Source organism: Ostrea edulis, chromosome 7, assembly GCF_947568905.1.
Source record: "Ostrea edulis chromosome 7, xbOstEdul1.1, whole genome shotgun sequence".
NCBI lineage: Eukaryota > Metazoa > Mollusca > Bivalvia > Ostreida > Ostreidae > Ostrea > Ostrea edulis.
The window spans coordinates 6717555-6861733 of record NC_079170.1 but is presented as its reverse complement, the minus strand read 5'-3'; the positions used below and the strand labels follow the sequence as shown (position 1 = coordinate 6861733).

The window sequence follows — 144179 nt, the reverse complement described above, 5'->3', positions numbered from 1 at the left end:
ACGTTCAAACACATGACCAAGTGACAGTAAACAGTGTAGCATGTCGTCCAGAGAGAGAAAGCGTAAATGGTAAACAAGATTTACGTGTGGATCAGTATGACCATTTGATAAACCAAGAGCTAGGAGAAACACGTGCAGGTCTTTAAAAGTAAGCACTATTTTTATCTGAACTCGTCACACGCTTGTTTAAAAACATTGTTCGGTCAATAGGGATATGGAAAGGGTTTCGTTAGAGGAATGCTTTATAATTTCTTAACTTTAGAAAGCAGAAAATAATCCCATACTTGAAAAGTAAGTGTGGATCCCCTAAGGGGTATTTATGTCTCCCCTCTTCCCGGGGAGAAGTATAATGTTTTTGTATAAAGTATAGTGGATCTTAAGGTGGCGTGTGTAAAATAGTTTGTGTACATATCTCCTCCTATATGGCTTATCGGAGTTCATTATGTCTTTGTTCCTGCCCACGCTTTCTCCTCCATACCATGCAGTACATTAAAAGGTTTCATTTGATGCATCTCCAATTTGGGGAGCTGGGGAATTATTTGTTTTTCATAAAAACAACTTCTATTAAACAGGCTTCTACACAACAAATTTGCTGTCATTCTAAGTCAACATGAAGAAACCTATAAATTCCGGATGATTTGTTTTTGTACAAAGTCATATTCCCACTTAAACTTTGATTCTGTTATGACCCCATCTCCCCCCCCCCCCCCCCCCCCCCCCCCCCCCCCCCCCATGACCATGATTTGAAAATACTTCAATTTGAATACTTTGGGATGCTTTGATATTAGCATGAGTATCCATGACCCTGCTGTAAGAGTTTAGAGATATTTCCTATGCTGTCTGACATGTTTCATACCGGTTGTTAGGCCGTTCTTGGCACACTGATTTTGACTACAGATAACTCCGTTTACAAGATCAGGATATAAGGCTCATGGCGGGTGTGACCAGTCCGACAGGGAATGCTTAGTCCTCCTAGGCACCTGATCCCACCCCCCTGGTGTGTCCAAGGGTCCGTGTTTGCCCAACTATCTATTTTGTATTGCTTATAGGAGTGATGAGATTGATCACTGTTCGTTATCTACGCCTTTCCTATAATCCCTATATAACACTTTGATTCCCTATTTTGATCTCACCCTATCCCCAGGGGCAAAAATTTGAACAAATTTGAATTTGCACTACCTGGAAATGCTTGCACATTAACATAGAGTAATCATGACCCTGTTTTTCTTAAGAAATTTTTTAAATATGTATCTTTTGTATCTCCCTTTAAAACTTAGATCCCTTATCGTAGCCCCATCCTACCTCCGGGAGCCAATATTGGGAGAAACTTTAAGTTGCATTACCTGGGGATGATTGTATATCAAAGTATTCATGGCCCTGCTGTAAGATTATTAAAGATATTTCCTATACATTCCTATGTAAAACTCTGATTCCCAATAGTGGCTTCACCTTACCCCTAGGAACCTTAATTTGAAGAAACCTGAATCTGCACTACTTGGGAATGAATGCTTGCATATCAATATGATTACTATTATGACCCTGTTGTTACTGAGAATTTTTAATGCTTTATCCCATGCATCACCATGTAAAACTTCGATCCCCCATTGTGATCCCATCTTACCCATTGGTACCATGACTAGAACAAACTTGAATCTACACTATGTCAGGAAGCATTCATATAAATTTCAACTTTTCTGACCTAGCGGTTCTTAAGATTTTTAAATGACTCCACCGTATTTTTTTTATTATCTCCCCTCTGGAGAGAGCATGACCCTCCATTTTGCACAAACTTGAATTCTCTTTACCCAAGCGTGCTTTGAGGCAAGTTTGGTTGATATTAGTCCTGCGGTACATGCTTGAGAAGAAGTCGAAAATGTTAAAAGTTTAGGAACAGACGAATAGACTGATGCTGGACAATAATTGATCAGAATAGCTCACTTTAGCTTTCAGCAAATGTGAGCTAAAAAGGGTTAACACTACATGCCCCAGTCATTGCATGAATGAGGCATAAAAACAGAACATTTTGAATAACTTCATAAACAAACCTGACATTTTCTACAGTGATAGAGCTATCCAAGTCCTACAGAATGTCAGAGTCGCAGGACAATTATCCTCGTCAATCAGCCAGACATCTCAAGTAACTGCTACCCTGTAAAATTTATTTCAACATTAAGGAATAGGTAACCAAAATGACTTCTTCACACCATTATATTATGCTATTAGAACATGAATGTCTACAAAAAATCCATGAATTCATTCTGAATGTACCAAACTGAGAACAAACCTCAATTTGAAAACATTCATAACACAATATCTAACCTCTGTATACATCAAGTCCTATGCGACATCAATAAAAAGTTTCTCACACCCTCACCCCCCAACGTAAAGTTCAGAAAATAGTTCTCCATTCCGTCACGTCTCAATATAATGTTCATAGAATAGTTCTCATCCCTGTCACCTCACTACATAAAGTTCAGAAAGCAGTTTTCCAACCCCTCACGTCTCAACGTTCAATCCAGAAAATAGTTCACCACCCCCTCACCTCCCAACGTAAAGTTCAGAAAATAGTTCACCATCCCTCGACTCCCAATGTATTACTCAGTATTTGTAAATATGTTTAATACCTAAAGCATGTACATATATGAATAAAGAGTCTTAAAAGTTTCTTGTAATGATATCAATCTTACTTATTCCTATTTTTCTCCATAAATGTTTTGGCATCATATAACAATTCTTACTTAAGGGCAGATTCAACTCAGAATTTAAAGTAGGGGTCTAGTAGCGTGACGTCATGTCCGGATCGAACTCTGGTATTGGTTCACGTACAATTATTATCAAACGTATTTTTACATTTACCTGTATGTTTTTTAATTTAGTAAAATGAATACAATAACACTCAATCACTTATATTTGAGTAGACTATGGCTCCAATCTTCTTTCCATTTTTTGTCATCTAATTCACACATAAAACCAGAGGTACATATTTGTTTAATTGATATACAGGGGTATTGCATGTTAAAATTATCTGTAAATTAAAAAAAATTCATGATATGCGATAATGCACTTGTGGAATTAAATAAAACAATTCTGCACTTGTTATATATTTGTTATCTTGTTATATATTTGTTATCTTCTATTATGTGAAAATCATCTTCAAAATGGCTATTTTGGCCAAAAAATGTAAATATAAAATGAGATGCTGTGAAAATATTATGCTGAGAAAGGGCAGATTTTTTAAATGTATTTTAACAAGCATTCATATATGAACATAATATGTGAGTTTGAATGAAAAATCACAAGTCAAATTTTTAAAATATTCATATTAGTGGTGTTGCAGTGCCGTATTTTTGACTGCCGAGGGCCTGTATTGAGTTCAATTTTGTACCACCATTATTAAAAAACATGAAATTGTGTTAAAATTTCACTTTTAATTATTTAGTTAAACATTTATTTCATATTTGAGGAAAAAAATTGCAGCATCATACCTCAAACAAAATTTTATGGACATATTCTAGGACTTCTTCAATGAATTCTGATATTGCCGTTTGACAAATGGGGGTACACGTAATAAAAATACCATAATTTACTCATTATACTGACAACCCCCCATTTTTTTGTTTTTATCATACCCTCAAATGAACAATCTAAGTATTTAAACTCAAATTTTTGAGAAATCACAAGTAGGTCCAGGACTAGGGACCTACCTTAAGAATAAAGGATTGATGAAAAATCAATAGAAAACATTACGTGTTGTTGAATTAGTGTACCTGGTGTCAACAACAAAACGTTTACAACAGGTCAATGGGCCACACCGCTCACCCGAGTCACCTTGGCCCATATTTAAAGATTTTTCCTATATAATAACATGTAACACTTTGATCCCTATTGTGCCCCCATCCTATCCCCAGGGTCGATGAATTTTACAAAATTGAATCTGCACTATATCAGGAAGCTTTCTTCGTGTAAATGTAAGGGCCAATGGTTCTTTAGAAGATTTTCAAAGATTTTCCTTATATATTTGTATATAAAACTTTGATCCATTATTGTGTCCCCATCCTTCCTACGGAGGGGGTGGGGGTGGGGCATAATTTTAACAAACTTGAATTTGCACTATGTCGGGGGGGGGGGGGGGGGGGGGGGGGGGGGGGGGGGGGGGTGTATTATTTTAACAAACTAGAATTTGCACTATGTCAGGAAGCTTTCAGGTAAATGTAAACCTTTTTGGTCCAGTGAGTTTTCAAAAGACGATTTTTAAAGATTTTCCCCATACCTAGCTACCTCGGTATATCGCCACTCATTATATCGCCATCCCCACATACCGCCATCGAAATGTGTACAACGGATTTCCATCAACGCTAAAAATCCTATATAACGCCAACCTCGCCTATCGCCACCTGTTTTCAGGTACAAAAGATGAAACTGCCTTTCTAAATCTCCGATAACAATGCAAATGACCAAGGATCAGAAGCCCTAATTATACATGTAGTCTGCTCCGCTGAATCAGAGTGAAACTAAATTTAGTATGTGTCATGAAAACAGGTAAGCATAGGTAACTGCAATAATAACTTGAACATACTCAATTAAAATTGTCCAGTAGTTTTGCCTATGCATGAGCAACTGAGAAATGAAACTACTATCGGCTGCAAACTTCCACCAATCTTCATGTGCACACTAACTAAATCTCTATTTGATGAGACTTGCTATCAACTGCTGTAAAGTTCGTGTATCATGTCACTTTTGTGTGTATTTATTTGTGTGACATCACATTTCTGTGTCGCAGAAAAAAGTTGCAGCCATTAAATGTGTGTTTGTCGACCGCTCAACCCATTCAGTCAGCGTAGAACTTACCATGCCACAAATGAAACTGTTGTAGATATACTTGCGTGTTTTACAAATGCACAAGGGCAGAATATACATTTTTTAACAAAGTTTAAAGAAGTAAAGCAAAACAATTATTTTTACACATCGTGTCATATGTGGACGGCAATAGCTGGCGATATAACGTGGTAACACTAAATTTGTATGTAAAACTTTGATCTCCTATTATGGTCCTATCCTACCCTCGGGCGCGATAATTTTAACAAACTTGAATCTGCACTATGTCATGAAACTTTCATGTAAATTTGTACTTTCCTGGTGCAGTGGTTCTTGAGAAGAGGATTTTCAACAAAAAAAAGATTTTACCTATATATTCGCATCCAAAAGTTTGATCCCCTAATGTGGCCTCAACGGGGATCATGGTTTTAACAAACTTAATAATGTACTATGTCAGGAAGATTTCATGTAAATTTCGGCTCATTTGGCCCAGTGGTTCCTAAAAAAAAGATTTTTAAATGACCCCCACCCTATTTTTTGTGATTTTCTCTCCTTTGAAGGGCACAGGATCCTTCATTTGAAACAAACCTGAATTCCTTTTACCCCAGTCTTCACAAAAAACTTTGTGAAGCACAGGCCCTTCGGGCCTCCCAGTACAATAATTGTGCAAGCCCGAACAATATTTTACAGGCCCAAAATGTTTTTTTCTAATTTGACCACTTGTCATTTGCAAGGTGCTGCATGTTTACTCTACTCTACAGATACATGCACAGTTCTCCTGTAGGAAAATACAGGTCAAGATGATCATAGTTAGAGAACAACTGGCATTAAAAGGATTATCTTATTTTATTTTTCAACATATTAATCTCGCAGATGACATCAGCAGCTCATGTTCTACTTTGTTTTGTATGTACCACGTACAAAACATTTTGTTTTCTCCAGAATCAAATCTGAGCCAAGGCCTACCCTCTGTCCAATGGGGCATAAATTTTCGTGCTTTTCTCCTCGTATGATCTGATGGTTGTTATTGTGAAATATGTTTGGGTGGTTTTGAATTTCCCGGACGAGCCCCCTCCCTATACTTCAGAAAAGGCAGCATGGTTGATCATTTTTCTATGCGAAATTTGACTACTGGAATGAGAGTACCAAACCCCCGTATGTGTAACCCGGACGTGTTTAAGATTGAGCGGAGGTATAAATGTCTAGCTGTTGCGTGATTGGCTAATATCAAGAGTGAAATTATGTGGAATTGAAAGAAATATTATACAGGTTCAAATCAATTGTCAGGATGAAAAATTATCGTACAAAATCGAGAAATGACTGAGGAAATTACCATGGTAGGGGTGTGCTTAAAATGAAGTGTGTAATTTACTGCAGATTGCTATGTGTTTTAAAAAAGTACAAATATGGCCTCTATATATTTTTTGTCATTTTTTATCAACACTTGGAATGAACATTGAAATGTTTGCGGTCATTTATTTAAAATCGATATAGTTAATTAGTGAGAGGGCCAAAGGTTAACATTGAGGTCTATAGGAAATGAATTGGTACTCTTTTCTCTACTAAGTCATGACAAAGCCTGAGTCAATCTCACGCTTTATTTGTAATATATACAGAACATATAAGAAAACATTTATAGGCCCGCCGGACTCCTGGGTTCAATATTTTAAGAAGCCCGATCCCGATTTTACTGGCCTCGGCCATCGGGCCACTGGTTAACGTCGAAGACTGTTACCCAAGGATGCTTTATGCCATGATCGGCTGAAATTGGTCGAGTGGTTCAGGAGAAGGAAGATTTTTATAAATCGTCAATGTATTTTCACTATTTCTCTATTAACTCCCCTTGGAAAGCGGCATGGTCTTTCAATTGTACAAAGTTGAATCCCTTCACCCAAGAATGCTTTGTGCCAAGTTTTTTTGAAATTGGCCCACTGGTGCTGGAGATGAAAATGTGAAAAGTTTATGATGACTACATTATTTATGCCATTATTTAAGCATTTTTACTCAAATAAGTGATATATAGATATGATGTATATGTTTATTCACCCCCCCCCCCCCCCCCCCCCCCCCAGTGATATCGTGTGTATATTTTATGTATATATTTTATATTATGTTATCTATTTTTCTATTTTCTCATTTATCTGTCTGTGAATATGTTTTATACAGGACCACAATGTAAACTAGTCATTTGTACTAATTGTGCTATCCTGTCTGAATAAAAGAATTTATTATTATTATTATGATCCCGACAACAGCGGACAATGTGCAAATTTCAGTCAGAAAAGTTCACTTAAGGTAGCTCCATCCTCATGTGACTTATCAATATTAATGGTTAAAAGTGGAAAAACTTTATTAATTTCCACTCAATATAGTTTAATTTAATCAATAACCAAAGAAAATGTATATGTTGCCACCTTTTTAAAGATGTCAAACATACAAAAACAGAAATATACATCAACATCAGAAAATCACACATTTTCGTTAAACAGAATAATAAAAATAGATCAGAACTTGTTGAAATGACAAAATTTAGTTATTAACAGTTTTTAAAAAAACTGCTAATTCATAAATATGTATAGATTAACTGTGGATATTATGGAAACCAATGTATAAAAGACATCCAGTAGAGGAAATTCCAGCTTAGGAGTTATTGCCCTTGACAAATATTTTTTAGTCATAAATAATTGATTATCTATGGAAAATATAAACTTTTTCAGAATTAATAGTTTACCAGATTTTTTATTATATCCAGTGATTGAAATTCCTTAAAAAGATATATTTCTATCATGCGCAAAATTTGAATTATTAAGATGTTTGCAAAAACCTATGACATCACATGAGGATCGATCAACCTTAAGCCTTCGGCTCTGGTGAGCTAAAACTGGACCTAATGTACATTATTTCAGCCTAATAAATTTCAGAATGTCCTCACCGTTATACCATAATTGGGGTCATTGGCCTGTTGTGTTTGCCCTTCCCAGGCACTGATGACATTATCCTATCCCCTGGAGCCAGATTTAAAAAGTTAATAATATATTTAAGGAGGATTTCACAAGCCTTAAAGAGGTTTCGTCATTTCTACCTCTGTAGTTCTGGAGACGATACTTAAATGACCTCATCCTATCTTTTTTCATTTGTTGATTATCTAACCTTTGAAGGTGAGAGGCCCTTCATTTAAACAATTTTTAATCCTTTAACAGTACTAAGTTTGGTTGAAATTGGGCTCTGTGAAAGTTAAAAATAAGTTTACAGACAGATGGACAGACAGATGTACAACACACAAGTGGTGATCAGAAAAGCCCACTAGAGCTTATAGCTCAGGTGAGTTCAAAGATTTTACCAGCTCTACTCAAAAGTTTGTCTCCAGAAATGGATCAGATGCTAAGAAATTCTCCGTCTTCTTTTAAGAGATACCTGTAAGAACTGCTCCTACTACAGGGTGTCACCATCTCATGAGGACCAGGGAGCTGAAAAACCAAAGTGACAATGAGTGCTGGAATGCCCAGAAATCAGAAGGAAACCAGCTTGTTCTCTTTTAAACAGAAGACTCACTGGCCTTATTGGTCACATGGACATTGGTTATATGTAACACTAAGACTAGAAAGTCAATAACAATTTTCCTATATTGACCCTGCCTTCGAGCGTGACCCCGACAGAGGGCCCATGGATTTTACAATTTTAATTCAGGTTTTTTAAGGTCTTCATTTCGAGGGTCTGGACCTTTCCAATTGGGAAAAATAATGGAATATTTGGCATTGGGAATGGGAACTTATCTCAGCCCCCTACAGACCCTAAAATTTCCAGAAATTAGAGGGCTTTTCAAACATCATAAAAAGCATTCAGATGTTGGACCCTCCTATACACATTATCAAAACAGACAGACATACAGACATTGCTGTGTCACAATACGTCCCATCTACAGACAGACACACAGACATTGCTGTACCATAATACGTCCCATCTACAGATGGACATACAGACATTGCTGTACCATAATACGTCCCATCTACAGATGGACATACAGACATTGCTGTACCATAATACGTCCCATCTACAGACGGACATACAGACATTGCTGTACCATAATACGTCCCATCTACAGATGGACATACAGACATTGCTGTACCATAATACGTCCCATCTACAGATGGACATACAGATAATACGTCCCATCCACAGACGGACATACAGACATTGCTGTACCATGATACGTCCCATCTACAGAAAGACATACAGACATTGCTGTACCATAATACGTCCTATCTATAGACGGACATACAGATATTGCAGTACCATAATACATCCCATCTACAGACAGACATTGCTCTACCATAATACGTCCCATCTACAGACAGACATACAGACATTGCTGTACCATAATACGTCCCATCTACAGACAGACATACAGACATTGCTGTACCATAATACATCTCATCTACAGATGGACATACAGACATTCCTGTACTATAATATGGTACAATGCATGTAGCTATAACTCATGTTTTTGACTATGAACCAAATTTACAACATTCAAACAACATTTAATATGCAAAATAACGCCATTAAGAAGTGCTGTATTATACTTTACATAGTCTAAGGGAGATAACTGTAAAATCTGCCTGCATGCTCTTTGCACGATCTAAACTTTTTACATTAAATATGAATACTTCTCTTAGTCTTCTCAGGGCAAATGATGACACCCATTGATTGCTACATCCTGGATCCCAGCAATTTTCAATAAAGTGTTCAATCTCCAACACCAGACAATGATGGAGTGGTGAGTTAAGAAATTATCTTCTGCCCATTCATACAAGTTCCTGAAAAATTTCAATGATAAGTTATCGCCAAAATTGAGAATGTAAATGAGGCTGAAATGATTTGGCACACTGATTTGACTGCGGATAACTCCGTTTACCTGATCAGGATATGGGGCTCACGGCGGGTGTGACCGGTCAACAGGGGATGCTTACTCCTCCTAGGCACCTGATTCCACCTCTGGTGTGTCCAGGGGTCCGTGTTTGCCCAACTATCTATTTTGTATTGCTTGTAGGTTACGAGATTGATCACTGTTCGTTATCTTCACCTTGCATGATTGAGTCACAGATGTTGCCATCTGGTAAATTTCACGTCCCTCAGGAGCCAAGTCCCTACATGTAATCCCTGTTTAGAGTGATGCAATGTACAATAACCCCCTGTACACATTATGTACTTGGGGTGGGCGAGTCGTTCTTGCAGCCAGCAACACAAACTGTGTACTCCTTCCATGGAAGTGTCAACTCAAAGCATGAAAATAATTAAAATGTTGACAATAAATGAACTTTGCTGAATACATGGTCACTTACATGAAGAAAATGACAAAACAAAGATGATGTTGACTATAGTGTTAGTTTTTAAACATTTAAAGTGTGTAACAAGAAGATTTGATTTATTTCTTCAAAATATTAGAAATATTTGTTTTTTTTTTTTTTAATTATTGCTAGTAGTTAACATGGTTATGAAGGATAATATATATAATATATGTTAGTAAGTTTCAACAATGAATGTTTGAAATCTAAGAACTTTTTTTGATGAAAGTGTTTTATTTTATTCAGTCATGAAATTTGAGCTAACCGTTTTCATATCCATTGGGCCAAAGGGGCAGTAAAAGTTCTCAGATGATTCTAAAAAAATAAGTTGATAGTTGGCCAAGTGACAGGAAGTAAACATCATGTAAAATAATGTAGCGCTGTACCTCGTAATACTTCTCGAGAAACTTCTCTGATCGGACGCACAATGCTGTCCACTCTTCTGATAATGGACCAGACAGCTCCATCCAATGTCTGTGTGCAGGGTAGCTGCATATGATCCCCACCATTAGCTTAGTGGACAACATCCTAGATAAAATATCGACAACACAATTCGAATAAAACACATCAACATCTCAGTTCAAAAACAAAAACAAGCAAGTCATAATGTAGACTGAGGATCAGGAGCCCAAGACAAAAAAGTAGACATCCCGAGCATCATTCTAATTGTTCATCCAAAAAAGTGGACATCTCGAGCATCATTCTAATTGCTCAGACAAAACGTAGACATCCCGAACATCATTCTAATTGTTCAGATACAAATCATTAGTTTTTCAATTATTTTTTTAATAGTAATCTATTTTTAATTTTTACACAAAATGATGCATTTTTAATGGACTGGCACAGCGAAATCCCACGCAGGTATAAATAGCACATCCCCCTACCCTGGGGTTATGATGTATTGTAAACAAACTTCATTGTGAATCTACAAGACTAGTACACATGATAAACTTTTGAAGCTGTGCTCCACAACAAAATTCTACAGGTGGAAATAGTGCATCCTCCCTACCCTGGGCTCAAGGGTGGTGATGTAAACAAACTATGACTCTACAAGGGTGGTGATGTAAACAAACTATGACTCTACAAGGGTGGTGATGTAAACAAACTACGACTCTACAAGGGTGGTGATGTAAACAAACTATGACTCTACAAGGGTGGTGATGTAAACAAACTATGACTCTACAAGGGTGGTGATGTAAACAAACTATGACTCTACAAACCATAAAGATGCTAGAACACATAAATTTGAAGAATTGCATTCATTTGGTCCTTGAAATGATTTTCATTAAAAATGTCAAGATTAATCATACGTAATAATTAGAACTCTTTTTTACCCCATCCTAACCCCAGGGGTCATCTCAACATGAAATAACTGTAATCTACATGATCATCTGAGTTACAGTGTTATGACCCCATCTTGAACCCAAGAGTCGTGTTGTGCACAAATTTAATGTACAAGATAATGCTTGCATATATCTATTTATAAAATTATAAATTTGTGGTTTCTAAATAGAAAATTTATCTTTAGAGGAAAACAGTTTCCTCTGTGACCTCACCCTGACCTCTATGGAGCGCCAAATTAACAAAAATCAAATAATTGAAGATACCTTAAATTATTTGAAGATATCAATAATTCAATTATTACTCTCTTTAATTGAATTAATGCGTGCATTAAATCAATTATTGCTCTCATCAAATGAATTAATGCATGCTTCAATTCAATTATTGCTCTCGTCAAATAAATTAATGTGCGCATCAATTCAATTATTGCTCTCATCAATTGAATTAATGCGCGCATCAATTAAATTAATGAGAGCAATAATTGATTTAATGTGCGCATTAATTCAATTATAGCTCTCTTCAATTCAATTGATGCGCATATTAATTCAATTAATGAAAGCAATAATAGATTTGATGCGTGCATTAATTCAATTATTGCTCTCTTCAATTCATTTGATGAGAGCATCAATTTAGTAGAAATATTGCTCACAATAATTAATTTAGAGCTCGGTATAAATAATTTAATGATCTCTTTAATTCAATTGAAGATATCTTTAAATCATTTACAATGCTTTTGTATAAGGAATTAATGCGCGCATCAATTCTTTTAAAGAGAGCAACAATTCAATTAAAGATATCATTTATTCAATTGTGGACATGTTGAATTGAAGATATCTTTAATTATATAGTTGCTCTCTCTAATAGAATTATTGCTCTCTTCAAATGAATTAAATATATCATCAATTCAATTGAAGAGAGCAATAATTGAATTAATGCATGCATTAAATTAATTATTGCTCTCATCATATGAATATTGATGTGCGCATCAATTCAATTATTGCTCTCATCAATTGATTTAATGCACGCATTATATCAATTATTGCTCTCTTCAAATGAATTGTAGCGCGCATCAATTCAGTTGTTGATATCATTAATTCAAATAAAGCGTGCATCAATTCAGCTGAAGAATTAATGCTATCATCAATTCAATTAATGCGCGCAATAATTCCGAATTGAAGATATCATTTGTTGTGCGCATCAAATGAATTGATGATATCTTCAAATAATTGAAGATATCTTCAATTATTTGAGTTGATGTTAATTTGGCGCTCAATAGACCTCAGGAGTTATGGTATGAACAAACTGGAATCTACACTAGTCTACATGAGGATATGGCATTACAACTTATATATGTCATGTGTGGATTTTGAATGTATTTTGAAAGAATTCTTTTGAAATACATTCCTACATAAACCTTTAGACTTCTATACTCCCCCACACTAATGGGTGATGGTCACATTGGTGTACGTAAATTTAAATTTCCTATACTCCTTTAATAGTCCTTACTCCTACAACACACAGGCCAAAATACCAAACAACATCTTGAACCTTTACATCAAATGACATACCATACCCCAGTGGTTCTTGAGAAAAAGATTTTCCAATATTATGAATTATATTTAAAACTTCGAACCCCTTTTAACATTCCATCATTCTCCCTAACACTGCTAGTAACAGACAGCCATCAGTGGCGAATTTAGAGGGGGGCGCAGTTGGCGCCCCCCCCCCCTAAAATTTTCAAATTTAAGGTAAATCGCGGTATCTTGTTTCGGAAAATGTACTAAACGATAAAAGAAGCAATAATTTCTTCCACTCCCAGAGAAATAAATGACAAAATCCTTTGATTTCTTGAATTACTTTATTGGGAGAACTTAATTTTTTCCAAAAAAACCTTAAAATTTGGTAATCTGCAAAATCCAGGAGCTTCCTGGACCCACTGCCTCATAAAGTGGCGCCCCCCGTAACCACAATTCCTGGATCCGCCCCTGGCCTAAACATGCAGTGGGTTACATGTAAACCCCCTCCCTCCCCCCCCCCCCCCCCCCCCCCCCCCATACACACAGACTGAGTTGGTTGAGTGGTTTTTTTAAGAAAGTAATTTTTCTCCTTTCGTGGTCTTTAACCCCTTTTTGGGTGGAAAAAAGTACACACATAGGTCCCACCCCTCCCTTTCAATATTGCTTGGATCACAGGCACCTGAATTTCTGTCAATAAGTCGCTAAATAAAGCCAAAGATCGAAAAATCCTACTCCCTCTATATATAAATACAGGGGGTAGGATTTTTCGATCTTTGGCTTTATCTAGCGACTTATTGACAGAAATTCAGGTGCCTGTGCTTGGATCCGCCACTGGTGTAAACGCACTCAAAGTTACGTCAGGCGAAGTAAAGGTTGACAATCCTATACATTTGTTTTATGCAACTCACATATATAGATAATTAACAAGACGATATATTCAGTAATACCTAATAGCACTGTACCCGACATTCATTTTTACTAAGTACTTGCAAACATCCCCAAAATGAACTGTTCTTCACGGCATCCATTTTCGTTTTCACAGCAAGTGTCTTCTGCTTCATAAAGAAAGACAACTCTGGTAGATTTTTCGTAGCATGAAACGAGTTGTATTTCTTGAAAACAAAATCATTGGTGGATCCAGAAAATTCTCTCAAAAGGGGAGGTGAATCAAAGACCGCAAAATAGCAATTGCTGAAAATTTTTGGTTATATACTTGTATTTACATAAAATATGTAAATGAACTGTTATTGTCATTAAGTTGCAATCCCCCCCTTCGGATTCGCAAAGAGAGAGAGAGAGAGAGAGAGAGAGAGAGAGAGAGAGAGAGAGAGAGAGAGAATGACTATAGAGTTATTAAAAACCTAGGCGATGGAAATTGTTTATACAATTGTGCGTCATTTCTATCAGTTGATGATTATTCATATTATCTTTTATAATAGTTTGTATCTGTAATATTACATTTTTATTTTTAAAAAAATGAATTACTGGGAGTAAATCGGAATGCATTTTAAAACAGGATTCGTTTTAAATTCAAGAGTGACAGATCTACGTCTGATAATTACACAATAACATTAATCCAAATTTCAATTTAGAAATACAAATTGATAGCATTCCTGTTAAGTTGTTATAACAACTCTCATTTCAGTGGTGGATTTAAGGGGGGGGGGGGCGCAGTCGGCTCTCCCCCTAAAATTTTCAAATTTAAGGTAATTCGTGGTATCTTGTTTATACAAATGTACTAAACGATAAAAGAAGCAATAATTTCTTGCACTCCCGGAGAAATGAATGACACAATCTTTTTGATTTCTTGAATTACTTCATTGGAAGAACTTAAATTTTTTTCCCAAAACCCTTAAAATTTGTGTCATTTTACAAATTTCACCTTATTAAGAATGATAGAATATAGTAAAAATGACTTAAATAGGAGATATAGTTTAAGCCCTATGATATCTGTAATATCCAGGAGCTTCTGGGGGGCTTCGCTCCCTGGGCCCTCACCAGGGCTTCGCCCTGGACCCACTGGGAGCCTCAAGGCGGCTTCCAAACCCCCTGCCTCGTAAAGTGGCGCTCCCCCCCCCCGTAACCGCAATTCCTGGACCCGCCCCTGCATTTCCTCTTCAACCCCCCCCCCCCCTTTGAAAAATTTCTAGATTCGCGCCTGCATTGTAGAGCGTTCGCCCCGCATGCGGAAGGTCGGGGTTCGAATCCCGGCCGCGACAGATCTAAGGCTTTATTTCAAACAGTTAGAGACAGTTTCATCTCCAATCGCTCGGTATCAGGTGTGAATGTCACGGGTCCTCAGGGATGACCTTAAAAATGCATGTCCCGTGTCACAGTAGGTGTGGCACGCTAAAGACCCCTCACTGCTCAATGACCATAAGAGCCGATCATAGGCCTAAATTTGAAGCCCTTCTCCGATCTTCGTGACGTCACCATAAAGTTGCCCCCCCCCCCCCTCACCGCAGTTCCTGTATGTAGGCCTATATGTATGTATGTATATGTATTTTATATATATATATATATATATATATATATATGTGTGTGTGTGTGTGTGTGTGTGTGTGTGTGTGTGTGTGTGTGTGTGTGTGTGGAAAGAGGGGGAGAGAGATTGTAGAATGTCTTAATTTTCATGCAACCCCCTCTAAGCAACAATCTTTTCCTATCATTTTGTAATATACATGTATTTGTTTCATTTGAAATAAGCTCTTTATATTAATGTGGGTTTTTTTTTTAGCTTTGAATATAGGATTACAATTGTATAGTTTGGAGATTTTTTTCTGGGACATGCGTTATTGCAAATAAAACGAAGATTTGACACCAGTAGATAAACCAATGATAATAAAAATCCAGATAAAAAATCCATATTTCAGGGTATCTAAACGATGTAAATCAATTATGAAGAAACCGAAAACTGTGCACGTGTATATCATTAAAATGCAGGAATAGGTATGCATGCAGTGGGGATATTTCACCCCAGACATTCACTTCAGCAACAATAGAAACTCTTCAAACTAATTCATTAATTATAACAGCATATTCTTCTGAGTATCCAATGTCCTTAATTATCGATCGACATTCACATTTCGAAATTATCCGAACAAGTCTGGGCACCGACTTTTTTCTTTCTACATGGATATGACCGTTATATAAAATTTAAAATTCTTTCAATATCTAGGTCAGTGGTGGTGTGACGTAGCGTAAATTTGTTTATTAGTAACTGGTATAGTCTCATCTGTACGTCACGCAGAAGTCCGGACGGGGGATTTAATGCGAACAAAGAGAGTTTCGCAATAGGTCGACCATAGCAATGCTCGTATCAACACTGGCGTCACGACCGTAGCTGTACCGGGTCCGTTTTGAGTCCCTCTCCGTCCGTCTACACCTAACCCCCGGGGAATTATGGGGAATCTGGAAAAAGGCGTGGTCAGCATAACAGTATTGATAATATCAGTGATATTATCCTTAGTATTGTTTTCAGGTGAGAGTGGTTTTTTTTTTACCTGTGTTTTTTTAATCAATCGAGTATGCAGTATTATGTACGCGGATTAATTCGGTAGCTGGTTTGTGTGCAAGTTAGACATATTGAATAAGATTGAGTTCTCTCTGTGGAGTAAGATGTCAGTATATACAGAACGTAAACTCTTCTGTAACATTCAGTTAGCTAGGTATTAATGAAAATAGTGCATTTAAATATAAAAATCTATTCCTCGCCATTCGTATAGCAACATACGCTATGAAGCCCACGATACATATATATTAAAATATTCAATGTAGTTTATTGGCGTATTTTGAAATAGCAGGGATTAAATTTATTTACAAAAACAAAGCTAGAATCTATAGATATTTCTATAGAGGAAGATATAAAGATGCATTTACTACATGGGTGAATGTTTTAACAAACGGGTGGGTGGGGGTAGGGAAGAGGATGTGTATGTATATAATCCAGGTATAAATTTACACAAGTAGTAGTATAATAAAAATATAAAAATCTACACAAGTAGTAGTATAATAAAAATCTGCACAGGTAGTAGTATAATAAAAATATAAAGATCTACACAAGAAGTAGTATAATAAAAATATAAAGATCTACACAGGTAGTAGTATAATAAAAATATAATAATCTACACTAATAGTGGTATAATAAAAATATAAAAATCTACACTAATAGTGGTATAATAAAAATATAAAAATCTACACAAGTAGTAGTATAATAAAAATATAATAATCTACACAGGTACTATAATAAAAACATAAAGATCTACACAGGTAATATAATAAAGATATAAAGATCTACACAGGTAGTATAATAAAGATCTACACAGGTAGTAGTATAATAAAGATATAAAGATCTACACAGGTAGTATAATAAAGATATACACAGGTAGTAGTATAATAAAGATATAAAGATCTACACAGGTAGTATAATAATAAAAATATCACAACTGATTGAGTATACTCGTCTTTACTTCTTCAGGTGTACATGTATAATAATAGGGAGTATATCTTTTGTAATATAAATCAGAGAAATAAATTATGGATCCTATATTCAGAAACCATGGAGTCCAGGATAAAGGCTATACAGTCCACACCATATTTAGTTCGCACTAAACAAGAGGTTCATAACAACAATAACCCGAATCGTCCTGATCACACGGCTATTTGGTTAAAAAATATTTGAACATAGTGATTGGTTGTATATTATTTAACGTCCCGCTTGAGAATCTTTCACTGATATGGAGACGTCACCATTGCCGATTTTAGGCCTATGCTCGGCGCGTACGACCTTTGAGCAGGAAGGGATCTGATCTCTGCTGTGACAAGGGACCTCTAAGACTTTGAACCACCCTTGTGACCTTATCGATATCCTGTCCTCAATGACCTAGATTTAAACCGGCGTTGTGACCTAATCATGAACCTCAGTGACCTTTTGAAAACAAAATGATCTCAGTGGCTGATTCAGAAAAAAATCAAGGGGGAATGCGACCCGTTTGTACCACGAAAATGGGTTGGTGGGTTGAAGACCCCTAAATTTCAAGTACATGTGTAATGACAATTTTTGTTTACAATATTCAACCAAACCGTGTTCCAACCCACAACCCCTAGACCCCCCCCCCCCCCGCTAATTAATTTATATAGTGAATTGACTCGAGATCAATTAACTACCAGTATATCCTTGTGGGGAGCACAAAAGTATCCAACAACCAACAATAGCGAGGGAAGCCTGGGGGTGGGGGTAGTGATCCATCACTGCATATCCAATGTCCGTGACAGGGCTGTATGGAGCGCCAAATTAACATAAACTCAAATAATTGAAGATATCTTCAATTATTTGAAGATATCATCAATTCAATTATTGCTCTCTTTAATTGAATTAATGCGCGCATTAAATCAATTATTGCTCTCATCAAATGAATTAATGCGCGCATCAATTCAATTAATGCTCTCATCAATTGAATTGTAGTGCGCATCAATTTCATTGTTGATATCATTAATTCATTTGAAGAGATCATTAATTCAATTAAAGCGCGCATCAATTCAGCTGAAGAATTAATGCTATCATCAATTCAATTAATGCGTGCAATAATTCAGAATTGAAGATATCATTAATTATTTGAAGAGATCTTTAATTGAATTGTTGCGCGCATCAAATGAATTGATGATATCTTCAAATAATCTTCAATATCTTCAATTATTTGAGTTTATGTTAATTTGGTGCTCCAAAGGGCTCCCATTGGTTTACACGACTTTGTATTAACGTACCTTATTTTAAACTGGGTTTTTGTGTGCATCTGAAAAATAATTCTGTTGAATAACGTATCACTCTGTTTTCAATGTTTTATAGCTGACAATGTAGACGCATATCGGAGGGGCGGATCTAGATACTACCGATCCTACAGATATTATTACTATTCCCGCTATTACTACTACAGTTACTATGGATACAGCACCACCGGAAGTTCATCGTATGTATCAAACTAGTTCTTAGCAAAGTATAAGGGTTGTATAATAATGATGGTGGACTCACTGAATTTTAAATATACACTATCAATAGATAACCGATGAAAGATTATAATATTGAAATTTTAGGCAGTTCGTTATATGATACCAGTTTAAGTATAATACCATTATCTTATATACTGTATGTATGATAGTGGAAATGGTTTACGCAACAGCACATAGTTCCGAAGTTTTCATTTTATCATTTTTATATTCATTCGTTATGATAATCGTTCATATTAATGGGAAAATTACCAAACTTGTGATAGGGTATTTACGATGCACCAAATACACGTAATTTTGTCACTTAGCGCTAAATTGATAAAAAAAAAGAAGAATGAAATACATGTATGACAACATGTATATATAATTATATATATGATAATTCATATGTTACGGAGAGAACTTATATATAGGCAGTGTCTGCTGTCCAATCCTATTATGAATTATCGTAATAAAATACTGTTTAAATTAAATAAATTACAGGAGCGCCGGAATAATCGCGGGAGCAGTGATTGGTGGGATCTGTGCCATAGTGTTCATTACAATTGTCGTGTGTTTGATAAGGTATAAATACTTCAGAAACACGGGAACAAAGAGCGCACCATCCGTGCAAGTCAAACTGAACACACCTAGTTCCGGTAAATAATCTCTCTTTCTCTCTCTCTCTCTCTCTCTCTCTCTCTCTCTCTCTCTCTCTCTCTCTCATGTTGAAAATATTAATAATTACCATACATGTATCAATACATTTTGAATTTTTTTGCAACTTTTCTTGATTTTTATGAATTTCAGTCATTCAAAAAAGACAGGAATTTCATGAACGAAAAGGTCCGGCCTATTTTGAACCACCGCCTGGATATAATAACCTGTACGGACAACAGCCGCCCCCGGGTGCTTTCCAATACCAACCCACCTATCCCCCTCCGTCTGACCCCGCGTATCCGCCCGGGTATGTGCCGCGGTAATACTATACTCTGCATACACACCTAAGTACGAGTGACGAAAACTCGGGACTCCGCATGCTCGCCCGGATGTATGCCGCTGTAATTCTGCACTTATCGTGACTTTTCAACTCTCAACATGGACCGGAAACGGAAATTCTCTCTGCACTTATTCAAACGACGACACCAAGACATATATAACAAGGAGGACAAGTTGGCTGCACACGCACCGGTTCTTTTATATTTGATTTATTTTAAAATCAGCTTCTGATGTTTATGAGGACTGCTTTCGTGTTTGTGGTGAATTGCTAACTTTTACTATTTATTGCCTCCGTCCGAATCCTGAATCTCTGCAATCTTTCTAGATTGGAATCTCTGTGATATATATGATCGTATGTTACTGTCTACAGTGAGTTACTGCAATACCTTTATGGTACTCAATCGTTTTCTTTGAATACTCACCCGCAGTATTAAAAGTGAATACTTTTCATTCATGCACATTGATACGAGTGACTTGTTCGAGTGTAACCCACTGATCAGTGGAGTGTGACGAGTAACTGTTTGTTACATGTTCATGAAATTGTTAACGTTTTGCATTTATATACTGTTTTTATGTTTCTTCTACATATAAACAACAAACCTTACACATTAGCAATTCTAAGTGCTTTGTCTTCTACATATAAACAACAAACCTTACACATTAGCACTTCTAAGTGCTTTGCCTCAGTCAATAACACGTGTCATGGATTGTTAGTATATTAGTACTTCCGTCAGTCTCAACAAAAAAGTCAGTGGTTGTATATTTTTAAGCACGACACAAAGTAACAAAACTGCAAGATTTCGCGATATGAAAATTAAATAATTCCCATTGATTATGACGGGAAAAACTTCAAACAGTCTTTGTATTTTCTAGCAATTTTAAAAAGGTTATAATTATTTTCGAATGTTATTACACCCTGCAGTATTTACACATGATATATTATTATCTCTAAAATTATTTTACGCGCTTTAAACGTGTTTTTTTTTCTTTTCATTTTTCATTTTTTAACAAAGTTTGTTGACCTATAGGCATGTTATGGAAGCCGTCTTAGAGCTAAGACAAATCTAAAGATATCTTAGTCCTAACTGAGGCCATTGCATCTGTCCTAACTTGCATACATATATATCCTACAGTTAGGACATACCAGACTTGTCCTAATATAAACTAAGGAGGTATCTTGACCTGATTATGAATAGGATTCATATCTAAGATCATGTTTTTGTAATCGTCCTTATCTAATGACAGTGAACGAGTGAATGAGAGTTAGAGATTTTTTGCGGTATAATCTCTTGGTGAACAAGTGAAGGTGAGGAACAGTTATCAATATCGTATTTCCTATAAAGAAAACAAAATTAAGAAAAGGGCAAACGCGAACCCCTTGATATACCAAGGGTGGGATCAAGAGCTAGTGAGCATCCCCTGTTGACCGATCACACCCTCCGTGAGTCCTAATCTTAAATCATGTAAACGGAGTAGTCCGTAGTCAAAATCATTAGGCAAAGGGCGGCCTGACAATTTTTATTAGACACGTAATACAAAATTCGACTCAGTGATAGCTTGTATTTGCAAACTATATTACTATAATGACCATAGAATTGCGAAATACTAATTTTAAGGTGGGTCCTTAGTCCTGGATTTTTGGGGTTTAGGTAGCCTTTTTTTGTTTGGAATCAATAGATTAACATTCAGAGTAATGAGAAAATGCAAATTAGTTAAGGATTTCCATATTAATTTTCATTACAGACACTACTGAAGTAATGTACCCCTATGTAGATTTTTATGAAATTCATTGGAAACAGTTATCTGTTGTTATTTTAAAATAAAAACAAAACAAAAAATTTAAATTGCATTTATTTATCAGGAATCATGTCAATAACTAAAACACATGTCATTTTCAATATGTTCATCAAGTTTTAGTATAATAAGTGCAAAATTATTGAATTAGCCTTATTCTCCAAAATGTTAAAAAACAAACAAATATGGACACAATTTCCCTATAGCATGGTTTACATATCATTTTTTCTGTTTATATTAGTAGATGTACATCTGGTATAGTTATTTATGAAAAAAAAATCCATACCTTTCCTTAATAATTTCAAATCTATAGCTTCCAGAGTATGTATACCCCCATAAAAAAACCTAAGTCTGGCACCATACAACTGAGCTATTCAAAACCACTCATGGATTAAAATTTTATGTAATTTCATGAAAAGACATAGATAATAATTCCTTATCACCTTGGTAAAATGTTTGTGAAAAATATAGGAAATCTATTGCATAATGGACTTGATAAATAATTTAATGAAAACAGAGTTATTGTCCTTGGATTCAATATTTTGAAACACATCATTGACTATTCAAATATAACCAGGACTTTAGAAATATTTTATGGCTAACAAGATTTTTTTACAATAACTATTGAAAAAGACTCCAACAAAATTTATGTTCCAGTCATTAAATTATTGACTTTACAAAATCTTATGACGTCACAGGAGTGTGGAACAACGTTAAACGAGACTAATAAACAGTGGCGGATTGAGAGGGGGCACAACCACCCCCCACCCTAAATTTTCAAATTTAAGGTAAATCACGGTATCTTGCTTCGGAAAATGTACTAAACGATAAAAGAAGCAATAATTTCTTCAACTCCCGGAGAAATAAATTACAAAATCTTGTGATTTCTTGAATTACTTTATTAGGAGAACTAAAATTTGGGTCATTTTATTAATTTCACCTTTAAAAAATGATAGAAAATAGTACAAATGACTAAATAGGAGAAATATTTCAAGCCCCATAAAATCTTAAAAATCCAGGCGATTCCGGGGGCTTCGCCCCCCTGGAGCCCCACGAGGGCTTCGCCCTGGACCCACTGCCTCATAAAGTGCATGGCGCCCCCCGTAACCGCAAATTCCTGGATCCGCCCCTGATGAAACCCCTGTAACATCAACTTATTTGTTAGGTGCTTGTCGCGTATTTAAGGATGTATAGAATTGGACAGAACAAAAGCAGGCCTTTGTAATTTTCACAAACAATGTGATACAACGTCCCCTGTCGACCTATACTATGTTATGACGCCCAGCAGAGGGGGTCATAGTCTCTGTTCTTGACCATTACACACTCTTACGCTATGGATGTGGAAAAGGTATGAAGCAGATATGGAAAATTCCGTGGTGTCTTTTATTCGAGTTTACTGGGACATACCGAATCGACATGCAAGTGAAAATGAGTGTTGTTGATAAAACTCGACTTGAAGGCAACATCAAGATATTTTTTTTCTCATATGTAGAAGATAAATTCTGCTTTAAAAGAATACAAAAATCCAGGTCAGCTAATAATTGAGCAACATTTGTGTCCATGGAAATTCAAACATATATAATATCCCGACCAGGTATATCCAGGGGTCATGTTTGCCCGACTCTTAATTTTGTATTCTATAGGTTATGAGATTGACCACTGTACATTATATTTCATTTTTTTTTTCATTATGGACATAAGTCAACATTTTATATAATTTCAAAAATCTATGTACATAAATATGATAACAAAATACACAGTTCCTTGGCATAATAAAGTAAAAAATGTTCTTGTGTAAACGCAAAGCATTATTTACAATTAAAAATGAAAAAAAAAAGGTATCAAATGTTTGCATTCGGATTTGATCTTGCCGATTGGTCAACGTATATATGTCTCCGTCAATTACTCGACGTCTATTATCTAAGAAGCTTTACGTAATGAAACAGAAAACAGCTGGGTGATTGAAGCTCCTGATCATATTCATAGAATGTCTCGTGGAGCTATTATCAAAGAGTTTGTTTTCAAATATATGTCAACTATTGCTTTCTAACCACTTTTGCGGTTTTCTTTTCTTTTCCTCCAAAACCGCACGCCATACAATTCTTCGGTCGGTGTTCTCTCGACCCGCATTTATCTTTGCTAAGAATTTTACCATTCGTGTTCTTCTTCAAAATAAGATGTCTTAAAATAATCGACTGTTTGAATTTCCCTATGAACTTTGCCTATGAATAGAAGAATTAAACCCTTTTCCATTAGTGAATTATATTACACTGAAACACGAGTAGCTGAAAGAGAACAAGTATACAAAAGCCTGCATGAACAGGCCAGTTGAGGACAATGTTGATTTTAAAGATTAAATGCCAACAAATCTTCATTAAACTGAACTGAATTTATTTCTCATCACAATTACACAATTGTATAAATACAGAGATTTAGTACATATATTTTTTATAAAAGTGATGGCAATATATCACTAAATGTTTAAAGATCTGGACAGAGAGTTTGGTTTGGCACACACCTAATTACGTAATCTCCGTTTAGTGTGTACCAATTCGATCCCCATTCACTTTCCGTGGTTTGTTTTTTCAAAGACAGAATTATTCATCAATTTGTAAAAAAAAAAAAAAAAAAAAAAAATCCATGGGGTTCCGGGTTAGAATAGGTCCTTAGTACCCCTTGTCTGTCGTAAGAGGCGACTGAATGGGCGGTCCTTTGGATGAGACTGCAAAACCGAGGTCCCGTGTCACAGCAGGTGTGGCACGATGAAGATCCCTCCCTGCTCAACGGCTGAAAGCGCCGATGATAGGCCTAAAGAGGTATAGCGCTCTTGCTGACGAAACGGCCGACTCTGAAATCTAAAGGAAAAGCACCGGTTTCCAATAATAGACTGGCGTGTTATTTTTAAATATAGGCCAACGTTTTTAATGTTCCGTTAACCAAGATAGATAACAGCTGCAGTTTAGCATTACTGACATTTATATGAGTCGTTCTTTAATCAATAAACCATGTTCCTATGTGGAATGATGAACAGTACAATATAATATTTTCATAGGTGCGTTCATATCACACATCAACCCTTTACACATGGCATTACTTAGCTCACTGTCTTTTTCTGACATGGCAGCAGCATCTTCGATAGATTTCATCAGTTCATTTGCCTTTGGTTGATATTTCGAGTGTTTAGCTTTGCCTAAACATTATATGACAGTTGCTACAGGCGTTTTTATATTTACTTTTGAGAAGTCAATCTGTATTATAACAGTTATTTTCCTCCCTTGACCTACATGTGTATGTTTACTTGTTACATGTTGTACATGTGTGCCCCCTTTCTTGTTGTATTTGTTTAGCTTTTCGTCATCCACATTACGGTTTGAAAATCCGGTGCACACAGGAACAGGCTAGTGTAAACAAACGGAACTACAGTGATATTGGAATAAATTCCTTTACTTTGAGTCGTAACTTGCGAAGTTATGATGAAAATGACTAATATTTGTTAAAATACATGTATCACATTTACACACACGCACGCACGCACCCCCCCCCCGAAAACAATCCAAAAAAAAGCACCACCACCCCACCCCCCCAAAAAAAACAAGATGTGTTTGTGAAACAATAAATGTCCCCGATAGTAGTCAATTCCAAAGATGGCCAATGTCACAACGACACATATCTTATTACCAGTAGAAAGATCTTGTCACAAGAATATGAAAGTTCTAATATTTGCCATTTAGAAGTTATGACCAATGTACACAAAAAAATTAAAAGTAAGTCATATATCAAGGTCAAAAGATTTAGTACCCATGGAAAGGTCACTAGGAATACTCACTGGAAATACCAAAGCTAAAGCACTTACTGTTCAAAAGTTATTAGCAAGGTTAAAATTTTCAAAAAGCAGGTCAAACCCCAAGGTCAAGGTCACAGGGTAGAAAATGTTGGTACCCACGAAAAGGTCTTGTCACAAGGAATACTCAGGTGAAATATCAAAGCTCTAGCACTTGCTGTTCAAAAGTTATTAGCAAGCTTTAAGGTTAAAGTTTCAGACAGGAGGTTGAAAAATGTATTGCGTATCAGAATTTAGAAATACAAAAATTTGAAAATACCTGGCATGTATGGAAAACACTTTTTGACAACTTAAAAAAATCATAATTTTGCTATTTCAAGCAATGTTCCCCCCCCTACTTTTGAAGCCACATGTACTTTTATCTATTTACTCAAGCTCTGTATTGTTATCATTTTTCTCTTACAATTATAATAAAAATGCAAGCACTTACCAACAAATGTATGAGTGTGAGTATGAAAGTGTGTGAAAGTGGTTAGAAAAAATGGCAAATGTTCTTCTGTCTTATGTCAATGTTTGTGAAATAAAAAAATAATAAATAAAAAAAAAAGTTTCAGACAGGATGATAGAATTACAGACAGGACAAAAACAATATGACCCCTGATCTTCGATCTCGGGGGCATAAAAATAGAGTGGGAAAATATCGGACTTGAACTCGGAATGTATACTTTCAGTGTAAGATTACCGAGCACCTAAACCACTAGGACACCCAGGCATGTAAGTTTCAAGGTTTCACGTTTTATAGGCTGCTAAATCTCAAGGTAAATTTTGAGAAATGATTTTTATAAATATTTTAGCCATTTTCAACAAGAAGGTCACCTTAAACCAAATTTCCTCAAATGGACTTATGTACAGCCATACTCAAGTAAAACAATTTCAGTGTTTTATTTCTGGCTTAGACATGTTAAAGTGGCCTTTTGCAACAGTTTGTAATTTTTTAGGCCCATTACGTTACATCTACTATATACTCTATATAATCACGGTGATGTTTATGCTTATCAAATAAAGATACTATCAACATATAGATATCTTTATTGAGTAATTTGGGTAAACACAAGTATAAACTGACATTGTATGGCAGAATATTTGTAAAAAATTATATTCAGGAAAAAAGTATTTATGTAGGCGAAATTGCATACCAATTGTGCTATACTTCTTTTATAGCCCTTCACCAGTAATGGTGACTTCGCCATATAAGTGAAACAAATCTCGAGTGGGACGTTAAACAAGGATACAACAACCAGCAATGCTTCAAAATCTTTTTCGCAATAGTACTTTGCTTGTGATCTTTTTGTGTGTTAAAATCTATGGAAGATTTTAACCAAAGAAATTGGATAAATTTTAGAACCCTGTCAGTTTGAGCTCTACTGACAAAATAATATTTCAAATTTAGGCAATGCAAGACATACTTTTTCTTTCCAGATCTGAAACAAAATTAGAGAAATTTCTACGTCTTTCAATGTAAATTCCTTTCTTTTAAAATAACGGAGTGTGAGGCGATAACATTTTGTCCGTAATGATCTTGTTTTCGGGGGCAAAGTAATAATCACTGATTATCATGAAAATTATTTGGATATTCCAAGTCAACAACCAGAAAAAAATCCAGATTCAGCCCCCCCCCCCAAATATTTCAGATTCAGAATCATTTTAGACGTACACTAGATGAAACCGAGCGGGGAATCACAATTAGATAATATAATATAGAGGAAGGACTTTTTAAATGCGTGATTGAATTTTTGTGCACATGAATTGAATGAACGATTGTATCTAAAACTGATACGGTACCAATTTTGATGCACCAGATGCGCATTTCGACAAATAATGTCTCTTCAGTGATGCTCAACCGAAATGTTTGAAATCCGAAATAACTATGAAGTTTTAGAGCTAAATATAGCCAAAAACAGCGTGCCAAAATAGTGGAGCCAAATTCGTCCAAGGATAAGAGCTATGTATCCTGCTTTTAAAACGTCTTGCTCGAGAATTTTACACTCACATGGAGACGTCACCAAGACCGGTGAAGGGCTCCATTTAGGCCTATGCTCGGCGCTTACGGCCATTGAATGAACGATATATCTTTAATTCAAAAGAATTTAAGAATTGTGTGCTTTAGATATGTTATATCTATTGATGTCGTATACAGGCACAGTAAATAAAACTTGAAGGAAGTCACATGCAGCTCCAAAGTAGATGTTCCTTATGTAAATTGTAATCCGTCCCGCCGAATAGTTGACCAAAGACAAAATGAACAGTCGTTCATAATTTCACAATTTGAAACTCAGTAATATTGCGAATGTGTTTATAATGGTAGCTTTTGTCCAGTGCGACAATTTAAGGGCAAAATTATGAATACACGTCGTTTCTTCTCGTCAAACGCAATAATCGAAAACACAATGTATTTTGATTGGTTATTGTGTCCGTTTTTCGAAATCGGCACGGATGATCGAATGTTTTGTTTTTCATCCAAAAAAATTATGGGAGCTCCTCGATTAGTTGATATTTCAACATAGATATTGTTGTGCCCCTTGTTGTATTGCAGCGCTCAACAGTTGCTCCTACAAAAAAAAAAATGTAATTTTTGTGCTAAACGGTGGATTTGGGGTGAAATGTCTGATTACATTGGTGAGCCCAAACTTTGAGAAGCATTATGGGCATTTTACAAGAGTTTGAATTGTGATATTGAAGGTTTTTGGAAGTTTTCTTTATTTTAGATTGAGGTATGTGAGCTTTATATGAACACTATTCATCATCGAAGCTGAACATTATCCCCACGTCTGTGTCCTGTAGTATGTGTGATTAGAACAAACGTAACTTAAGTGATCTTTCGCTTACATACTCGGATATTGTAAGTAAAAAACTTTGAGGGATCTCTGAACAATTCTGGTATGGAGGGTACGTCCAACCAACTTGGAGCTTCGGTTTGTAAGTCTACTCCTTAATTATTCCAAAACCTCGCCAATGATGCAACACCCACCCCCACAGTTTGGTTACCCAACACCATATATAGTCAATCCTCAGCATCTTACAGTATCTGTCTGATGCAGTTAGCGCATATGTCAGACTTTCCATCAGAGAGGAGATTCAGGGAATAATTCAGGAGATGGTGGAACCTATACGGACAGAGATGACCCAACTACGTAAGTAAAACGAAGATCTACGTCTCCAGGTTGATGAATTAGAGCAGTACGGCCGTCGACCTCTCATCCGAGTTTCCGGAATACCTGAATCACACGATGAATCAACTACTGGAAAACCTCTTAAAGTTACATCATCCGCGGGAGTTCCACTTGCACCCACCGATATCGTGACGTCCCACCGCGCTGGCGATCCTCGGAAACAAAGGAATTCACCGAGACAAATTATTGTCAGACTTCGCACTACTAATGTGAAGTTTTCATTGATGAAGGACGCAAAGAAACTGCGTAAGCAAACTGAAACTAGGCATATCGCAATTAATGAAGATCTTACCAAATATCGTGATCGTCTTCTCTACCTGTGTAGGCAGCTCTGTCGAGAACACAAGTTAAAGCAGGCATGGTCATCAAATGGTAAGATCAGCGTCCGTGACAATGGGGATAGGACTTACACGATCCGGAAGGAGTCGGACCTGGTCCCCTTTGGTCACGTGATGAAAGAGAGTGGCTCTACATAGACCACTGTGGTTATTCATACATCGTGCACTACCTAGTATGTATAATACTCTATTCATACCAGCTGATAATGTCTGACAGCTCATGTTCTTTGTTAATTTATCTATACAAACATTTATAATAACTATATTATATTGTCATTGCATCTAGCGATGAATACCTATATCCCATTAGTTAGTGTTAATTAGCGTAAACACCTTACCAGTATTAAGCTTCAGTAATCTTTCACCCTTTCCACAATAACACCCATAGCATTAGGAATGATCCCAATTTCCGTTTTCCAATGTACATATTTGTTGTTTATTTGTATTTTCTCTTATTTTTTTGACAGAGATGTTCATAGCATGTTTTTACCATACGCAGATCAAATGTCCCTATTAACAGTCACTAGCATTTCCTTTATTCCCTTACCCCACCTGACCCCAAGGTATACATCTGAAATATATCATAATCCAGGTATAACCTGATCAATGGGTGTTGACACCTCTACGTATCGGGCCAGCGTGGGTGTATTTTATCGTATTGCTATGCTTCCAAAATCTTTATTAAACTTGTTTGATTTTGTTAGTATCATTTTAGTCTTACAATACGGGATAAACTGCCTAACAGTTGTCATATTCATTCTTATAAACAGTGAACTTGGCACATCTAACGTCCATTACGATGAAAATTCACTTAATTGTTCCCTTTTTAACAAAACAATTACATCAGATAATGCATGTTTTTGTATTTCTACAAGACTTCTTTTCTGGTAACTAAATCTTATCGAGTTTCGTTTCTATTTGTAAAGTGGTGGAATTTCTTGTTTGGAAGTTATTGTATATTCTTTTTTTCTGACCGTTATAAACATGTATGTTATGCATCTGTATATTTGTATTGTGAATATGTTGATGAACTTATGTTATTACATATATTCAAATGTTTATTTATTTACTTGTTAAAGTTTTTTCTTTCATTTTTCTTTACTTCTTTGTCATGCAACAAGGGCAAATGTACATTTACCATTCAAAGTTAATTCAAGGAAATGGATTAATATAAGTTGCTACAACTTGTTTCCGAATCCTGTGTGCATATTATTTATTGTGTATATATATGCTGACATATTCAAATGAAATAAAGTTTAAACTAACATAGATATTCATAAAGTCGAGGGCTTTCTTCAACATATAGCCATGGCTATGACGGAGGCGTGGTTTGTGATAGCCATGGCTATGACGGAGGCGTGGTTTGTGATAGCCGTGGCTATGACGGAGACAATAAGGCGTGGTTTGTGATAGCCGTGGCTATGACGGAGACAACAAGGCGTGGTTTGTGATAGCCGTGGCTATGGCGGAGACAATAAGGCATGGTTTGTGATATCCCTGGCTATGACGGAGACAATAAGGCGTGGTTTGTGATAGCCATGGCTATGACGGAGACAATAAGGCGTGGTTTGTGATAGCCATGGCTATGACGGAGACAATAAGGCGTGGTTTGTGACGATGACGGAGATAATAAGGCGTGGTTTGTGACGATGACGGAGACAATAAGGCGTGGTTTGTGATAGCCATGGCTATGACGGAGACAATAAGGCGTGGTTTGTAACGATGATGGAGATAATAAGGCGTGGTTTGTGACGATGACGGAGACAATAAGGCGTGGTTTGTGATGATGATGATTATCTCCCGTTATCTCTTCATTAGGTACTATCAAAAGGAATGAGAGTGGAAGGAAGCAATCGATCAGAGGATGCCAAGCCCCCACTAGAATAACCTCAAATGAAATAAAAACTTTTAGCTGTAACAAAGAAATGAAGATAGTGAAGACAAATTATTTTATATTCTTCAGGAATTCTCGTAGACTACCTCTTGCATTCACTACAAATGTCATTGGCTAATTCTCACTACATGTGCATACAAAATAGGACAAAGGTTTGGAGAACATGATCATTTTACGGACTCAGCACCACATTTAACTGTTATTTGATTACCCACTCCCCACCCATCAACGACTTCTCAGAGAAAAGAGAAAAGAAGAGAGAGAGAGAGAGAGAGAGAGAGAGAGAGAGAGAGAGAGAGAGAGAGAGAAATTTTTTTTATGCTAAACAGATCTCTAGAGACTAAGCGCCATTCTCTGAATCCCTACCTTCCGAAATTCAATTAGGTGAATGCTGGACACGAATGTCAAACAAGTAACAGTTTTGCCTATTGGTATTATAATACATAATATATAATTTTACATTTTGTTTATGTCTGTGATCCTGTACAGTAAAACATGTTCAAACAAATGATCTGCTTCTAAAAGTGAAAATATTGAATAGATCTAAAGAATACGTTCATGGACAACAAGTGGTAAATGAATAGATCCGCGCCACTGTTTAAACATGTGATCAATGGAAAGATCCGCGCCACTGTTTAAACATGTGATCAATGGAAAGATCCGCGCCACTGTTTAAACATGTGATCAATGGAAAGATCCGCGCCACTGTTTAAACATGTGATCAATGGAAAGATCCGCGCCACTGTTTAAACATGTGGACTTAGGAAGGCCTGGGAACGGCGACAAGAATATGCACTTTGTGTAGAAGTTTGTTGTGTACCACGTTTCCATCAGAGATATAGACGTCTTTGCTTTTCTCTGCCTTAAACAGAAGCTTTTAGGTGGAATTTGATTATGCTCTTTCAATATGCTACCTTCTTCATTCGTGGTGCACTTTCAGTTCGGAGTACTCGTCTACTTCCGCCTGGTGTTGTGAACATGTCGTCTTTACTGTGCAGCGCTGTTCGTGGTGACGCTTTACTGTTTTCTGACTGTGCCTGAATTCTTGCTTTTTGGATATGGTCGCCATTTAATTCTGATGCCACTCGGTGAATTCGCTGGCGTTTTTGAAGAAATTGCGATTGTTTTTCCTTTTCAGTCTCCTTCGGATCGATGTATTCATACGCGGGAGGTGGCTCCATGAAGGCACGATAGTGCATTGGATTGGACTCATACAGAGACATTTTCTTTTCTAATGTCTTGGAGTCTCTTTTCTCCAGCACTAAAAGAAAAAAAGATTGTATATGTACACATGTACGTTATAGAAGGAAAAACAAACTATTCATGTTTTTCTCTACATTTTTTATATTTTACTTTTGTTTTCGGAAGGTGCAATTTCTCAGAATGGAATGCTTATGAATAAATAAATCAGAAGGTATATCAATGAGTGACAGAAAATAAAAATAAAATAGTAGTAATCAATAGTAGTAAATATATCTGTGAAAGGTGAAGATAACGAACAGTGATCAATCTCATAACTCCTATAAGGAATACAAAACAGAGAGTTGGGCAAACACGGACCCCTGGATATACCAGAGGTGGGATCAGGTGTCTTGGGGGAGTACGTTTCTGTGTCTGTGTCCTTACTTTGTTTTATCAGTGTTTCTGTCCTTACCTTGTTTGGGGGTTTGTATCTCGAGCCTCAGTTCAGACACGTGTCTCTTCACAGGGGGTCTCGTGATCTTTGGTTTCTCCTTCAGTTTTACATTTGTTGCGAATATCACGTGGTCCACTCTCTTTTCACGACATTTACAGTTGTCTATACAGCCACTCACACTTTCCCTGAGGGAGCAGTCTGGACAACATCGAGCCCTCAGGATAGTGACCACAACGACCAATAGTATAAAACCCAAGAAGACGCTGACTGAAATAATGGCCTCCGTCTGGTCCCTAGTACAAATATACAAAATACCTTAGATGAAGTAGAAGTACAATCATGCAGATTCTTCGATTCAATTACTGATTTTAAAATCCTTCTGCTACAAAATGAAGTCTTCTCCAAACACTTTCTAAATTTGAATCCGGATAAAAATTCCACAGAATAGGATTAGGTAACAAATACATGATATATCCACGAGTCTTGATATCTACCGGTATACGTATTGGGTCTTGATAGCTACATGGATTATGTCTTGATAGCTTCATGTATTGTGTCCTGATATCTACATGTATTGTGTTGATATCTACATTATTGGGTACTGATATCTATATGTATTGTGGCTTAACATCTACATATATTGCGTCTTGATATCTATATGTAATGGGTCTTGATATCTACATGTATTGGGTCTTGATATCTACATGTAATGGGTCTTGATATCTACATGTATTGGGTCTTGATATCTACATGTAATGGGTCTTGATATCTACATGTAATGGGTCTTGATATCTACATGTAATGGGTCTTGATATCTACATGTATTGGGTCTTGATATCTACATGTATTGGGTTGTGATATCAACATGTAGAATTGGGGCTTGATATCTACTCGTAATATTGGGTCTTCATATGTACATGTTTTGGGTCTTGATATCAACATGTGTTCAGTTTTAATATTTAAATATATTATTACTAGGTTCATTGCTGACTGTTTACAAAAATCTATAGGGTTGTTAAAGTTCTATATTTACTTTAACAACTCGGCAAATTTTTGTAAACAGTGACAAGCCGAATTAGTGTTCAGTTTTTACAAGGGCATTGTATATGTAAATATATACACAATTCAAAAGACGCCCCGGACGCCAATTTGCTACTTGCCGTCTGAAGAAATGTTGCCGGAAATCACGTGATGCGTTTTATCCAATGACGGAGGTTGTTCTAGTGTGAGGATATCTACAAGCCAAACTTTGATGGCATCAGAATATACTCACCAACCAGCGCTCTGATAGCTACCGCCGCGATATCTGGACCTAAAGCTTCGTCTGGCCTCTAATTCATCAACTGTGAAATATACAATGTCATGTTGATAATTCATAATTGATGAAAATAATCCTTTTTGTGATGTTGATAAGCTTCTTTAAGCTACTGCATGATATGAAATTAGGTATACCTGAAGATCTTTTAAGTAATTCAAAAACATATCGCGATGAAAAGTAAATAAAATGTAGCGATTAATTCAATCTTTAAACAGTTCAGTGGTTTAAGATTTAAAAAAAAATGATTATGATGACAGTGACAACAATCATAATAAAAAATGTATAGATCTATTGTCGTATTTATCTAAATGCAGAGGCAACTCACATGTACTTATTGCAACCAGAAGCATCAACAACACTTGAAGACTGCCCGGCATAGCAAATGACGCCATACTTCTGACTGAAATTTGTAAGCAAAGAAATTCACAGCATGTCAATTCACACATCAGATTTATACTTCATAACTGTCTAATATAAAATTGAATGAACATGTTTTTATGCCCCCGAGATCGAAGATCGGAGGGTATATTGTTGTTTTCCTTTCTGTCACTCTGTAATTCTGTCTGAAACTTTAACCTTGTTAATAACTTTTGAACTGTAATTGCTAGAGCTCTGATATTTCACATGGGTATTCCTTGCGACAAGACCTTTCCGTGGGTACCAACATTTTTTACCCTGTGACCTTGACTTTGGAGTTTGACCCACCTCTTGCAAACTTTAACCTTTCCGTGAGTGCCAACATTTTTTACCCTGTGACCTTGACCTACTTTTTGAAAACTTTAACCTTGCTAATAACTTTTGAACAATAAGTATTAGAGCTTTGGTATTTTACATAAGTATTACTTGTGACAAGACCTTTCCGTGGGTACATTTTTGACCCTGACTTTGGAGTTTGACCTACCTCTTGAAAACTTTAACCTTGCTAATAACTTTTGAACAGCAAGTGCTAGAGCTTTCATATTGTACATGAGCATTTCTTGTTACAAGATCTTACTACTGGTATTTGTCCTTGTGACATTGGCCATCTTTAAAATTGGCCATTATCGGGGGCATTTGTGTTTCACAAACATACTTGTATCTTGTTGATAATGATTTACACTATAGGAAGGTTAGCAATGTAAATATATAGGCAGATTATTTACGTTCACTAACGTCGTCAATATGAGTTATTTCCTAGTTCAATATCTATATATGGATTTTATGCTTACGTCAGAGAAGCTCTAGAAAGTTATTTGGAGCATAAAATCTACATAAATCTGTTCTTTTCACACAATATAAATGTAAGGAAAAGATGATATCCAAACAGTGGCAAATCCAGAAATTACTGAAGGGGGTTGGTTGGTTGTATATTGTTTAACGTACCTCTCTCTAGTAAGGGGACGCCACCACTGCCAGTGAAGGGCTGCAAAATTTAGACCTATGCCCAGCGCTTACGGTCTTTGAGCAGGGAGGGATCTTTATCGTGCCGAACCTGCTGTGACACAGGACCTCACCTTTTGCGGTCTCATCCGAAGGGCCGCCCCATTTAGTCGCCTCTTACGACAAGCAAGGGTACTGAGGACCTACTCTGAATCCGATCCCTACGAAGTGAGGGGAAGGGGGAGGGGGTAAAGGTAGAGAGTCGGGGCTGTCTAAAAACCCCAAATGGGCCCAGGACGAGGCCATGGGTGCGACACAGGGGGCAAAACCCCTGGAGCTTCTGACAAAATAAGTCCTGTATCATTTTTATAACAATATGGATAATATTTTATGAGGAAGGAGACACACGCCTGGTGCTGGATCCGCCACTGGTAAACAACGGAAGAATGAAGGGATGGAGGGATGTTAATTTCTGTCTACGTGCAATCGGCTTCACCCTACACTGCCCTAATTATATGCCCATAATACGAACAACTTAGTAAAAGATATAGATGATAAAGCCAACACAAAACTGGTTTTATTTTGGTTAATACTTATAAATACGGAATTGACCATCACAAAACACGATAGTGACCTCTGTGACTAGTTATATAATAAAATCTTAAGAATGATCTAATCCTTACATTTATTTCTTACGTAGTACGGTGATTTCATAGATTATCCATTTCATAGACTTAAGTATATTTCAATCACAATTACTGTAACATGCACGTGGTTTTTACAAGTCCCTGTATAGTGCATTAGTAACTTGTTCTGTATTTACAAGTCCCTGTATAGTACATTAGTAACTTGTTCTGTATTTACAAGTCCCTGTATAGTACATTAGTAACTTGTTCTGTATTTACAAGTCCCTGTATAGTACATTAGTAACTTGTTCTGTATTTACAAGTCCCTGTATAGTACATTAGTAACTTGTTCTGTATTTACAAGTCCCTGTATAGTACATTAGTAACTTGTTCTGTGTTTACAAGTCCCTGTATAGTACATTAGTAACTTGTTCTGTGTTTACAAGTCCCTGTATAGTACATTAGTAACTTGTTCTGTGTTTACAAGTCCCTGTATAGTACATTAGTAACTTGTTCTGTATTTACAAGTCCCTGTATAGTACATTAGTAACTTGTTCTGTGTTTACAAGTCCCTGTATAGTACATTAGTAACTTGTTCTGTGTTTACAAGTCCCTGTATAGTACATTAGTAACTTGTTCTGTGTTTACAAGTCCCTGTATAGTACATTAGTAACTTGTTCTGTATTTACAAGTCCCTGTATAGTACATTAGTAACTTGTTCTGTGTTTACAAGTCCCTGTATAGTACATTAGTAACTTGTTCTGTGTTTAGTAATGTACACATGTAAATCACTTATTCGTAGTAAAATAAGATATCGTAGAAAACCTTACCTGTATGAGCTCAGAAAATTACAGAAATCATCTAGTGACAACAGGCAATGTACTCTAATGGTCTCTAAGTTTGTTCTTTTTTTGTTTATCCTTATAGCCCTTAGTCAAACTAAAATATTGACAGACATTTAAATGTGGTGGGATTATGCTTGTAAATTTGTATTTAAATATCAGAATGACTTTTGATCAATTTAAAATCCACCTCTTTTGAAGAATCAACCGATTCGTCATAAGCAGTGGCGGATCCAGGATTCTACAAACAGGAAACACAGCACGGCGATCAATCGTATCACATACAACACACCCATCCGAAAAACATGCTACGGTATACCTACAGTTCTCCTGTCAGAGAACGAGAGAGGATGTGCAATATACCATGGTAACCGAAAATGACATGTATTAGTAAAGGCCTTTTAATTTGGTTTATGATATCTTATATGATTTACAGGAAAGATCAACACGGGTACATTTGTCAGAATATAAACTCTGTCGCACAGTAAACACATGCAGTTCAGACTGAACTGGTGGGCGTGGTGTAGGAGTGTGGAATACCGCAAGCAATATGTTCTAAAAGCAGGGTCTAAATCACGTGGTTTTGTCTCGGACTAGAATGACATTCTGTCGTTGTATAAAACGCGTCATGTAAATGAAAATGTGACGGTAACGAACGGTCATCAATCTCCTAAATCTTTTATGGAATATAAAATTAAGAGCTGGGTAATTTGGGTAAACACGGAGCCCTGGATATACCAGAGGTGGGATCAGATGCTTACGAGTGAGCACCCCTTGTTGAAAGGTCACACCCGCCATCTTGATCAGGTAAACGGAGTAATCCGTAGTCAAAATCAGTGTGTAAAGAACGACCTAACAATTGGTATAAATCTAAATTATACGAGAAATAGCACAATATAGACGTCAACATGACGTCCAGAACATCTTTTTTATACATATCTGTTGAACAAATTCGTCCTCGACAAAATAAACCACTTATTAGGTTTGTTACTGACTGTCTACTGAAATTTGTGGGGTTGTTAAAGTCTATAGAAGACAAGGCTTCATCTCGCCTTCTAGCAGAGACCCCACAAATTTTCTGCAGATAGTCAATAACGAATCTAATATAAGTTTATATTGAATAAAGAATGATATGACAACATGAGCTTAACATGTGTACTCTCATTTTTATTTTGAAATATCAATAAAAGTACAAAAGAGAGACATGTACAGTAATGAGTATATCTAGGCAGTAATTTGTTAATATTTATAATTGCACTTCATTAAAGTTCTTCTTTTATTATGTTCTCTTCTTTTAATAAAATTTCTTCCGTGACGTCTTCTAAATATGGCGGCAGCTTATCACTGGCACAGCGGAAGCCCAGATTTACTGCGGAGCTGTCGGGGGTGTTCTGACTCCGAGCATCACATCTATAGCGGTAGCAGTAATTCTACAGAGAGAATAGTAAACGTGCTAAAATATCTAAAAACCAATTCTACAGAGAGAAGAGTAAACGTGCTAAAATATCTAAAAACCAATTCTACAGAGAGAAGAGTAAACGTGCTAAAATATCTAAAAACCAATTCTACAGAGAGAAGAGTAAATGTGCTAAAATATCTAAAAACCAATTCTCTTGTCTATTCCCCTTTTATGATAGTATTTCAACGTATACATTTATTATATCTTCAAAGCAATGTGCATGCATCAGGGTAATGGTAGAGACTTAATAATGTAACCTTCCTGTGTGCATGCCTCAGGGTAATGGTATAGACTTAATAATGTAACCTTCCTCTACACTGTACAAACGAATACTACGTGTCAATTATGACGCTATGAAACGTTGTCTGCCTACCTTAAGCAGAGACATACATGAATAATTATAATGTTATATACATGTAATTTATCTCTGCTCACCTTAAGCAGAGACATATATGTATAATTATAATGTTATATAATTTATCTCGCTCACCTTAAGCGCGATGCACATAATTTGCCTCAAATCCAAATCTGTTCATATTGACCATGAACAGTTCAAAAGTCTGTTCATTTCTTAAATGTGATGTTTTGATAGCGCACTATGTATTTGTAACTTCACAACTAAACAATGATCTGTCGTTTGAATAGTGATTGGTTTATTTCGATGTTTGTAATGTCACAAGACTTTCCTAATCGTATCATTGCATCTAGATTTTAGAATATTTTCTGAGAGAAATCATGATGAAATAAAAAATAAACGTCAACAATCGCTTGGGAGAACTGTGAACCCCTTTCATTGGTATCTTGCAGTCTTAGAAATAAAAACTTACTTTATGGCACATAAAGGATCCCCCTTTTTTAACTCTATCTGTTCCAAACCTTGGACCTTTCTGAAAGAACAAACAGAAAACAAGTTATTTAATGACACACTTACTACAAACAAACTTTTTTCAAAAATGATGAAAATAAAAACCAAATTTATGTTTTTATTAATTAGTAGAATTAATACAATTTACCATATGGAATATAATTTATTCCCATGATTTTTCAATGAAGTCAAAAACAGAGGGGAAAATTTGTATAGAGTTACATGTATATGGTATGGGGTAATATATTTCAACTTTAAACATCATGGAAAATTTCGAAGTCAATTAAGGAATTTCATATTAGTACTACATGTAATTACAACCAATTAAACTACGCCAAACATACATATACATCAAATCATGCATCCATTTTTTTGTTTTTATCAAGTGTCCTTAAGTCATAATTTTCATTTTGCTCAACAGAAATGAAAAAAAAAGATGATTTGAAAAATTGTGTAACGTGATGACTAACAGAGTTTTATGGGTAACTGATACGGCATCTTTTGAAAAAACACAACAACTCAAAGCCTAACTCAAACTGAATTCTAGAAAATACAACAACTCAAAGCCTCGCTCAAACTGAATTCTAGAAAATACACAACTCAAAGCCTCACTCAAACTGAATTTTAGACAAGAGGTACTGTGAGCAATGCTCACTAAGAATACCCCCCGCTTACCCCAATCTCCCAAAGGATGTTGGTAATAGGTATAAACTACATATACCTTTTTTCTGAGTGTAAAAAACAAATGGCATGACAAACCAAACCATATTGCTACTTCAATGTCCAGTGCGCGTGACCTTTGACCTTTTGACCCCAAAATCGATAGGGAACATCTTCATCTCATGGGTAGTCCATATGTATGATATGGTGACTGTAGGTGGAAAGGATAACGCTTTAGAGCCCGGAAACCATATTGCTATTTCGATGTCCAGTGTGCTTGACCTTTGACCTTTTGACCCCAAAATTGATAGGGAACATCTTCATCCCATGGGTAGTCCATATGTATGATATGGTGACTGTAGGTGGAAAGGATAACGCTTTAGAGCCCGGAAACCATATTGCTACTTCGATGTCCAGTGCGCGTGACCTTTGACCTTTTGACCCCAAAATCAATAGGGAACATCTTCATCCCATGGGTAGTCCATATGTATGATATGGTGACTGTAGTTGGAAAGGATAACGCTTTAGAGCCCGGAAACCATATTGCTACTTCGATGTCCAGTGTGCTTGACCTTTGACCTTTTGACCCCAAAATCGATAGGGAACATCTTCATCCCATGGGTAGTCCATATATATGATATGGTGATGGTAGGTGGAAAGGATAATGCTTTAGAGCCCGGAAACCATTGCGTCTTCAGACGGACGGACGGACAACCCGATTCCAGTATACCCTCCCCCCACAACTTGTTGCGGGGGGTATAAAAATACACACAACAACTCAAAGCCTCACTCAAACTGAATTCTAGAAAATACACACAACTCAAAGCCTCACTCAAACTGAATTCTAGAAAATACACAACGACTCAAAGCCTCACTCAAATTGAATTCTAGAAAAATACACAACAACTCAAAGCCTCACTCAAACTGAATTCTAGAAAAATACACAACAACTCAAAGCCTCACTCAAATTGAATTCTAGAAAAATACACAACAACTCAAAGCCTCACTCAAACTGAATTCTAGAAAAATACACAACAACTCAAAGCCTCACTCAAACTGAATTCTAGAAAATACAACAACAACTCAAAGCCTCACTCAAACTGAATTCTAGAAAATACAACAACAACTCAAAGCCTCACTCAAACTGAATTCTAGAAAATACAACAACACCTCAAAGCCTCACTCAAACTGAATTCTAGAAAATACACACAACAACTCAAAGCCTCACTCAAACTGAATTCTAGAAAATACACAACTCAAAGCCTCACTCAAACTGAATTCTAAAAAAAATACACAACAACTCAAAGCCTCACTCAAACTGAATTCTAGAAAATAAACAACAACTCAAAGCCTCACTCAAACTGAATTCTAGAAAATACTAGCTCTTCTGGCCTGGATTTCTCAAACAAAACTTAAATCAAAACTTGGACTTAGTTCGAGATTTTACTCAAATTTGGACTGTTCAACTACTGAATAAGAAAACCCAAATTCAAGTTTGAGATTTTTTCATGAAATCCAAACCTGGCCAGCATAAATATCATACAAACATTTTGTGCTAAGAAAAAATAATCTCCACTCACTGGGTTTTTCTTGGGTGTTGGGGTAAACTTGGTCTCCCACCAATCTTGTGTCCACTCCCAAACATTACCTATGATATTTTTCACACCCAATATGTTTTGTTCTGGAAATTCTGTTACCTGAAAGGAAAGTTTTTATTAGTTAGACAACCTCTTACGAGTACAAGAGTAAGGCTTCCTCTGTAGTTGATTAGATGTAGATAAATTCTATTACACGATGGTTAACTAAGAAAAACGATTTCTGTGCAGGATAACTTTAGAAATTACTTCCACAAAGGCAGACATGGAATAAGTACTGTGTAACAGTATGTCATTATACATGGCTACATATCACAATTACTTTAGTTAATTTAGTAATCACACTGAGCACAGTATATTCTTTATTATATGATTGATTGATCCCTTTTTGATATTGACATTGATTTGCCAGTATCAGCAGCCTTTCTCACCAATTCAAAAGTCTTACTTTTATCTATAAATCACTAATCACCAACTGAAAATTGATATCACTAGATCTGTGCACTTGCCTATTGATGTGGACAGCTGATTTATCCATATCAGGTATTTACATATACATGTATTATAAGAAATTCTTACTATAGTGTAATATAAGTAATATAGAGTGAACATCTTACTGTAGTGTAATATAAGTAATCTATAGTGAACATCTTACTGTAGTGTAATATAAGTAATGTATAGTGAACATCTTACTGTAATGTAATATAAGTAATCTACAGTGAACATCTTACTGTAATGTAATATAAGTAATCTATAATGAAGATCTTACTGTAATGTAATATAAGTAATCTACAGTGAACATCTTACTGTAGTGTAATATAAGTAATCTATAGTGAACATCTTACTGTAGTGTAATATAAGTAATGTATAGTGAACATCTTACTGTAATGTAATATAAGTAATCTATAGTGAAGATCTTACTGTAGTGTAATATAAGTAATGTATAGTGAACATCTTACTGTAATGTAATATAAATAATCTACAGTGAACATCTTACTGTAATGTAATATAAGTAATCTATAATGAAGATCTTACTGTAATGTAATATAAGTAATCTACAGTGAACATCTTACTGTAGTGTAATATAAGTAATCTATAGTGAACATCTTACTGTAGTGTAATATAAGTAATCTAGAGTGAACATCTTACTGTAGTGTAATATAAGTAATCTACAGTGAACATCTTACTGTAATGTAATATAAGTAATCTACAGTGAACATCTTACTGTAGTGTAATGTAAGTAATCTACAGTGAACATCTTACTGTAATGTAATATAAGTAATATACAGTGAACATCTTACTGTAGTGTAATGTAAGTAATCTATAGTGAACATCTTACTGTAATGTAATATAAGTAATCTATAGTGAACATCTTACTGTAGTGTAATATAAGTAATATACAGTGAACATCTTACTGTAGAGTAATATAAGTAATCTATAGTGAACATCTTACTGTAGTGTAATGTAAGTAATATATAGTGAACATTTTACTGTAATGTAATATAAGTAATCTATAGTGAACATCTTACTGTAATGTAATATAAGTAATCTATAGTGAACATCTTACTGTAATGTAATATAAGTAATCTATAGTGAACATCTTACTGTAGTGTAATATAAGTAATCTATAGTGAACATTTTACTGTAGAGTAATATAAGTAATATACAGTGAACATCTTACTGTAGTGTAATATAAGTAATGTATAGGGAACATCTTACTGTAATGTAATATAAGTAATCTACAGTGAACATCTTACTGTAGTGTAATATAAGTAATCTATAGTGAACATCTTACTGTAGTGTAATATAAGTAATCTATAGTGAACATCTTACTGTAGTGTAATATAAGTAATCTATAGTGAACATCTTACTGTAGTGTAATGTAAGTAATCTATAGTGAACATCTTACTGTAATGTAATATAAGTAATCTATAGTGAACATCTTACTGTAATGTAATATAAGTAATCTACAGTGAACATCTTACTGTAGTGTAATGTAAGTAATCTATAGTGAACATCTTACTGTAATGTAATATAAGTAATCTACAGTGAACATCTTACTGTAGTGTAATGTAAGTAATCTACAGTGAACATCTTACTGTAGTGTAATATAAGTAATCTACAGTGAACATCTTACTGTAGTGTAATATAAGTAATCTACAGTGAACATCTTACTGTAGTGTAATATAAGTAATCTACAGTGAACATCTTACTGTAGTGTAATATAAGTAATCTACAGTGAACATCTTACTGTAGTGTAATATAAGTAATCTACAGTGAACATCTTACTGTAGTGTAATATAAGTAATCTACAGTGAACATCTTACTGTAGTGTAATATAAGTAATCTACAGTGAACATCTTACTGTAGTGTAATATAAGTAATCTACAGTGAACATCTTACTGTAGTGTAATATAAGTAATCTATAGTGAACATCTTATTGTAATATAAGTAATCTATAATGAACACCTTACTGTAGAGTAATATAAGTAATCTACAGTGAACATTTTACTGTAGAGTAATATAAGTAATCTATAGTGAACATCTTACTGTAGTGTAATATAAGTAATCTATAGTGAACATCTTACTGTAGTGTAATATAAGTAATCTACAGTGAACATCTTACTGTAGTGTAATATAAGTAATCTATTGTGAACATCTTACTGTAGTGTAATATAAGTAATATACAGTGAACATCTTACTGTAGTGTAATATAAGCAATCTATAGTGAACATCTTACTGTAATGTAATATAAGTAATCTACAGTGAACATCTTACTGTAATGTAATATAAGTAATCTACAGTGAACATCTTACTGTAGTGTAATATAAGTAATCTATAGTGAACATCTTACTGTAATGTAATATAAGTAATCTACAGTGAACATTTTACTGTAGAGTAATATAAGCAATCTATAGTGAACATCTTACTGTAGTGTAATATAAGTAATCTACAGTGAACATCTTACTGTAATGTAATATAAGTAATCTATAGTGAACATCTTACTGTAGTGTAATGTAAGTAATCTATAGTGAACATATTACTGTAGAGTAATATAAGTAATCTATAGTGAACATCTTATTGTAATATAAGTAATCTATAATGAACACCTTACTGTAGAGTAATATAAGTAATCTACAGTGAACATTTTACTGTAGAGTAATATAAGCAATCTATAGTGAACATCTTACTGTAGTGTAATATAAGTAATCTATAGTGAACATCTTACTGTAGTGTAATATAAGTAATCTATAGTGAACATCTTACTGTAGTGTAATATAAGTAATCTACAGTGAACATCTTACTGTAGTGTAATATAAGTAATCTATAGTGAACATATTACTGTAGAGTAATATAAGTAATCTATAGTGAACATCTTATTGTAATATAAGTAATCTATAATGAACACCTTACTGTAGAGTAATATAAGTAATCTACAGTGAACATTTTACTGTAGAGTAATATAAGTAATCTATAATGAACATCTTACTGTAGTGTAATATAAGTAATCTACAGTGAACATCTTACTGTATTGTAATATAAGTAATCTACAGTGAACATCTTACTGTAGTGTAATATAAGTAATCTACAGTGAACATCTTACTGTAATGTAATATAAGTAATCTACAGTGAACATCTTACTGTAATGTAATATAAGTAATCTACAGTGAACATCTTACTGTAGTGTAATATAAGTAATCTATAGTGAACATCTTACTGTAGTGTAATATAAGTAATATACAGTGAACATCTTACTGTAATGTAATATAAGTAATCTATAGTGAACATCTTACTGTAGTGTAATATAAGTAATCTATAGTGAACATCTTACTGTAATGTAATATAAGTAATATACAGTGAACATCTTACTGTAGTGTAATATAAGTAATCTACAGTGAACATCTTACTGTAGTGTAATATAAGTAATCTATAGTGAACATCTTACTGTAATGTAATATAAGTAATCTACAGTGAACATCTTACTGTAATGTAATATAAGTAATCTATAGTGAACATCTTACTGTAATGTAATATAAGTAATCTACAGTGAACATCTTACTGTAATGTAATATAAGTAATCTATAGTGAACATCTTACTGTAATGTAATATAAGTAATCTACAGTGAACATCTTACTGTAGTGTAATATAAGTAATCTACAGTGAACATCTTACTGTAGTGTAATATAAGTAATCTATAATGAACATCTTACTGTAGTGTAATATAAGCAATCTATAGTGAACATCTTACTGTAGTGTAATATAAGTAATCTATAGTGAACATCTTACTGTAGTGTAATATAAGTAATCTACAGTGAACATCTTACTGTAATGTAATATAAGTAATATACAGTGAACATCTTACTGTAGTGTAATATAAGTAATGTATAGTGAACATCTTACTGTAGAGTAATATAAGTAATCTATAGTGAACACCTTACTGTAATGTAATATAAGTAATCTATAATGAAGATCTTACTGTAATGTAATATAAGTAATCTACAGTGAACATCTTACTGTAGTGTAATATAAGTAATCTATAGTGAACATCTTACTGTAGTGTAATATAAGTAATCTATAGTGAACATCTTACTGTAGTATAATATAAGTAATCTACAGTGAACATCTTACTGTAATGTAATATAAGTAATATAGAATGAACATCTTACTGTAGTGTAAAATAAGTAATCTACAGTGAACATCTTACTGTAATGTAATATAAGTAATCTACAGTGAACACCTTACTGTAATGTAATATAAGTAATCTATAATGAAGATCTTACTGTAGTGTAATATAAGTAATCTACAGTGAACATCTTACTGTAATGTAATATAAGCAATCTATAGTGAACATCTTACTGTAGTGTAATATAAGTAATCTATAGTGAACATCTTACTGTAGTGTAATATAAGCAATCTATAGTGAACATCTTACTGTAGTGTAATATAAGTAATCTATAGTGAACATCTTACTGTAGTGTAATATAAGTAATCTACAGTGAACATCTTACTGTAGTGTAATATAAGTAATTTACAGTGAACATCTTACTGGGGCTGTAGTGTAATATCCATCACTAGCTGTGTTTTCTGAGGGAAATTTTCCATGCCATATATTCATCCAATGTTTCCCTTTAGGTTCCTCCTTGTTCCCCCAGGGAAAGAGCCTGTAACACATTATGATTTGACAGATTAGATATCAAGTTCGTACATTGTTCCCCTAGGGAAAGATCCTGTAATTTATTATGATTAATGGATGATTTTTTTTTTTTTTTTACATCCTATCAAGAAATTTTTCACTCATATTGAAATGTCACCAGCTGCTGATGAAGTACTACAAATTTAGACATATGCTTAGCGCTCAGGGTCGTAGCAGTGAGGGTTCTTTATTGTGCCAAAGCCTGCCGTACCTAGGGACCTTTGTTTTTAAGGTGATATCTGAAAGACCCATGATTCTCACTTCCACATTATGATTTTACGTTTTACATGAGTTTATAACTAAGCATGACTACATTAATCCCAGACAGAGAGAATACTGGGACAAAGATGACATCATCTAAATAGAAATTTTAAGACACATTCTTCTGAATGAGTTATCCAATTGTATTTACTGCACACACAGAAATAGAAGATGTTCTTGCCTTGATTTGAGATTGCCTTTACATGTCCGCTCAAACTCCGCCTCTGTGGGCAGTCTTTTGCCTGCCCACTCACAATACTTGACAGCATCATTCCAAGATACATGGACAACAGGGTGATCCATTCTACACAAAGGACAAACAAATCACATTATTTTCAAGAAAGATGTCTCGATTTTTTTTACACATAGGAAAACTTGATCAATGCAAAAGACAGCACTGTTTTGCTTTCTGAAAAATAGGAATGCTTGTAATAAATAGATGTGTTTACATAATTCTACAGTTTGCCCTGAAAATGTCTCTATTTTGACAAGTGACCTTGACCTGTATCAGTCACATAGTTTTGACCTTTACCTTTCAATTCATCACTATGAAAGACTATATATTACATAGATATTGTATAGTCCAAAAATTATGAATAATGTCAAAGTTGATGACAAACCAAAAAAAATATGTCCTCCGATATTCGATCCAATATCTCTAGATATCCAGGGGATTACAAAGGACTATAATTATAACATCTCTAGATATCCAGATGATACAGACGACTATAATTATAATATCTCTAGATATCCAGATAATACAGATGACTATAATTATAATATCTCTAGATATCCAGATAATACAGACGACTATAATTATAATATCTCTAGATATCCTGATAATACAGACGACTATAATTATAATATCTCTAGATATCCTGATGATACAGACGACTATAATTATAATATCTCTAAATATCCAGATAATACAGACGACTATAATTATAATATCTCTAGATATCCAGATAATACAGACGACTATAATTATAATATCTCTAGATATCCAGATGACACAGAGTAGATAATTATAGTATCTCTAGATATCCAGATACAGAGGACTATAATTATAATATCTCTAGATATCCAGATACAGAGGACTATAATTATAATATCTCTAGATATCCAGATACAGAGGACTATAATTATAATATCTCTAGATATCCTGATAACACAGAGGACTGTAATTATAATATCTCTAGATATCCAGATGACACAGAGGACTATAATTATAATATCTCTAGATATCCAGATAATACAGATGACTATAATTATAATATCTCTAGATATCCAGATGATACAGACGACTATAATTATAATATCTCTAGATATCCAGATAATACAGACGACTATAATTATAATATCTCTAGATATCCAGATAATACAGATGACTATAATTATAATATCTCTAGATATCCTGATGACACAGAGGACTATAATTATAATATCTCTAGATATCCAGATAATACAGATGACTATAATTATAATATCTCTAGATATCCAGATAATACAGATGACTATAATTATAATATCTCTAGATATCCAGATAATACAGATGACTATAATTATAATATCTCTAGATATCCAGATAATACAGATGACTATAATTATAATATCTCTAGATATCCAGATACAGAGGACTATAATTATAATATCTCTAGATATCCAGATGATTTCTAAGGAGTATAATTATAACATCTCTAGATATCCACATACAGAGGACTATAATTATAATATCTCTAGATATTGATCGCAGACTTACATATCTTTAATGGAGGTATCTGGTCCATTGGGATGTCGCCAATCCGCTCCATTAACCGGGATCCACCAGGGGGCAGCAGCAACCTAGACAAATCCAAGGACATCTTGTGTTATCTAGTGTTTAAATTGAGATTCAATACAATTATTGATAGTGTGAGGTCAGTGTGATGTTTTTCCTACCTGTGAAGTACAACATGCACCTGAGGCCTGGAGTGTGAGATTAATAGTGCACTTTAAGATTAACTATGTACTAAGAAAATGCCACTAATGGTTTTATCGTATGACTGAATAAACAAGATAATTAAAACTGACTACTGTAGTACTAGAGCCTTAGAAATGATAGCAGGTCAGCCATTTTTATAGACATTCTAGTGCACTGCAAGACCTAGACAAAAGTCATTATAGATACGCCAGTTTCTGTTTATCATACACTGTATCACTAATTAAATGATTTAAAACATTGAAACCTGTGCTGCTAGAACTCACCCAATGATACCTGTTTGGGGATCTTTGATGTTACGATAATTCCACAGTTGTTTTTCCGGTTTGTGATAGAAGCTACTCTTTCTTTACAATGAATTTGTTTGTGATAGAAGCTACTCTTTCTTTACAATGAATTTGTTTGTGATAGAAGCTACTCTTTCTTTACAATGAATTTGTTTGTGATAGAAGCTACTCTTTCTTTACAATGAATTTGTTTGTGATAGAAGCTACTCTTTCTTTACAATGAATTTGTTTGTGATAGAAGTTACTCTTTCTTTACAATGAATTTATTTTTCCGGTTTGTGATAGAAGTTACTCTTTCTTTACAATGAATTTGTTTTTCCGGTTTGTGATAGAAGTTACTCTTTCTTTACAATGAATTTGTTTTTCCGGTTTGTGATAGAAGTTACTCTTTCTTTACAATGAATTTGTTTTTCCGGTTTGTGATAGAAGTTACTCTTTCTTTACAATGAATTTGTTGTTTTTCCGGTTTGTGATAGAAGTTACTCTTTCTTTACAATGAATTTATTTTTCCGGTTTGTGATAGAAGTTACTCTTTCTTTACAATGAATTTGTTTTTCCGGTTTGTGATAGAAGTTACTCTTTCTTTACAATGAATTTGTTTTTCCGGTTTGTGATAGAAGTTACTCTTTCTTTACAATGAATTTGTTTTTCCGGTTTGTGATAGAAGTTACTCTTTCTTTACAATGAATTTGTTGTTTTTCCGGTTTGTGATAGAAGTTACTCTTTCTTTACAATGAATTTGTTTGTGATAGAAGCTACTCTTTCTTTACAATGAATTGGTTTGTGATAGAAGTTACTCTTTCTTTACAATGAATTGGTTTGTGATAGAAGTTACTCTTTCTTTACAATGAATTGGTTTGTGATAGAAGTTACTCTTTCTTTACAATGAATTTGTTTGTGATAGAAGTTACTCTTTCTTTACAATGAATTGGTTTGTGATAGAAGTTACTCTTTCTTTACAATGAATTTGTTTGTGATAGAAGTTACTCTTTCTTTACAATGAATTTGTTTGTGATAGAAGCTACTCTTTCTTTACAATGAATTTGTTTGTGATAGAAGTTACTCTTTCTTTACAATGAATTGGTTTGTGATAGAAGTTACTCTTTCTTTACAATGAATTTGTTTGTGATAGAAGTTACTCTTTCTTTACAATGAATTGGTTTGTGATAGAAGTTACTCTTTCTTTACAATGAATTGGTTTGTGATAGAAGTTACTCTTTCTTTACAATGAATTGGTTTGTGATAGAAGTTACTCTTTCTTTACAATGAATTTGTTTGTGATAGAAGTTACTCTTTCTTTACAATGAATTTGTACTAGATAGTCAAGAGAGACAGAATTTTATTGCGTGACCAAAAAAATTAAAATCAATATCGTATAGATTTTGAAATTCCAAATTCCTTTTGGCCCAATGTTGGATTAATCAGAGTGTTATATTCACTTTGAAGGTTATAGAGCTGCAATAATGTAGCTCTATCCGATTGTTTTTATTCTGACATTCAAAAAAAAAAAAAAAATCGGAGAGGGTTACATTATTGCAGCTATTTGAAGGTACAGATGAACATAAGGTTCTATTTTGTTGGATCTGAGCCAATAAAAAAGAATTACTCAATCATACAATAAAAAACAATATTATGTGTCACACAGTACTAAAAAAGGATTCATTGTTTATATTCTATGGAGCTTGGTCTCCCTGTAGAAATGATATTCTATTCATATCATGATGAAAACAGCCTAATAAATTTATGTATGGGGTTAAAGTTTACCATAGCTTTGTGTCACCTGCAGGTGCTTTATAGTAAGAGTAGGACTTGTCACACACACACAGACAGACAGACAAGATGCCAGAGAGATGGACAGAGAGACAGACACATGACAAATCGACCTCTATGCGTCTTTCTGGCTTTGCGGGTCACACAGTAAAATCTCCACTCAAAATGGAATTAGCCCAGTGCAGTGGAAATTTATTCTTCTTTATTGTGCCAAATCGAAACTATTGTAACAATTAAATCAGATAATTAAAAAACCTGGAAATATTTCATTGTCAGAGATCCTTTCCATGATAGTAATCTAATGTAGGGACACTGTAGAATAATTTAAATTCATTGGGGCCAATTTCCATTGATTGCCTGATGCCAAGATTCCGTAAACAGATTCACAATTGTAATGGTTGAATTCTGTACGTGTACCACATAAATTTTGTACATTGTGTTTTCTCCATTTGTGGGATAGGGGTTCCCACAAAATCTACAAAAATTGAGCTCCCACAAATATGATGACTACACAGCAGGCTTGAAAGTCGTATTGAAAAAGTTCAGTTTGCATTCAGTTGTTTCTATAGAAACCAAGGAAAATTAAGACACAAATGCCTGAAAATTTTAGGGAAAAATTAATATAAGGAAATGTCAAAAAGTGTGGATAAAACCTTCGAGATGGAGATATTCATTTCAATTTGTCATGCTAGGGCAAACAAAATGTTTCTATGATTTTTATAGGATATAAATCTATGATTTGTTAGTGCTTTCAATTACTTACCGACTGGGTTACATTTTTGAGAATTTCTTCACTCACATAATTCTCAAGGCAGAATGAATTTCCAAAACTTTCTGCCTGTAGAAAAAAAAGTTCAACTGATTATTCATCTTTCATACACTTAAAACATGCTTTAATATTTTCCCCAATAGATTATATAGAGGATACCTGGGCCATACTGTTGAGCCATAAAAGTTGCTCTGTAGATACCCCGGGACTACTTTAACTAAATCATGACATCACAATTTACTTACATTTTTAAAAATAACCAGGTGATTGTGACATCTGTTTACGTTGTTAGACACCTTTATACGACCAAAAATGTCAACATTTAATGTCACAATATATATAAGCACTCCTATACTTAGATCTCATTGGTCCTCCGAAGCTCTGACACTTATATTTCAAATGCCTTCAATCATTGCACAGAAGCAGAGTGCACCTTGCCAGCTTGGTCGGCTTTACCTCGTACTGACCTTGGACAGGCGTATTTACGATTTTCAGTCAATAACCTTTTAAGTAAAACATACTGTAGATTCCTAAATGTACACGAGGAATTTATCATTGTGTAAATTCGTGAGACGCATCACTTACGAAATAAAATTACTCGTTTTTAATTTTCTGTTGCTAAAATACATGCAAAATCTCTTGATTGACAGACGACACGCGAATTCATGTTCACACGATTTGATGTATACAAGGTATTTCACCATATTTAAGTACTGGCGTAAAATTACTAAGGGATCTACAGTACTTTGATATTATATAGTAATGACCACACATTATGTTAATTTCAGTATACAAAATAAAAGCTAATGGCAGTTATCGTGGTTATAATGAAACTGTTTCTGGAGATGCGTTATAAATGTTACAAACGTCTGTAGTTCTTTAGGGGTGATTTCAAATGATATTTTTATTTATGAACATAAAACAATTTGATACCTCTGTCACATAATTTGTGTCCTCCACAAATCTCTGAAACTCCGCGTTACTGACTTCGTGTTTGTCGAGGTAAAACGAATCCACGGTGACTTTTCTGGCAGGCCCCTCCCCGTCCACGGGGAACACTGGCTCGTTCGTACCCATGGTGAATGTAGCGCGTTCTATGAACAACATCTCGTTGGTCCTTGAAAGATCAGATATGTCAAAAATGTCTTTGACAGACTTGTCACCTGGTTGTTCGTCATTGGAGTGTTCTGAGGAATCTCGACTTGCTGAGCATCCGCATCCTGATTTTTTGGAATCCCCCTCGCACTGACTAGAATCTTCGTCACATGTTTGACAAGAAGTATGCAGGAAAAGTGAAAGTAGAAGTATACAAGCAATGTATTTTTCCATCTTGTGTCTTTAAGTTGCGATACACGAAATTGAAATGATTAAATACGCCGAAAGCTATTTAGTAAATTGAATTAATATATATTTACTCAATTCACTGGACCGTTACTGAAGTGAAGTTCCATAATCTAACCATCAACGTCTAAAATAGGTCACGCATCAATGATGTATCCTTTCCATATTAATAAAATTACCGGCAAACTAATTTCAGTTTAAAGTACAACTATGAAACCTTTTTTGGAAGACGTCATCAGCACAGTTTGTGAACTTAACTGTTTTACATGTCGTGTACACGTTCGGGTTCTATTTTCACTTTCAGTTTGAGGTTTTTAACTTGGTACTGAATAACTCGTTCATAAGTCCCTTTAAAAATTGCAAACGGTGGCGATTTTCTCTCTCGTTTTCATAATAATGATATCACCTTATTGATAGAATGAAGAAATACTTTTCCAAAATTGTGATTTTCCGGTAATCAAGTTATTAAGACGACAAACCCACGTGGACGTACTTTTACTTTCACTTTTGATATGCGATGTCTGACGAGGATTCAGGGACTTCACGCTTTTTACAGAGCAACGAGGAATCCAATTTCTTGCTATTCCAGCAGTGCGTATCCCAGTGATGCAATCAAAGTGTGCTCAAATTTGATCAGAAAATTTCAAAATGTTGGAATAGAGGACACAGAATCTCGTTTCTCTGCCGAATACATCATTGCCCATGTTTTGGGTAAAAAGATGGTAAATGTATACAGTTTTGCTTATATGTTACCCGTCTGACCCTTCAAACAATAGCTGCAGATCTGTAACTTTCTGGGGAAAATATTGGGTCAGACAAGGTCTGACCACACCAGGAACGGGTCATTTTGTCTGCAATAATAATAATAGTATAGATCTATACCATACCACCCTTAATCAGGTTGGGAACACTTCCCCTATAGCGAGATATTCCCGCTAAAACGCGATTATCCCTCTCTGGCGAGAGTAAATATATCCCGTACAACCGAGAAAAACACCCGTGGAGTACATATCTCTTCGTGTTTCACGTGAAAAGAAGAAAAAAGTGCTAAAATGTCTGATACTTCTGCAAATATATTAATCAAAACAAAAACACTCACAATGTGGATTTCAGACTGCTTCCCTCTTACACAGCAACGTTGATATGCAATTTCTTGACTATGTTGTGAATTTCACAGAGACAATTCGCATCATGTTGAAAGTGTGTCACAGTTGTCTTATTCAGCGTTACACGGGATTTGCCATTATTTTCAATAAAGTCGCTAAAACACCTATTTATGGTAATGTTTACACTCTCGCTAAAGAGGGATAATCGCGTTTTAAATTCTCGCCATAGGGGAAGTGTTCCCAACCTGTTAATAAAAACAAAACACCTAGTCTGACCCAATATTTTCCCAGAGAGCTACAGATCTGCAGCTGTACAAACAGGTGAAGGAAGAGAATTCTACACAAAATATGATAAATGCTGCTAAAGAATTGAAATGCATTAAAAGAGTAGTACGTAGTAAACAGTAACATCTGTAACTGGAGAAAATGCAACAGCTAGACCAGACCCCGATTTGAACCTGGGCCCCCTGAATTCTCTAGTCAGGTGCTCTACCAACTGAGCTATCTGGCCACCAGCGATCGAACCCGGCTGATCGCTACACTTCTATGCAATAAAAGATGATTGATTGCTGGAGGCTTCTGCTGTGTTGAAATTGGAAGTTTTTACTCTATTCAAGTTGGACCCATATAGGGGTTTCAGTTCTATAATACTACAGGACCCACAGAGGTTTAGGCCTCATTCAGCTTGGGGCCCACAATAATTTCGACTTTATTCAAGTTGAACATGTTGAAAGGTTTTGAACCTATAATATTGGACCCACAGGCAATTGCATCGCTTGGGGTCGAATTTACTCTTTATATAGTAAATTCGACCCCAAGCGATGCAATTGCCTGTGATTGGACCCACTAATGATTTCACTTACCTGGAATATTAGTAATTAAAAGGGTCAGTTTGTTAGGTTAGTTGTGACTATTGTTACTAATTATATAACCATGAAATTACATCCCAACTAAAATACAAAAATTACATAGGCAGCAGGGAATATAATTTTACAATTTCACAACTCGCCATCATCACTATTGTAGTTTCATCAAGTTCCCGGAGGACAGATTATCAATGAAGCACAGCTAACACGAATTAATGAATTGGCAATGAAGCGTATGGAAAGGTAATATGCTATTATTTATTATTTTAAATTAATAATAATTTTCTAATCCTCATTACAGTTAGATAACTATTTTGTCTAAGAAGCTATAACCCAACCCACCCCCCCCCCCCCCTTCCTATTTTTAGAATGCCACTTCAATATGTCATCCAGGAATGGGATTTCCATGAATTTACAGTTAAATTATCTCCACCAGTCCTCATCCCCAGACCGGAAACTGAGGTAGGTACAGTTACTGTTAAATTATCTCCACCAGTCCTCATCCCCAGACCAGAAACTGAGGTAGGTACAGTTACTGTTAAATTATCTCCACCAGTCATCATCCCCAGACCGGAAACTGAGGTAGGTACAGTTACTGTTAAATTATCTCATCCAGTCCTCATTCTGAGACCAGAAACTGAGGTAGGTACAGTTACTGTTAAATTATCTTCACCAGTCCTCATTCCGAGACCGGAAACTGAGGTAGGTACAGTTACTGTTAAATTATCTTCACCAGTCCTCATTCCGAGACCGGAAACTGAGGTAGGTACAGTTACTGTTAAATTATCTTCACCAGTCCTCATTCCGAGACCGGAAACTGAGGTAGGTACAGTTACTGTTAAATTATCTCCACCAGTCCACATTCCCAGACCGGAAACTGAGGTAGGTACAGTTATTGTTAAATTATCTCCACCAGTCCTCATCCCCAGACCAGAAACTGAGGTAGGTACAGTTACTGTTAAATTATCTCCACCAGTCCACATTCCCAGACCGGAAATTGAGGTAGGTACAGTTACTGTTAAATTATCTCCACCAGTCCTCATTCCCAGACCGGAAACTGAGGTAAGTACAGTAATATTATATACTGTACATTGATTAATATTATATAATGTACATTGATTAATATCATATAGGATAATATTAGATAGGTAAATTATGTCATACCAGCCTGAGTGGCCTTGAATCAGATGGAGGGCTATGATTTAGATTGTATCATGTAGTATTCTATTTATTCCACCTTCATTTTATGAATTTTGATGCATGAACGACGTTGTCACTTGACTTATATATAATTGCAAGCTATTAAAGAAACCATTTTATTACAATACATGTCAAGGCCTAGATAACAAACTTTAATGTTTAAACAAAACACATCATGACACAGTTATTTAGTTAAAAGATAATCATGAAGAATTACACAGAAATGTATGGGCTCTAGATTCAAGTAATGAAAAGAAGGAAAAAATAACTGAAGTTTATCACTAAGCATGTGATAACATAAATTTGATAAATAATCTATAAGTTCCCTGATATTCAGTTTCACACAGATTGTTCACATGCTTCCTATGAACTTCTACAGGAACTGGTTCAGTATATGATACAACATGTGGGACAGAATAAGTCTTGTCGGACATTCCTGGAGGTGGGCTGTGGATCAGGGGCAGTAACTCTGTGCTTACTGTCCAAACTGCCTTGGGTAATTTCCTTTTCCTTTTTTGACTTATTTATTGCAAAAGATGTACACGGAAGACATACAAGCAGCACATTAAACATGAAACACATACATACTGAGCAGGGAAGACATACAGACAACACACTTAAGAGGAAGGACATACAGTATGGACAACTCATCAAACCGTATACAGCACACACAGACATACACACACAGACATACATAACTCGTCAAGCTGTATATAGCACACACAGACATACACACACACACAGACATACACACACAGACATACATATCAACTCATCAAGCTGTATAGAGCACACACAGACATACATATCAACTCATCAAGCTGTATATAGCACACACAGACATACATATCAACTCATCAAGCTGTATACAGCACACACAGACATACATATCAACTCATCAAGCTGTATACAGCACACACAGACATACACACACAGACATACATATCAACTCATCAAGCTGTATACAGCACACACAGACATACATATCAACTCATCAAGCTGTATACAGCACACCCAGACACACATATCAACTCATCAAGCTGTATATAGCACACACAGACACACATATCAACTCATCAAGCTGTATATAGCACACACAGACACATATATCAACTCATCAAGCTGTATACAACACACACAGACACATATCAACTCATCAACCTGTATATAGCAAACACAGACATACACACACAGACATACACACACAGACATACATATCAACTCATCAAGCTGTATATAGCACACACAGACATACATATCAACTCATCAAGCTGTATATAGCACACACAGACATACATATCAACTCATCAAGCTGTATACAGCACACACAGACATACATATCAACTCATCAAGCTGTATACAGCACACACAGACACACATATCAACTCATCAAGCTGTATATATCACACACAGACACACATATCAACTCATCAAGCTGTATATAGCACACACAGACATACATATCAACTCATCAAGCTGTATATAGCACACATAGACATACATATCAACTCATCAAGCTGTATACAGCACACACAGACACACATATCAACTCATCAAGCTGTATACAGCACACACATACACACATATCAACTCATCAAGCTGTATATAGCACACACAGACATACACACACAGACACACACACACAGACACACATATCAACTCATCAAGCTGTATAGAACACACACAGACATACACACACAGACATACATATCAACTCATCAATCTGTATACAGCACACACAGACACACATATCAACTCATCAAGCTGTATATAGCACACACAGACATACACACACAGACGCACACACACAGACACACATCAACTCATCAAGCTGTATACAGCACACACAGACACACATATCAACTCATCAAGCTGTATACAACACACACAGACACACATATCAACTCATCAAGCTGTATATAGCACACACAGACATACATATCAACTGATCAAGCTGTATACAGCACACACAGACATACACACACAGACATACATATCAACTCGTCAAGCTGTATACAGCACACACGGACATACATATCAACTCATCAAGCTGTATACAGCACACCCAGACATACATATCAACTCATCAAGCTGTATATAGCACACACAGACATATATATCAACTCGTCAAGCTGTATACAGCACACACGGACATACATATCAACTCATTAAGCTGTATACAGCACACCCTGACATACATATCAACTCATCAAGCTGTATATAGCACACACAGACATACATATCAACTGATCAAGCTGTATACAGCACACACAGACATACACACACAGACATACATATCAACTCGTCAAGCTGTATATAGCTCACACAGACATACACACACAGACACACATATCAATTCATCAAGCTGTATACAGCACACACAGACACACATATCAACTCATCAAGCTGTATATAGCACACACAGACATACATATCAACTCATCAAGCTGTATACAGCACACACAGACATACACACAGACATACATATCAACTCGTCAAGCTGTATACAGCACACACAGACACATATCAACTCATCAAGCTGTATACAGCACACACAGACATACACACACAGACACACACACACAGACATACACACACAGACATACACACACAGACATACACACAGACATACACACACAGACATACACACACAGACACACATATCAACTCATCAAGCTGTATATAGCACACACAGACATACATATCAACTCGTCAAGCTGTATACAGCACACACAGACATACATATCAACTCATCAAGCTGTATATAGCACACACAGACATACATATCAACTCGTCAAGCTGTATACAGCACACACAGACACACATATCAACTCATCAAGCTGTATACAGCACACACAGACATACACACAGACATACATATCAACTCGTCAAGCTGTATACAGCACACACAGACACACATATCAACTCATCAAGCTGTATACAGCACACACGGACATACATATCAACTCATCAAGCTGTATATAGCACACACAGACACACATATCAACTCATCAAGCTGTATACAGCACACACGGACATACATATCAACTCATCAAGCTGTATATAGCACACACAGACATACATATCAACTCATCAAGCTGTATATAGCACACACAGACACACATATCAACTCATCAAGCTGTATATAGCACACACAGACATACATATCAACTCATCAAGCTGTATATAGCACACACAGACACACATATCAACTCATGAAGCTGTATATAGCACACACAGACACACATATCAACTCATACAAACTGTATATAGCACACACAGACACACATATCAACTCATCAAGCTGTATATAGCACACACAGACATACACACACAGACACACACACACAGACACACATATCAACTCATCAAGCTGTATAGAACACACACAGACATACACACACAGACATACACACACAGACATACATATCAACTCATCAATCTGTATACAGCACACACAGACACACATATCAACTCATCAAGCTGTATATAGCACACACAGACATACACACACAGACGCACACACACAGATACACATATCAACTCATCAAGCTGTATACAGCACACACAGACACACATATCAACTCATCAAGCTGTATACAACACACACAGACACACATATCAACTCATCAAGCTGTATATAGCACACACAGACATACATATCAACTCATCAAGCTGTATACAGCACACACAGACATACACACACAGACATACATATCAACTCATCAAGCTGTATACAGCACACACAGACACACATATCAACTCATCAAGCTGTATACAGCACACACAGACACACATATCAACCCATCAAGCTGTATATAGCACACACAGACATACACACACAGACACACACACACAGACATACACACACAAACATACATATCAACTCGTCAAGCTGTATATAGCACACACAAACATACACACACAGACATACATATCAACTCATCAAGCTGTATACAGCACACACAGACACACATATCAACTCATCAAGCTGTATATAGCACACACAGACATACACACACAGACATACACACACAGACACACATATCAACTCGTGAAGCTGTATACAGCACACACAGACACACATATCAACTCATCAAGCTGTATATAGCACACACAGACATACACACACAGACATACACACACAGACACACATATCAACTCGTGAAGCTGTATACAGCACACACAGACACACATATCAACTCATCAAGCTGTATATAGCACACACAGACACACACACACACACAGACATACACACACAGACACACATATCAACTCATCAAGCTGTATACAGCACACACAGACACACATATCAACTCATCAAGCTGTATATAGCACACACAGACACACACACACAGACATACACACACAGACACACATATCAACTCATCAAGCTGTATACAGCACACACAGACACACATATCAACTCATCAAGCTGTATACAGCACACACAGACACACATATCAACTCATCAAGCTGTATATAGCACACACAGACATACACACACAGACACACATATCAACTCATCAAGCTGTATATAGCACACACAGACATACATATCAACTCATCAAGCTGTATACAGCACACACAGACATACACACACAGACATACATATCAACTCATCAAGCTGTATACAGCACACACAGACACACATATCAACTCATCAAGCTGTATACAGCACACACAGACACACATATCAATTCATCAAGCTGTATATAGCACACACAGACATACATATCAACCCATCAAGCTGTATACAGCACACACAGACATACACACAGACATACATATGAACTCGTCAAGCTGTATACAGCACACACAGACACACATATCAACTCATCAAGCTGTATATAGCACACACAGACACACATATCAACTCATCAAGCTGTATATAGCACACACAGACATACATATCAACTCATCAAGCTGTATATAGCACACACAGACATACATATCAACTCATCAAGCTGTATACTGCACACACAGACACACATATCAACTCATCAAGCTGTATATAGCACACACAGACATACATATTAACTCATCAAGCTGTATATAGCACACACAGACACACACACACAGACATACACACACAGACATACATATGAACTCATCAAGCTGTATACAGCACACACAGACACACATATCAACTCATCAAGCTGTATACAGCACACACAGACACAGATATCAACTCATCAAGCTGTATATAGCACACACAGACATACACACACAGACATACACACACAGACATACACACACAGACATACATATCAACTCATCAAGCTGTATATAGCACACACAGACATACATATCAACTCATCAAGCTGTATATAGCACACACAGACACACACACACAGACATACACACACAGACATACACACACAGACATACATATCAACTCATCAAGCTGTATACAACACACACAGACACATATCAACTCATCAAGCTGTATATAGCACACACAGACATACATATCAACTCATCAAGCTGTATATAGCACACACAGACACACATATCAACTCATCAAGCTGTATACAGCACACACAGACACACATATCAACTCATACAAGCTGTATATAGCACGCACAGACACACATATCAACTCATCAAGCTGTATACAGCACACACAGACACACATATCAACTCATACAAACTGTATACAGCACACACAGACACACATATCACAATGTCATATACTTACATTAGTCTCCTTGCATATTGACACAAGTGTGGATCATTTGTCATCTCTCTATCATTCACTTTCTCTCTTTCTCTCCATTTCAAATCCAGTATTACAATTATACATGAAATTATTCAAATGAACTCAGTGTGTTTTTTCTACAAAACCATAAACTGAAGATCACAATAAACATCATAATAATATAATTATCCTATTTACATGCATGTTGCTGAAGAATTTGTAGTTATTGTCATACCTTAAGTACAATAATGATATTCTTCGCTTCATGGCAAGTTTGTAAACAAAGGATATCTATAACTTGATGCAGTCTGTATTTATAACTTGATGCAGTCTGTATTTATAACTTGATGCAGTCTGTATTTATGTAGGATATCTATAACTTGATGCAGTCTGTATTTATGTAGGATATCTATAACTTGATACAGTCTGTATTTATGACTTGATGCAGTCTGTATTTATGTAGGATATCTATAACTTGATGCAGTCTGTATTTATGACTTGATGCAGTCTGTATTTATGTATCATAACCTATGGGGACCTATGTTCTAACTTTTGGTTGCTATTCCTGCAGATGACAGCCGTGGCATGTGATATCAGCTGTGTTGCCTGTGACCTTACGCTGGAGAACCTGACCAAGCATCAAGTGCAGGGGAGAGCTGTTGTCCTTAACATGGATTTCAAAAGTGCAGGTTTGTTAGTGGCGCTCGTGATCAATCATTATCATTGTGTGATTTGAGGCGAAAAATGGAGAAACTACTGGTGAGAAAACCGTGATATACTTACGAGTCCTAAAATTTAAAAAATATAATGAAATAGATTAATATAATTCCTCCATTTTGATTGATAAGGAATTTATCCTACCTTGATGAAGACATCGTATTAGCTCACCTGAGCTAAAAGCCCGCCCATGTGAGCTTTTTCTGATGACCTTTAACTCCTTTGTCTGTCGTCTGTCTGTTCATGGTCTGTCTGTTAACTTTTCACATTTTCCTCTTCTCCAGAACCACGTCACTGAGCCAATTTCAATCAAAATTGGTACAAATCCTTCTTTGGTAAAGGAGATTTTAGTTTCTTCAAATGAAGGTCCATGCCTCCTTAAAAGGGGAGATAATTAAGAAAAGGCAAAATTGGTTTGGGATCATTTAAAAATCTTCTTCTTAAGAACCACTGGGCTACACTACCATAAATCAGATCCAAGTGCAAATGTTTCCAAAATGTGTGGATTCTTATTATCACAATTTATTATTACAATTCATAAAGTGCACAATTTTATAATAAAAGATATCAAAGGCACTGTACAGAAGTAAAACATTACACAAGTAAAAAAGTTAATATCGTAATATTATTAATAGTGAAATTGACATGTGTGTAACAGTTAGTAAAAGGCAGTAGTGAAATAAAATGTTTTCAGATGGCGTTTAAAATAGGTATATTCAGTTATTGTCCTAATATTTTGTGACAGCTCGTTCCACACGGTTGGTCCTGCTAGTGAGAATGGTCTTGATGCAAACGTTTTTCGTTTAACGGCCGGAATAATGAGTGTTTTGGTTCCAACGTCAACAGATTGGGTGTCATAGGCTGACCTTCTCATGCTCAACATATTGTTAAGATATAAAGGAGTGTCACTCTCATTGAGACATTTAAAAACGATACAAGCAATCTTAAATATGATTCTAAAATATACTGGACAGGTAACCAATGCAGACTCTTTAGGGCTTCTCTTGAACTGTCAGTAGATTTCCATTTTAAAACAACTTTTACAGCATGATTTTGAAGGAGTTGCAGTCGTTTGAATAAGTACAATTTGGTAGGCAGTATAGCACACTGTTAGTATAATCAAGATGACTAATCAATAAAGGTTGTATTAACTGTCTGCACGAATCCTGCGTTAGTTATTTATGAATTTGTCTAATTTGGAATATATTCAATGAGATGGTCCTGCATTTTTTGCTTACAAGTTTTTTGAAATTTAATTGTTCATTCAAATAGCATCCACGGTATTTCATGCAAGTTGATCTTCGAACATTTGTTCCAACAACATGTGCTAGAAGAGAGATAACATTCCAGTTTTTCTAATGCCCTTGCAACTTTCTGCGACTCTTTTTGTCCTGTCTGTCTGTCTGTCTGTCTTGTCTGAAGCTCTAACCTTGCTCATAACTTTTGAATGGCGAGTGATAGGGCTTTCATATTTCATAAGGCTAAGCATGTTCCTTGTGACATGGTACCGAAGATTTTAACCTTGTGACACTGATCTTGGAGTTTGACCTCTTTTAAGGAAAACTAACCTATTCAATATCTCCTGAACTCTTTAAGGTAGAGCTAGTGATGGGCAATCGGGGGTAAAAAAATATTGGATACACATTTTCGATTGATTAATAAAAAAATAATTAAATTTCATTCATTTAGAATTTATGGCATAAATATATTAAATTTACTTTATTTCTTACCCTCAATATTATCTTAATTAGAATAAAATCATTAGAAATTAGAAGTTAATTATCCCATACTTTCAATTTTTGTTTATGTCGTGACCTTATGGTGCTAAGTTGGGGTTATAATATGGTAATAAAGATTGAAATAAAAGTCTGTTTTAGAAATCACAACAGCAGAGCCAAGGTGACTCAGGTGAGTGATATGGTCTGTGGGCCTCTTGTGAATGTGAAATTTCTTCATCATCTGTTGAAGGTATAGCATTCTTCATTTAATTCCCTCATGTAATCACATGTAACACTGCAAGGTCAGAAATGACAGGCTTTACACCGTTCTTCTACATAGGATACAAAGTTAGGCTGTAGTGGAATGATAAAGTGGAAGATGTTTGAATTTTTTGAAATCAGGATTGAAATACTATGTGTGTATCAGCATTTAAAAACACAAGAAAGTTTGTTCTGTTTTTCTCATAACTTTTAAATACATCATCATGATTCTCAACATGGTTGTGAGATGATAAAAAAAGTGCAGTTGATTTAAACAGTCATAGTAATTCATTCATTGATGGTTTTACAGAGACTATGCAATACTTATCTCGACTTGGTCCATTTGATATCATCGTTAGCAACCCTCCGTATATACCCACAGCAGATATTGATGACCTTGACCCAGAGGTCAGAAGGTAAAACACACTGGACACAGTTCAGTGCCATTCTGAATCTGTACAATGGATATGAAATTGAATGACATGTATTATATGATGTGATTGTTTTGTCTGACGGTTTTTACTTTGCGCATATTTTAGATATGAAGACAGGGGGGCGTTGGACGGTGGGACTGATGGACTGGATTTCATAAGACATTTGCTAGCCGTTTCCCCCATGTTATTGAAGAAGAATGGGTATGGATTCAGTAAACGTGTTTCAATCACTGGTTTATAAAGTTATGCATCTTTGAAATGATTTGAGCTGAAAATTTTCAAATTGTATTTTCCCGTTTTTAATGTTTACAATGTTTGATTAAGGTATTTCTAATGGTCAGCAAACAATTGAATGTCAGTTGAGTTACAAATGAGATACAGTTCTCACATAAGAGCCATGTTTTTGTTTACAATTGGATTCTTTGACAGAAAATATCATGTTTGAAACAAAAGGAAATGTGACAAAACTAGAAACTGTGTAATTGTGTTCAAAATTAACTTGTAATTTGAAAAATTTGCTTTAAATGAAACATTAACTAGTATATTTAACCAATATAAACAAAATAAATGGATTTATGTTTTTTGATATATGCTGACATACATGTATTTGTGTCAAACTGTAGATTGTTACAAAAGATACTTATATTGCAAAGATTGTAGCACATGTATATGTACTTCATATATTGACAGCAGACACTGGTATTAGCTTTGACAAACCTCCCCAAACAGCAGAATTATCAGTAAAATTGTTGTTGAACTTTCTCTCTGTTTTTGTAGGAGACTGTGGCTTGAGACTGGTCTGGAGCAGCACAAGACGATACAGAGTATCATCAACAGCGATTCAAACTGTGCACTGGAATTTGTCAAGTCTATTGAGGATTTCACCAGAAGGTAGGCAAAATTGTTACAATGTCACTATAGGAATTTGTCAAGTCTGTTGAGGATTTCACCAGAAGGTAGGCAAAATTGCTACAATGTCACTATAGGAATTTGTCAAGTCTATTGAGGATTTCACTAGAGAGTGTGGGACATTGATTGACACCAAACTGTCTCATTTTGTTTCAAAATACTTGTCTTCGTTACTGTCGTGTTTTATTATTACATTATAAGTTAAAATGAATCGTTAGAGGTACACGTGTATTAATAATTACATTGGTTTTTGTTTCTCACACTGACATGGTTAGTGTATCTATAACGGCAGTATAAATGACTCGTGCAGCGTAAATTGTTTGATTTCATCTCAAATGAAAGGAATAGGTCAAAATATTGTGTTCATCTGTGACTAATTTAACTCTCACACTGTGACTAATTTAACTCTCACACTGTGACTAATTGTGACTAATTTAACTCTCACACATCTTCGGTTAGCCTTATTTGTATAATATGTACATAGCGCATGCCTTCTTCACATGTAATTGGAAAGAAAATTGGCCTTGGTAAGTTTAGACATCGAGTTCATAGATTGTAGATGTAGTAGTAAGGATAAAACAGTCAGTGATCAGCACTCCATTTGTTTCAGATCGAAAGTATATAAAAAGACAGGTTGTGTTTTGAAACTATTTTACATATATATCTGATTGAGATTATTTCTTCATTTTATTCATAGAATACCGCAGTATTGGTATCTTTATGCAAAAAAATCTAACATAAAATTGAAGCATTTGTACCTTTAATGCCTACAGCAAAACAAATTAACACACACACAAAAAAAATAAAAAATAAGCTGATAATCACGTGATGAATTCTTTGTACTTACATGTAACTGCTAAAATATTAGACGAAATTAAATGAATGTGCATTACTTATTACATCTATTCACAAGTAAAGATGAGAGATTGATTAGAATGCATTTAAGCTTATTATATTTGCAAATTTCAACTTACGAACATTTAGAATTTAAATAATTTTTAATGTTATGTAAATAGTGAAATGTCTTCATTTTATTTTACTTACAGAGAGCGGTTTTGTCTGATAGAGAGATATTGACTCGTACAGAGGAATATACATCTGTATTGTATAGAGTGTCAATCTGATAGAGAGATATTGACTTGTCTGTCTGATAGAGAGATATTGACTTGTCTGTCTTATAGAGAGATATTGACTTGTCTGTCTGATAGAGAAATATTGACTTGTCTGTCTTATAGAGAGATATTGACTTGTCTGTCTGATAGAGAAATATTGACTTGTCTGTCTGATAGAGAGATATTGACTTGTCTGTCTTATAGAGAGATATTGACTTGTCTGTCTGATAGAGAAATATTGACTTGTCTGTCTGATAGGGAGATATTGACTTGTCTGTCTCATAGAGAGATATTGTCTTGTCTGTCTGATAGAGAGATATTAACTTGTCTGTCTGATAGAGAGATATTGAGTTGTCTGTCTTATAGAGAGATATTAACTTGTCTGTCTTATAGAGAGATATTGACTTGTCTGTCTGATAGAGAGATATTGACTTGTCTGTCTTATAGAGAGATATTGACTTGTCTGTCTGATAGAGAGATATTGACTTGTCTGTCTGATAGAGAGATATTGACTTGTCTGTCTTATAGAGAGATATTGACTTGTCTGTCTGATAGAAAGATATTGACTTGTCTGTCTGATAGAGAGATATTGACTTGTCTGTCTTATAGAGAGATATTGACTTGTACAGAGGAATATATTGTATAGAGTGTCTGTCTGATAGAGAGATATTGACTTGTCTGTCTGATAGAGAGATATTGACTTGTACAGTGGAGTATATTGTATAGAGTGTATGGATTGTTTGTACATGATGATGTTAATAATGTCAGTTGTATGAAGGTGTTGTAATTTTAGTGCACTAAAAATGTTCTTCAAAGATATGACAATCTGAATAAAATTCTAATATATTTACTCTCTAATGTAATGTTCTAATCATTCATCCCTAGCATTAGGTTCAGTTACATGTATTTAGCTTTTGAATGTGAAGATCTTTTGAAACATATCAAATATTATTTCTGCCAAAATTCCATGAAAATCCAATTTTCTTGTTCCCTCATATCTAGGCATAATACTGAAACACACGATCAATATATAATTATATATTTGTATAATGTAGCTATGTGGTTCTGAAATTATTAAATAATCTAATTTTTTTTTGGTTATTCCCAATCTTATCACAAGTCTAAATTGTAAGATCATAATTATTTGAATTTATGTGACTTACAGTTACCAGTGCATGTCTCTCTCTCTCTCTCTCTCTCTCTCTCTCTCATTTGAATTTGCATGTACATATATACAATACATTTTTTGTGGAGTTTGTATGTTTTCAACATTGAATTGTGTTGTCAATAGCTATGTTTATACAGAAAGCTAGCTATGTATGTTTTAAATTTCACATTTAATTTTGATGTACATATAAATATAGCTATTGACGTCACAATTAAAAAAAAAGAAAAGAATCTATTGTAATGTACATGCAATTTAAATGTGCCTTAGTGCCTCGTGTACAAAATTAAATGTGAATTTTTGAAATATACATAGCTAGCTAACTAGCGGTCAGCAGGGTTCGGTTGCCGTCGGCCAGATAACTCAATTGGTAGAGCACCTGACTAGAGGTTCAGGGGAGGGGGGGGGGGTTCGAATCCTGGTCTGGTCCGTTACATTTTCTCCCTTCTTCTTACTGTTGGTGCTATAGACCAGCGCCTGAAAGTGACAGGTGAAAATGCCTTTCAGGGGATAAAGATTCTGGGTTGATGTTTTCAAATGTGAAGACATTTAAGGAGGGGGGGGGGGATGTAGCAATCAGCCAGGTTTGATTGCTGGTGGCCAGATAGCTCAGTTGGTAGAGCACCTGACTAGAGATTCAAGTGGCCCGGGTTCGAATCCCGGTCTGCTCCATTGCATTCTCTCCCTTCCTGTACATTTGTAAAAGGAATCCAGTATTTGATACAGTAAATATATCCAATAATGAAAGTCAAGAAACACAAAACTCAAATAACATTTAAATTTTTTGTGTATGGTCATTAGAAGGCCACCTTCTATGACTAGAATTTCACATAAAATGTTGTTAAGATGATTTACATGATTATTAGGTCACCTGTATAGAGGAGGAATAACACATGAGAGGAATTTAATTGGATAAAAAGTGGAGGGTGTATACCGATATTTTGAAATTGAAACCTTTCCAATTTACTTTATTTAGTCAAAAAATGCAGAGTTAGTAGAAAGTAATCTGAAAATATTAAAATCTTTGCTGAATTCAAACCTGCGATCTACAGGTACAGATCAGCAGTCAACAGTGAACTGACTGAGATACCCAGCTACACAATCAAATTTAAAAGTGGATATACAAATATTGCTGATACTCATATTTACATTATGATTTTAAAGGATCAGGTAGTATACATGTATCTACTTGTAAGAGACAGAATTATCATCCTGATTGTCGTGGCCTCTTTCACAGTTATTCTCCTTGGCAAACACCTTCACAAAAACTTTTACAAAGATACATTGCTGAATCCAGTAAATGTTCTACCAAGCCCCCCCCCCTCCCCCTCATCTTAGCTCCCCACGAAAATATTAACAGCTGTGAAGGGGAAATTTCAAACGTACTGTGCTACTACATATGGCATTTGGATTCTTAAAAAATTCTTCCTGATCTGCTTCATACTTTTTTATTGAAAAATAAATATTAACGTTAAACTAAAAACTCAACTATATGGCAAATGGGATGTTTTCAGCATCTCCATCGTCAACTTCCCAAAATTATGTAGCAATGTTCCATTATCATTTACTTATGGTGTTTATATATCTCAACTGATTCTAAACACAAAAGCTTGTTCTGCATATGATCATTTTTAAAATCAGGACAGGCCACTGACAAACACATTGATGTTACAGGGGTTTCAACGGTCTTGTTTTAAGCCAGCATGGTCGTTATAACGATCTAGTTTGCCAATTCAACATATCATTGGGTCAAACACTGTGACGTGTTTCATACCGATTTTCAGACCGTTATTGGCACACTGATTTTGACTACGGATTACTCCGTTTACCTTATCAAAATATAGGGCTCACGGCGGGTGTGACCGGTCGACAGGGGATGCTGACTCCTCCTAGGCACCTGATCCCACCTCTGGTATATCCAGGGGTCCGTGTTTGCCAAACTCTCTATTTTGTATTCCTTATAGGAGTTATGAGATTGATCACTGTTGGCTATTTTCACCTTTCATCATAACATTCGATATCTTTTGAAATTATTTCATTGTTCACCAATACGCTTTGCAAAAGAGCATTCAGGTGACCGCCTTTTATGTGTGAAGCAATGGCGTATGTGTCAACAGGGTACCAAACACTCAGTCTGACAGGTGAAAATAAATTCCTGTCCTCATTTCTCCCCGTCTTGCCTTTTTATGACCTTATACTTGATAATGCATTCTTGTGATTAGAATTAAAAATTTAGAAATCAACTATATTACTGCGTCTACATTTCCTACATTGAATATTTTAATTCTCAATATGAAATGTGATACATGTACATGTCACTGTACACCGAACGTGAAAAAGGCGGTAATTATGCAGTATGTTTTAATAAATTGAATTGCAATACAAATCTGTGCACAATAGGAGGTAGAGAATGTTATCACATCAAATTTAATTGTTTTACAACATGTATACATTATTGACATTTTTATGCCTACCAGATGGTATTATACTTGAATATGAGCAATATGAAATATATAATGCATACAATGATAAATACTATATAAATGATATGATTGCATTACAATGCTTGTACTTAAAGTGATGTTTAACGTGATAATTCTACTGATGACTAATTACCATTTTTGAAAATAATTCGACCAAAGGGATTGGTGGCAACTCCCATAACCCCGTCTCTAGATCCGCCTCTGATGTACAACCCCCATAACCCCGCTTCTAGATCCGCCACTGATGTACAACCCCCGTAACACCACCTCAGGTACGATCGCCGTAACCCCGCCTCTAGATCCGCGCCTGATATACAACCCCCATAACCCCCTCCTCTAGACCCACCTCTGTAACTCATCTTTTAAAATACAATGGTCTACCACACTATCAGAATCAAAATGGCGGAACTTTTTCGATTTAGCCACAGATTTCTTCATTAGTAATCCTTTGATTTTTCCCCTTTGAACAATATTATTGTAAAATTAGTGCTGTTAACCCTAATTGTAGGGGGGATAACATATATTTGAAGAGGTTTGACATTAAATACAAATCATATCTTGTCGGTTTACTGAACAACAACAACAATCTAATTCTGAATAAAAAGATAGTAAGTTTACCTAAGCATATGCTACACTGATTTACAAATTAAATCATTCTTTTTGACTGAAATATATTATATAATGTAAAAGAAATTAAAACACAACGATAGGAAAATAAACATATTCAGTTAAAATTTTATAAGGTTATTCTTTTAATTTGTCCTTGGTTGAAGGTCAGAGAATGGTCACTGTTTCCCCACCCTTGTGCTTTCTATTGTTTTCTCGCCCCTTGTGCTTTCTGTTGTTTTTTGACAAGAAGCGTGATACTGCAGAAGGATACGAGGTTCGTCGCTGAAAATCGTAGCATTGAATTATAAGTTAAAAACATGAGAAAAAGGTGAATATATTAATGTTCATTATCATAATAAGCATTACTCAATCTAAAACAATCCTATAGAGAATACAGGGATATGTTCCTAAATACTTTGAATAACACCCAGGCTTAGGCTTTTCTAAGTTCCAGAGTTCATCGTAAACTTTTAGAATTTCGTAACTTTACGATAGTCCTTGGGCTAGCCATAATCAGATTTTGTTTTTCGTTGTTTTCTTTCATCTATGTAAAAATGACCACCCTCGTGCTGTTTCACGACAAAGACAAGTCTCCCTGTCATTATTGAATTTTAGCTACTCAAACACACGTCAGTAAATCTTTTAAATAGAACTTTCAAATTTCTTTATGTAGGACACTTGCTACATAAAATATATGCAAGGGTTTAAAATATATATGCTTTATTTGTTGAGTTATTCTGGTTGCAATCATTAAACTCGATCTTAAAATATTTGGAACTTGTATATTATTTATGATGTTCAAAATTGTAAAATATCATCCCTAACTATGTAAATCTATACAAGATTATCCCACTGTTTATTGAGAAAACGTGATAAAAATCAAGTTAACTTCCCTGCAGTGAAATCTATTCATTTCACTTACATAAACATATATCTACATGTAGTATCCATTTTCATCATCATTTGTGAAGAAATTTTGTAGCAAGTGACCTTCTAAAGCTTTATCAATTTTTAACGCAACTTTAAAATTTATGTTGATACAAAGATAAAAAGCTTAGACATGACATTCATATTAATGTACAGAATTTAATTTGTCTTATCTTATTCAAGTATACAAAAATCATCCTGAGGGGCCTCCGTGGCCGAGTGATTAGAGCATCGCGCTCAAAATCACACGGCCTCTCACCTCTGTCGGCGCGGGTTCGAATCCTGCTCGCGCCGGTAAGTGAGAAAGTTTCCCAGTTTACTTTCGGAAGGTCGGTGGTCTCTTCCCAGGTGCATTGTATCTAGGTTCTCTCTTCCACCAACAAAAAAATGGGCGCCACCTTATAACTGAAAAATTGTTGAGTGTGGCGGAAAACATAAAGAATCAATCAATCAATCAAAAATCATCCTTACCTTGAACGAACTTCCAGTTTTCTGGGAAGAAAGACAGCATTTTCCGGGGATGAACAGAGTTCCTTTGTAAGTGTCGCATGGAAATTGTCAACTACTCTCGAAAGATCATATGGGAACCTAACTCTATGAAGTTTTGCAGTATTTATAATTCCTAAAACAGAAAAATTACGTACTTCACTAAACAACTAAGCTGAAACATCTGTACATTGATTATCTAAATGCTTTATGGTGTCAAGACATGCTAGAACAGAATCCTTTAACTTGAGCAGTAATTACTTCATCGCCAAGTGTTCGCCAGAAAGAAGAGAAGGTCATGGGTCCTTCGGATGAGACCTTAAAACAGAGGTTTTCGTGACAGTTGACAATGAGGAACCGTATGAAGAATTTGATACTAGTCATGGTTGTTAAATAAGTATAACGATTGCTTTGAGACCAGGCCCCGCCGTCATAAAACATACTTAAGTCTGAGAATATTCTCAAGTCTGAGAATGTTCTCAACTTCCCCATTCTCAGACTCAGCGGCCGTCATAAAAAGGTTGAGCACAAAAAAAATTCTCAAAATCAGTTTTATTCTCAAATATTTGAGTCTACAAAAATGCAGACTTAAGAACGTTCTCAAACATTAAAAATGGCTGCTATGATCAGACGCAGACGTCAGCGGAGACAAAATCGGCGCATTTTAAGACGACCTCGGGTATTTCGGGACCTTAGTAATCCTCTTGAGAGTCTGGAGGAGGATGAAATCTTCCAAAGATACCGCTTTTCACCAGAAAGTATTGTTTTCATTTTGAATGGAGTTGGTAATCGCCTGGAGACAGACACTGTCAGGAACCGCCCTATTCCTCCTCTGATTCAAGTTCTACTATTTTTGCGTTTCGTTGCCACGGGGGCCCACCTGAGACTCATTGGAGATAGTCTGAACGTGTCCGAATCCTCAGCTGGAAGAGCGGTCAAATCTGTAGCAAGGGCCGTTGTTGATGTTTTCTCCGATTACATAAAGTTTCCGGTCGGAGAGATGGCTACTAAAGTAAAGGAGGGTTTCAGGAGAGTTGCAGGCAAGTTCTATATATAATCTGAAAATGGAAGTAGCGTTAGATGCGCTGCCATGATATTCATAACTTTAGTGAATTATATGCATCAATCCTAAGAGCCAAATACAATGCATACGATTAAACAAATATCCAAAACAACACTACATCCATAAAAACATCCCAAAGAATGCTTACCCGCTGTAAATTCACAAAATTCTTCTCAGAGTGAGTCTTCCAGTGTTGATATCGCATTGATAAGAAGAGCTCCACCGTAAGGGCGATAACTGCACAATGTTATTTTGAAAGGTGGCGGATCCAACTAAACAAATAGTCTTTTGAATTGGTTTAAATGAATAAATTGCCATAACTGACTATGAAATATTTTTTGAAACCCTTAGGACATGACACATACTAATACATTCGTATCATACATATATATGAAATATATACACTGTAATCTATGATTTATTTATTACACATGAATTTGACATGGGCACCTTAGCCTGAAAGTACATTTATTGAAAAGTTATAGTTTTCATTGTTTAATCTAACAACATAGCCAGACAAGACACCCCCCACCCCCCCTCAAAGAGGTTATTGAATTTTCAAATTGTGTCTGTCATTATAATTGTCATTTGATAAAAATTCATTTCAAACAATTGCAGCATCGTTTTTCAAAGTTATATGAATTAACTGGCAGCCACCATATGAATAAAGTGCCGGCCGCCAGTTAATTATAGGATTAAACATTCTTTTTGAAGAATTTATCGATGTGTAAACTCCGGACATTTTACTCACAAACTGAATAAAAGTGCGAATGTTTGATTCTTATAATTCCAATTCATTCACTTTATTTACAATTGCAAAAAATTTGAATAGTTTCCCCGCACTATGTTATTTGTTTTCAGGCGTGTATGAATACATCGCGTTTTCGGATTTATTGATGTATAAACTCTTGTTCAGTTTTATTTTTGTCCAATCAAAACAATTGTAATAAATAACATTGGAATTATATGAATATTAATTCTATACCCTGGCACCTATCGCTTCCGTACATTTTAACTAATTTATTTGCATAAATCAATTCATATATATTAAGTTTTTTTCCCTCAAATGTCTTTTGTAAAGAATAAATAGCCATTGTCATTTATGAAAATAATTCAAATTACAAGATATCAATAACTGTTTCATATAAGAAATGAACTTATATTCATAAATTTATAATATACACATTTTCTAGGATTCCCTAAAGTTCTGGGTTGTGTTGATGGGACACAAATTAAAATCTGTACACCAACTGAGAATGAGGCTGACTATGTCAACAGGAAAGGGTTCCACAGCCTTAATGTTCAGGTATAATGCATATGAATTGTTCGAATGAGTACATTTTATTAATTACTATGTAATGATATAGGCCTAAAAGTGTTGCACTTTTTATTACCAACATCCATGTAGTTCACATGTATACCACACTTGTAGAATTTATATGCATGAAATAATTTGTACAAACTAAAGGAATCATTCCTAGTGTGGTTTTTTAAAAGTTTTTAATTCAAATACCCCCCCCCCCACCCCAACAAACATTTGGATGCCATATAATGTAGTGAAACCAACTCATTCAATATAACTAGTGGTTTGACAGTATATAATTATTCATAGATCTATTATATATGTACAGTTGTAAATTTCAGATGGTGTGTGATCCCAATTTCAGGGTAACTTCACTTTGTGCCAGATGGCCAGGTTCTTGCCACGATTCCAGAATATGGAGAACATCATCCCTCTGTCAGCAGTTTGAAAATGGTAAAACCTACATATTACTACATGTAACATATACACATCAACTAAAGAATAATTATATTTAATTTAAAAGAAATATTATGGCATTAAATAATTTATGTAATTAATATTTACCCATGTGTGATAATTCAACACAATCCACTTATAACTCTGTTACAGTTAAGTGACATGTACAACATATGCTGTGGTGACCTACAGGCATGGTTAATTTAAGTTACTTCAAGTTATTTAATTATGCAAAATTTTAATGTATGTACATGTGAATGTGTTAAAATTCATAGGTATTCATGATGGCCTGTTACTGGGTGACTCTGGCTATCCCCTCACCAGATACCTCATGACCCCTTACTTGACACCACGTACACCTGCTGAGGAGAGGTTTAATGCGAGTTTATGCCGTACACGGGTTCTAATAGAACAGACATTTGGAATCATGAAGAGGAAGTTCCAAGCCCTTCATTTTGGTCTAAGGACATCACCAGAGCAGGCAATAGTGTACATCACAGCATCTTGTATTCTACACAACATAGCCATAGACAGACAGGACACTAGGATCAGTGACGACTGCATAACTATCAATATTAGAGACTGCCAAGCACAGGTAGTACAGGGCCCAGCTGCACCCACCAGGAATGATGGTATTCTGAAGCGAGCTACCATCACCAATGGATTTTTTTAATTACAGATGTATTTCAGTAGATTAAGTATCATAAAGGACTATTCAAACTGTTTGAAATTTAGAAATATAACTTTATTCTCCTTCATAACACATCATCTGTTTTTCTCACTCAAAAACAACAACTCTCTCTGTCTCCCACTGTTTTTTCTCATTCTGTCTCTCTCCCTCTCATTAGCTTCCTCTCTCTCTCTCTCTCTCTCTCTCTCTCTCTCTCTCAGTTAATCTTTCAATTTGAATTTACTTCTCACATCTCCATCTCCAGAAAACTGGGATAGTTTGCTTGGATTTCAAAAACTAATTTCTGTTTTTTCATCTGAAGGACTTCCTTCTGCAAGGTTAAAACTTCTCGTTTCTCCTTCACTTTTAATATCTCCTCTTCCAACCTTTTGTTATCCAGACTTAAGTTCCTTTCCTCTAATTCCTCCAGTATTTTTCTCTTGGAATCAGTTACTACAATGTTTGAATATCAATTATTATCATAGATACTAATATCAACTGGACATACATGTATCATGTGATTAAATGAGTACTTTGTTAATATCCACTAGGAATAACTTGATGAAAATTAATCGTGGTGGTTGAAATAAACATGTGAATAAAACAAACCTTTTTTTCCTTTCCTCCTATCAGTTGTGCTTGTGGAAATAACACATTGGTGTCCAGATGTCTCATTCTGATTATGAATATTAAAAGGATTTAGAACAAAATTGCATGGAAATAAAAAAAACCAAAAAACAGCACAATGAAGCTCATTAACATTTACAATTAATTAAGATAAGACAATATGATCATGTACGGATGACTTATACAAATATATAATAGAGCATATTATTTACATTTTCTTAAAATTATAAGCGAACAAACACATGGAAAATTGGAAATATTTAACCACCCCTTAAAAAAGCATTTTTTACTTTATAACAGTATGCATGTAATTACCATAGTCAATGATGCCATGTTTTCCTGTGGCTGCTGATGGGACACACTATCTGAGGTACATGGTGCTTGAAATTTAATAAATATACAATATAATTTTGTATGTATATTTCAAACATTTTCAATAGAGATGGTTTTGATTACCTTTAGTTTCAAATGATGACTTGGCAAAGTTATAATCAACAAAATGCTCTGGCCAGCATGAATATATATGTTGTTAGGAAAAATCATATCTCTTTTGTAGAATAATTACATTATCCCCATGAATTTTAAATGATATTGATTGATACCTTGCTCTTGTGACTTTGGTGTTGATTGAAGAATCTGCTGCTCTATAATCAACAATTTCACAATATCAGTACATACAACAAATTATATATATTCAAATCACTAGCACTTTCTGGATTTTAACATCCATCCTCAGGTGAATACAAATATACCTTTCAAATTTGGATAAATTCAAGCTTAAAAGTCTGAGATTGAATCGTGATTCTACATGTATATGTACCGTCAGTATCAACACCTCCATTTAAACCATGGACATTTGGTTGGCCTACTGACAAGTTCAGAAAAGTCTCTTCCCCAGGTGTTAGTGGTGGGAGGGGTGGACCTCCTCCTGTCTTGGGCTTTTTGACTGAATCAAGTTTTTCTTTGCCTAATTGAAAATAGATGCAAGAGATTTACACAATATATGATTGAATTATTCAAATAAGGTTTTTAATTTAAAAAAAAAATTATAATCTCATCAAAATACCATACAATAAAATAAATGAACAATAATGATAATGATAAAAAAAGATAATATTGGTTAAAAATATTAATATATTAATATACTTCCAAAACTTCAGATTGATTTGATACATGTATATTCAGCAAAAATACATGCATGACAATAAGTATAGTATGCTCACAAAATTAATTAACATCATTAATATGTACTGCACTGTTTCTATTGCTAAATTTAATACAAATTGATAAATTCTTTTTCATACTTCTCTGTTTAATGTTGTAATATTTTTTCTTCACTTCCTCTAGACCTCTCATCTTGTTGTCGAATTGTCTACAAAGCATTACATTACTGTAAGAGAGGAAATTTAATTTCAAGTTTAAAAAAAATAATATGATGAAAATGGGGATTGTACCGGGGACCTTTCTATGTAGTATTCTATTTATTCCACCTTCATTTTATGAATTTTGATGCATGAACGACGTTGTCACTTGACTTATATATAATTGCAAGCTATTAAAAAAACCATTTTATTACAATACATGTCAAGGCCTAAATAACAAACTTTAATGTTTAAACAAAACACATCATGACACAGTTATTTAGTTAAAAGATAATCATGAAGAATTACACAGAAATGTATGGGCTCTAGATTCAAGTAATGAAAAGAAGGAAAAAATAACTGAAGTTTATCACTAAGCATGTGATAACATAAATTTGATAAATAATCTATAAGTTCCCTGATATTCAGTTTCACACAGATTGTTCACATGCTTCCTATGAACTTCTACAGGAACTGGTTCAGTATATGATACAACATGTGGGACAGAATAAGTCTTGTCGGACATTCCTGGAGGTGGGCTGTGGATCAGGGGCAGTAACTCTGTGCTTACTGTCCAAACTGCCTTGGGTAATTTCCTTTTCCTTTTTTGACTTATTTATTGCAAAAGATGTACACGGAAGACATACAAGCAACACATTAAACATGAAACACATACATACTGAGCAGGGAAGACATACAGACAACACACTTAAGAGGAAGGACATACAGTATGGACAACTCATCAAACCGTATACAGCACACACAGACATACACACACAGACATACATATCAACTCGTCAAGCTGTATATAGCACACACAGACATACACACACAGACATACATATCAACTCATCAAGCTGTATATAGCACACACAGACATACATATCAACTCATCAAGCTGTATACAGCACACACAGACATACATATCAACTCATCAAGCTGTATATAGCACACACAGACATACATATCAACTCATCAAGCTATATACAGCACACACAGACATACATATCAACTCATCAAGCTGTATACAGCACACACAGACATACACACACAGACATACATATCAACTCATCAAGCTGTATACAGCACACACAGACATACATATCAACTCATCAAGCTGTATACAGCACACCCAGACACACATCAACTCATCAAGCTGTATATAGCACACACAGACACACATATCAACTCATCAAGCTGTATATAGCACACACAGACACATATATCAACTCATCAAGCTGTATACAACACACACAGACACATATCAACTCATCAACCTGTATATAGCACACACAGACATACACACACAGACATACATATCAACTCATCAAGCTGTATATAGCACACACAGACATACATATCAACTCATCAAGCTGTATATAGCACACACAGACATACATATCAACTCATCAAGCTGTATACAGCACACACAGACATACATATCAACTCATCAAGCTGTATACAGCACACACAGACACACATATCAACTCATCAAGCTGTATATATCACACACAGACACACATATCAACTCATCAAGCTATATACAGCACACACAGACACACATATCAACTCATCAAGCTGTATATAGCACACACAGACATATATATCAACTCGTCAAGCTGTATACAGCACACACGGACATACATATCAACTCATTAAGCTGTATACAGCACACCCTGACATACATATCAACTCATCAAGCTGTATATAGCACACACAGACATACATATCAACTCATCAAGCTGTATACAGCACACACAGACAAACATATCAACTCATCAATCTGTATACAGCACACACAGACATACACACACAGACACACATATCAACTCATCAAGCTGTATACAGCACACACAGACACACATATCAACTCATCAAGCTGTATACAGCACACACAAACACACATATCAACTCATCAAGCTGTATATAGCACACACAGACATGCATATCAACTCATCAAGCTGTATATAGCACACACAGACATACACACACAGACACACATATCAACTCATCAAGCTGTATACAGCACACACAGACATACATATCAACTCATCAAGCTGTATATAGCACAAACAGACATACATATCAACTCATCAAGCTGTATACAGCACACACAGACATACACACACAGACATACATATCAACTCATCAAGCTGTATACAGCACACACAGACATACACACACAGACATACATATCAACTCGTCAAGCTGTATATAGCACACACAGACATACACACACAGACACACATATCAACTCATCAAGCTGTATATAGCACACACAGACATACACACACAGACACACACACACAGACACACATATCAACTCATCAAGCTGTATATAGCACACACAGACATACATATCAACTCATCAAGCTGTATATAGCACACACAGACACACACACACAGACACACATATCAACTCATCAAGCTGTATATAGCACACACAGACATACATATCAACTCATCAAGCTGTATATAGCACACACAGACATACACACACAGACACACATATCAACTCATCAAGCTATATATATAGCACACACAGACATACATATCAACTCATCAAGCTGTATATAGCACACACAGACATACATATCAACTCATCAAGCTGTATACAGCACACCCAGACATACATATCAACTCATCAAGCTGTATATAGCACACACAGACATACATATCAACTCATCAAGCTGTATATAGCACACACAGACATACATATCAACTCATCAAGCTGTATACAGCACACACAGACACACATATCAACTCATCAAGCTGTATACAGCACACACAGACACACATATCAACTCATCAAGCTATATACAGCACACACAGACACACATATCAACTCATCAAGCTGTATATAGCACACACAGACATACATATCAACTCATCAAGCTGTATACAGCACACACAGACACACATATCAACTCATCAAGCTGTATATAGCACACACAGACACACATATCAACTCATCAAGCTGTATACAGCACACACAGACACACATATCAACTCATACAAGCTGTATATAGCACACACAGACACACATATCAACTCATCAAGCTGTATACAGCACACACAGACACACATATCAACTCATACAAACTGTATACAGCACACACAGACACACATATCACAATGTCATATACTTACGTTAGTCTCCTTGCATATTGACACAAGTGTGGATCATTTGTCATCTCTCTATCATTCACTTTCTCTCTTTCTCTCCATTTCAAATCCAGTATTACAATTATACATGAAATTATTCAAATGAACTCAGTGTGTTTTTTCTAGAAAACCATAAACTGAAGATCACAATAAACATCATAATAATATAATTATCCTATTTACATGCATGTTGCTGAAGAATTTGTAGTTATTGTCATACCTTAAGTACAATAATGATATTCTTCGCTTCATGGCAAGTTTGTAAACAAAGGATATCTATAACTTGATGCAGTCTGTATTTATAACTTGATGCAGTCTGTATTTATAACTTGATGCAGTCTGTATTTATGTAGGATATCTATAACTTGATGCAGTCTGTATTTATGTAGGATATCTATAACTTGATGCAGTCTGTATTTATGTAGGATATCTATAACTTGATGCAGTCTGTATTTATGTAGGATATCTATAACTTGATGCAGTCTGTATTTATGTAGGATATCTATAACTTGATGCAGTCTGTATTTATGACTTGATGCAGTCTGTATTTATGACTTGATGCAGTCTGTATTTATGTAGGATATCTATAACTTGATGCAGTCTGTATTTATGTAGGATATCTATAACTTGATACAGTCTGTATTTATGACTTGATGCAGTCTGTATTTATGACTTGATGCAGTCTGTATTTATGTAGGATATCTATAACTTGATGCAGTCTGTATTTATGGCTTGATGCAGTCTGTATTTATGTATCATAACCTATGGGGACCTATGTTCTAACTTTTGGTTGCTATTCCTGCAGATGACAGCCGTGGCATGTGATATCAGCCGTGTTGCCTGTGACCTTACGCTGGAGAACCTGACCAAGCATCAAGTGCAGGGGAGAGCTGTTGTCCTTAACATGGATTTCAAAAGTGCAGGTTTGTTAGTGGCGCTCGTGATCAATCATTATCATTGTGTGATTTGAGGCGAAAAATGGAGAAACTACTGGTGAGAAAACCGTGATATACTTACGAGTCCTAAAATTTAAAAAATATAATGAAATAGATTAATATAATTCCTCCATTTTGATTGATAAGGAATTTATCCTACCTTGATGAAGACATCGTATTAACTCACCTGAGCTAAAAGCCCGCCCATGTGAGCTTTTTCTGATGACCTTTAACTCCTTTGTCTGTCGTCTGTCTGTTCATGGTCTGTCTGTTAACTTTTCACATTTTCCTCTTCTCCAGAACCACGTCACTGAGCCAATTTCAATCAAAATTGGTACAAATCCTTCTTTGGTAAAGGAGATTTTAGTTTCTTCAAATGAAGGTCCATGCCTCCTTAAAAGGGGAGATAATTAAGAAAAGGCAAAATTGGTTTGGGATCATTTAAAAATCTTCTTCTTAAGAACCACTGGGCTACACTACCATAAATCAGATCCAAGTGCAAATGTTTCCAAAATGTGTGGATTCTTATTATCACAATTTATTATTACAATTCATAAAGTGCACAATTTTATAATAAAAGATATCAAAGGCACTGTACAGAAGTAAAACATTACACAAGTAAAAAAGTTAATATCGTAATATAGTGAAATTGACATGTGTGTAACAGTTAGTAAAAGGCAGTAGTGAAATAAAATGTTTTCAGATGGCGTTTAAAATAGGTATATTTAGTTATTGTCCTAATATTTTGTGACAGCTCGTTCCACACGGTTGGTCCTGCTAGTGAGAATGGTCTTGATGCAAACGTTTTTCGTTTAACGGCCGGAATAATGAGTGTTTTGGTTCCAACGTCAACAGATTGGGTGTCATAGGCTGACCTTCTCATGCTCAACATATTGTTAAGATATAAAGGAGTGTCACTCTCATTGAGACATTTAAAAACGATACAAGCAATCTTAAATTTGATTCTAAAATATACTGGACAGGTAACCAATGCAGACTCTTTAGGGCTTCTCTTGAACTGTCAGTAGATTTCCATTTTAAAACAACTTTTGCAGCATGATTTTGAAGGAGTTGCAGTCGTTTGAATAAGTACAATTTGGTAGGCAGTATAGCACACTGTTAGTATAATCAAGATGACTAATCAATAAAGGTTGTATTAACTGTCTGCACGAATCCTGCGTTAGTTATTTATGAATTTGTCTAATTTGGAATATATTCAATGAGATGGTCCTGCATTTTTTGCTTACAAGTTTTTTGAAATTTAATTGTTCATTCAAATAGCATCCACGGTATTTCATGCAAGTTGATCTTCGAACATTTGTTCCAACAACATGTGCTAGAAGAGAGATAACATTCCAGTTTTTCTAATGCCCTTGCAACTTTCTGCGACTCTTTTTGTCCTGTCTGTCTGTCTGTCTGTCTTGTCTGAAGCTCTAACCTTGCTCATAACTTTTGAATGGCGAGTGATAGGGCTTTCATATTTCATAAGGCTAAGCATGTTCCTTGTGACATGGTACCGAAGATTTTAACCTTGTGACACTGATCTTGGAGTTTGACCTCTTTTAAGGAAAACTAACCTATTCAATATCTCCTGAACTCTTTAAGGTAGAGCTAGTGATGGGCAATCGGGGGTAAAAAAATATTGGATACACATTTTCGATTGATTAATAAAAAAATAATTAAATTTCATTCATTTAGAATTTATGGCATAAATATATTAAATTTACTTTATTTCTTACCCTCAATATTATCTTAATTAGAATAAAATCATTAGAAATTAGAAGTTAATTATCCCATACTTTCAATTTTTGTTTATGTCGTGACCTTATGGTGCTAAGTTGGGGTTATAATATGGTAATAAAGATTGAAATAAAAGTCTGTTTTAGAAATCACAACAGCAGAGCCAAGGTGACTCAGGTGAGTGATATGGTCTGTGGGCCTCTTGTGAATGTGAAATTTCTTCATCATCTGTTGAAGGTATAGCATTCTTCATTTAATTCCCTCATGTAATCACATGTAACACTGCAAGGTCAGAAATGACAGGCTTTACACCGTTCTTCTACATAGGATACAAAGTTAGGCTGTAGTGGAATGATAAAGTGGAAGATGTTTGAATTTTTTGAAATCAGGATTGAAATACTATGTGTGTATCAGCATTTAAAAACACAAGAAAGTTTGTTCTGTTTTTCTCATAACTTTTAAATACATCATCATGATTCTCAACATGGTTGTGAGATGATAAAAAAAGTGCAGTTGATTTAAACAGTCATAGTAATTCATTCATTGATGGTTTTACAGAGACTATGCAATACTTATCTCGACTTGGTCCATTTGATATCATCGTTAGCAACCCTCCGTATATACCCACAGCAGATATTGATGACCTTGACCCAGAGGTCAGAAGGTAAAACACACTGGACGCAGTTCAGTGCCATTCTGAATCTGTACAATGGATATGAAATTGAATGACATGTATTATATGATGTGATTGTTTTGTCTGACGGTTTTTACTTTGCGCATATTTTAGATATGAAGACAGGGGGGCGTTGGACGGTGGGACTGATGGACTGGATTTCATAAGACATTTGCTAGCCGTTTCCCCCATGTTATTGAAGAAGAATGGGTATGGATTCAGTAAACGTGTTTCAATCACTGGTTTATAAAGTTATGCATCTTTGAAATGATTTGAGCTGAAAATTTTCAAATTGTATTTTCCCGTTTTTAATGTTTACAATGTTTGATTAAGGTATTTCTAATGGTCAGCAAACAATTGAATGTCAGTTGAGTTACAAATGAGATACAGTTCTCACATAAGAGCCATGTTTTTGTTTACAATTAGATTCTTTGACAGAAAATATCATGTTTGAAACAAAAGGAAATGTGACAAAACTAGAAACTGTGTAATTGTGTTCAAAATTAACTTGTAATTTGAAAAATTTGCTTTAAATGAAACATTAACTAGTATATTTAACCAATATAAACAAAATAAATGGATTTATGTTTTTTGATATATGCTGACATACATGTATTTGTGTCAAACTGTAGATTGTTACAAAAGATACTTATATTGCAAAGATTGTAGCACATGTATATGTACTTCATATATTGACAGCAGACACTGGTATTAGCTTTGACAAACCTCCCCAAACAGCAGAATTATCAGTAAAATTGTTGTTGAACTTTCTCTCTGTTTTTGTAGGAGACTGTGGCTTGAGACTGGTCTGGAGCAGCACAAGACGATACAGAGTATCATCAACAGCGATTCAAACTGTGCACTGGAATTTGTCAAGTCTATTGAGGATTTCACCAGAAGGTAGGCAAAATTGTTACAATGTCACTATAGGAATTTGTCAAGTCTGTTGAGGATTTCACCAGAAGGTAGGCAAAATTGCTACAATGTCACTATAGGAATTTGTCAAGTCTATTGAGGATTTCACTAGAGAGTGTGGGACATTGATTGACACCAAACTGTCTCATTTTGTTTCAAAATACTTGTCTTCGTTACTGTCGTGTTTTATTATTACATTATAAGTTAAAATGAATCGTTAGAGGTACACGTGTATTAATAATTACATTGGTTTTTGTTTCTCACACTGACATGGTTAGTGTATCTATAACGGCAGTATAAATGACTCGTGCAGCGTAAATTGTTTGATTTCATCTCAAATGAAAGGAATAGGTCAAAATATTGTGTTCATCTGTGACTAATTTAACTCTCACACTGTGACTAATTTAACTCTCACACTGTGACTAATTGTGACTAATTTAACTCTCACACATCTTCGGTTAGCCTTATTTGTATAATATGTACATAGCGCATGCCTTCTTCACATGTAATTGGAAAGAAAATTGGCCTTGGTAAGTTTAGACATCGAGTTCATAGATTGTAGATGTAGTAGTAAGGATAAAACAGTCAGTGATCAGCACTCCATTTGTTTCAGATCGAAAGTATATAAAAAGACAGGTTGTGTTTTGAAACTATTTTACATATATATCTGATTGAGATTATTTCTTCATTTTATTCATAGAATACCGCAGTATTGGTATCTTTATGCAAAAAAATCTAACATAAAATTGAAGCATTTGTACCTTTAATGCCTACAGCAAAACAAATTAACACACACACAAAAAAAATAAAAAATAAGCTGATAATCACGTGATGAATTCTTTGTACTTACATGTAACTGCTAAAATATTAGACGAAATTAAATGAATGTGCATTACTTATTACATCTATTCACAAGTAAAGATGAGAGATTGATTAGAATGCATTTAAGCTTATTATATTTGCAAATTTCAACTTACGAACATTTAGAATTTAAATAATTTTTAATGTTATGTAAATAGTGAAATGTCTTCATTTTATTTTACTTACAGAGAGCGGTTTTGTCTGATAGAGAGATATTGACTCGTACAGAGGAATATACATCTGTATTGTATAGAGTGTCAATCTGATAGAGAGATATTGACTTGTCTGTCTGATAGAGAGATATTGACTTGTCTGTCTTATAGAGAGATATTGACTTGTCTGTCTGATAGAGAAATATTGACTTGTCTGTCTTATAGAGAGATATTGACTTGTCTGTCTGATAGAGAAATATTGACTTGTCTGTCTGATAGAGAGATATTGACTTGTCTGTCTTATAGAGAGATATTGACTTGTCTGTCTGATAGAGAAATATTGACTTGTCTGTCTGATAGGGAGATATTGACTTGTCTGTCTCATAGAGAGATATTGTCTTGTCTGTCTGATAGAGAGATATTGACTTGTCTGTCTGATAGAGAGATATTGAGTTGTCTGTCTTATAGAGAGATATTAACTTGTCTGTCTTATAGAGAGATATTGACTTGTCTGTCTGATAGAGAGATATTGACTTGTCTGTCTTATAGAGAGATATTGACTTGTCTGTCTGATAGAGAGATATTGACTTGTCTGTCTGATAGAGAGATATTGACTTGTCTGTCTTATAGAGAGATATTGACTTGTCTGTCTGATAGAGAGATATTGACTTGTCTGTCTTATAGAGAGATATTGACTTGTCTGTCTGATAGAAAGATATTGACTTGTCTGTCTGATAGAGAGATATTGACTTGTCTGTCTGATAGAGAGATATTGACTTGTACAGAGGAATATATTGTATAGAGTGTCTGTCTGATAGAGAGATATTGACTTGTCTGTCTGATAGAGAGATATTGACTTGTACAGTGGAGTATATTGTATAGAGTGTATGGATTGTTTGTACATGATGATGTTAATAATGTCAGTTGTATGAAGGTGTTGTAATTTTAGTGCACTAAAAATGTTCTTCAAAGATATGACAATCTGAATAAAATTCTAATATATTTACTCTCTAATGTAATGTTCTAATCATTCATCCCTAGCATTAGGTTCAGTTACATGTATTTAGCTTTTGAATGTGAAGATCTTTTGAAACGTATCAAATATTATTTCTGCCAAAATTCCATGAAAATCCAATTTTCTTGTTCCCTCATATCTAGGCATAATACTGAAACACACGATCAATATATAATTATATATTTGTATAATGTAGCTATGTGGTTCTGAAATTATTAAATAATCTATTTTTTTTTTGGTTATTCCCAATCTTATCACAAGTCTAAATTGTAAGATCATAATTATTTGAATTTATGTGACTTACAGTTACCAGTGCATGTCTCTCTCTCTCTCTCTCTCTCTCTCTCTCTCTCTCTCTCTCTCTCTCTCATTTGAATTTGCATGTACATATATACAATACATTTTTTGTGGAGTTTGTATGTTTTCAACATTGAATTGTGTTGTCAATAGCTATGTTTATACAGAAAGCTAGCTATGTATGTTTTAAATTTCACATTTAATTTTGATGTACATATAAATATAGCTATTGACGTCACAATTAAAAAAAAAGAAAAGAATCTATTGTAATGTACATGCAATTTAAATGTGCCTTAGTGCCTCGTGTACAAAATTAAATGTGAATTTTTGAAATATACATAGCTAGCTAACTAGCGGTCAGCAGGGTTCGGTTGCCGTCGGCCAGATAACTCAATTGGTAGAGCACCTGACTAGAGGTTCAGGGGAGGGGGGGGGGTTCGAATCCTGGTCTGGTCCGTTACATTTTCTCCCTTCTTCTTACTGTTGGTGCTATAGACCAGCGCCTGAAAGTGACAGGTGAAAATGCCTTTCAGGGGATAAAGATTCTGGGTTGATGTTTTCAAATGTGAAGACATTTAAGGAGGGGGGGATGTAGCAATCAGCCAGGTTTGATTGCTGGTGGCCAGATAGCTCAGTTGGTAGAGCACCTGACTAGAGATTCAAGTGGCCCGGGTTCGAATCCCGGTCTGCTCCATTGCATTCTCTCCCTTCCTGTACATTTGTAAAAGGAATCCAGTATTTGATACAGTAAATATATCCAATAATGAAAGTCAAGAAACACAAAACTCAAATAACATTTAAATTTTTTGTGTATGGTCATTAGAAGGCCACCTTCTATGACTAGAATTTCACATAAAATGTTGTTAAGATGATTTACATGATTATTAGGTCACCTGTATAGAGGAGGAATAACACATGAGAGGAATTTAATTGGATAAAAAGTGGAGGGTGTATACCGATATTTTGAAATTGAAACCTTTCCAATTTACTTTATTTAGTCAAAAAATGCAGAGTTAGTAGAAAGTAATCTGAAAATATTAAAATCTTTGCTGAATTCAAACCTGCGATCTACAGGTACAGATCAGCAGTCAACAGTGAACTGACTGAGATACCCAGCTACACAATCAAATTTAAAAGTGGATATACAAATATTGCTGATACTCATATTTACATTATGATTTTAAAGGATCAGGTAGTATACATGTATCTACTTGTAAGAGACAGAATTATCATCCTGATTGTCGTGGCCTCTTTCACAGTTATTCTCCTTGGCAAACACCTTCACAAAAACTTTTACAAAGATACATTGCTGAATCCAGTAAATGTTCTACCAAGCCCCCCCCCCTCCCCCTCATCTTAGCTCCCCACGAAAATATTAACAGCTGTGAAGGGGAAATTTCAAACGTACTGTGCTACTACATATGGCATTTGGATTCTTAAAAAATTCTTCCTGATCTGCTTCATACTTTTTTATTGAAAAATAAATATTAACGTTAAACTAAAAACTCAACTATATGGCAAATGGGATGTTTTCAGCATCTCCATCGTCAACTTCCCAAAATTATGTAGCAATGTTCCATTATCATTTACTTATGGTGTTTATATATCTCAACTGATTCTAAACACAAAAGCTTGTTCTGCGTATGATCATTTTTAAAATCAGGACAGGCCACTGACAAACACATTGATGTTACAGGGGTTTCAACGGTCTTGTTTTAAGCCAGCATGGTCGTTATAACGATCTAGTTTGCCAATTCAACATATCATTGGGTCAAACACTGTGACGTGTTTCATACCGATTTTCAGACCGTTATTGGCACACTGATTTTGACTACGGATTACTCCGTTTACCTTATCAAAATATAGGGCTCACGGCGGGTGTGACCGGTCGACAGGGGATGCTGACTCCTCCTAGGCACCTGATCCCACCTCTGGTATATCCAGGGGTCCGTGTTTGCCAAACTCTCTATTTTGTATTCCTTATAGGAGTTATGAGATTGATCACTGTTGGCTATTTTCACCTTTCATCATAACATTCGATATCTTTTGAAATTATTTCATTGTTCACCAATACGCTTTGCAAAAGAGCATTCAGGTGACCGCCTTTTATGTGTGAAGCAATGGCGTATGTGTCAACAGGGTACCAAACACTCAGTCTGACAGGTGAAAATAAATTCCTGTCCTCATTTCTCCCCGTCTTGCCTTTTTATGACCTTATACTTGATAATGCATTCTTGTGATTAGAATTAAAAATTTAGAAATCAACTATATTACTGCGTCTACATTTCCTACATTGAATATTTTAATTCTCAATATGAAATGTGATACATGTACATGTCACTGTACACCGAACGTGAAAAAGGCGGTAATTATGCAGTATGTTTTAATAAATTGAATTGCAATACAAATCTGTGCACAATAGGAGGTAGAGAATGTTATCACATCAAATTTAATTGTTTTACAACATGTATACATTATTGACATTTTTATGCCTACCAGATGGTATTATACTTGAATATGAGCAATATGAAATATATAATGCATACAATGATAAATACTATATAAATGATATGATTGCATTACAATGCTTGTACTTAAAGTGATGTTTAACGTGATAATTCTACTGATGACTAATTACCATTTTTGAAAATAATTCGACCAAAGGGATTGGTGGCAACTCCCATAACCCCGTCTCTAGATCCGCCTCTGATGTACAACCCCCATAACCCCGCTTCTAGATCCGCCACTGATGTACAACCCCCGTAACACCACCTCAGGTACGATCGCCGTAACCCCGTCTCTAGATCCGCGCCTGATATACAACCCCCATAACCCCCTCCTCTAGACCCACCTCTGTAACTCATCTTTTAAAATACAATGGTCTACCACACTATCAGAATCAAAATGGCGGAACTTTTTCGATTTAGCCACAGATTTCTTCATTAGTAATCCTTTGATTTTTCCCCTTTGAACAATATTATTGTAAAATTAGTGCTGTTAACCCTAATTGTAGGGGGGATAACATATATTTGAAGAGGTTTGACATTAAATACAAATCATATCTTGTCGGTTTACTGAACAACAACAACAATCTAATTCTGAATAAAAAGATAGTAAGTTTGCCTAAGCATATGCTACACTGATTTACAAATTAAATCATTCTTTTTGACTGAAATATATTATATAATGTAAAAGAAATTAAAACACAACGATAGGAAAATAAACATATTCAGTTAAAATTTTATAAGGTTATTCTTTTAATTTGTCCTTGGTTGAAGGTCAGAGAATGGTCACTGTTTCCCCACCCTTGTGCTTTCTATTGTTTTCTCGCCCCTTGTGCTTTCTGTTGTTTTTTGACAAGAAGCGTGATACTGCAGAAGGATACGAGGTTCGTCGCTGAAAATCGTAGCATTGAATTATAAGTTAAAAACATGAGAAAAAGGTGAATATATTAATGTTCATTATCATAATAAGCATTACTCAATCTAAAACAATCCTATAGAGAATACAGGGATATGTTCCTAAATACTTTGAATAACACCCAGGCTTAGGCTTTTCTAAGTTCCAGAGTTCATCGTAAACTTTTAGAATTTCGTAACTTTACGATAGTCCTTGGGCTAGCCATAATCAGATTTTGTTTTTCGTTGTTTTCTTTCATCTATGTAAAAATGACCACCCTCGTGCTGTTTCACGACAAAGACAAGTCTCCCTGTCATTATTGAATTTTAGCTACTCAAACACACGTCAGTAAATCTTTTAAATAGAACTTTCAAATTTCTTTATGTAGGACACTTGCTACATAAAATATATGCAAGGGTTTAAAATATATATGCTTTATTTGTTGAGTTATTCTGGTTGCAATCATTAAACTCGATCTTAAAATATTTGGAACTTGTATATTTTTTATGATGTTCAAAATTGTAAAATATCATCCCTAACTATGTAAATCTATACAAGATTATCCCACTGTTTATTGAGAAAACGTGATAAAAATCAAGTTAACTTTCCTGCAGTGAAATCTATTCATTTCACTTACATAAACATATATCTACATGTAGTATCCATTTTCATCATCATTTGTGAAGAAATTTTGTAGCAAGTGACCTTCTAAAGCTTTATCAATTTTTAACGCAACTTTAAAATTTATGTTGATACAAAGATAAAAAGCTTAGACATGACATTCATATTAATGTACAGAATTTAATTTGTCTTATCTTATTCAAGTATACAAAAATCATCCTGAGGGGCCTCCGTGGCCGAGTGATTAGAGCGTTCGAATCCTGCTCGCGCCGGTAAGTGAGAAAGTTTCCCAGTTTACTTTCGGAAGGTCGGTGGTCTCTTCCCAGGTGCATTGTATCTAGGTTCTCTCTTCCACCAACAAAAAAATGGGCGCCACCTTATAACTGAAAAATTGTTGAGTGTGGCGGAAAACATAAAAAATCAATCAATCAATCAAAAATCATCCTTACCTTGAACGAACTTCCAGTTTTCTGGGAAGAAAGACAGCATTTTCCGGGGATGAACAGAGTTCCTTTGTAAGTGTCGCATGGAAATTGTCAACTACTCTCGAAAGATCAAATGGGAACCTAACTCTATGAAGTTTTGCAGTATTTATAATTCCTAAAACAGAAAAATTACGTACTTCACTAAACAACTAAGCTGAAACATCTGTACATTGATTATCTAAATGCTTTATGGTGTCAAGACATGCTAGAACAGAATCCTTTAACTTGAGCAGTAATTACTTCATCGCCAAGTGTTCGCCAGAAAGAAGAGAAGGTCATGGGTCCTTCGGATGAGACCTTAAAACAGAGGTTTTCGTGACAGTTGACAATAAGGAACCGTATGAAGAATTTGATACTAGTCATGGTTGTTAAATAAGTATAACGATTGCTTTGAGACCAGAAGATTGTTGCCGGGTTCGGATCCCAGCCGCGCTAAGAGTTAGGAGTAGCGACACGGTTCCAAGCGCTCGGATTAATAAGTGATGTCACTTGCAAGAGTAGAATTTAGCCCTATAGAGAAATTGCCTATATAATCACTTAACAAGTGCCAACATATTTTTAAGAGTGAAAAAATGTCGAAGTGACGTGAAAATTATTAAAAGTCAATTAGATAAATATGTGGCACGCCATCTGAAAGTGTACTCGATTATGTCTCGACAAAAGTGAAATATTCTCGCTGGGGCGTTAAACAACAGTCAAACAGAATTCTTCTTTGATTCAAGTACATGTAGTTGCATCTCAACTAAATTAATTTCAAAGCTTATTTCTTACCCATTTGAATTCCCCTTCTACGTCTAGTATTCCAAATACATTCATATCCACCGTCTTTATTGTAGCAGGTTGATTTGGCAGGACAAAGGTCAAAAGTGCATTCGTCCATATCGCGCTCACATCGGTTTCCAACGTAACCTCCATGACAGTGACAGCGATAACCATATGGTTCCAAACTACAGGTTCCGTTATTGAGGCAAGGGTTCACGTGGCAATGATCAATAAAGTCACAGTGTTGGCCGATGTACCCGGGGTCACATATGCAGGAATATGTATCATTCTGGTTGATACACTTTGCGTTGTCCCCACACGGATGCTGAAGACAGTAGTTATAGTATTGACAGTTTCTTCCGACCCACACCGAAGAACAGGTGCAAGTGTAAGTGTCATTCAGGTTGACGCAAATACCGTTGTTTACGCATGGAACTGAAAGACAGAAATCTTTATTTTCACACTTTTTACCGACCCAGCCGTTCTTACATTCGCACGAAAAGTCACCACTTCCGTAGTCATTATGGCATATTCCACTATTAACGCACGGAGACGAAAAGCAGAAATCGAAATAGCTACATCTTTCTCCATACCAGTTTTTCGAACAAGAACAGAGAAAAGTCCCATTTGCATTAGAACACGTTCCATTATTCATGCAGGTAACCGAGGCGCAATAATCTTTATCCGAACAGGTGCTACCTATCCATCCATTGGGACACTGACACTGGAAACCAATTCCTGTTTCAACACAAGTGCCATTATTCCTACACGGCGAACTCAAACAAGGATGATATTCACAGGCGTAAGTTGTTTTCGTATTTATGCATTTTTCGTATGGAGCACAAGGATTGTTGGTACAGAAGTTCCGCTGCTGACAGCGTGTTCCAGTCCAATTCGTCGTACATGAGCATTCAGGTCCGTTTAGCCTGTCAATACAATGACCACCATTCAAACAGGCAAAGGTTGAACAATCGGCACAACGATAACCACTGAGTTCGTTAATACATGTCGTGTTCTGCGGACACGGCGAAGTCCTGCATTCATCTATATCATTATCACAAAGGTCTCCTGTCCAGCCCGAAATACAATTGCAGCGATAGGATCCATACGTGTTAACACACGTTCCTGAATGCTTGCATGGCGAGATCATTTTGCACTCGTCTACATCACTTTCACACATACGGCCCGCGAAACCTGTTGCACATTCACAGAAAAATGTATCATCGACATCTATACAAGTTGCATTGTTTTGGCATGGTTGAAGAGAGCAAGACTTCGTATGAATTTCGCAGTGTCTCCCAGACCATGACGACGTGCAGCTACAAGAGTAATTCCCTTCATGGTTTATGCACGTACCGTGGACTCCACATGGAAAGTAATTACATTCATTCACGTCTCTCTGGCACGTGTCACCTTCCCAATACTGAGAACACGAACAGGTAAAACTATTTAGATCATCTTGACACGTTCCGTTGTTGAGGCAAGGAAATGAAATACAGTCATCGGTGTTAATTTCGCATTGTAACCCTTCCCATCCGACTTCACAGTCACAGACAAAGCTGCCTATAGTGTTCTTGCACTTCCCATGTCCGGAACAAACACCAGCGATTGAGCATTCATTCATATCCTCTCCACATCGACTTCCATTCCACCCTGGCAGACAATGACATTTTGCAGTCGCTACTTCATCAAGAACTGTCAATGTTGATAAGGAAAAGGGATCCGATCCTGTATGTTCAAGCATCTTTTGTTCAATTTCTATGGAACAATTTCCTCCATTTCTACAAACGTGGTCCTGACAAGGATCACGAATGCTACAATCACCACCTACCCATCCAGGTTCGCACAAGCAAGTGAAATTAGTCGGTGTATTTGAACAGTTTCCGTTACCTTTACATGGGTTAGAGCTACAAAAATCCGCATCTGAGCAATTGATTCCTGTCCATCCCTTGTCACACACACATCGCAACGTGTTATTTTCAGATAGACAATTTCCGTGTACACCACACGGATTGCTAAAACAATGATCAATGTACTGACACAAACTTCCAGATAACCCAGATGGACAATCACACGTGTAACCGTTCCCGTGTTCTGTACATACGTGGGGACTAGTACAAGAATCCGGTTTGCAGTTTTGAATCAAATTACACGTTTTGCCTGTGAAACCGTCATCACACAAACAAAGAAAATCATTATGCCCAGTGAAACACTGCCCATGATGTGAGCAGGATATATTATGACAGAAGTTGTATGTCTCACAGTCAACACCCAACCAATCAGGAAAACAGTCACAGACATAACCTCTGTGATTGATCTCCGGGAAGCAGGTTCCATGATAGTTACAGGCAGACGAAGTGCACATCTGAACTGAGGTATGTTCTGGTGTAGTAACCGCTTCCGTACTGATTTCTGTGACTAACGGAATATCGCAATGGCGCCCAGTATATCCATCACTGCAAAAACATTGGTAAGTTGTATTGAGATCGTAACATACTCCATGAAGGCATGGGTTGATGTAACAGTCAAATGGGCGTTCACAGTGAACACCATAGAATTCTTCGTTGCAAGAGCAGACAAATCCATGTTCCTCATTGTAACATATTCCATGTCCACTACAGTTTTGCCTGTAACAATAGTCGCGTACTTGACAGTGTGAACCAGTGTAGCCAGTAACGCATTTACACGTATAACCAGAATTTCCATCGACACAAGTGGCACCGTTAATGCACTGATGACGAGAACAGTAAGTTTGTTCGCAGTCTTTCCCAGTGTATCCAGCGTCACATCGACACGTGTACGAGGTTCTCCCATTCACACATCTACCGTGGTTATAACAGTGCTGGTTGTTACAATAATCTATTTTTTCACAGTTTGTACCGGTGTATCCAGGGTTACAATTACATGTATATTTGGTATTTCCGTTACGACAAGTACCATGGTTAGAACAATGTTGGTTGTAACAATGATCTGTTCTATCACAGTTTGTTCCAGTATATCCCGCAGTACAGGAACACTTATATCCACTGTTAGTATTTGTACACGTTCCTTGTTTACATGGGTTACTATGACAATAGTTGTTTAATTCACAGTTATTTCCGAGATACTGTGGCGGACAATGACACGTGTACCCACTGCGGCCATTTTGACATGTTCCTCTCCTGCTACATGTCTGACCGTGACAATAATTCCGAGTTTCACAAAGTGATCCCATGTATTCCGGCGTACAAGAACACGTATAGTTTGACGCTCCACTATGACAAGTAGCTCTATTTTTACACGTGTTATTGAAGCAATAATCATGTTCACAGTCATTACCTAGGAAACCAGAATTACACTTACAGGAGTAACCAAGGTGACCATTCTGACACGTTCCATGCCCACTACAGTTCTTGTTGTAACAGAAATCACGCACTTCACAGTGGATACCTTTATGACCATGGACGCATTTACAGGTATACTTAGAATTCCCATTCACACATGTGCCGCCATTCTGACATTGATGATTATTGTAACAATAATTCCGTGTCTGACAGTTTTTACCCGAGTAGCCTGCGCTACAACTACATGTGTATGAACTTTGTCCATTCACACATCTACCGTGGTTAGAACACTGCTGATTGTTACAAAAATCTGTTTTTTGACAGGTTTTACCTATGTATCCAACGTTACATGTACAAGTATATGCGCTATTTCCGTTGTGACAAGTACCGTGGTGAGAACAATGTTGATTGTAACAATGATCTGTTCTATCACAGTTTGTCCCGGTATATCCCGCAGTACAGGAACACTTATATCCATTGTTAGTATTTGTACACGTTCCTTGTTTACATGGGTTACTATGACAATAGTTGTTTAATTCACAGTTATTTCCGAGATACTGTGGCGGACAATGACACGTGTACCCACTGCGGCCATTTTGACATGTTCCTCTCCTGCTACATGTCTGACCGTGACAATAATTCCGAGTTTCACAAAGTGACCCCACGTATCCCCGCGTACAAGAACACGTATAGTTTGACGCTCCACTATGACAGGTAGCTCCGTTTTTACACGTGTTATTGAAGCAATAATCATGTTCACAATCATTACCTAGGAAACCAGAATTACAGTTACAGGAGTAACCATGGTGACCATTCTGACACGTTCCACGCCCACTACAGTTTTTGTTGTAACAGAAATCACGCACTTCACAGTGGATACCTTTATAACCATGGACGCATTTACAGGTATAATTAGAATTCCCATTCACACATGTGGCGCCATTGTGACATTGACGATTATTGTAACAATAATTCCGAGTCTGGCAGTTCCTACCCGAGTATCCTGTGCTACAACTACATGTGTATGACGTGTGTCCATTCACACATTTACCGTGGTTAGAACAGTGATGGTTCATACAAAAATCTATTTTTTCACAGTTTGTACCGGTGTATCCAGGGTTACAATTACATGTATATTTGGTATTTCCGTTACGACAAGTACCGTGGTTAGAACAGCGCTGGTTGTTACAAAAATCTATTTTTTCACAGTTTGTACCGATGAATCCAGGGTTACAATTACATGTATATTTGGTATTTCCGTTACGACAGGTACCGTGGTTAGAACAGCGCTGGTTGTTACAATAATCTACTTTTTCACAGTTTGTACCGATGAATCCAGGGTTACAATTACATGTATATTTGGTATTTCCGTTACGACAGGTACCGTGGTTAGAACAACGCTGGTTGTTACAATAATCTATTTTCTCACAGTTTGTACCGGTGTATCCAGGGTTACAATTACATGTATATTTGGTATTTCCGTTACGACAAGTACCGTGGTTAGAACAGCGCTGGTTGTTACAATAATCTACTTTTTCACAGTTTGTACCGATGAATCCAGGGTTACAATTACATGTATATTTGGTATTTCCGTTACGACAGGTACCGTGGTTAGAACAACGCTGGTTGTTACAATAATCTATTTTCTCACAGTTTGTACCGGTGTATCCAGGGTTACAATTACATGTATATTTGGTATTTCCGTTACGACAAGTACCGTGGTTAGAACAGTGCTGGTTGTTACAATAATCTACTTTTTCACAGTTTGTACCGGTGTATCCAGGGTTACAATTACATGTATATTTGGTATTTCCGTTACGACAAGTACCGTGGTTAGAACAGTGCTGATTGTTACAATAATCTATTTTTTCACAGTTTGTACCCGTGAATCCAGCGGTACAGTTACATGTATATGTGTTTTGACCATTTACACATTTACCATGGTTTGAGCATATTTTGTTGTAACAGTAAGTGTGCTCACAGTTTGTGCCCGTGTATCCTGAATGACAAGTACATGTGTACGTGGTTCGTCCGTTATGACAGGTGCCATGACTAGAGCATTTCTGATTGTAACAATAATCTCGTGTCTGGCAATCTTTACCGATGTACTCAGAGGTACAGTTACATCTGTATGAGGTATGTTCGTTATGACACGTACCGTGGTTAGAACAGTGCTTATTATTACAATAATTCCGTGTTTCGCAGTCTTTATCGGTGTATCCGCCACTACAGGTACACGTGAACTCATTGTTTCCGTTGTTACAATTTCCGTGGTTTGAGCAGTTCTTGTTATAGCAGTAGTCATGGATTTCACAGTCGGTGCCTTTATACCCTGGGTTACAAGAACAATGACGACCCTTTCCAACCACGTGACAAATACCGTTACCACTGCAATTAATTCCCCCACAATAGTTATACTCACTGCATGTTCTCCCAGTAAAATAATCAACACATTTACACTGGTATCGTGTCGGGGTGTTCGTACAGATTCCCGAGTTAAGACAAGGCTGACTGGCGCAGTAATCCCGAATTTCACAATATTGACCCATATAACCTTTTTGGCAGTGACAGGTATAGTTTGTTTCACCAATAACACACGTAGAATGATGTTGACATTTATTGTTTCCACAGAAGTCTCTGACGGAACAGTCAGTCCCAGAGTAGCCTGAATCACACGTACACACTGTCTTATGATCTCGGACACTACACGTTCCATGGTTATTACACGTGATGCCGGAACACGTGTGTGCCGTTAAAGCTTCACAGTTTTTACCAGTGGTTCCGTTCTTACACTGACACTGGTAACTCCCTATTTTGTTGATACATTCTCCGCCATTACAAGGCTTCAGTAAACATTCATCCTCATCCAGCTGACACTTCAGACCGTACACGGAGGGAGGACAGGTACAATGAAAACTACCAACAGTGTTTGTACATTGACCATGACTGCAGAAATTATGTGTAGAACATTCGTTAACGTCTTGGTCACAGTTGGTGCCACCCCAACCTACAATGTATGCGAAATCTTTAAAGTGTTAACGTACCCACCCACCCATTCATTAAATTTCTCAAGTTGGTCTGATGTCTGAATACCTAGATCAGATTGGAATTCTAACTCACCCATTTTACAGTAGGTATGCCCGTTGACTACACACTTCCTTGGATTACCAGGACAGTGAGCGGTACATTCTGATCCATAGTAGCCCTCAGAACAGTACACTTTGTAAGTTAACTGTAATCTAAATGTAACAATCTTATCAATCATTTGTTAAGAGATTTAAAGAAACTAATATGGAAAAATTTATATCAACATTGGATACGTTTAAACTGAAAAGTTGATATTATATTATGTGAGTATGAAAACTCATTACGAGAAAGCATTGTGATCCGATAAATAACTGGCTACTAATTTTTTCTGTCCCCAGTTTTGTGACAGAATGTTGTTCCCAATTTTAAGACTGTAATCAGAAAACTCGTTCTGGTAGATGAGTCGTGTAGAGGGTCCCATATCATACACGTTCACTGATATCTTGTCAAGGTATTTTTTCTAAATGAAAATAATATGAATGTAATTTTAAGTTAAGAAATGCATTTTGTACGCATGAAGCACATTTATAGTTTTGCTTTAATCATCTTATCGCATGACAAAGAGGATGAACCTATTATGCCATTACATATTGTACCACTTACCTTTGCTCATACGGGAAATATGAAAATGTACAAGATTTTTAATGACAGTGGTGAAACATCAAGAGGTCAAAAGAACGAAAAAATTTCAAGTACAGACCAAGAATGGTAAAAAAAATCTACTTTAATGTTTTTGAATTTACAAACGATAACAATATCACTGGTATTAAACTGTTCGTTACTATCATCCCAAGATGGCGGAAGGAAATTCCGGAAAGACCACGTTTACTTATTATATCTATTTGTACTGTTTATTTGCGAATGATATGTAGGCAAGAAATATACACTAGCAACAATTACGATCAGGTGTTATTTTATCTTTTATACGGCTCATATGAACAGAAAATTCGTCGTTGAAAAAACAGCGAGGATGATAGTAACGGAAATGAACGATGATAGTAACGTAAAACTTTCGTTACTATCATCCTTGATATTTTTTTTGATAAGATAATAAGAAAAGATTTGTATAAGATAAGGAATATATATTTGTACTGGTTTTGTGACCACAAGACTTTCAAATTGTGCACAGGGTAAACAAAACAACATGACCTATACTGGCATTTTCCCTCCTATTTTTTACGTTTTTATTTAGCAGCCAGAGTAGTTTTCCCTGTATCTTCTTTCGCTTTACTTCTATCTTGTAAATGAGAGTTTATCATAAGTGTAAAAGTGAATGTGTTTGTAAACAGTATTGGGTCCCCATTCCGCTGGTCAGGTCGGGATGTAGAGGCACATGTAAAAATGCTGATCTAAAGAACTGGATAAATGTGTTTAATCGTAAAAAGAAGGAACAGAAGCCCATAGGTCACATCGCGCACGTGAGTCACATTGGCCCATATCTTAAAAGTTTCCATGTATAACGTTGGTCCCTATTGTGGCCCCAACGTACCCCCCGGGTGCCATGCTTTTTACAAACTTGAATCTGCACTATGTCAGTAAGCTTTCATGTAAATGTAAACTCTTTGGCCCAATGGTTCTTGTGAAGAAGATTTTAAAAGATTTTCTCTATATGTAATTATGTATTTTTTTTAATCCCCTATTGTGGCCCCATCCTACCCCTGGTGGCACTATGTGGAAGCTTTCATGTAAATATATACTTTACTGGCCCAGTGATTCTTCAGATTTTTAATGATTTTCCCTATATATTTGTATGTCAACTTTGATCCCGTATTCAGAAGATTTTAAAAGATTGTCCCTATTCATTCCCATGTAAAAAAAAAATCTCTTATTGTGGCCCCATCCCACTCCATGGGGTCATACTTTTAGCAGCCTTGAATCTGCACTATGCTAGGAAACTGTCATGTAAATCTCAGCACTTTTGGTCTAGTGGTTCTTGAAAAGATTTTAAAAGATTTTCCTTATCTATTCCCATGTAAAACTTTGATCCCCCTATTGTGGTTTCAACCCACTCCCCGGGGCCATGATTTGGACAAACCTAAATATGTACTATGCCAGGAAGCTTACATGTAAATTTGAGCTCCCATGGCCCAGTTGTTCTTGCGAAGAAGATTTTTAAGTGGATCACATATTTTTGCGATTATCTCCCCATTAAAGAAGACGTGGCACTTAATCTGAACTAACTTGAAATCCGAAGTTTGGTTGAGGTTGACCCAGTGGTTCTGGAGGGAAAGATGAAAATGTGAAAAGTTTACAACGACGACGACGAGGACAGGCAACGGACAAATTGTGATAAGAAAAGCTCACTTGAGCCTTCAGCTGCTCAGGCGAGCTAAACCAGAAACAAAACAAATCTTATCACATGACAATTATATTTAACATGAAAGGTTTCACCCAGTTGTCCACTTCCAAAAACTGCGGGTTTGTGGAATTGCCAACTTTGGAGCCGTATGTGACAGACTGTTGACGCATGTCCAAGGTTGTGGTAAAACTAGAGATACAGGTCTGAGTGTTGTCCCTGTAACAAAAGTTGAATAAGGATATGTTGGTAAAGTTTTCTTGATTCCCAAGAGATTTGCTGACGAGCAAAGCAAGGGACCAAGTCGAGTGACAAGAGAAAGTTAACAACATACTTAGTACATGTTTCGCATGTTAGTACACGTTTCGCATGTTAGTACACGTTTCGCATGTTAGTACACGTTTCACATGTTAGTACACGTTTCACATGTTAGTACACGTTTCACATGTTAGTACACGTTTCGCATGTTAGTACACGTTTCCCATGTTAGTACACGTTTCACATGTTAGTACACGTTTCACATGTTAGTACACGTTTCACATATTAGTACACGTTTCACATGTTAGTACACGTTTCACATGTTAGTACACGTTTCACATGTTAGTACACGTTTCACATGTTAGTACACGTTTCACATGTTAGTACACGTTTCGCATGTTAGTACACGTTTCACATATTAGTACACGTTTCACATGTTAGTACACGTTTCACATGTTAGTACACGTTTCGCATGTTAGTACACATTTCACATATTAGTACACGTTTCACATGTTAGTACACGTTTCACATGTTAGTACACGTTTCACATGTTAGTACATGTTTCACATGTTAGTACACGTTTCACATGTTAGTACACGTTTCACATGTTTCACACGAGTACTTAAACTATTTCTGGATTCTGTTTAACTTAACCCTTCTGCATGTTTATCCTTTAATCATAATCACCTTGATTTATCTTGATTGGTTGATTTTTGTACTAGCTGGTTTTGATGATTAGTACCTTAAGGGAAGTTTACCTGTATTCAACAACCAGGTGACTGTCTATAGTATTTTCCAAGCATAATTGTGTTTTCCTACCCTTTCAAAATATATTCATTCATGTTTTAAGATCATATATCGTGTCTGGATTTAAGTCAAAACTTCCTAATACATGTAGTAACATTTGGGCATTATGATAGAAAAAATAGTGACCGAGCGATATAAAAACTGCCTTTGGGGTGTCTGCCTTATTTCAACTTATTTCAAATGACAAGTTAGATTTCTGAGTGGGTTGCTTTGTGAACGAATCTCGAAAAGAAGATGTTGAGTACTCATTTTATTCATTTTAATGTTGTATTAGCGATGGAGCATAACAGAGGCTTCGATCGATCGATCGATCGAGAGAGAAATCGAGAGAGAGAGAGATCCTAATTCCACATAATTATCCGAACTCCTGTTTCTGTAGGTTGCCCAGGCCAAACATTTACTAATGATTGTATGTGTGAGTTTTAATTCAAGATGTGTTTATACAAGAAATTAATAGTGTTTTTGAGACGTCACCAAAATGTAACTTATATAAATATGTCAATGAAGGTTTTAAATTACAATTGTGTCTTACAAAATCTATTCCAAGTATATATGTTCAAAATATTAATAAATACCGATTATCCTCATATAGATTAGAAATTGAACAAGATAGATTTAGCAATATTCCAAGAAACGAAAGAAAATGCAAATTATATTCAGAGAGTATTGAAGATGAATATCATTTTATATTAGTATGTCCTTTTTATAATGATTGTAGAGAACAGTAATTAGATAAAGAAATATTATTATAAACACCCCTCCACTTTCAAGCTTGTCCAATTATTATCAACTGGAAATATTACGGAATTATGTAAACTTGGTAAATACCTATATAAATGTTCGTCTATTAGATCTCAGTTATTTATAAGACTATCCTCAGTATCTATCCTGTCCATGTACATCTGTATGATATATTATGTTCTGTTACTATTTCATGTATACTTTGTTGTTGTATATACTTTATACCTATGAACTGTATGGTTCTTGGTCAATAAACAATGCAATTCAATACCATACTACATAAGTGGAAACACTGTTTCTAGAGAGCATGTCACTCTGTCCTTAATACGGGATATCGGAACTAGAAAATTTTGGAACTCTTCAGAAAAAGAAGTTGTGAAAATTATGCATAACTTGGGCAACTTTTGTACATACAAATTGGTGATGGCTAAAGATAACTCTGATACAAAAATATCTGCCAGGTGTGAAGATTATTTTTCAGAATGTTGCAAATGAATACCCTGGTACCAAAACATGAGATATTTGATTAAATTACTGAAGTTTGGCAGCGGAGACAAAACGAAAGATCTCCAGACCCCCCCCCCCCCCCCCGCCCTTTCTGACATCGCATTAAAATATCACATACATTTGTTATTAGTACATGCAAAGATCGATTTATTAGCTGGTCACTTGATATAGTTAATAGTAGCGGTGACCGGTAGTGTAAATGCAAGGTTATATTGATGGAACTCGTACATGTATTAAAGGATACCCCTTACGATTTAGGAGTATGAGCAGAACAGCTTTTCTTGCGAAGATTTTTCATATTAAGCATAGGCGTAGTTTGGGTTCAAATATTACCGAGGCAGGAGGTCAGAAGCTTTCGACATTTTAACAACGTAAAAGGTGGGTTTTTTTTTTTTTACCGAGGCAGCTGCCTCGGTTGCCTCAATGGAAGCTACGCCACTGTTAAGGGGATATGTTGCTGAAATGAAAGTAATTAGATTTTAGATTAGGTCTCTCCTGTTTGAAAAATGACAATTTTTATATATTTAAATGAGTTCGTTTCCATGGAAACAACCCCTGAACCTAACAATATTGAAAAAACACAAAAGGCCAAAATTTAGCAGTAAGTTGTGGATCCAAAAATATGTACAACAAACAAACAGGTTGTAATATGGCTATATTTAAGGATCTTCATACAAACAGTCTATGTGCAGACACTATGATGTGAAAATATTTTCCACGTAACGCAAAAACAAATTGCCCAAAATTCAGTCCGAATTTCCTCAGCGCCTCTAAAAAATATCTTTTTGAGGATAGAGTTTTCTAGGAAAATGGTCAAAAACATTTACTGAATCTAATTAGATTTTAATTATTTTACTATGATTTAAAGATGACATCCATAGCTACAGGACTAACCAAAAATATTGGCATGCCAATGAATTGGATAAAAAGATATGATGAACTGAAGGTCATCTGAGGTCATTGAAAATTGCTACAAATAAATCGGACTGATTTCTTTTTCTTTCTCTAAAACACATTTTTTTAAACATCAAACACAACGTTTAAATCTTATTGAAGCGGAAAGCTGTATTTCTTATGTTATCTTTATTGCGAGAGTTATCGCCCTTGTCATTTTAATTGCTTATTAGACATACTCAAATAAATATTTCATGATGGTTAGTTTTGAATTAAAGTACATACAATTATAATCATTGTGTGTTTCTATAGTAGATTCTATAAAGATTAGCCAGTTTGGGTATGATTAGTATTTTGTTTTAATTGATAAGTAATTATACACTACGGATCATTATGGTACTGCGGATATATAGGATTCTTCTATACGATGGGTGCGGGGGAGAACGGTCCTAGAGGTTAAACTCGACAAACCTTGTACGATACGTATAAGTGTGCGGACTTCCCTACTTATATTGTACATCTTGGTAATAAGTGTGCGGTCATCCCTGCTTATTACTGCTAGAGTGTGTGGTCAATCACTGCTCTGGAGTTGGCATCTCATAGCTACAAGTGTGTGGACATCCCTGCTTGTTGCTGCGCAAGATCAGGTGTGAGGACATCCCTGCCTGTCTTGTGGTAGAGCTCTGGTGTGCGGACATCCCTGCCAGTGTGTCTGATTAGAACCGGTATTTATATAGTGGTAGGTGTGCGGTCAACCCTGCCTATCACTGCGCAAGGGCAGGTGTGCGGACATCCCTGCTTGTCCTTGTGGAAGTGCGCTGGTGTGTGGAATTCCCTGCCAGTGCACTTGTTCGCTACCAGTCAATAGATCCTATATAGGCGCAGTACAACTGATTAAGTCTGCGCATTGTACATATTGCAGCATCTCAGGGCTCTCCGTTTCTATCACGGGTACGAGCCCGCGGGGGTTCACAGGCAGTGACCTCCCTTGCACGTTACATTATGTTCTTAAAAGTGGTTAATTTGTGAAAATATCTTAGTTGGTATGAAAACGAATTCAACAATTTGGAAAGAAAACAGTCTGAATTTCCTCTGTCTTTTTTTTTTTCATTTTGAGCGTAAATTGTTCAGATAAACGCAAAAAAAAAATCATATCCTGTATGAATGTATATTGAATTTTTGAAAATTCATATAAAGAATGCATAAAGGTACCAAACCAAAAAAAAAAACAAAAAAAACCCCACTTAAAATCATATCACTGACCAACCTAAATGTTCTGATCTCATTAAAACTTTAATACTTTAGTGAATCTTTAACCACAATAATCAGTGCATGTAATTCATTATAGTAAAAGTGTGAACTGTGAAAAATACAATAGAATTGACATGAATCAACGGATGATGGACACGTATCGCAGATCTACATTATGTACCCCTCTAAACTGCAAATATTGTTTTAGATGTATGTGTAAATTATTTAATTGCTATTGATTCTAACTATTCTAAAGTTTCAACTGATATTCTGGTGAAACCTATTAATGTTCCGAAAAGGGAGGGGGTGTAACAAGTTGGGCGCACTAACCATTTTCATAAAACTATTAATGAAAGTTGAAGAAAATGAACAGTGATCAATCTCATAACTCCTATAAGGAATACAAAATAAAGAGTTGGACAAACACGGATCCCTGAACATACCAGAAGTGAGATCAGATGCCTGGAGGGGTGGGGGGTGGGGTGGTGTTAGTACTTCATCTACTTTATTATTTTAAAAATTTATACAAGAATTATAATCAAATGTTTGGTTTTCTTTCTACGCAATCTGGGGAGGGGTGGGATTGGGTCTATTTGAATATGGAATTTGATTAACAAATATGCCCGTTTGGGCGTTTCAAAGTAGAGGAGAGGCAGTCTAGAACACTCGTTTAGGTCAAGCCCCCCCTACCCCTGATCTGAAAATGAAATATAGATGGGTAAAATACATGTACTATGCTAGATTTAAAGCATACAATCATTACTTGATGAGAGCAGCTACAGGATGATAAAGTAAGTTTTGATTTTGCCTATTCCGCATTTCCTCCGTTTTATGGCATCTAGGTGTTTCAAATCCAAACATCTAGCAATATATAATTTTGATTCAAATAAGCAATTAAACTTTCGTACATTTCAATTATGTTTGCAAAAAATGTATGCATGTACACCTCATTTGGACTTCATTTTCCCTGATGAGTAAATCCATCAGTCATTAAATTCCGCCATGCATATGCAGAAATCAGTGCTAAATAATTCGTAGTCTGCTTTGTATATCTCTACTCATTATGGTACATGAGGTTACATGTATCATAGATGAACCAATGAATTGCATTAAATAGTTCACAAGACGCAGACACAGTATATACATGTACCGGTAGAGGTATACCACATGTACCTATGTGCTGACAAAATGTTTAGTCCTTGGGTAAATATATTTTTCAATTATTTTTATTATTTACGAAATCTCGGAATATAATACAAAATATTTATTATTACTCTAGCATGATAAAAATTTTGCAGAATTTTTTAGCCCTAAGTTTATTGTCGTTCAATTTGACTATATGTACTTTTAAAATTGTGCAGAGATTCTGTTCGACGTGTTGCGACTCCGTCTTTCATTTCTATTTTGAGTCTATTTTGAAAAGAATACACAGGTATAGAAATATATAATAACATGCGATACTACGACATCTGTCAAACTCTGTCTTCTGTCAACGTAAACAACGTATACATGGCGTCAAAAATCACGAGCTTATGTCGTTACCTCATATTTCCTAAAAACACGTCATAACGGCATTCATACAAAATTATTTAATCAAAATAAGGCCCTAACTGTTGTACTGATACCCCCAGTTCAAAGTCAACTCCATTGTAAATGCACACACTTTATTTAATTCTAGTAAGCATGATCCAATTATACAACATCCATGTGTATGTGTGGTGGTCGTGTGGTGTGGTCTTGGTAGCTGATTCGAACGCTCCTCGTAATTCATGGCCCATGGCTATGGTTCTCGAGACTATTCCTGATCGTTTCGGTTTAGTACGTCAAGAAAAAGTGAAAACGGCAACAAACATTTTGACGCGCCCAATGGACAAACTTTGTGTAGTTCTTGAGACAGATGAACCTGATTTGTGAGTAATTCGATGACTGAAATTGTTGTAATTGATTTCGAATCTATTATTTATTTGGAACAATTATTTATCATCTGGTGAAGTTACTTATATTTCATGTACTTTTTTAAAGGGACTGACTCACGATTTTTCCCAAAATTTTGTTTTTCACTTTTAATGACCAGAGTCTACTGCCTAATGTGTTCAAATGATTTCGCATAAAAATTAAGGTTATACATTATCACAGAAGCTCATTTTAGAGAGTTCATTATTTGTTTTGTAAACAAAAATTGCGGTATGTTATTGTTTACGAAATTTTCAGAAGAAATGGATATCGATCCAAGTTTATTATATCTTTCACATTTCAAGCATTCTTCGGGAAAAATGTGTCATCTAAAAGTGAAAATTTGTGATTATGCAAAATTAAGATGCTTTATATTACAAGATTGATATTTCACTGGTTTGTTTGTTTACATAAAAAGACTCGAGTCTTTGTTTACATAACACCGATTTAAGGCTAAAATATTGCTTTTATTCTTGCATTCAGTAGGTCAAAATGTTGGTTGACAACATTAAATGAATTATATTTTTAATGTTTCACATCAAAAATAAAAAAAATATTGTGTTAAAAAATCGTGAACCAGTCCCTTTAAAGTGGATTTTGTAATTGTGTCACATAGTGTTCCACAATTAGGGGGCTGGATTGTTATGGCCAATTTAACATTGTACCAAACATTTTTCCGGATTTTTCAGTTCCATATTTTTCCGGATTTATTTGAATGTTTCAATATCCGGTTTAGTTTGGATTTTACATTTTTCGCGGGTGCACGAGCTTTAGTACAATTTACCAGCCATTTTCTAGATTACTAGTCACCTGTGCTGAAGACCCTATATTTTTTCTATGAGAGAAACTTCTAAGATGGTAAGTTAAACCTAACATTTTATAAGCAAATTATTCTACAAGAGAATTTATGTACATAATGTTGTTAACTGAATGTTTACAGCGTGTTTACTTGCGAAAGAGCATTTTTGGTAACATGTTTAGAGTGCACATTTGTTAGAAAATTCATAGCTTTATCGTAACGTTTGCAAAGTATATGATAATATGGTTCATATTAATTTCATAGTATTGAAGGACATAGAATTATGCTGTGAAACTTTGGTGTGAATTTTTTGTGCACTCTGCAATTTTCATGTATTGATAGGAATGTTTTCCTCTAGCTATTTATGTGTAATATAATGTAGTTTCTAGGAACATAAATTTTTCACTTTCTAGTCTGATGAAATTTTCTAGAGTACAAGTGTAGAGTATTTACTGTAAACAATGTTACTGAGGTTGATGAATATTTGTGTACTAGGATAACATTTATCAAATGTTAGGTAATTTGTCTTTGCTATGAAATACTTTACTTATTTTTGTTTTTATATATTTGCAGTAAATCACACCACACGACCACCACACATACACATGGATGTTGTATAATTGGATCATGCTTACTAGAATTAAATAAAGTGTGTGCATTTACAATGGAGTTGACTTTGAACTGGGGGTATCAGTACAACTGTTAGCAGGGGATGCTTACTCCTCCTAGGCACCTGATCCCACCTCTGGTGTGTCCAGGGGTCCGTGTTTGCCCAACTATCTATTTTGTATTGCTTGTAGGAGTTATGAGATTGATCACTGTTCGTTATCTTCACCTTGCATTTATGCTTTTGTATTTCGAAAATATGACTTTAGTCAAAGTCATAATCAATATCTGTCACGACAATCATGACCTACGTACGTTAGTTCGAGTTGCGCAGTGACTTCAAAAACGTCACAATCATATCCCCTTGATATAACGGGTGCTGTTTTTTTTCTTTTGTTTCCCACCCCTCAACTTTCAAATACGACGCTAAACTGTCCCTAAACTCACTATATCTGATAGTAAGTAAGTTACATGTGCTTGTTTACTAAAAACGTTGCCCAAGTTCACGTAGAAAACGCGATCTCGTTGGACAAACTAAATATTAAAACCGGGACGGAATCGGAGACGAAATCATGTTTCCTATATTCCACATTACTACCAATCATACAATGAAGCTTGGACGTGGGGTGTTACCAAGTGATTTGGCAGAGACAAAACTTTTATTCGGGGTGTGAAACATGTACCCAGAACAGCTTATGTACTTCAAAGTTATTATGACTAAGGTAGACTCGGCCAATATTTCACAACAAACACTTACTTGAGACACACAGTGAGGACAGGCTTACATAACTTGGTACAGTGATTACCGGTTACACCCTGACAACATCCACCGCCATGGAGTTGATTTCCTGGACTTTTCACGTTGTCTATGTGTATGAAGAAAGTGATCTTCCCAAGTGCAACCTTTCAATAACCATAAAAATAAGATAAAAACTTCTAATAAAAATTCTTTCTTAATACGGAATATTTGTACCTTTATTTTCACTTCCATTCCGTTGCGGTTTTAATAATAAATATATTCAACGAAATCTCGTTTACTGCTTTAAGGACATACATGACGTTTCTGAAATTTTCTCTGAAATTCTTTTTTTTTCATTCCTTGATATAAAGAGGTCTTGCATAATTTCCAAAAATAGATTTGAATTTTGTATTGCAGTGATATTATCATATACAAAATATTGGACTTGGTAGCTGATTAGTTAGATCACATGACTACACTGTGAAGTAATGCTAAAATCCCGAATTTGATCCCCAATTGTTCTAAAAACTGTTTTCCCTTCTTTGCTACAATGTACAATAACTTTGTAATGTCCATATAAACAAACTTCCGTAATACATATAAAAGGCTTACATTACATTTTTACTTGCAACATCCAGGAGCAATCAAAATATACTAACTCGAAAACAGACATAGTAATATACCCCAATATTGTTTTGTACGGTTGGAATCCAATACAAGTGAATCGTAAGTGAAATGTCGCAAAAATTATATATAATTAAGAAACATTGTGTATGTCCTGAACGTGAGCAACTTCTCAGTAAAAATAGCACACATAACTATAATAGTGAGTTCAGATACTTACATGTATATTGTATCATCGTGTTTGAAAGTGGAAAGGGGCGGGACAAACGGAGAAAAAAGTTGCCTTCATATTTGTATGAAAATGTTTGATTAGGAGAAAAGCAGTTCCGTCCTAACACCTAAATTGAATACGCGTGTGTGTTGGGTATCCTGCAGTACACTCGTGACTGAGTACAGTGTAATCCCATTTATCAGTACTATAAAACGTGACCAGGTAAGAAGTCTTTGCATGTAAAAATAACTACCTTTTTATATGATTAATAACTGGGTACGTATGTCACATATCACGACAATGCAGCCCCCTCCCTTGCTACGTGTCTGGAGATTGATGTATATGATATTATACATTTATTGCATGATAGTGAGGGAGATATGAAGATTTATTCACCCAAGAAAAATCATATTCCCCGAGGGCAACGCCCGAGGGGAATATGGTTTTTCTTGGGTGAATAAATCTTCATATCTCCCGAACATTCATGCAATAAATTGTTTATTAAACCGAAACAAAGCAAGACTACAAAAATGTATTTGAAATTGGAGTCCGCTCATCTATATGGCTGAGATCGCCCTAACGGTAAAACCGCGCCGTCAACGTATTACGGTAGAAGATACAAACAACGAAATACAGTGAAATGATAACCAGTTGTTGTATTTCCATTTTCCTTGAATGTAGATTAACTTCCTTGGGTTTTCTGTATCCACTAAAACCATGCATTCAACTGTGTATCAGAGACCCGCATATTTTGTGCCTACAAACTATGAAAGTAGAATGACTCGGACTTATTGTGACGTCACAATACACTTCGTCTACCTTGACGTTAAATTTATGGAAAATGCACGAGGCTGCCCAAGGGGTAAATATGATAGGGAAATATGCAAACTTCCACCAGAGTTCGTTTGCTCACAAACCAAACTCTTCCACTTAGGCATTATGGGATAGCGATTTCTTAGGCCACGTATACTGTGACGTCACTGTAGAATGACGAAAAAACATAACGTCAAACGTAACCAACTTTCAAAACAAGAACGTAAACAACAAATTCATTACTTTACACAATAATTTGAACAGAGTCTCCCTACTTTTTAATGATCTTTTGATCATTTTATGTTTAAAATAAAATCCATACTTTTATATTAATGCTTTTAATATTAATATCTTCAGACTTTTAACTGCGAACTACTTCTTTAGTGTAATTTGTCTGCGTGATAATCGCGGACTCACAATAACAAATTTGTATATTGTGGTGCGTCACATAGGAGAGGTCTATTCGTAGGCACTGTGACGTAATGAGGCCTCGACGGGGAGTTTGGGGAAATATGATGTTTGAGAGGGAGATATGAAGTTTTGTTATCCCTGGCATGTGACCGTCTAGACCAATCAGATTACGCGTTGCATAGAATTCTCATACTGAGGTATAATAAGATTATTTATTACATAATTGCATAGTGGTCAGTTGTCATAATGGCTCAAGAAAATCTAAAAACAAAATGAACTAGGTCAATATCCACATACAGTAGACGAAATACACGGTATATTCTAATGTGTGTGTGGTAAATACTATGATTATTTATGACATAACTGCATAGTGGTTGAAAATGCTCAATGCTCAAGAAAATCTAGAAAAGAAACAAGAACATATATACCCTCGTGTTGCAAAATTGAAAGGGGTTATACACATACATCATTTAATTGATATCAGTGCCAAAACAGTTACCGATATTGAGAAGACATGTACAATATCTTCCTTATGTCCAGAGCTAATTGACTTTTGACCTGAGAATCAATAAGAGTCATCTACTCCTCACAATGTACCAGTGTACCAAATTTAGTGTCAATGAACTAAATCAAGAAAATGATTCTTAAAATATAGGAGACAATATATTACTATGTCCAATTTGACCCTTGACCTTTGACCACATGAACCCAAATTTTCTAGGGGTCATCTACTCTTTATGATGTACAAGCTTATCAAGTTTGATGTCTGTCAAGTAATGGGTTCTCAAGATATTGAAAGGAAAGTATATTTCTATGTCCAGTTTAAGCCCTGATCTTTGCCCATGTGACCTCAACATCAATAGGGGTCATCTACTCCTTAAGATGTACCAGTGTACCAAGATTGATGTAAACCTGTCTAGAAAAGGGTTCTCAAACGATGTTGAGCAGACAGTATCTTCCTATGTCCAAATTTCCACTTGACCTTTGTCCATGTCACCTCAACATCAATAGAGGCTATATACTCCTTACAATGAACCAGTGTATCAACTATGATGCCTGATAAGCAAAGGATTCTCAAGATATTGAGCGACCAGTATTTTCAAATGTTCATTATTACCCTTGACCTTTGTCCATGTGATCTCAAAATCAACTGGAGTAATCTACTCTTCACATTGTACCAGTGTACCGAGTTTGATGGCTGTCAAGCAAAGGATTCTTAAAATATTGAGTGAATAATATCTTCCTATGTGCAGTATGATCCTTGACCATGAGACTACAAAATCAATAGTGGGCATCTACTCCTTAAGATGTACCAATGTACCAAGTTTGTCTGTCAAGGAAAGGGTTCTCAAGATATTGAGCAGTCAGTATATTCATAAGTCCAGAATGGATTTACCCTTGAAATTTGACCTTTTGACCTGAAAATCAATAGGGGTCCTCTTCTACTCTTAACCAACCCACATATGAAATATCATAACGTGAATGGTTCTCATTATATTGAGCGGATAACATGTGGTCTAACGACCGACATACCGACCGACAGGTGCACAGTAATATGTCCCTCTTCTGTGAAGGGGGGAGGGGGCATGAAAAAGAAAATTAAGTAAATATCCACATACAGCAGACTAAATACTCGGTCTTCTCTAACCAAATATCGGAAGTTTAATCTGATAAATCATATTTTTCGTACTAGGATATTCGTTTGCAACATTCTGAAAAATAATTTTGAAATCGGGTAGCTATTTTTGCAATATAAATGAATCGTCTTTAGCCATCACTTTGTATACAAGAGTTGCCCGAGTGACGCATAATTCTTGTAACTTCTTTTTCTGAAGAGTTCCCAAATTTTATAGTTCCGATATCTCGTATTTCTAAAATCGTTTATCCTCATCATACCCGGTAACTGTTACGGTATAACGTAGGTTAACCTGCAATCCGACATATCGAGTCATAATAAATATCATATTTTGAATAATGTAATGAAGTTTTAATCGATATGAAAATATGCCTACCTTAACCACAAACGTCCACAACAATAAGAAAAGTACAAACTTATATTTGGCCATTATTTCGCTGAATACTTTTCTCAGTTTCTAATGGTAATGATATACATGTTATCATCAATGATAAATCAGACGTTTATCTTGTAAAGCAAACAGAACCTTTTCTACATAATCAGCTGTAATGTATTAGGTACACAATCTTTGTCGTATAACTGTGAGTTTTGGTTTTTGATAGATTTAGAATATCCATTTACACTGTAAAAAATAAATATTTAGAATATCCTGTTATCCATGTAAGTAATGTTTACGTTACTCAGCAGAAACCCATCATCATCAATACATAGAGACTATGGTACACGAAGATTCTGTTTTACATTTTTTTTTATCATTTTATTCAGGTATAAAATATCTCAGAATGTCAGGATCATAAATTTAGAATAACATATTTGAAACCTGACATAATCTATAGCACTATGCAATAATAACAATTATAGAGTTGATAACATGACATGTACATATAATGATGTGACTGTTAAGCCGTTCTTTACATACTGAGTTTGACTCCGTTTACCTGATCAGTTCACAGGGACATATTGAATCGGTATATGAATGCACCATGTAGTGAATATTCATTAAATGTGTTGAAGAGACCAGGGGCTGTAATGTTCACATGAATACCACGTAGTGAACTTGCACGTAGATTACCCAAGTCTTTTAACGATCTATTACGAAATGATGGTCTGGTCAAATAAATTCAACTCTTTGCCGAGGGGGTTGGGGAGGGGTGTGTGTGTTGTTACATCCGATCCAAATGAACATGGTTCCCGATTATGACGCTGCATTTGGCCATAAAGCAAAATGTGTGGCAAATGTAGGTTTAGAATATATTTTAAATTACGATATTATGATTTGCAAGGAAAACTTATCTCTGCTTTCGAAGGTATTGTATTTTTGAAAATTACAATGCCCAAGTAACCTTGCGATGCGTTTCCTTTAATAAAAGTATAGCCCAGGCATAAACAAAAGTAAATCAAAGTACTTAAAGTACTCGTGGGAGTTGAACATTGTGGAAATTCAGTTAGAACAGACAGCACTGGAAGGGGAGGGGAATAAATGACTGAATATTATCATGATTTTAGATACAAATCAACTGTTGTTGTTTTTCAAAGCGTTACAACAGCAAACATGGATAATGGAAGGCCCATGGACCACAACGATCCTCGAGTAACTGAAGTCGTGTTGTTGTTTTCTAGAATTTCACCCCTTTATATTCTCATGAAAAATGTGACCACATATTATGGCCCAAACATTCAAATCAATATGGTTATGAATGCCTTGCAGTTATGAAGAAGTTTTCCCCCTGTATATATACATTCAAGTTTAATCCTAGTTATAGCTAATTCTAAGGAGATTCATTACTTGAAAAGGTAGTCCAATATGCTAAACTGTCACCTGAGTATACTACAGTCCTGTAGAGGATCAATGGAATGGAAAATAATTGTATAATAACTCAAAATAAATGAAATGCAAAAAAATTAAAAATTGTCGGGCATCGGAAATGCACAAGCTGAGTTGCGCAAGGAATGGGCATAGAGGGAACCGGCAGAAAAGTTTTCAAGAATTATCAAGCAGGGAGCAAAATTTTGCGTACATAAGTTTCAGCCGACTTAAATCCTTTGTGACCTTGACCTTTAACCCTTGACCAAAGTCAATAGGCTTCTTTGTCTCATCAAGGGCGATAATCCATCTAAGTTTAATTGAGATCCTGTAATTTGTTAAAACATTATAGTGCCGAAAACAAAATTTTCTCCAAATTTCAGTCTATTTATAGCCAGTGACCTTGACCTTTGACTTAGTGACCCCAGAATCGATAGGCTTTCTCATCTTACTGAGGGTGACAATCCATCTAAGTTTGAATGAGATCATATAATTTGCTCAAGAGCTATGGTGCGGAAATGAAATGTGGATGCGTGCCCGCCTGCCCGCCCAAAGGCACTTCATCAGATCATAGGCCGAGTTCGACTTCATCGCAACTCCGCTAAAAATGAAACACTAGTCAAATAATGTTATTTATTGCCAAGGTATTTGGGATATTATACTGTGGCTCAAACAGGGGGTGAATGAACCTGACAGTATGGAAAGCATATAGTGGAATCAGACTTGTGATGCTGGAAATCTATAGTGATTAATAAACTATACATGTACAAGATCCATAACTATTTTTTTTTTCAGTTTGTGAGGGAGAATCCTCATGTCTCTTTCATCAGTAGACAAATAAACAATGTGTTTTGACCAGAGCAATTTCCAATCCTTTTTGCAGCATAAATTCAACATTGTGGCAACTGGGTTAAACTTTGATAGTGAAGTAATACATGGCAGCGCCTTATCCCATGCTCTTAAAATTTCTGTTTGACACACACTCATGACATCCACTCAAACATTAGAGAGTGCAGCAAAATCCCATTGTAATAGGGGATTCAAAATGGATAACTGGTACAAAATATGGTACATACTATTAAAAAAGGATAATGAATTTGACATATTGATGTCTTGGAAAAGGAAATTCTGACATCGGGGCTCTAAGCGTTTTCAAACATTGTCATTTGATAAAAGTGTTCTACATTTTTAAAAATAGAGATTAATATGTCTTTACATACATAGGTGAGAAAGTTTCCATTATTCCTAGTCGAGACATACCATGTATGCGCAAAAAATTCATTAACAAATATCACACTACTCACGTAGAAAATGTGGACCTTACCGTCATCAAGCGCAGCGAAACACGCCATTTCGAGATTATAGTCGACGAAAGCTCGGTAACAGTAATGAATAAGGTACACTCATTTTGTATCTATTTTGTGACTTTCTTTATTAAAAGGAACAGTTCTCTAATGTGTAACGTGCAATTACTACGTAATTCAATAACTTGAAGCATGAAGCAGTTTCACTTTGCCACCGGATATAAGAAATTTTATTTCGTATTCCGATCCCAATCGAAAGTTGTTGACTGGGAATGACGTGTTTTAATTCAATCTACATGTAACATCAAGCATCTTTTATATCACATTAAAAAAAATCCCAAATATATACACATACACAATGTTGTAGAGTTATTTCTTGTAAATTTTCTGAGGTTTCGCACCATATTCGATATTTCGCGCCACGGTGTCAATAGGGCTTGTGTGCAGTTGTCGTTCGTTTCCCTATCAATGTTTATAGGTGACGCTGCGCTACAAACGACAATTTTCAACCTTATCTTTTATTTTTCTATGTCTATCAGTATCAATTTGATCGAAATCTTGTATTCAAATTGATTTGAATACAATATCATTGCATTTATTTACATGTCAATTATCAAAATTAGATTAATTCAGAAAAGTTACATGGATTATTTAATGGCGGATGTTTATAAAAGTTTATGTTGATTTACCTAGGAGTAAATCAGCTGACACAGAACCCCCACTGACGACCACTATACAAATCAATACAAATTACTGCGCAGAAAAGTGCGTGATGACCCAGGGAGATTGAACATAGTTCAACTCCCAAAAAGAAAAAAAAAACCAAGATGCATGCGGACAAATATGGAAAATTCTGTATAATGCCGTCCAATCTTTGCTTGCATTTGCAATAGCTGTACATCAAGTAGTACGCAAGATGTTTATTTGTAAAGAAAACTTTTAAAGCTGTTCAGCATTTTTCAGGTTATGAGTCATACTATATCACCTTGAAGCTAGACTCCTGGTACAGGGATCACAAGTTTGGTGCATACCTGTAAGGGTATTATAGCTATATGAAGGGTGATACAGGGATCACAAGTTTCGGTGCATACCTGTAAGGGTATTATAACTATATGAAGGGTGATACAGGGATCACAAGTTTCGGTGCATACCTGTAAGGGTATTATAGCTATATGAAGGGTGATACAGGGGTCACACGTTTCAGTACATGCCTGTAAGGATATTATAGCTATATGAAGGGTGAAGATAACGAACTGTCTCATAATTCCCACAATATATCTATTGTATATTGTAAATATTCAGGATTAAGGAAACAATAAGATGTTTCAAATTGGATGTTGAATACTTAATGTGATATATACACTCTGATCACGAGGCTTTAAATCGAGATCCGGGGGGTATGATTGTCACGATTGTTGATGAAGCCAGTCTAGAATAGTGTTCAAGAGTAAGCGTTTTATTTATTAACGTTTGTAATTTTACTTCTTGTTTTAATCCCGCCTTTTAGACTGAAATTTCCGATATCCCAAATATTCGATACAGCAATATTGTGGTTAGAATTGGCCTTGTAAAGTGAATATGCATGTCGGACTTGTCCGAACAGACACAGGTCACATGACTTTTGTCTATTCTACTGCCACCAGATAACTGAAAAATTGTTGAGTATGGCGGAAAACATCTAAACAAACAAACTACGGCTAAGAAATATACAACCGATCTTTACCCAAACAGCTTCGAATTAGGTCACCGTGATGTCATTGCACTTCCAAAACGGATTACGCCAACATGTTTTTGCTGACGAAAAAGTAAGATGTTTTGGTATGTAAAACTTATACGGCACCAATTTTGATGCACCAGATAGGCATCTCGACAAATAATGTCTCTTCTGTAATGCTCAAACGAAATGTTTGAAATCCGAAATAACAGAAAACTTGTAGGCCCCAAGAGCTATTTTAAGGAAAAACAGAGTGCCAAAAAAGTGGAGTCAAATTCGTCTAAGGATAAGAGCTATGCATGAGGGAGATAATCCTTTATTTTGAAATGAATTTCTAAATTTATCACAGCAAATAAATATACATCCGTATTTTCAAGCTAGTAACGAAGTACTTAGCTACTGGACTGTAGGGACCCTCGGGGACTAACAGTCCACCAGCAAAGGCCTCGACCCAGAGGTCATAATGTAAAACTTATACGGTACCAAGTTTGATGAACCAGATTCGCATTTCGACAAATAATGTCTCTTCAGTGATGCTCAACCGAAATTTTTGAAATCCGAAATAATAGAAAACTTGTAGGCCCCAAGAGCTATTTTAGGGAAAACTGGGCTGTAGAGATTGCCTAACTCCAGGGTTAACGTTTTAGGTACAATGATATGACTACATAAATTTTAAAGTAATGATGAATTAAATCGTTACTTTTGCTCTCCTAAACATCTATATAACGAATTTAGAAAACATACACAGATCAGAATATTACCCGCCAAATTTAGGACCTAGGATCCCAATATAAATTTAAATCTTAATTCCATAAATGTCATAGCTGTAGCTCTCTGGGAAAATATTGGGACAGATCAGAGAGCTACCGATCCACATCTCTTAAAAAGCTTTGATTTACGAAGCGGAAAAAAGTGCGCACGTTTGAGGCTTTATATCGCTGTATTCTTGCATCGTCATCTCAAAAAATTAATACAAAAAGTCTTGGCATATTTTGTCGAAATATAGATTCAATAACGCCCCATTCAACCGGAAAACTAGAAGCTTGAAATTATTTTCTTTGTTGACTTAGCTCTATCGCCATTTCAACTTGCAGGAAAATATCTTATATCATACTGTCTAAGCCCTATAGAAAATAGAGTGACCATAAGAAGTTTGTGACGAATCATCATCACAAACCAAATACAGTTGAAAACAACGCACGGTCCATACTGTTCTCCCGAGGTTAATGGAATGTTCATTTCCTTTCTTATCTTAATTATATTTACATGTAACGATTTTTCATTTGAAATAGAAAATGTCATCAGCTGTGACTGAATAGTAACTTTAGACCTCCGCATGATGCTGCCCACTGACTTGTTTTTGCAGACATAGGTTTCTCGCCGTTTTAAGTTAATTCTTTTTTCGAAAAACCCGTCATTCTCGCTTCTGATGCCGATCATTTGACAAATTAACGATCACGTTTTAAATGAAATCGCTAAGAATCAAACCCGAGACCTTCCGAACGGAATATATTTTATAATAATAGTTTAAAACGATAGTGGCATGCTTTCATAAACACGATACCAAAACTTCTTGTCCATGGCACCTATCATATTATACATGTAGAAGAACACCCCCCCCCCCAAAGAAAACAACAAAAAACAAACCCAAACAAATAAACATAAAAGTTAATAAAAAAAAGAAGATAAAAATTATAAAGTAAATGACCATGACCTTCCAAAAGGACTGTCTTTTATGATAATAAGTTTAAACGATAATAGTAGAGATAGACTAAAAGAAGTTTGAATGTCTGGAACCCCATCGTAGAAAATGAAAAAAAAAAGAAGAAGGAAAAAGCAACTCCTGTACTTAAGAGAAGATATCAATATGATGTATAATATAATTCACTGAGGGTTTTTCTGACAAGTTTAAACTTAGAAAATGTACTGTACATTTTCCTATCTTCTATACGACACATAGATAAGATAGTCATGCTTGTTTAACCCTTTATATTCTTGAGAAGATAATTAAATCCAGAAGTTATGATAGCTAAAATAAACAAAATCATTTTAAAGTGATATTATCTGCCACGCTCAAGTTACCGATTGTTACCAAGATGAACAATGCAGCTTTACAGTACATAAAAATAACCACTGACAAATTAAACTTTATTCATCTTACAATATTTTGTTTCTTACATCAGCTTTTCTGGGTTTTTTTTATATAGAGACAATGACAGAAACATTTGTGTAAGGTGAAGATAACGAACAGTGATCAATCTCATAACTCCTACAAGCAATACAAAATAGATAGTTGGGCAAACACGGACCCCTGGACACACCAGAGGTGGGATCAGGTGCCCAGGAGGAGTAAGCATCCCCTGGAGGAAAATAATTCATTGCGGAGCAATTTTAATACTTTTCATAAAATTTGATTGTATATCGCTTTTCTCACTCTCAGAATTTATTTTTCTTCAATTCCAAACACATCTAAGCAGTTAATCATATTTCAAAATGGACAAAAATTTGATGCCTAAGTTGACAGTCTATGCCCTTTAAAACATAGCAGCTGGGCTTTGTAGTATGCAAAACCTGACGAAAGGGTATATGAATGCCTAAATTCCGATGATGTATTTGCGTTTAGACAGCCCTGTGTTTAATATTTTGGAAAATAATCAATAAGCGGGACAGTAGAAGTTAAGAATTTTTACTTGAAAACAAAACCCATGATTGACTGTATTCATGATTGTCCAATAAAATATCTAAGATACGAAGCAGGTGTGGAAGACTCTGTGGTGTCTTTTATTTCGAGTTAAATGTGATATATCGAATCAACATATGGATGAAAATGATTATTGTTGAAAGCTAAAATGTTGTCGATATATCTCAATGTGGAGTTGTAAGCTACAGGGAGATTTTTCTTCTCATGTAGAAGGTTATGAATAAATTCTACCTCAATAGAATATAAAAATAGGTCAGCTAACAAAGGAGAACAATACGTGCCCATGGATATTCCAAAAACAAACTTATGGAAGACCTGAAAACCAAAGACTGAAACAATAGATGTATTCAGTATTCAGTATACGAGGTACCATGCATTGCTTTTGTATGAAAATGTTAATCATACAACATCAGATACATGTAACCTCACAATCAATTTTTCTTCATGGAAAAAACACATACTAAAACAAGTAAAGTAATTACAAACTAAATATTTGCCTAACCGATTAATCTTTATTCAATGCAAAAGAAAAGACACAATTTTAATCCACAATACATGCATGTAGAGACTAGGGCCCATATTTACTAAAGTTCGTAGACGTAAACGTAGCGTAAATCTAGACGTAGCGTACGTTTACGTGTGGGACGGTATTCACTAACAGTTGTAGACGTAGATTTACGTCAGAAATAAGCGTAACTCTACGTGTGCTATACTAGTACACGTAAGCTGATCGTAACTTTAAGAATAAACAAAGCAAATGGCGACTTGTCATTTTTATCGATAATTTCTTGCGTAAAGACCTTACAAACCCTCTAGATGCATATAAGCGGGTTAGTAATACACAAATTAATTGTATTTATTCAGATTATCGTTTTCTTTGAGATCATCTGCAATTGTGTGACAATTCTCTAAATTTTGAGCCCGATCTAATTTACCTTGTGGCGGATCTCAGTCTGATTTAAAATCAAACTTCTCACTTCGCTCGATATACGGACAGTCGCTGTCCGTATATCGAGCAAAATGCGAAATTTGATTTTAATCAGACTGGGTGGATCTAACCTTGCCTTTAGAAATAATTGGGAAGCTTTTTATTTTAGTCATGCAGGTTATTTAAAAAAAAAAAAAGAATATTTGCCATTTATCTTATTATACAGGGTAGGTCTAGCATCTTTCAGGGAAATACATTTTTTTTAATTTTCCAAACATGGTAGAATTAATGTATATATATGCAATCAAACATGCAATGTTTTAGATTTGAAAAGAAGAGAGTCACTGTGTGTACAAGAATACATGGTGATTGACAGCTATAGAGAAACCATTTCTACTTATAGATATGTGATCTTTTCTTTGTGGTTATAAGCAAATATTGGTAGTCCAAATAACTTTGTTACATTGTAACTTACACAACAGGGAAATGAGCCTCTAAATAAATATTTCTTTAAAAAAAAAAAAGATATGCATTTCATTCCAAGAATACAATTTTGTGTAATTTGTTTCAGAGAGCAATTGTGATGCCTACTAGTGTAGTCATGTGTAGACTTTCAATCTTTCAGAGTGCCATTTCCTTTAACTATAATCCTACAGGAGTCAAACCTTCATTGATAATGCATATATATGAATCTTTCTACCATTCATGATTTGTATGTAATTGACCTTTGTATGTGATCAGCTAGGTAAAAGTCTTTGCAGTGTATATTACCAAACTCCAAGGATGATGCCTTCAACATACATATTATTTTGTTGAAGCCCACCCCCCCCCTCTCCAATTTACAAAAATCTCACTGATAAAAGTTCATTCTGAAGGCTTCTCACATTAAACCGACATATGTACTAATGCTCCTCTTTACAAATTTTAACCCACCAGACAACTTTGTTGACAAATATTTAAGATTTATTTATTATGTCATCTTTTTAATATCAAGATGTTAAAATCATTCTAGAAATGGAAGTAATACATGTACATGTCAATATCAATAACAACATGAAAATTCATCTAAAAAGTTATCTATTAACAAATATAATTACATGTACATAATTGTATGCATAACAATGCATGTACATGTACTTATCGCAATTCACCTTTGAAGTAGAACGCCTTACCCGATATAGTATTGCGTTGTGTGACGACACAATTGAACGAGACGATTGAACAATTTGAATGACATGTTTGATGTAATACAGCAAGAGTTTTCATTGGCCGATTACAGCCCGCCCACTTTCTCGAGCGGATTCAGTGCAGCTGGAGAACTGTACATAGCTCTCTGAAAAGATCCACCTCTAATAAAAACCTTCGATTTACGGGTCACAAAAAGCTGCGGACGGTTGAGGCCTGAAATCGGTGTATTCTTGTGTTGCTGTTTCATAAACTCAATATAAAACAATCTTAACATATTTTCCTACTATATACTTGCGTCCAAACATACCTTCAAATATTCATTAAAGCCACACACCACCCGAAAACTCGCAGCTTCAAATGGTTTCGTTTGTTGACGTAGCCATGTTATATGTAGGTAGCCGGTCTATTCGAACTCTTGCTATTGGTATCTATTCATAAAATCGGTTGTAAGTTATGTATTCGCTCTTCATTTATTATCAACACGAATAATTAATAGAAATTAAAACATTTTAGTACCAGTTTTTGTAAAGGTAAAATAAGCTCTAGATGAACGAAAATGCTACATAAGGACATTAGATGGAGACCGGCCGGCGCGGCCGCTCATGACTAATGAAAGCCGCACTGCCGTGAGTTTAGCTAATTGAATAATTATCATTTAATAGGACTGGGGTGGTATATTATTTAAACAATTTAGCTAAAATATTTGTGGGGTATTAGTACACATCTAGACGCTATTGTGCCAATATGGAAATGAACCGGGATTCGGCTACCTAACATGGCTACGTCTACGAACGAAATCATCAAAAGCTGTGATCGAAATTTTGGGTCGTATGGGGTTTTAATAAATATTTGAAGGTATGTTTGGACACAAGTATAGTAGGAAAATATGTTAGGATTTTTTTTATATTAAATTTATGAGACAGCAACAAAGAATACAACTTTTTCTCTTTCTTCCTTTGAAGTTTTTTTTCCATCTAGCATCTGGCCGTCATGTTTTCAAATGCTGACTACTCCCGTATAAGGGAATTTGGGCGGACTTATACATATGGACCAATGAGAGTTTCTGTTGCATTTCGCAATTGTATTACAAACAGATTCAATTGTGTCGTCACACAACGCAATACTATATCGGCCAAAGCGTTCTAATTCAAAGGTGAATTGCGATAATTTCTTAAACATGTATTGTAACAAATTTTATTTTGCTGAATATCAAACTTTTTTTTATTTTACTGTCAATTTTTAAATGTCCATATGATATAAATGAATAAATAAATATATAAGATGACATCAATGTAGCAGATGGACCATCAGCATGGATTGATCAGTGGGTAGAGTACCAGACTACGGGTCATGGGTTAGATTCTCAATCCTGCCATATATTTTTGAATCATTCCTCTGCTCGTCCTTTTACACAATCAAGGCAATGGAAGATGAACATTTCTCGGTTTCGCAAAAGATTTTTCAGGCCAATACAGCAATGTACCCATAGACCTAGAAAAATAATAGTATTACACTGATTTAAATAAACAACTGTCATTACACTGCAATCAAATTTCATAAGGCTTGAAAAATACATGCAACATAATTGTTAGTTAAATAAACTGTAAAATTGTGATAATACTGATTTTATTTACATTATATTTATCTACCGTACACCATATCTGGGAAGATATCATTAAGTATCACCTACAATTTCTAATTTTAATGATTTATAACCCAAGAGCCCATATTAAGAAAAAGATTTCAAATGACCCCAAGGCAAGGTCAACTTTAGTATTTTTTCATTAAACATTTTCCTTGTAATGAAATTGGCTTCTTTCCAAACCAGAAAAAAATACTTTTTAACCAAGAATGGTAAGTTTCAGTTAAGGTCATTCACGTTTATAAATAAAAGATAAATTTTTGTGATATTTCAGGTACAATTCACTTGCATTCTATTTTCTTTCTACAAAATTCTCAGGTTTAATTAGTCTAGAGTTAACATATTTTGATAGTCCCTGGTTGTGGCAAGTAAAAATGTAAAATCAGCTGATATGTACTGCAGTAAGGTATATGAATGGGATTTTACTGTAGCAAAGAAGGTGAGAAAAATCTTTAGCAAAATTGAGTATTGAACCTGGTACCTTTGCACTAAGCTACTCAGGCTGACATATAATACATGGTAGTACAACATTATAAATTTAAAGGGGCATATTTGTTGTGAAAGTGATGGCAACCATTTTTATCTCTCAAAATCTCCCAATGGCAAAGGAATATGTATTACTGACTAATAAAAATATTTCTTTAGTAAAAAAAAAAAACCAAACAACAGAAACCTAACAAGAAGACCACAGGCCTTATCGGTCACCTGAATACTAGTGGAAAAGTATCATTACTTCCATGGACTATGAAATCTAGAAAAAATTTCCTGTTATTTATATTCTAATGTTCAGCAACAGTATAAAACAAGATGTGTTCTTAAAACTTCACATCCCTCAAAGTGCATACACTGATGAAAGGCTTTAAATAGGTGTATTCACATGAAAACATCAAAAGATATGACTAATTTGGACTCATCTTAAAGTCATAACCCTGGGTTGTGAAATTCACCATTTTTTGTACATCCTTTTCTGCATTTATATTTTATACAGTATCAGCAAACTTGCACATAAATACTATATACTAAGTTTGGCCCCACCCTGGGGTCAAAACCCTTACTCTGGGGGAAATCAAATTTACAATTTTGGTAAAAGACTACCTGCTCTATCCATTTAGTTTCAATTTAGTATCAATAGCATTAAAGAAGATGTAATTTAAGTGTTTTATACACATAAACACTATATAACAAGATTTGCCCCCGCCCTGGGGTCAAAACCCCTACCTCGGGGATCAAGAAATTTACAATTTTGGTAGAGGCCTGCCTGCTCTACATCACTATGCATTTAGTTTTTCTTATATATGTGTGTTTCTTGATAAGAAGATTTTTGAAAATTGGTCCCCCTTGTCCCAATGATGCTTCATACCAAATTTGAAAAGAATTGGACTGGTAGTTATTAAGAAGTTAAAAATGTTCAATTGTTAACGCACGACGAATGAAAACTAATTGCAATAGGTTACTGAGTAAACTCAGGTGACCTAATAAAAGTACATTTGATAACCGCTTTTAGTGTAAAGAAATATATAAAGAAGAATTATTGGCTTGCAAGATAATAATTATTTAATCACCAAAATTACATATATTCATTTGCTTGCTTTGAGATTAAAAGGTGTTTCAAATAACTGAATACATGTGTTATTACTGATCAGAAATATATGATATAGAGCAATTTTTATTGAGTGTTGATTTAAAATTTTGGTGACAAAATTACAGCTATTATTTTGGAAATCATGCAAGAATTTTTAATATCGAGGAGATAAAAAATAATTTCAAAGAAACATAGTGTATGTCCTTAGATTGGTTAAATTTCTATTTGCCAAAAAGGTGAAGATATGCTTAGACAGACAGGTACAAAACTTGCAAAATGGACAAACTTTGATCATAAAAACTCATAAATGTATGTTAATTCTTAAATCTTTGCCTAAGGATTTAATCATCAATGCATTACAAAAATCATTACATCATGTACCATAATTTTTTTTTGATTTTTTAAAACTTTGTAAGTACAGAAATGATTAAATGTGTACAAACAGTGGATATACTTACATCATATATATGTACTGTACATCTTGCATCCCAATCCTAACCCTGAGGCATCATGGAAAATCTTTCAGGAGAGGACATGAAGAGAAATGCATCTAAATCAAGGAATGCTGCTGTCTGATGGCAATTTATTTCTTGACCACCTTTATGACCCTTTGAAAAATAAAAGAGGTCAGCTAACTTGGATATCTAGTGCATGTTACATGTATATCACACCTAATATCTCCAATTAATATATAGTCAATGTTATTCTACATTAAATAAATTAACACTGACTTCACACAGTTGTACAACTGTATTTGAATGCGATTTTGTTTCACAATATTTTCTGAAAGTTTTGCACATGGATGTGCACAAGCAATATAATTGAAATGATGCTAAAAGAGACTGTAACTGTTCTCATCTGGTACCAAGTCCATTCATCCTATCTACCTGTTCACCCAGAGTATATATTGTTAAAACAATAATAATTTCATATTTTATAACCATGCAATAGAGAGGCACGTACAAATCACACATTTTAGAATTAGTGCCTGTATATATAATGTATATTTTAGATTAATTTTTCACCAATATTCTTGTTTTTCTTTTTGCGAAATGATGTGAAAGCATGTGCGTACTTGTGTACAGGTAGCTATGATACTGCTTTGATGTTGTCCCAGTCATGAAATTAAAAAAATGGGATAAATAATTTTGAATTTCAATTGTGGTATTGTCAAAAGTTTGAAGTTACCATGTACACAAATGAGCTTGTGTCTTAATGTGTTAATAGTGGGCACATATCAAATTGTAAATAACAAACACATATGTATATGAGTTCACTATTTAGAAATTAAGATCCAGGCATTATAGCAGCTACATAGGTTGAGAACAAAATGAATAAGGGACTGTGATTTTACCATGTGTGTCATGTACTGAATCCCCTTGAAGTCAATTTAACATTATTTAGGGGCCTAGTGACGAGTAGTCAGTGGTAAAACATTTAAGGTTATTACTACACAAACAACTTAACTTACTTGTCAGTCCATGCCGACTTCTTTTTGAACACCTACAGCATCGCAGATCCATGCACAAGTCAAATGCGTTAAATTTGATGAACCTTCCATTTGGATTTGTAAACAACACTGAATAACGGTACAGTTGATCGACATGCCGTTGGCAGGCATACGTATACGTTGAAATTCGTTGCTTTCTCACAAAATTCTGTGTTCTTTTTCGTCATAATGCGGCGGTAGCGCAGGGAATTCAAAGTAAATGAGCAAATTCACACTTTTTACGCTTCGAAGTGAAAATAGCCACTGCGCACGCGTACGTGCAATCGTACATCGTAAGTTACGTTTGCGGCTACGAACGGTTTTGTAAATACCAATTCACGAGTACGTAACTCTAATCTTAAGTCAGACGTAAATCCTACGTTTACGTCTACGTCTACGAACTTTAGTAAATATGGGTCCTGAACACTAGTAATGGACGTAATGAAGGATTTGTCAGTCTTTGAAATATCAACGTTTACCAAAGTTTTTCGATATTAAAATGTTTCAATTTATTTCTAGATCTCGATGAGAAAACATATACATGCGTATTTATGAATAGGAACAAGTTAACTTTTCAAAATATAAACGTTGGGATAAAGTCTGGTTTGTTGTACTGACGGGAAATATCAATCGACGTTTGGATACACCGACGACGTTTTGTCTATCTACAAGACTCATTTTCGTTCATATATCGATTGGAATCATCCCAGTAAACAAGGCGAATATTGAATATCGAGTGTAGTTACATCTTATTAACCGAGAAATATCATTATATAATCGAACAATTTTTGATCGGTCATGTTACATGTTACTGGTCGACAGGGGATGGTTACTCCTCCTAGGCACCTGATCCCACCTCTGGTGTGTCCAGGGGTCCGTGTAGCAGCCAATTTCTACATTTAAATTTTTGCGCCAATTTGTACACGTTATCCGCGTGCTACTTCATAGTTTTTAGGGCACATGTATTTTTTGTGTATGCACGAGCTCGCTGCGAAGAATGTGAGTATTATGTTCCTGTTTCACTGGACATTGTACTGAACTGTCGTTTCCTAGAGAAACTACTTATTCGGTAAGACAATGGTGAACATTAGCACATTCCATAGATTTATTTGAAAACGTGTATTATTTGAATTGATAGTGTATAAAGCATGTCCTCTGACTAAACACATGTGTATGTAGTTCATGTCCCGAATATTTATGCAAACTGTGTTTACAGAATTACAGTATTGTGCAATATAATTCAATGTTAGTATTAAGATATATATGACATATAGTAAGACCATGTGTAGATTATCATAAGATGAAAACTAGTTGCACTCAAACTTTTTGTAACTTCAGGGGCAATAACTCTGTTTTGTTGTGCAATACAGATGCTCTTTATATTTATTGTAATTTATATCAGAGTACTATTTGTTTGGTGCAGTCTGTGTTATAAACAGCAATTTTCTGTATTGAACTCAGTTTTTGGATAGTTTGAATTATTATTATACATGATCATATGTGTTGTCAGTATCAATTCACTGTTTACAATTATTGTTTTGTTTTATTACAGTATATCGTATGAAGTTGAGGAAGTCACATGATGCCAATCATTGACTTAAGAATAAATTTTCCAGGCATACGCATAGACGATTTGTTTCTATCTATTATGAACGGTGGCCAGTACAGTCCGTGTTTGCCCAACTTCCTATTTTGTATTGCTTATTGGAGTTATGAGATTGATCACTGTTCGTTATCTTCACCTTTCATCACGAGTATTACATGGCACCGATGAGAGTCCAGTTTGTGATCATACCCAGGATGACCAAATGCCCCAGGGAATAATCTCATTTTCGAGTATTGCAGTGAAATGTAGGTACAATTATGAAAACGTTATATTGGGTAATTCTAATATAATTATGTATACTCTACCCGAGTGTAGTGTTTTGAAGAATACACACTCATTTGTCCGACACTGTTTATAATTTGAAGTGATGACCTAGAAATGCAATTCGAAGAAACAGAAAATATTCGAACTAATGCAAATATTATGAACTATCAGTTCTTGTCGACCCAGTTTGAGTAGACATTTAAAACTTAGATCATAACTACATGTATATTTGTCAATATTAATTGAATTGATAATATACTTCTAAATGAAACAAACATTCTGCAGAGCAATACATGTCTCATACCGATCACAAGTCAAGGGTTACTATGACAATACATACATGTAGTTGTTAAATTCACATGGAGTTCTGTAATATTTTTGCCGCCAATTACTCGTGTAACAATACGGCCATTTTAACACGTTCCCCTCCTGCTACATGTCTGACCGCGACAATAAACTCCCATTTCACAAAGTGATCCTTTGAATCACAGCGTACAATACACAGAGTTATGTTTACTCGTGCTGTATAATCTCACCACAGCTTTTTTTTTCTGAGAAGGTTCATGAAAAATAAACACCATTGTAGAGATGAAAAATGTCATTTATTCTAAATAATGAAAAATATACAAAAACATGATTGGGGATCAGGTGGTCATATACAAAGTAGTATTTCCATATGCTGATGCCTTAAAATTACAATCTAGAATATATACAAAAATACAAAATGCGCAAAGTATAAAGCAAAAAGATAAAAACGAGCATAAAAAAAAATCAAATCACATTAATACATACAAGTATAAATGCAAGTAAGGTAAGAAGGAGGAGGTGGTTGTGCCATGATTTTCGCCGCCATCACTAGCGTAGGTTGAGTAAAAATGACCAAGCACTAACTGGTCAGGTACCGACAACATCAATTCTTTGACCATGACGAGGATTTGCAATGGCTGAAGAGGAAAGAGTCGACCCTAGAACATTTTGGAATTGTGTTACCGTCTACAGGGAAGCTGCAGCGACTTACGAATGAGGGAATTGCATAACACAACACCTACCACGTGCAAAGCCAGCTGGAAGAATATCCATGACAGGCACATAAGGCAAACAAAAAATCAATAGTCATAAAACAAATAACTTGGTATAATTACGTACTTGTATTTTCACAAAACAACATTCAACACAAAAATACAATTATTTATATAATTGTCTTTGCTTCTTCATGCTGCAATATCTGAATGTAGCTCTGTTTTTTTCTGACTAAATATCAATTGAATGAACACCAATATAAATATGAAAAATGTTATCGAAAATGACAAAAATAGAAAAAGAAAATATATTCAAAGCTTGATAGGGGATCAGACCAACAGCTAGTTAGATAATGCAAATGGCGTTTCAATATGCTTATATGTATCTCCCAAAATTACCAAAGATTAATATATATTTGCACAGAATTGAAAGCCACATAAAGTATACAGTAAATAGATGACATATCAAAAATAAAATTTCCACCAAATGTGAATTGCAAAAGATATCAGAGCAATCACATTGTGCGAACACGTATAGTTTGACACTCCATTGTGACAACTACCCCCATTCTTAGATCTGTTATTGAAGCAATGTTCGCAGTTTGTACCGGTGTACCCAGCGGTACAGTTACATGTATATCCGTTATTTCCGTTATGACAAGTACCGTGGTTAGAACAGCGCTGGTTCTTACAATAATCTATTTTGTCGCAGTTTGTACCGGTGAATCCGGAGTTACAATTACATGTGTAGGCTGTATTTCCATTACAAGTACCGTGATTAGAACAGCGCTGGTTGTTACAATAATCTATTTTTTCACAGTTAGTACCCGTGTATCCAGCAGTACAGTTACATGTATGTCCGTTATTTCCGTTATGACAAGTACCGTGGTTAGAACAGCGCTGATTGTTACAATAATCTACTTTTTCACAGTTTGTACCGATGAATCCATCGGTACAGTTACAGGTATATGTAGTTTTTCCGTTATGACAAGTACCGTGGTTAGAACAGTGCTGGTTGTTACAATAATCTACTTTTTCACATTTTCTACCAATGTGGCCAACGTAACATGTACATGTATATGTTGTATTTTCTTTACGACAAGTGCCATGGTTAGAACAAAATGAATTATTACAATGACCTATTTTTTCACAGTTTCGCCCCATGTACCCAGCATTACAGATGCAAGTATATGTTGTATTTCCGTTACGACAAGTACCGTGGTTAGAACAGTGCTGGTTGTTACAATAATCTATTTTTTCACAGTTTGTACCGATGAATCCAGCGGTGCAGTTACATGTATATGTTGCATTTCCGTTATGACAAGTACCGTGGTTAGAACAGCGCTGGTTCTTACAATAATCTACTTTTTCACAGTTAGTACCCGCGAATCCATCGGTACAGCTACATGTATATGTTGTATTTTCGTTATGACAAGTACCGTGGTTAGAACAGCGCTGATTGTTACAATAATCTACTTTTTCACAGTTAGTACCCGCGAATCCATCGGTACAGTTACAGGTATATGTTGTATTTTCGTTGTGACAAGTACCGTGGTTAGAACAGCGCTGGTTGTTACAATAATCTACTTTTTCACAGTTAGTACCGATGAATCCAGGGTTACAATTGCATGCATATGTTGTATTTTCGTTATGACAAGTACCGTGGTTAGAACAACGCTGGTTGTAACAATAATCTACTTTTTCACAGTTAGTACCGATGAATCCAGGGTTACAATTACATGTAGATGTTGTATTTTCTTTACGACAAGTGCCATGGTTAGAACAAAATAAATTATTACAATGACCTATTTTTTCACAGTTTCGCCCCATGTACCCAGCATTACAGATACATGTATATGTGGCATTTCCGTTACGACAAGTACCGTGGTTAGAACAGTGCTGGTTGTTACAATAATCTATTTTTTCACAGTTTGTACCCGCGAATCCAGCGGTACAGTTACATGTATATGTTGTATTTTCGTTACGACAAGTACCGCGGTGAGAACAGTTTTTGTTGTAGCAATAATCCCGCGCGTCGCAGTCTTTACCGGTGTATCCGCCACTACAGGTACACGTGAACTCATTGTTTCCGTTGTTACAATTTCCATGGTTTGAGCAGTTCTTGTTATAGCAGTAGTCACGGTTTTCACAGTCGGCACCTGTATACCCTGGGTTACAAGAACAATGACGACCCTTCCCAACCACGTGACAAACCCCATTACCACTGCAATTAATTCCTTCACAATAGTTACACGTATTGCATGTTATCCCAGTAAAATAATGAACACATTTGCACTGGTATCCTGTCGGGGTGTTCGTACAAACTCCCGAGTTAAGACAAGGTTGACTGGCGCAGTAATCCCGAGCTTCACAATATTGACCCGTATAACCTTTCTGACAGTGACAGGTATAGTTTGTTTCACCGGTAACACAAGTAGAACTATGCTGACATTTATTGTTTCTACAGAAGTCTCTGACGGAACAGTCAGTCCCTGAGTAGCCTGTATCACACGTACACAATGTCTTATGATATTGGACACTACACGTTCCATGCCTATTGCAGGTGGTCGTTGAGCATTCATGCGCCGTTAAAGCTTCACAGTTTTTACCAGTAGTTCCGGTCTTACACTGACACTGGTAACTTCCGACTTTATTAACGCACTCTCCACCATTACATGGCTTCAGTAAACATTCATCCTCATCAAGTTGACACTTCAGACCATACACGGAGGGAAGACAGGTACAGTGAAAACTACCATTAGTGTTTGTACAGTGACCATGACTGCAGAAATTGTGTGTAGAACATTCGTTAACGTCTTGGTTACAGTTGGTGCCACGCCAACCTACAATTCATTCGAAATATTTCAAGTTTGTTCTCTTTGCACATATAGCTATTTGATTTGCAATGCCTGAGGATTATGAAATGAAAGCACTGGCTTTAAGATTTTAACTTTGTGTACTGTTTCTCCCATTTCTTTTAATATGTATAATATATTCGAATATAGAATATTTTAGAATCCACATTTGATTTACACCACATCTGACGCATGTAGTATTGTAGCGGCCGATATGATACCTTATATCAAAATGATCTTGTTTCTTTATTTTTCATTTCTATGTTGATATTCTTTCGTCGTGACGAAGGAGCAGATTTCTTATTGTTCATGTTGGACATTTTAGTGCCTTATATCACCTTATTTATTTGACTTCGCATCTAAATTCAGACTTGATACTTAAGGTATTGAGTGGTGTTTGGATTTTAGTACATAGTATATGTATGCATATAGGATTTTTCAGTCATGAAAGGTGAAGATAACGAACAGTGATCAATTTCATAACTCGTAGAAGCAATACAAAATAAATAGTTGGGCAAACAGGGACCCCTGGACCCACCAGAGGTAGGATCAGGCGAGGAGTAAGCATCTCCTGTCAACCGGTCACACCCGCCATGAGTCCTATGTCCGAATCAGGTAAACGGAGTTATCCATCATCTGATGTCTGAATACGATCACATTTAAAACTGACATTCCTACTCACCCATTTTACAATAGGTATGCCCGTTGATCACACACTTGTTTGGATTACAAGGACAGTGAGCGGTGCAGTCAGATCCATAGTAACCCTCAGAAAAGTACGCTTTGTAAGTTAACTGTAATCTAAATATAGCAATCATTAGTTAAGAGACGTGAAGAAATTAATATTGAAGAATGTATATTGAACATTAGGTGCATTTTTATAGAAAAGTTAATTTTGTGTGATATGATTATTAAAACTCATTACGAGAAAACATTAGCTGCTAATTTTTTTTGCTGCCAGTTCTGTGACAGAATGTTGTTTCCAATTCTAAGACGGGCATTAGTAAATTCGGTCTGGTAGATGAGTGCTGTAGAAGAAGGTCCCATATCTTGCACTGTCACTGCTATCTTGTCATAGAAATTTTTCTAGTTAAAGATAATAATAATAATAATCAAGAAATGCATTTGGTACGCATTAAGAACAATTATAATTTTGCTTTCACCATCTTATCACATGACAGATATATTTGATATGGAAACATTTTACCCAGTTGTCCACTTCCAAAAACTGTGGATTTGTGGTGTTGCCAACTTTAGAACCGTATGTGACAGACTGTTGACGCATGTCCAAGGTTGTGGTAAAACTAGAGACACAGGTATGGGTGTTGTCTCTACAACAAGAGTTAAAGTGAATAAGAACAGCCTGCCATTGTTTGTAAGGTAGACACAGCCAATGTTTCACAATAAGCACTTACTTGAGACACACAGTGAGGACAGGCTTACATAACGTGGTACAGTGAGTACCTGTTACACCCTGACAACACCCACCGCCATGGAGTTTATTTCCTGTACTTTTCACATTGTTTACGTGTATGAAGAAAGTAATCTTCCCAAGTGCAACCTTTCAAATATAATCATAAAAATGAGAATAAAACTAATAATAAAAAATATTTCCGAATTAGTGAATTTATATATCATCCTGATAACTGTTATGGTTGTATGTAAATTATACTTAGTCATAATGAATAATATATTGTAAATAATATGTAGATATAAACCACTAATGAAGTTTTAATCGATTTAAAAATAGATCTACCAAAATTGGTACCGTATAAGTTTTTCGCTTACCTTAACTAGAAACATCCATAACAATAAGAAAAGTACAAACTTATGTTTGACCATTATTTCGCTGGCTGCTTTGCTGTAGCTCTATTGGTTTTGGTAGTTTGCCGAATGCTTTTTTGTGTAAACCTATTGGTAATAGTATGTTCGTTATCATCAAAGATAAATCAGACATTTATCTTGTAAAGCAAACAGAACCTATTCTACATAATCGGCAGTAATGCAGTAGGTACTTAAAGAGATAGTGAAGCATAGTAAAGCTCACTTCGGTGAAATTTACTGATGATATTTTTCAGCTTTGAAACGACTGCATATTTGTCAAAAGTTACACTCGGAGCCAGAGTGTACAGCAGATTGAATTTTTGTCCAGGAAGTAAAAAATCAGGGGACATAATTTTAAGATTATTCTAGTTTTAAATTTGAGGGTGTTGCGCAGAGGCGGTAATATTCCCTAACCGGAACTTTGTGCCTGGTATTTAAACACCAGTGACGAAGAACTTACCTTCATTCTTATTTAAAGTCTTATTAAGAGTCATTCTCTGTAAGCATCAAATTTTTTATTATAGGGGTAGAAAGGTACCCTCACCGATTTTGTTGAAATTTGGCATATAGTGATTATTTGATACCCTCTCATAGAATTTGGTATCAAAATTCGAAATTGAGGTACTGTTTCCATGGTAACAAGAACACTGTGAAAACAGCTCCCAAGATGCTTAAAAATGCTCGATTTTGTCCTGTTTTTGATTAAACATAAACAAATTAATTTTACTGATGTACAAATTTCTCTATTGCTTGCTTAAAGATTAGGTTCAGCATAATGAATTCTTAATAAAACATCAATAAATCAATATTGGATTACCTATTGTTCCTGAGGTTGAAAAATCAATATTTTAGCATTTTAACTAATTTTGAAAAAAAATCATTTTAAACCCATTTTATGATATCATTTACAAGAAAACACAACAACACACATCAATGAAAGTTATATATGATTTAATTCATCCCATTATGTGTAAAATATTAAAAAACGACGAATGCCTTATTTTGCTAAATAAAATTATATAGTTTGAAAAATTGGTTGCCATGGTAATATGAAAAATCTCATAATATGAATATATGAGTCAAATTTTAATAATTTATCAATATAATATCCTTAATCTATTAAATTTGACATAAACAATGAAAAATATCATAAATTCTCATATTATGAAATATTTCAGTTGCCATAGCAACCATGTTTCAGTATTTTAATACAAGGTTTTAATAAGTAATCTAGTATGCTAATTTGTATCAGAAAGCCTTACAGGTCTGCTTATTACCATGTGATAGTGTAAACTCATTGTCATATTATATTTGAACATATAAATTGATGTAAAAGTCTACTTAAATTAGCCATATAAATGATTAATTCTTTTGTTACCATAACAACCATTATAAGATACATATATATGGTTCCTTACGTTTTGAAGAAAAGTGCTGACTATAAAACTGATTTGTGTCAGGAAGTAGAAACGTGTGTGCCTATTATTAAGTGAAAGTGTTCTGTCATAATCTTAATAATTGTTATAAAGTACAAATTTCATAATTTCCATGGATTAGTCATAAGTTGGATTAGTTGATGTAGCAAACATTTAAAAAAAATCTTCAAGTCAAAAGGCATTGAAAATGATTTTTTTAAATGTGTTTGAATTACTTTGTATTGAATGCAAGGTGAAGATAACGAACAGTGATCAATCTCATAACTCCTACAAGCAATACAAAATAGATAGTTGGGCAAACACGGACCCCTGGACACATATTTATCTCTAAATATTTCCTGTAAAAGCATTATATGACTCTGTTTAATCATTTGAATTTGATTATTACAAAGGGGAAAATATGAAGAAAAATGTGTTGCTATGGAAACATCAACCATAATCATTGAAAACAATTTAATGTACATGTATTTCAGTAGATTCATTCTACAATATCATAACTTCATCTTTGTATTCATAGGCTGGTTAAAATATACTAATTAAGAAGGAATTCAATGTGTAGTTTAGTTGCTATGGAAACCTACTTCCATGGAAACATTATGTTGGCGATTTAGATTTCTTTTCATTAACATTTTAAACTACAAGTAGTTTACCTACTTATACTCATTTGAGTCAGTTTTGACCAGAGATAGCTAGTCCAAAAGTCCTGTTATGAAAATGTTGGTAATCTGACTGTTTTGTCTCCATGGAAACATTAAACAGGAACTCAGTTCTGTATATATATATATATAGTTCACAGTAGCAGCTACATGTAACTGTAGTATATTAATGATTGGGTATGCATTCTTTTCCCCAACATTTTCTTGACACTGATTTTTATCAGCTACCCACATACATATGTACTAACGATTTCTAAATTGTTTTGTGTGTCAACTAAAGCTGCAAGGTACCAGAAAGATGATGTTACTTAGGTCATAATCTTCTTACACCAGTGCACCACCCTTTCACTTCATTTCTTTATTTCTCGATTAATCCAACTTTAGTGGGATAGAAACAAATGAACATGGATGGCCTTTTGGCTTGTGTCAGTACTTTCTCCATAAGTACATAAGTGCACTTTTCTAATTACTTTGTTGCAAATAATTTCATTCATTTCCATGAATACCAGAGTCTGTGATGATGGCATTAAAAAAGATTTGCAATGCAAAATCAATGCCCATTAAAATTCCCAAATCATCTATTGTTTATAACAACACAATTTACAGGGGTGGGGGATTGCTGTTGTTAAAAACAGGTTTTGGTTTTGTATCAAAATTATAATATGGGTTTATGTGTCATACATGTAGATGAATGACTTATAAGATGCATGCATTACAAAAAATACTGCCCAACTTCCAATTTGGGGTGGGGGTGGGGTATTATTTTGTTTTTAAAAGCAAATTTTGTCTCCATCTTGGTTATATTAAGAATATATGAATTTAAAGTTGTCCTGTTTCTGTCAGACTTATCCTGATTGTTTTCTATTAGATTAAAATTGTACCTTTTAAATTGCAGTTTGTGAAACTCAGAGCAGCTCTCAGTAAGTCTAACAAATAAATTAAACAATCTTCAATCATATGTTCAAGCTTTATCTAAAAAGGAGTTTGTAAACAATGACTAACACACTATATTTGTTCTTGCATATACAATGTATATCAGTATTTTTCTGTAAACTATGGACATGTACAGTTGCATTGTTCAGTTGAATACAGTTCCATCCATGAAAGGGGATGAGCTATTCAAAAACAGGTTGTTAGATATTCTCCAACAGTTTCAGCCTCTGTGTATTTTCTCAGTGGACACATTCCAGTTGAACAATCTTTAAACAAGTTCCAGTCATGTTGGATCCACTTAAATTTTAATGACCCACAACTGTGTTGTCATAATGATGATACCAAGTCTTATACATTCCTCACAGAAAATATTTCTGTCTTAATTTCATTTAGAACATCCAATCTTGAATCTGCACCCCTGACTTTCAGAGCTACAAATGTATATTAACAATAATAAATATTTCTTGCTGATTGTTAAGTTTAAATAACATCAGAATGAGCAATTGCAAACTTCAAAATGAAATTAAATTGACAGATTTATGAATATTTACAAACGTTAAAGTTAATGTGATAAATCTTATTCACAAACACCTATCGGCACAGGCATTTCCATGTACAAGATTTTGCTTGAAGTTTATATTCAACAATCAACGGAAAATTGCATATGGAATTGGATAAATCTATATAATATATTTGTTTACTGTCTAGTTATTTTACAAACTGGGGCAAAATGAATGATAGTAAAGTACTTACGGATCTGAATTGTTATGACAACAGCATTGGACACATTCAATGCCACCTGTGCGTTTCTTTTTCGGCCAATCTTCTCAGAAGTTTTTGCATACAAGTTCTCCCTGTTGTAATCACGATCGCAGCGTAAATCCACTGATACATCATAATTGAAAGCTACCCATCGAGAGCATAACGGCCTCCGACAAACACTTAAGTATCAAATGTAAAATTCTAGATGATTTAAAGACTTAAACCAGCTCAAAATATCCAAATCACCGCTCACGAATTTCTACTTTCACTTGTCTTGATCATGAATATATTTGGAATACGCATTGCAGTCAAGAGTCGATGTGATCTAGATTTCGGAAAAACTCGCATATTTTCGCAATAGTGCAAATTTTAAAATCAATTTATTTTCTTAAATGAAATATGACATCTCTAATTTTTTGATATGTTATTCTAGTAGATACGATACACATTTATCAATGTAAGAACAATCCACCAGTGGTTGTGTTGTTGCACAATATTGAAACAATTTTCTCTCATTTTCAGTGGGATTTTGGGGTATTTGAGGGCATAAATTTCATGTTAAGGTGTTGCAGCAAATTAATTTTATTTTTAAAAGTTACAAACAACATATCTTAATTAAAGAGCAATGGAAATTAAATGAAAAATGAATATACACATTTTTATAAAGAAAAATTCAATATTTACTGAGGGGCACGTCTTTTCACAAAATTGGATGTCTTGTTGCCATGGAAACACGAGTCAAAGCCCATTTTTAAAGGTGTCATGATTAAAGGACTGAAGTATGTATACTTTGTGTAAAATTTCGTTAAAATCCGTGTCGGTTGTTTTCCACATGTTTTGATGCTTACAGAGAATGGCTCTTAAGTATTTGTCATGTAAATACCTATGGGATTCCCCAGTACTAAGGGCAAGCCTAAAATATTTTATGTGTCCATACATAGTCTAAAAATAATTTTTGAAATCGTGAAAATTAAATTATTTTAATTTTTCTGAGTATCAGACACAATGTATAGGGTTAAGAGTGTATCAAATATTTAATATTCTATACTACTACATTCTAAAAGCTCTTATATACTCCTATGTATTATTTTCTACAACCATTTGGACATAACTCTGACCACAAAACAAAATATTGGAAGTTTAATACGCATTGATAAAGTTCAACAAAATTCAAAGTACATGCACTTGAAATCATTGATTTGCCATAACAATTTTCTACTGGAATGCATATTGTCTTGTATCATTGCTGTGGTGTTTTTCCTTTGATGATCACTGTGTTTTTATTTTTGATACACCATGACTTGTTGTGCTCTAACAACCATGCTCTATCAAGATAGAGCATGTCAGGGTGAATCGACAATCTCAATGACATTTGACCTTACATTGGAGGAGAAACAATATAAACAAACTAGTCCATTTAATTATCAATAAAACAAACTCAAATAAACGTATTGGATATTCCGAGCTGTCTTCTTGTTTTCTTACTTCAACACAAATCGTTGCATCTAGTAATTCATCTCGGTCAAAAATGGGACATTGCCCCGTGCGGAACGCCACTTGTTGAACGTATCAATTGCCCATTTAGTATTTTTACGAGTGTTAAGATTTTTTGTGAGTCTATCAAACGCTGAATTTCATCATCGGACACCGGTTCAAATCGTTCATTTTTCATCTCGACCTCAGGACTGGAGAAATTTGGCGCACTTAAATCAGTCTCCATCATGTCCAAAATATCTCCTATTTCGAAATCCATGAGGTTCATTTTTTAGTCCCAGTAGATCGAGTGTCATACTTTGCAACAAATCTTTAACATGTATCTGATTTTCTATATACGGATTCTGCAAACTGTGAGAGCAAAAATTCCCAGCCATCGTCCATGGTGGTTATTGCTTAAAAAGTGACAAGCGTTTTATTCGACCGTATCGGATAAACATGCGATTTCGATAATGAGTTTTGATTGGTCTAAATTTTGTTCACACAATTCCTTGTTAGAGTACAGTTATATAATTAAGGATGATGCAATAATTTCTGAACGCAATGATACAAAACATTTAGAGTAACCTTGAACTCGTGCATCTTCCGATACCAGTCTCGGGGGCTCCGCCCCCTCGACTGGTATCAGAAGATACACTCGTTCAAGGATACTCTAAATATTACTTATCTATTAACAGACTTGACTATTAAAACACAGATATCACATGCTGTAGTCGGCGTGTTTGTTGCGATTCCCATTCACAAACTAAACAGTGTCTAGGTTAGAATTTTATTTCAAACTCGGAACATTGTAATTGTTTCAATAAAGAAAATATTCTAGATGAAAAACGTAGCATTGAAAAACAAATCTTGTGTCCGTGAGAGATTCAAACCCGGTCGTTAAAAAAGATGACTTCTTTTACACATTAAATTATACGACCTTATCCACTGAACCAAGCAGTAGAACTTAAGTTACAATGGAAAATTAACGTACAGGTAAAGTTGAAAATGATATCAGTGAAATCGTTTTGAAATTTTGAAATTTACAGCCCCCCCAGCCCCCCCCCCCCCACCAAAAAAATGTCCTCGTGTAACAAAATTTCAAAGCGACAGTTTTTTTAGTGGAAAACTCGAAGAACATGTTCATGACAAATTCATTTTGTTTCACGGAGGCAGTTGTTCTGAAATTCGGGGATAACCCTCTATTTCAACCCTAAAAATCATGATTGATTGATTTAAACTCAAATTATTTTGGCTAATTCTTGTTAATACACGTCTTTTAAACTTATTTTGAAAAATGTTTGAATCAAGACATAAGTTCTAATTCATTTTATCATATATTTGAATAACTTTATTTTATCAATATTTTATCAATATCTCACGCAACTCTTTAGTATATAGGGAAATTAGCATGAGACGTGCAACACCTTCTTTGGAAATAAATACAGACACATGCATGCAAGGTGAAGATAACGAACAGTGATCAATCTCATAACTCCTACAAGCAATACAAAATAGATAGTTGGGCAAACACGGATCCCTGGACACACCAGAGGTGGGATCAGGTGCCTAGGAGGAGTAAGCATCCCCTGTTGACCGGTCACACCCGCCGTGAGCCCCATATCCTGATCAGGTAAACGGAGTTATCCACAGTCAAAATCATGTGCCAAGTACGGCTTAACAATCGGTATGAAACACGTCAGACAGCATTTGATCCAATGCGAGGTTGTATTGACGAACTAGATCGTTATAACGACCATAGAATTGGCGAAATGCTGACTTCAATCGAGACTGTTGAAATCCCTGTACCATCAACTTGTTTGTCAGTAGCTTACCTCGATTTAAAAACTGACTATACCCAGAACAAGCTCTTGCATATCGAATCAGTTGAGATATATAAACACGATATGCAGGTGATAATGGAATATTGCTACATAAATGTGGGAAGTTGACGATGGAGAAGCTGAAATCATCCCGTTTGTCATACAGTTGAGTTGTTAGTTTGCCGTTAATGTCTACTTTCAATAAAATATCTAAGTATGAAGCAGATATATATAGAATTAATATTTTTTTTTACAGAAAATAACTTGCATTCAAGAATCATTTGGACTCATTCTAATTCTTTCACAAACTTTGAACAAAATGATCTTCTGTCAGAATTTGAACACTTTTAAAAAAACATTTAAAAACATCTTTTTAGACTCGCATATTATTAATATTATAAGTGGTTAACTCTTTATGGTTTCTTTACCATCATTTTAACATGACTTTTTCAAGTGTATAATTGTATATTTATTTCAACTATTGTATTTTATATCATTTGATTGTACGGCGTGGAAATTTTTTCATGCATATCATGTTTTAGATTTTAGTAATTTTACTTCACATTATTGATGTTTTTCTAGCATTGTTTTGATATTATCTGTCTCTTAATGCTATTATAATTTCCTTTTACTACGTTTACAATATGCTGTATCATGTTTTGTGTGTGTGTGCAGCGCTTTAGAGTGGTTATTTATAGTCATATAGGGCGCTATATAAATAAATATTATTATTATTATTATTACTATCCCTTTAAGTGTTCTCATAACTGTGATGTTTGGTTAATTTTTAAACTAACAAAGTACATGAAGAAAACCTCCATGTACTCCTATTATATGTAGGGGGCCTCCGTGGCAGAGTGGTTAGAGCATCGCGCTCAAAATCACACGGCCTCTCACCTCTGTCGGCGCGGGTTCGAATCCCGCTCGTGCCGGTAAGTGAGAAAGTTTCCCAATTTACTTTCGGAAGGTCGGTGATCTCTTCCCAGGTACATTGTACCTGGGTTCTCTCTTACACCAATAAAAACTGGGCGC

At 35.3% G+C, this 144179-nt stretch overlaps 9 protein-coding genes and 4 long non-coding RNA genes across 15 annotated transcripts; 5 read left to right on the top strand and 8 right to left on the bottom strand.

The window, feature by feature from the left end:
• Nucleotides 1-16094: 16094 nt before the first annotated feature.
• LOC125653934 (uncharacterized) lies at nucleotides 16095-20607 on the top strand. The gene is made up of 4 exons (XM_048883617.2): nucleotides 16095-16496; nucleotides 18861-18981; nucleotides 19502-19656; nucleotides 19808-20607. Exons 1-4 carry the CDS (start codon nucleotides 16418-16420, stop codon nucleotides 19978-19980), a joined length of 528 nt encoding a protein of 175 aa, XP_048739574.1. The 5' UTR covers nucleotides 16095-16417; the 3' UTR covers nucleotides 19981-20607.
• Nucleotides 20608-21831: 1224 nt separating this feature from the next.
• LOC125653951 (uncharacterized) lies at nucleotides 21832-25328 on the bottom strand. Its single transcript, XR_007362142.2, has 2 exons — nucleotides 24309-25328; nucleotides 21832-24012 (listed from the first exon to the last, which is right to left on the bottom strand). It is a non-coding gene; the product is annotated as an uncharacterized LOC125653951 (long non-coding RNA).
• A 5710-nt stretch (nucleotides 25329-31038) lies between these two features.
• Nucleotides 31039-34500, bottom strand: LOC125653933 (uncharacterized). The gene is made up of 4 exons (XM_048883616.2): nucleotides 34313-34500; nucleotides 33943-34012; nucleotides 32688-32962; nucleotides 31039-32294 (listed from the first exon to the last, which is right to left on the bottom strand). Exons 1-4 carry the CDS (start codon nucleotides 34431-34433, stop codon nucleotides 31936-31938), a joined length of 825 nt encoding a protein of 274 aa, XP_048739573.2. The 5' UTR covers nucleotides 34434-34500; the 3' UTR covers nucleotides 31039-31935.
• Nucleotides 34501-37960: 3460 nt separating this feature from the next.
• On the bottom strand, nucleotides 37961-52982 carry LOC125653931 (formylglycine-generating enzyme-like). 2 transcript variants are annotated; one of them, XM_056143144.1, is made up of 8 exons: nucleotides 52587-52982; nucleotides 51648-51722; nucleotides 48609-48691; nucleotides 47031-47153; nucleotides 46442-46556; nucleotides 41379-41495; nucleotides 39101-39160; nucleotides 37961-38244 (listed from the first exon to the last, which is right to left on the bottom strand). In XM_056143144.1, exons 1-8 carry the CDS (start codon nucleotides 52980-52982, stop codon nucleotides 38077-38079), a joined length of 1137 nt encoding a protein of 378 aa, XP_055999119.1. In that variant the 3' UTR covers nucleotides 37961-38076. The 2 variants fall into 2 exon arrangements, with proteins under 2 accessions (XP_055999119.1, XP_055999120.1); XM_056143145.1 differs by lacking the exon at nucleotides 51648-51722.
• A 308-nt stretch (nucleotides 52983-53290) lies between these two features.
• LOC125653932 (MTRF1L release factor glutamine methyltransferase-like) lies at nucleotides 53291-67869 on the top strand. Its single transcript, XM_048883615.2, has 9 exons — nucleotides 53291-53716; nucleotides 55127-55209; nucleotides 55335-55428; nucleotides 56546-56662; nucleotides 62439-62556; nucleotides 64874-64979; nucleotides 65103-65198; nucleotides 65775-65888; nucleotides 66953-67869. Exons 1-9 carry the CDS (start codon nucleotides 53507-53509, stop codon nucleotides 66981-66983), a joined length of 969 nt encoding a protein of 322 aa, XP_048739572.2. The 5' UTR covers nucleotides 53291-53506; the 3' UTR covers nucleotides 66984-67869.
• A 2661-nt stretch (nucleotides 67870-70530) lies between these two features.
• On the bottom strand, nucleotides 70531-74024 carry LOC125653942 (uncharacterized). 2 transcript variants are annotated; one of them, XR_007362131.2, is made up of 4 exons: nucleotides 73900-74024; nucleotides 72950-73746; nucleotides 72674-72824; nucleotides 70531-71557 (listed from the first exon to the last, which is right to left on the bottom strand). It is a non-coding gene; the product is annotated as an uncharacterized LOC125653942 (long non-coding RNA). The 2 variants fall into 2 exon arrangements; XR_007362130.2 differs by having other exon boundaries at nucleotides 72674-73746.
• LOC125653935 (putative nuclease HARBI1) lies at nucleotides 73741-76788 on the top strand. Its single transcript, XM_048883618.2, has 3 exons — nucleotides 73741-75057; nucleotides 75396-75507; nucleotides 75786-76788. Exons 2-3 carry the CDS (start codon nucleotides 75396-75398, stop codon nucleotides 76181-76183), a joined length of 510 nt encoding a protein of 169 aa, XP_048739575.1. The 5' UTR covers nucleotides 73741-75057; the 3' UTR covers nucleotides 76184-76788.
• Nucleotides 76409-78597, bottom strand: LOC130047758 (uncharacterized). The gene is made up of 6 exons (XM_056143146.1): nucleotides 78112-78597; nucleotides 77628-77774; nucleotides 77410-77451; nucleotides 77123-77187; nucleotides 76790-76856; nucleotides 76409-76633 (listed from the first exon to the last, which is right to left on the bottom strand). Exons 1-6 carry the CDS (start codon nucleotides 78188-78190, stop codon nucleotides 76428-76430), a joined length of 606 nt encoding a protein of 201 aa, XP_055999121.1. The 5' UTR covers nucleotides 78191-78597; the 3' UTR covers nucleotides 76409-76427.
• Nucleotides 76844-87616, top strand: LOC125653938 (MTRF1L release factor glutamine methyltransferase-like). The gene is made up of 7 exons (XM_056143147.1): nucleotides 76844-77177; nucleotides 78640-78756; nucleotides 82139-82256; nucleotides 84567-84672; nucleotides 84796-84891; nucleotides 85468-85581; nucleotides 86646-87616. Exons 2-7 carry the CDS (start codon nucleotides 78655-78657, stop codon nucleotides 86674-86676), a joined length of 567 nt encoding a protein of 188 aa, XP_055999122.1. The 5' UTR covers nucleotides 76844-77177; nucleotides 78640-78654; the 3' UTR covers nucleotides 86677-87616.
• Nucleotides 87617-90290: 2674 nt separating this feature from the next.
• On the bottom strand, nucleotides 90291-100759 carry LOC125656770 (fibrillin-2-like). Its single transcript, XM_056142929.1, has 6 exons — nucleotides 100754-100759; nucleotides 99883-100058; nucleotides 99632-99750; nucleotides 93198-99518; nucleotides 92391-92541; nucleotides 90291-91317 (listed from the first exon to the last, which is right to left on the bottom strand). The coding sequence occupies exons 1-6, from the start codon at nucleotides 100757-100759 to the stop codon at nucleotides 91212-91214; spliced, it is 6879 nt and encodes a 2292-aa protein (XP_055998904.1). The 3' UTR covers nucleotides 90291-91211.
• Nucleotides 100760-108951: 8192 nt separating this feature from the next.
• Nucleotides 108952-109769, top strand: LOC130047759 (uncharacterized). Its single transcript, XR_008796568.1, has 2 exons — nucleotides 108952-109163; nucleotides 109678-109769. It is a non-coding gene; the product is annotated as an uncharacterized LOC130047759 (long non-coding RNA).
• A 15176-nt stretch (nucleotides 109770-124945) lies between these two features.
• Nucleotides 124946-128887, bottom strand: LOC125653946 (uncharacterized). The gene is made up of 3 exons (XR_007362136.2): nucleotides 128479-128887; nucleotides 127466-127615; nucleotides 124946-125274 (listed from the first exon to the last, which is right to left on the bottom strand). It is a non-coding gene; the product is annotated as an uncharacterized LOC125653946 (long non-coding RNA).
• A 2062-nt stretch (nucleotides 128888-130949) lies between these two features.
• Nucleotides 130950-136135, bottom strand: LOC125656756 (neurogenic locus notch homolog protein 1-like). Its single transcript, XM_056143140.1, has 6 exons — nucleotides 136029-136135; nucleotides 135656-135801; nucleotides 135448-135571; nucleotides 135166-135326; nucleotides 134923-135041; nucleotides 130950-134228 (listed from the first exon to the last, which is right to left on the bottom strand). The coding sequence occupies exons 1-6, from the start codon at nucleotides 136080-136082 to the stop codon at nucleotides 131851-131853; spliced, it is 2982 nt and encodes a 993-aa protein (XP_055999115.1). The 5' UTR covers nucleotides 136083-136135; the 3' UTR covers nucleotides 130950-131850.
• Between the last annotated feature and the right edge of the window lie 8044 nt (nucleotides 136136-144179).

Bases quoted from the DNA above. Each gene is read 5' to 3' on its own strand.
- LOC125653934 (XM_048883617.2), top strand. From the start codon at position 16,418: ATGGGGAATCTGGAAAAAGGCGTGGTCAGCATAACAGTATTGATAATA. The intron at 16,497-18,860 runs GTGAGAGTGGTT...AATGTTTTATAG, and splicing joins ATCCTTAGTATTGTTTTCAG to CTGACAATGTAGACGCATAT. The intron at 18,982-19,501 runs GTATGTATCAAA...AATAAATTACAG, and splicing joins AGCACCACCGGAAGTTCATC to GAGCGCCGGAATAATCGCGG.
- LOC125653933 (XM_048883616.2), bottom strand. From the start codon at position 34,433: ATGTGTGAATTGACATGCTGTGAATTTCTTTGCTTACAAATTTCAGTC. The intron at 34,013-34,312 runs GTGAGTTGCCTC...TATATTTCACAG, and splicing joins TCTGGTTGCAATAAGTACAT to TTGATGAATTAGAGGCCAGA. The intron at 32,295-32,687 runs GTAAGGACAGAA...TTTTTCTTTTAG, and splicing joins GATACAAACCCCCAAACAAG to TGCTGGAGAAAAGAGACTCC.
- LOC125653931 (XM_056143144.1), bottom strand. From the start codon at position 52,982: ATGGAAAAATACATTGCTTGTATACTTCTACTTTCACTTTTCCTGCAT. The intron at 51,723-52,586 runs GTATCAAATTGT...TTTTTTCTACAG, and splicing joins ACACAAATTATGTGACAGAG to GCAGAAAGTTTTGGAAATTC. The intron at 46,557-47,030 runs GCAAGAACATCT...AATGTGTTACAG, and splicing joins AAAGGCAATCTCAAATCAAG to GCTCTTTCCCTGGGGGAACA.
- LOC125653932 (XM_048883615.2), top strand. From the start codon at position 53,507: ATGCGATGTCTGACGAGGATTCAGGGACTTCACGCTTTTTACAGAGCA. The intron at 56,663-62,438 runs GTAATTTCCTTT...CTATTCCTGCAG, and splicing joins TACTGTCCAAACTGCCTTGG to ATGACAGCCGTGGCATGTGA. The intron at 64,980-65,102 runs GTAAAACACACT...CGCATATTTTAG, and splicing joins CTTGACCCAGAGGTCAGAAG to ATATGAAGACAGGGGGGCGT.
- LOC125653935 (XM_048883618.2), top strand. From the start codon at position 75,396: ATGGTGTGTGATCCCAATTTCAGGGTAACTTCACTTTGTGCCAGATGG. The intron at 75,508-75,785 runs GTAAAACCTACA...TAAAATTCATAG, and splicing joins CTGTCAGCAGTTTGAAAATG to GTATTCATGATGGCCTGTTA.
- LOC130047758 (XM_056143146.1), bottom strand. From the start codon at position 78,190: ATGCTTTGTAGACAATTCGACAACAAGATGAGAGGTCTAGAGGAAGTG. The intron at 77,452-77,627 runs GTACATATACAT...TGTTGATTATAG, and splicing joins TGGAGGTGTTGATACTGACG to AGCAGCAGATTCTTCAATCA. The intron at 76,857-77,122 runs GTAATTACATGC...ATTCATAATCAG, and splicing joins ACATGGCATCATTGACTATG to AATGAGACATCTGGACACCA.
- LOC125653938 (XM_056143147.1), top strand. From the start codon at position 78,655: ATGATACAACATGTGGGACAGAATAAGTCTTGTCGGACATTCCTGGAG. The intron at 78,757-82,138 runs GTAATTTCCTTT...CTATTCCTGCAG, and splicing joins TACTGTCCAAACTGCCTTGG to ATGACAGCCGTGGCATGTGA. The intron at 82,257-84,566 runs GTTTGTTAGTGG...ATGGTTTTACAG, and splicing joins CATGGATTTCAAAAGTGCAG to AGACTATGCAATACTTATCT.
- LOC125656770 (XM_056142929.1), bottom strand. The intron at 99,519-99,631 runs GTGAGTTAGAAT...CATACATTGTAG, and splicing joins GCATACCTACTGTAAAATGG to GTTGGGGTGGCACCAACTGT. The intron at 92,542-93,197 runs GTAAGAAATAAG...TTTCTGTTTTAG, and splicing joins TAGAAGGGGAATTCAAATGG to GAATTATAAATACTGCAAAA.
- LOC125656756 (XM_056143140.1), bottom strand. From the start codon at position 136,082: ATGGTCAAACATAAGTTTGTACTTTTCTTATTGTTATGGATGTTTCTA. The intron at 135,042-135,165 runs GTAATGAGTTTT...TGCTATATTTAG, and splicing joins TTAGCAGCTAATGTTTTCTC to ATTACAGTTAACTTACAAAG. The intron at 134,229-134,922 runs GTGAGTAGGAAT...AATGAATTGTAG, and splicing joins GCATACCTATTGTAAAATGG to GTTGGCGTGGCACCAACTGT.